At 37.3% G+C, this 129,376-nt stretch overlaps 10 protein-coding genes, 2 non-coding genes and 2 pseudogenes across 12 annotated transcripts; 6 read left to right on the top strand and 8 right to left on the bottom strand.

Moving 5' to 3' along the window:
* Positions 1–6,652: 6,652 nt before the first annotated feature.
* Positions 6,653–6,724, bottom strand: TRNAH-GUG. Its single transcript has one exon. It is a non-coding gene; the product is annotated as a tRNA-His (tRNA).
* Positions 6,725–7,611: 887 nt separating this feature from the next.
* Positions 7,612–8,073, top strand: LOC103965269 (egg cell-secreted protein 1.1). Its single transcript, XM_009378305.3, has one exon. The coding sequence runs from the start codon at positions 7,612–7,614 to the stop codon at positions 8,071–8,073; it is 462 nt and encodes a 153-aa protein (XP_009376580.2).
* Positions 8,074–24,188: 16,115 nt separating this feature from the next.
* LOC103965243 (probable ribosomal protein S11, mitochondrial) lies at positions 24,189–25,857 on the top strand. The gene is made up of 3 exons (XM_009378265.3): positions 24,189–24,326; positions 24,684–24,819; positions 25,100–25,857. The coding sequence occupies exons 2-3, from the start codon at positions 24,699–24,701 to the stop codon at positions 25,618–25,620; spliced, it is 642 nt and encodes a 213-aa protein (XP_009376540.2). The 5' UTR covers positions 24,189–24,326; positions 24,684–24,698; the 3' UTR covers positions 25,621–25,857.
* A 5,789-nt stretch (positions 25,858–31,646) lies between these two features.
* LOC108868539 lies at positions 31,647–32,309 on the bottom strand (annotated as a pseudogene).
* A 7,285-nt stretch (positions 32,310–39,594) lies between these two features.
* LOC103965244 (abscisic stress-ripening protein 1-like) lies at positions 39,595–41,029 on the bottom strand. Its single transcript, XM_009378267.3, has 2 exons — positions 40,722–41,029; positions 39,595–40,083 (listed from the first exon to the last, which is right to left on the bottom strand). Exons 1-2 carry the CDS (start codon positions 40,941–40,943, stop codon positions 39,901–39,903), a joined length of 405 nt encoding a protein of 134 aa, XP_009376542.1. The 5' UTR covers positions 40,944–41,029; the 3' UTR covers positions 39,595–39,900.
* Positions 41,030–53,274: 12,245 nt separating this feature from the next.
* LOC103965245 lies at positions 53,275–54,680 on the top strand (annotated as a pseudogene).
* Positions 54,681–56,744: 2,064 nt separating this feature from the next.
* On the bottom strand, positions 56,745–58,268 carry LOC103965268 (RNA-binding protein FUS-like). The gene is given in 3 exon segments (XM_009378304.3): positions 56,745–56,935; positions 57,444–58,005; positions 58,008–58,268. Coding segments are annotated over 2 exon segments (678 nt in total). The 5' UTR covers positions 58,183–58,268; the 3' UTR covers positions 56,745–56,935; positions 57,444–57,502.
* Positions 58,269–65,069: 6,801 nt separating this feature from the next.
* LOC103965247 (abscisic stress-ripening protein 3-like) lies at positions 65,070–66,491 on the bottom strand. Its single transcript, XM_048580901.1, has 2 exons — positions 66,186–66,491; positions 65,070–65,545 (listed from the first exon to the last, which is right to left on the bottom strand). Exons 1-2 carry the CDS (start codon positions 66,405–66,407, stop codon positions 65,363–65,365), a joined length of 405 nt encoding a protein of 134 aa, XP_048436858.1. The 5' UTR covers positions 66,408–66,491; the 3' UTR covers positions 65,070–65,362.
* Positions 66,492–78,737: 12,246 nt separating this feature from the next.
* On the top strand, positions 78,738–78,867 carry LOC125475856. Its single transcript, XR_007257244.1, has one exon. It is a non-coding gene; the product is annotated as a U6atac minor spliceosomal RNA (small nuclear RNA).
* Positions 78,868–80,425: 1,558 nt separating this feature from the next.
* LOC103965241 lies at positions 80,426–83,162 on the bottom strand. Its single transcript, XM_009378263.3, has 2 exons — positions 82,731–83,162; positions 80,426–82,127 (listed from the first exon to the last, which is right to left on the bottom strand). The coding sequence occupies exons 1-2, from the start codon at positions 83,031–83,033 to the stop codon at positions 80,799–80,801; spliced, it is 1,632 nt and encodes a 543-aa protein (XP_009376538.2). The 5' UTR covers positions 83,034–83,162; the 3' UTR covers positions 80,426–80,798.
* A 1,611-nt stretch (positions 83,163–84,773) lies between these two features.
* Positions 84,774–98,385, top strand: LOC103965238 (RNA cytidine acetyltransferase 1). Its single transcript, XM_009378260.3, is given in 27 exon segments — positions 84,774–84,976; positions 85,225–85,316; positions 85,417–85,588; positions 85,694–85,816; positions 86,304–86,477; positions 86,720–86,830; positions 86,923–87,056; positions 87,192–87,285; positions 87,983–88,081; positions 89,422–89,558; positions 89,796–89,884; positions 90,267–90,390; positions 90,504–90,591; positions 90,670–90,769; positions 90,849–90,901; positions 91,128–91,241; positions 91,243–91,305; positions 91,421–91,458; positions 93,735–93,828; positions 94,239–94,418; positions 94,540–94,630; positions 94,729–94,798; positions 94,869–95,016; positions 96,309–96,437; positions 96,613–96,738; positions 97,775–97,840; positions 97,944–98,385. Coding segments are annotated over 27 exon segments (3,075 nt in total). The 5' UTR covers positions 84,774–84,871; the 3' UTR covers positions 98,205–98,385.
* A 452-nt stretch (positions 98,386–98,837) lies between these two features.
* On the bottom strand, positions 98,838–102,076 carry LOC103965239 (thioredoxin-like protein slr0233). Its single transcript, XM_009378261.3, has 5 exons — positions 101,520–102,076; positions 100,510–100,598; positions 99,943–100,120; positions 99,266–99,334; positions 98,838–99,148 (listed from the first exon to the last, which is right to left on the bottom strand). Exons 1-4 carry the CDS (start codon positions 101,709–101,711, stop codon positions 99,269–99,271), a joined length of 525 nt encoding a protein of 174 aa, XP_009376536.2. The 5' UTR covers positions 101,712–102,076; the 3' UTR covers positions 98,838–99,148; positions 99,266–99,268.
* Positions 102,077–102,940: 864 nt separating this feature from the next.
* On the bottom strand, positions 102,941–108,328 carry LOC103965240 (protein PHLOEM UNLOADING MODULATOR). Its single transcript, XM_009378262.3, has 4 exons — positions 108,016–108,328; positions 104,263–104,657; positions 103,662–103,852; positions 102,941–103,552 (listed from the first exon to the last, which is right to left on the bottom strand). Exons 1-4 carry the CDS (start codon positions 108,306–108,308, stop codon positions 103,151–103,153), a joined length of 1,281 nt encoding a protein of 426 aa, XP_009376537.2. The 5' UTR covers positions 108,309–108,328; the 3' UTR covers positions 102,941–103,150.
* A 15,580-nt stretch (positions 108,329–123,908) lies between these two features.
* Positions 123,909–124,801, top strand: LOC103965237 (citrate-binding protein-like). Its single transcript, XM_009378259.2, has 2 exons — positions 123,909–124,228; positions 124,321–124,801. Exons 1-2 carry the CDS (start codon positions 123,947–123,949, stop codon positions 124,702–124,704), a joined length of 666 nt encoding a protein of 221 aa, XP_009376534.2. The 5' UTR covers positions 123,909–123,946; the 3' UTR covers positions 124,705–124,801.
* The last annotated feature ends 4,575 nt before the right edge of the window (positions 124,802–129,376 follow it).

The following is a 129,376-nucleotide window of genomic DNA, read 5'->3' as shown; positions in this document are numbered from 1 at the left end:
TGAACAAACATACGGAGGGAAAAGCATATTCGTAAACGTTTTTTAGCAACGCTTGGTGAAAATAGTTATAAGTAATTAGATTATTGACACTGATTTCCCAAAGGTGTAATATGTTAGAATATTATGCAACTCCCAGCTAGCATTTATATACGAAGTCAAACACATTATTTCCAACTTAACCTAGTCAATTAAACTTGGTTACTTGTGAAACAACAATTTGACTTAGGGTTTGACAATTAATCCTACTAACCCTAGCTAAAGCTGGATTAGTAATAATTAACCTTGCAAATAGCACCCAGATTTTGACCTGCTAAAATCTCCAACACATAGCTTGCAAATTGCAAGTATATTTTAATTCTTTGCATCGGATTCTTAATACTTTTCATCTGTTGTTGGTGGCTATCATTAGCCAATCAAAACACGTGTCAAATACCATTGGCTATTCGTGGCAGCCCCTTATTTTTTATCTTTTTTTAATCTTTTTGTCTTTAACTCTTTGTTTTTGTTTTTTTGATTTTGCATCTCAGTTTTTCTGAGTTTTTATCTTAGTTATTCTTAATTCTCGTTTTGTATTTGGGAGTTAGGTCTATCCATTGCCGCAAATCTCTTGCCCTCACATCAATTCTCTCTTTGTTGTTGAATTCCTTACGATGGATTCCTTCTTTCTCAACTCTCCAAGTCATATCTTGGCGGGCTGCAATTTTTTTGTAACTATGTCTCTAATTGGTCAATTGAAGATGTGCATGATGGTGCCTCAATCTTCGCATGACCACATTCTCAGGTGTCTTTTGACACGTTTCTTCTGTTGGCTTTTTGGTTTTGGCGTTCTCGACTACGGCTGTTGCTTGGATTTTCAGATTACTGTTGTTACGGTATTTTGTACCCTTTTTCATTGAATGTGTGTAAGTTTTGGTGAGCTGATATATTTAGTCCTTATGCTTAAGCGAAAAAGAAGAATGACGAGAAGGTTCAGAAAACAAGAAGTGCTAAATTGACCAATAGAAAAATCCAAGTTGTGGGCTTTAAGTTCAGGTAATTAAATAATAAAGTAATTCAGAATCATGGGTTTTCATGATTGATTCCTACAATCGATAAACGAAGGTTTTGTTGAAATCACATTCAAGCCACGTGGATAACGAGCCCACACAACAACACGTATAATGTGGGTCCCGCAATCACGTTCATATTGGTGGGTCCCTTTCCCATAGGAGAAACTTTTCTGATTTTGATGGACACAGCTGGCTGTTCCTTGTTTTTGTCTGGTGGCGATTGGAAAACAAAAGCTATGAGAAAAATCCCCAAAATATATATATATATATATATATATGAAAAGTGAAAAATCGTGTGTTTATTGGAAATAGATCATCTCTGAATCTTTCATCTAACAATTTGGATCCTCTCCAAGACAACTGGTTGGGATCCTCCTGATCAGTATTAGTGGACTGTTGAATTTTTATCCAACGGTTATAATTATTATAATTTTTAGATAACTGTTGGATAAAAATTCAACGGTTCACTAACACTGATTAGGAGGATCTCGAACAGTTGCCTCGAAGAGGATCCAAATCCCTCCTCTAAAGCCTAAGCATCAAGTGATTTAGGTCTTTAAAATTCGATCCAATAATAAAAAATTATTATAATTTTTAAAAGTTTTTACTAACTTTTTACTTTTAATTGTTAAATCAAATTTTAAAGATCTGAATCACTTGATCTTTGGACTTTAGAAGGAAACATTCGCAGTCCACATGGTTGAAGATCGAACAGTGCCAGATTTGCCACGTGTATTCAGACCCGTAGACTGGCCGCGGAATTGATTTCGTCTCTGTAGCTTTCAGTAGCTGTCAGAGTTGTAAGTGGACCGAAAAAAGTAATATTTTTTCTAAAATAATAATTTTTTGAAATTAAAAAAAAAAATTGTTCTATTCGGGTTGAGAGCTTGCTTTGTTGCTTCATGTGAAATGCTATTTTGTCGGTGGAAAAAAAATGTTGGAAAAAGCTTGCCCCTATTTTCGAGCGAAAATTAGAGGTGGGTTCTTTCAATTTATGTGAAAAATAAAAGAGAGATGCTACGCAGAATTTATAAAAGGAGACATTTTTTGAATTATCTACTATCTTAATTTTAACGTCAATTTTCATACAAATATTATAAAATATTGTATTAAATATGAGGTGCAAAGAGTTCATGAAAAATTTATCCTTTTGGAGGTTTTCATAACATTTCTCAAATAAAATCCTTGGTCTGGAGATAACCTTAATAATTTTCCTAAAAAAATGATATGATCAAATGCTTGCATGTTTTGAACTCATCACACATACGAAAGAGGTTTAGTTCCTTTATATCTTGTAGGCTTTTTATGATATGCCCAAACGTCTACAGATTTTGGATTCAACTGACATCTAAATTAGTGATTACTTAACGAGAAAACAATATCTTTGACCCAATGGGAAATTAGCAATAAAATAAGAACATGAAGTACTCATTTTTGGTGAGGTTGATGATGAAAATGAATTCACTTGTTGCTTGGAACATTGAATTCTCTAAGCTCATGTGATATGATGAGGTTGATGATGAAAAGGATACTACCTTTTGAATTTTATATGTTTGGTGATTTATCAAGTACCCATTAACTAATTTATTAAGCTTAATCATATGATGCTAATCATGTTTTAGTGATGAAACTATTAGTGGATTAAGCCCAACCAAGCCCAAAATTAAAACTTGCATGTAAAGCCCTAAATACTCAAAGCCCGGCAGTTCATCCCCCCAACAATATTTGTTGCTAAACTGCTCGATAATTAATTACCGACACACAAAAAGAATAAAGTTGTCAATAGTTCCGTTACACTATAATATAAAAATATAAAGTTCCATTTAAATTAAAATGTAACGGGAACTTTTCAATGCACTGTATATTGAAAAGACCATGACTTGTGACTTGTGATTGTGAGATTACCACAATGTTAATTAAGTCGAATTATTTTTATGGCATTATTTAGACGGATAAAATTTATGTACTTGCTACTGAGCATTATATATATTTTTTATTTATTTGGGGTTTGATATTTTAATATATATTTTATTTTGTTTTAAAAAATAATAGGCATATTTTTGAATTTCTCTTGAACTTTAAAAGAAAAGAAACACGTGACATCTTTTAATTGAGCCAACTCAAAATTGAGCTCTTATTGTATGCGGGCTAGTAATTTTGATACTCACTTGATACACAATTATGATAAATGGATTTATTTTTTGTTAATGAACTCTAAATGCGGAACATATCAAACATCAATTTTATGCATATTACATACATGGAACGATAAAGTTCCATAATAGTGTTTGTAGTACACATGAAATGATAAAATTCCATAACAGTGTCTGTAGTACATATGAAGCAAGAGGTTGACTGTAATTCCTTGATCCTTTTTTGTGAAAGGTAATTTAGAACTTTGTGTTAATTCATGGTGTCGGTTGATTATCTATAATGATAGTATAATCTTTATGAGCTTCAGCTGTGAGAAAGACTTGCATGCACGAGTACACTACCACGTTGACGTTCTATGTCAATGAAATAAAGATATATATATAAGTATTTATACACATTCGTATTTAATTGGCATGAAATGTCCCGTATACTTGTACATGTAAGTTGTTATCTAAGTTGCATGAGTAAATTAGTTAGTCATGGTATGTCAATGGACGCATTGCCATCCTAGTGACGTTCACTTCCAATAGCAAACTAAAAAGAAGAAGAAAATAACATAAAATATGGATCGACAATGACATATTAACATGGCTTGTCTATTATTTTTTGTGCACTTTCATTGAATCTAATTTATAGACTCGTGAGTATTTAATTTGACCTTTTGCTTCCTAAAAAACTTTATGATTTGAAGTTGAAGTTGAACTGTTGTATCAACAAGAAGATAAGGGAGGCTTCATTACCATAAAAATCAAAATCAGAAAATGACATGTCACTCATTCCTCACTATTTATCCTTTTTTTTTAACAATAAATTCGATCACATTTTCTCATATATATGCATGTGAATCATTTTTTTTTTTTTTTAGTATAATGATATATTTACATTAAGGGAAGGGGGAGTTCGGCTAAGCCACACAATAGGCAACCTAATTTGGTATCGAATTCTTCATATATAAGATTCGAATCAAAGACGTTTCAATTAAAAGTAATGAAGAATATCATCAGACTGTAAAATTTATTTAATTGAACAAACATAAATACATCCGTGCATTGCAACCAAATATGTTTCAACAAATGCATTATTAGTAAACTCGGGTTGACCTATTGGTTTAGGAAAAATTTTAGGATCATATTCCACACAACATGTCTTAAGTTTGATTATTTGCACTAGTGAATTGCACGATGGTGGCTAATGGAAGGCTGAAATGTCTATGCGAGTCTTCCTAGTCCTGAAAAAGATGGATTGCGGTGTCGAAGCCACCAACTTGTCCAGTTTTTAAAATTAAAAACAAATGCATTAGTCGTGGTGGATTGCCTTGATAAATATGGTATTCTTTTTCAAAATCTGCGTCTTAGGTTCAAACTCTTCCCATTCTTGATGTGAATTAGAACAATAGTATTGCTTTTAGTAAAATAATACCTTTGTGTAAAAGCCAGATTTGTGACTAGGGAGATGTTGAAATGCCTATGTGAGTCTTTTTGGCTCTTGAAAAGAGTGGATAATCATGGTTTGCCATCAGTTGTTTTTTTTTTCAAAATAATAATAATAATAATACCTTTTTATTTGCACAAGAAGAAAAAGCCATTTTCATCACATTAATGAGACTACATCTCTAGCATTTATATAAGATGTGACAAATAAACCCAGACATCTAAATCAACTATGTGACAAATGGGTTTATGAATTGGTCCAAATTTATTTTTGTCAATTTGGGTCCTTCACCCAGAAAATATCCAGAGCAAAACTTGCTTTTTTGGCAAAGCTATAGCCACTAACATCTACAAGTAGATATTAGTGAATCTGGTCACCTAACACAATTTATATCTTGCCACTTAGTACTATAATTTAATGGTATTCTTCTTTAGTTGTAAGTAAAAGATATTATATTTGAATCTTACCAAAGATAAATTTAAACCACATTATTACTAGCTTATTGTGAAGCTTAGCTGACTCTCCAACTTTCTTAGTATAAATAATATCGTTTGTTCAAAAAAAAAAAAAAAAAAAAAACCAACCTACGTGTTTTCGATAGTTCACCTGATACATTCTTATACGAAGTCTTCTCCAGCTAAAGGATGACTAAACAAAATCAGTCTCCAAGATAAAAAAAAAATCAGGCCGTAGAAATCGGGCAGCGTGTAGCCCAGGGCAGGCTGTACATACCCAACCTGCTTGACCTGGATTACATTTTCCGCGATGCCACCATGTGCAGCCCACCCCACAGATGTGTCAGCGCAGCAGCACCACGTGGAAATAAAATGCACCTGCTGTTGTGGAATTTTAGTCCCCCAATACAGGAGATGGCCTCAATAGTAATAGTAACTACAAAATGACTCGTTACAATGTTTATGTTTTTTTTTTTTTTTTTTTTTTTTTCAGTACATTGATATTTTTATACTAAAGAGAGGGAAGTTCGGTTAAGTCACACAATGGACATCGTAATTTGGTTACAATATCTATGTATTAAAAAAAATATTTATTTTATATGCTCTTTTTGTTTTTGGCTGATGTTAGAGCACTTCCACCGGGGGTGGGATAGGCCGACACATAGCCAAAAAAATGACCTGTCACCTAGGGAAGTCTTTCCAGCCCATGGGATTGCTTGGCACCCAGCCTAAGCTGGTCTCTAGGCCAACCAAAAATTGACAGACCTTGGGACCGGCCTAAATGATGTCAGCATGACGTTATGATCTGAAATCAGTGACGAAGAACTCCATCTCCGGCGACTGGACAACACTACCTTTGAGGACGAGGCCATTGACCCGGAACTTGCTGTTGAGGACGAGCTGGTCTTGGAAGCTGTCGAGGACGATGACATACAAATTCGGCGATGCAGCTGAAGGTCAGGGCGTAGGTCTAGAGACGGCGGGTTTGGAGCTGGCGAGCCCATGCGCCGATGTCAACCAGTTTGGGGTGGGTCGGACCGCGGAGGGAGGTGGAAAGGAAACAGAGAGTGAAGGGGAGGTGGGGATTTGATGGAGGGTGGAGATGGGGGGGGGTGGGTAGGCGTGCTCTGTTATGAGGAGCATTTTTGGGGAGAAACTTAGAAATTAAAAATCAAATTATTAATTTTTATTGTTTTATAATAAAAATTAATAATATTTTAATAAAATTGACTAGACTATTTAGTTTTAGAGGTAGAGATGCCCTTGGCCTATTACTGTTCATTGAGGTCTATCACTATTCACTGAGTGGATAAATGAGCAGGGTGTTAGCGCAAAGTCTTAAGGGATGAAATTGCTCTTAAGGATATATGAATTTAGTATCACAATTTTAAAAGAATATTTATTTTATATGCACTTTTTGTGTTTGGTCGATATTAAGGATATATGAATTTAATATCAGAATTTTATATATTTTCACAAATGTAATAGTTAATTTACTCTAATTTATCGTTCAAAAAGGAAAGCGGAAAAGGCAGGAACAAATGAGCTAAAAAAATTATTTAGTGTGGCTGCTGGGATTCGAGCCCAGGTCTCCACGGCCACAACGTGGAATTCTTACCACTAAACTACAGCCACCGTTTTTGTTAGTATAGGTTATATTATTTATTTATAGAGTCGCACTTTTCGTTACAAAAATTAGCTCTTCTGCTTTATTTCGTTTTATATGTCCAAAACCTCTGAGATTTTATTCATGATAGTTATTCCACCATTGTCCTACCAACATGCTACAACAGTCTATATATTACACATGTGATTTAAACGTTGCACGTTTGTAAATTGTAGTTTTGTAGCATCTATAACGTACGCAAACAATGCATATGTTTGTGGCCCAAGTGCTTAAGACCATTTATTCATCCATTCGATGTTTCAGTGTTTGATTTCTCGTGGACAATATCACTTATACGTGAAAAAGCTTTTTATTTTTATTTTTATTTTTATATAACGATATATATATACTAAGAGGTGAGGATATAAATTGCTATCGAATATTTCATTCGTGAGATTTAAATTAAATAATTTATTTATAAGTGGACCATACGTGGTGTACATGAAAAACTTGAGGAAACCATAAAAATAGAAAAACAAACAAAAACGGAACAAGGGTTGCCCAATCTATCTAACCAAAAGGCTCCAAAGAAAAAGGCCGTCAAGAAAGAAGCCCAAGAGACAGATTAAACTCCAGCTAAACGCCTCTGGCAAACCAACAATCACAAAACTGTCGACTAATTAATCTAAGAACTGCTGGGAAATAACTTCAATCAATTTAATTGGTCTTAATTGGCCGCTAATCTGGTAATAATGTATGCATAATCATTGACATTTCTCAGGAGGCTCTTCACCTCCCCAAGCACGTAACGTCTGTTTCCAGTCCCTCTATATAAACCCTTTCGCTTTCTCTTCATTCTTCAAACATCGAATATCTTACTCATCGTCCACAAATTAATCGATCAAAATCTCAAAAAATGGCAGCTCACACTATTTCCTTTCTCTTCCTTCTCACAGCTCTTCTAGCCCTGGCCATGCCGTTCATGGCCAGTGCGGCGCGACCTTTGAGTCGTGACTCAATTGGGTCAAGCATGAACCTCGCATCGAGGTTGAAGTTGGACGAAGAATCAGCAAACTGCTGGGAATCTTTGTTTCAGCTGCAGGCATGTTCCGGCGAGGTTGTCATGTTTTTCTTGAATGGTGAGACTTACATAGGGCACGGGTGTTGCGAAGCCATTCGGACCATTGAGCACCAGTGTTGGCCTGCCTTGCTTGGCACGCTAGGGTTTACCACTGAAGAGACTGATGTACTCAAGGGTTACTGTGACGAAGCCGACCATATTGAGTCCCCTCCTTCCACGACACCATCACCACCGTCGATCAGTAAGCCTGCTACTACTAAACCAGTTGTTACTGGTTGGGAGAAGTTGGTTCCTTAAAGAATTTCTTTTTGGGCACTGATATTGTCAAAATGTTGCATGCACGTATTGCTAATTTTAATAAAGAATAATTAGTTTTGGGTTAATTGGTTCTATGTTCTGCTTTGGCGTCTATGTGCTGTATCTTGATTGCTTTAGCCACAATGTTTTTGTTATCGCTTTATGTTAGCCTCAAAACATATACAGTGGTAGCAATGAACGAAAATGTCATTGTCTCGCTAAGGAGAGGCTAAAGCTAGCCAAACCATCTGCAACAGTGTTCATTTTCCTGTTAACGGTGTATACATTTTGAGGCTGACATACAAATTGCTTTGTTTGACCTTACCGAGCGTCTTCGTTGTAGTTATTATTATGCCACCATATGTGGATTATTTATGTTACTGGTGGTAACGACACAACAGGTTCCTTGCGGAGTAGGATGAATCCCCCTCAGCTTGCTCTGCATTTAGAGCGTACGGCCTATACAGAAGTACTGTTTTATTAAAATTCAGGTCACGTCTTCTAACAGTTAAAATCCTAACAGTAAAAGGTCATTGCCGGCATTTTTTAGCGCGCTTGATGAAATTAAATTCAACAGAATGGACGCATAGTAGCTATATACATGTTTGCAGATCAGACGGTTGAAAACTTATGAGCAAAACAATAGGACTACTCAATACTCATATCTCGAGTTTAGCTGTTCGGTGTTTACTACAAGGATTACCACCCTACAATTTCCACGCACAAGGGAGGGATCTAGTCATCCAGAGAGTAGACTTCGATTCAATGTGCGAAGGGAGTAACAACTGAAACAAAGATCCGGGCAGCTAAACTCGAACTTTCTTCGGATGGAAGCAATATAATTATTTTACCTCAAGGAAATAAATAGACATAAATTAACAATTGCAAAAGCATTTAGTAGAAGAAACAGGTGCACGAATTCAAGCTGCAAAACCAAGTCAATTTGTAACTAGATTAGTCCATACATAGTTTCCATCTAAGATTTTCAAAAGCTTGATCAGTTTGCAACGGTCGAATACCTAGTCGAGAAAATACAACAGCACTAAGAAATAAAGTTCCAACCCAAACAAAAAAAACTAAAAGACTTCAGGCATCTCAAACACTTGGGCAGTTCAAGCAGGTCCAAACAAAGGGCGTTGCAGCACTACAAACCTGCAGGAAAAGAAAACACCGGAAAACAACAGAAACCACTATATTAGTAAATGCTTTTTTCCCATAGTATAACTGGCGGCAGGACTTAAAATGTAAATTACCCTTTAATCTTTACAAGGAAGATCATCAGCATTCACAGTTACGAGGAGAGCCTTCATCAGACTGTAATTTGGTAGAGTGATTTGGTCGATGAATATGATTATTCTCTCAATGAAAGCACCAATTGTTGGAACCAAACTCGTGCACTGCCTCAGGCAGACGGAGCTACACAAGTCTGGCTACCTGTAAGAAAGCAACAACCATAGTCAGACCTTGGGTACCAATGGGGTACTGGCCAAAGTTTCTCCGTTGGACAAATTAGTAATCAATATTAAGACTCAAGTATAGGCTAGAGCACTGGCAAAGCCACATAGGGGCAAGGAGGGGCGACCGCCCCTTTGCTCACCGGAGATCCTTCCTACAACTCAGGTTTCTGCCCCTATCCTCTGGGCTTGCTGCTCTGGTGCTCAAGTGCTACGCTGGTTTTCTGCAATAGTGCTACTGCGTTCTAATTTTTTTTTCAAAGACCCAGGGAAAAAAATGGGAAATTTAAATGAAAACGGGTAAACGATGTTGTTTCATTTCAAAAAGAATAAGTTAAAAAAACTAAACAACAGGGGACGACTCGTCCCCAGTATACACACACCTACACGAATTGAATCCGCCCCCTTGATAAGATTCTATTTCGTAGTGTTAACAGCTACAAAATTCCATTTCTACATATTTTGTAGATAAGACTCTATTTTGTAGTTTTAACAGCTAAAATTCCATTTTTATTGTAGAATTTCTAACAAAAAAACTTTAAAATGAGATGGTCAAGAAAGATAAAGCATCTGGGTAAGGAAGTGAGGCTATGAATGATAATTTAAAGGCTCTTTCTCTGGCTTCTGAGTTCTTCCTAATTCGGGTATTGGAGATGATGAGGGAGGGAAAGGCATACAAATACTTAATATATTTTTAAAGTTTTTGCGGTCCCAAAACTACTATGTTAATGGTTAGAAGTAAGGACTACAACCGTCAAGTGAGTCGATAAGACTCACTTTTTGGGCCAGTTGTTAGGACTCACTTTTTGAGTGAGATGGTCTCCTTAACATTCTCTTTCATAAGTGTTTTTTGTTTTAACTCTAAATTATGTTCTGCTTGCACTCACACATTTATGGTAACGAGCACTATAAGATTTATGGCAAGAAAGGAGACCAAATACGAAGTAAGCTCAAATGTTTAAGTAGGATTCCACTTAATTCAATAGGGGCATTTCACACCCGAAAAATCAAAGCGCAAAGCTCCAAGACTCACAAACTTTCGCCCATCCACCCGACAATTTTTGGCTTCACCATTGCGCTAGAGAATAACCAAAGAGTATGCCTGGATTGTGTAATATGCGCTATGCAAGTGATTTGCGTTACCACAGTTATGCTTTAGATGAAGATATTTACACTAGTTGTGAAAGAGCTTTTATGATACGAAATTCGTGTTAAACCGAGAGAATCAAACAGGATATCTAGAATTAGATATTGTTTCCTCTTAGGAGTGTGTTACTTGCGGCGCATGCTAATCCTTAAATTGTAGGAATCTCCAAGAAAATAGGAAACTCGTTTGATCCAAAGTCAGATTAGGTTTCCGTGTTTTGCGGAAAAAGAATCATGCCTACCTTTCAGCTGTATAGCATGATGTGATGTCATTGCTGGATCGTTTGAGTAGCTCAATCCGATCAGAGTTGTTGAGAGCATCATGTTATACCCCCATACCCCAAATTCCAATTATTTGAACAGTAAGTGAACCTCCACCGTCTAAGTATTCAGTATTGAAGTCTTGCATGCGAAAAACTATTTCAACTGAGTGCTTGGCTTCTTCTAAGTTTGTGGTTTTCAATACTTTCTTGACGCCCCCAAAATTCTTTTCGATAAACATTCCATCACGCCTGATAGTAGAAATGCCAATTATTCAAAAGAAATGGGGTAAAGTACAAAAAACTACCTCATCTATTGGTGTCATGACATTTTCATATCTCATCTTTAAAATTGACAATGTCATACCTCATCTTTAGAATTTGGTACAATGTTATACATTTTATTACTTGGCCGTTTACTTTTTAGTTAAATACTGACGTGGCTTGATTCGGGATCCATTTCCTGTTAAAAAATTAATAAAATATTATTAAAAACTAAAGAAAATTTATTTAATATTAAAAGAAAAATAAAAAAAGAAAAGAAAAAGAAAAAACCCCTTAGTAACCCCCCTGCGCCCCGCCCTGCAGAAGAAGAAGAAGAAGAAGAAGGTCACGAAGGTTTCCCGATTCCACCTCGATGGGATCTGGTTTTTTTTTTTTCCTCCTTCTTTTGCAGATTCGGGTTTTTTTTTATTTTTTTATTTTTCTTCTTCTTCTTCCTCCTCCTCCTCCTTCTTCTTTTGGGTTGCAGATTCGGGGTTTTTTCTTCCTCTTCTTCCTCGTCTTCTGGGTTGTAGATTCGGTTTTTTTTTTTTTTTTTTTTTTTCCGGGTTGCAGGAAGGGGACTGGAAGGGAGAAGAAGATGAAGATAGGGGAGAAGAGAGAGAAGAAGGGTGTTGGGGGGGGGGAAGGGTACGAACAGAAGGTTTTTTTATTAACTTTTCTTTATTATTTTAATATTTAAAAATTATTAAATGATTTTTTTTAGTTTTTAGTAATATTTATTAATTTTTTAATAGAAAGTGGGACCCGAATCAAGCCACGTCAGCATTTAACTGAAAAGTAAATGACCAAGTAACGACGGAAGGTATAACATTAGACCAAATTCTAAAGATGAGGTATGACATTGTCAATTTTAAAAGATGAGGTATGAAAGTGTCGTGACACCAATAGTTAAGGTAGTTTTTTGTACTTTATCCAAAGAAATGCCTTGTTCATCATGAGTAGATATTTGCAGATTGAAACAGATTCGAATAAATTCTTTGATCCATGTGATTAATTGATGAGCTCAATTCAACCACCTATAAAAAACTAATCATCGATTATAACGTGAATATATTAGATCATTGGTCGTTGGAGTATTACGCAATTGTAGCTTTCCGTCATAAAAAACTAAGCATGTAACTTGCGTTTCACTTGCTTGATTTTGACATGAACTCTTTTGCAAATGCTCTACATTTTATAAAATTCATAAATTTTTATTTAATGGCCAAACTTACATTTCTATTATATTTCAGGAACCAACAGATAAATAAATATATATATATATATATATAATATTCTAATTTACAAGAAACTATACATGGTAATTATACAATCGAAGAAACCCTAATACAAAGTTAACTAGGACATACAATTGGGTTGGGCTGCTAATGCTCACGTTACACTCTCATTCAAGTTGATGCATGGATTATTAACAGTAGTGTAGAGAAGCACAGAAATGCAGAAAGAGAATAAAAGAGAGAGAGAGAAAGTAATTGATTACATTGATACTGAATTAATCTTTACAACTATGAGAATACAGTTTATATAGCCATCATGACTAACTTGCAGCCTAAGCTATTTAACTAACTAATTTTGGTAACAACTCTAACAACCTTTGAATATTGTCAACATCCCCCCTCAATCTCAACTGGGATTGCCCAGTTTGAGATTGAAGCAGACCATCCAGCAATCAACTTCTTACAATCACAGAAATCAAGAAACACAACCTTCTTCGGCAATCGGCCTTCAATGAAGAAAGGGAACAAGAACTGCACTCCGGCAATCGGCCTTAATGGAGTTGCACACAATAACAACAAACAAAAATTTTTCAAGAACGTTACTCCGGCTATCGGCCTTTAAGGAATAACACACAATATCTGAGACAGAACTTTTCACTCCGGCTATCGGCCTTATGGAGGAAACAAAATGCATTCAACACACTCTTGGCAATCGGCCTTTTTCGAGTGCACAAATCTAAACAAATCTGAAGTATACGGCTATCGGCCTTGACACTTCCAAAATTCCCAAGAAAATTCTCACTGAAACGTTATCACAAACAGTTGATATGTTGGAAAAAAAAATTAGTAATCTAAGACAAAACCTGAGAACTTGAACCTTGAAACCCAGAACACACTGTCCTTACTCCGAATCACTTGCAGACACTTCCTTATCCTTTTCTCTCCCTCTCTGTTCGCAGTTGTTGAAGCCCGGAGACGCAAAAATGGAGACGGGGTTGATACGGAATCAACAGAGAGATGGAATTTGGGTTCAAGAAAGACGAAAATGTGATCATTCCCAGCTGGGTTTTGGAAGCTCGATCTGAATCCATCAAATGGGTTCTCAAGAAAGAAGAGCCAAAATCTGCAAAGAAGTTGCTTTCGGTGGTGTGCCTGTCGTTGGCGGAAAAGATGGAGGAGTTGGACGTGAAGCTTCCACCACTGTCACAATACGTCGTCGGAGACTACACCTTTCCATGTCATTTCGTCGGGATCGACGACGGCGGCGTCGTTTCGTTACATCTTCGTCCGGGCTATGGCGTCGGAGGTCCAGGCCCAGCAGGTGGACCTCAAGGCCCGAGACAAAACGGACCTTCCCAATCTACCGGTGGAACCCAGACAACCCGAAGAAGCCGGAAGGGATCTGCGGCGTCGGAGGTCCATTCTCACCTTCCGGCGATCTTGCCAGGAAGGGATCTACGACTACTGCGCCATGAACATTGACTGCTGCAATCGCCTGGCCTGCCTGACGAAGATAGGGCGGCGGAGTTGGATGGGAAGCAAAATTTGCAGTGAAACCCAGATGAAATCAAAGAAAACCTATGCGAAATCTCAGAGAAGTTTACATAGAAAGAAAGGACGAAAGAGCTCTTGTATTACGAATAAGGAAATACGCGGAAATGAAAGAAAGTAATGAAGAAAGATAGAAGAGGAATCGACCACCAAGATCCATAGCGTGAGCCTTGGTGGCTCTGATACCATATTAACAGTAGTGTAGAGAAGCACAGAAATGCAGAAAGAGAATAAAAGAGAGAGAGAAAGTAATTGATTACATTGATACTGCATTAATCTTTACAACTATGAGAATACAGTTTATATAGTCATCATGACTAACTTGCAGCCTAAACTATTTAACTAACTAATTTTGGTAACAACTCTAACAACCTTTGGATATTGTCAACATGGATAGCATCATGCTTAACTTGTCTAAGCGAGCTATGGTAAACTCTGCTACGTACATCTTTTAGAAGACATCCGCCAATTGATCTTTAGATTTAACAATTGGTATACAAATTAAGCCAGCCTCCAACTTTTCTTTGATGAAGTGTGCCATCCACTTCAACATTATTTGAAGGGATGAGGGACAAGGATGTTTTTATCTGGAGCTCGATGATTGCAGGTTATGGAGTTAATGGACAAGGAGGAAAAGCTTTAAAAGTATTTGATCGGATGGTTAAGCACTCAGATGTCAAGCCCGATGATGTAGCATTTCTCTTGATTTTATCTGCCTGTAGCGATTCGGTTTGGTATCGAGATATTCAACATGATGTTGCACGAATACTAACTGAAGCCCGGACCTAAGCACTACGGGATACTTGTTGATCTTTTCGGCCGGGCAGGAGAGCTGGAAAAGGCCTTGGAAATTGTTGAGCGCTCCAAATCCTGCTGCGCCCAATGTTTGGGGAGCCTTGCTTGGTGTTTGCAGGATCCATAACAAAGCACAGCTTGGAGAGGTTGCAGCGAAGAATCTTACCCGGTTAGATCCCAAACATGAGGGGCATTACATTTTGCTCTCGAATATGTACGCCATTGACAATAACTGGGAAAATATGGCAAATCTCAGGAATTTGATAAAGGAGAAGGGGTTAAAGGCGATGTCAGGGCAGAGGATTGTCAAGGCGGCAGTTGACGCAGTTGCTATTAAAATTGATGGTTCCGGTGGGCGCGAATGAAGCTGGGATTTTTGATAATGTATTTCCATGTCCATCACACAGAGGTGCATCTGATCAAATATTGAACGGGTAATCTCAATGAGATATCGTTTTCGATGTCCTGTGCAAAAGAGTCGATCATTGATTTCAAATTTTAAATTGCTTGCTGCAATTGCAATACAGACACAGTACACTCAGTCAAACCAATGCAAATCCAAAAGGAATACAAACTCAGCAAAAACGTAGAAAGAAAAATATCTGATAATGAGGAGCAACATTGTGTTTTGGGCTCAAACCCTCTTGCTCTCTCAACTTAGATCAGTAATATCGCTGTGTTTTGGGCTCAAACCCTCTTGCTCTCTCAACTTAGATCAGTAATATCGCTTGTAATTAAAAGAACAAACCCAGAAAGATAAAAGTAAAAGTTTTGGGAAGCTCACAACGTCTGGTGCTGCTGATGATCCGAAGAATGGAGCCGTGGGAGTGCCTCGCTCTTCTGCTGCGTTAGAGAAGACGAGTGAAGAAAAAAAAAGTAGAAGGCTGCTTGAATCCAGCCAATTATGTTCCGGAGATAGATGATTCTGATCAGATTTATGGATTGCTGGGAAAATTAACGTCGAGGAAGGTTATGTTCACAATGTTGATTTCGTGCTACATGAGACGGACGATGTTTTGTAGATTTCAATGTGCCGTGCTAGTTTGTGATTTACAGTTAAAGGATGATTGATTTATTAGTTGTAATGAGGAATGATTCCGTTACTGCAAGAAGCTATAAAGTTTGTCGTACCCAAATGCAAATTATCTGCTTACATTAAGAACACAAATAGATTACAACAATGTAAATGGTAAATAGTATAAAAATTTCTAGGTTGCTTCGGAGTAGGTAGGGATTATCACACGTGTGTTTTGTGAAACCTTGTGATTGTATTTTTGTTTTCTTTTTTTGGCTAAGAAACAAAATTTGGCCAACAAATTTTCCGTTGACCAAAAAGTAGATGACGGAACCTTAATTTGCTCGATAAAGAAATTTCGTTTGAAATGGGGTTTTTTTTAATTTTTTTTATTTTTATTTTTTAAGAGAAAGCTTTGTACAGGATAAAGGAACATTTAACATGATTAATACCACATTATGTTCGTTTAATTTAATTATCGTGTTAAAGCTATTATCTAAACTGAGTTCCTTGATTCATTCAAAAGAACCAGAAAGTCTTGTTATTGATAATGTAAATGACCTGATAAGTGATAACGACCTGATTTGTTAAAAGATCGTGTCGTTTCGTGTCAGGTTAATGGGTCATATAAGATATGGTTATACGTAATGAATAGATATGGCAAACGACATCTTATTGGGTTCTTAAACGGGTGACTCAATAACAACCCAATTCATTAATAGGTTAACCTAAAACCTGTTATTTTCGTGTTGAATTGACGAGTCATGCAAGAAATTGCCAAGCGTATAATTGACATAAAATGGAATATGTTGTCATGTCATTTGTTTGGATTAATTACCATATTTGAAATTTGTAACTGATGTATGCATGTGTATCTTTCACGTGAAACTTCTTTAGCTGATATATGGATTTGTAAATTTCTCTCTCCTTTCACGTTGAAACTTCTGTAACTGATACATGCATATGTAATTTCCACTCTCATTTCACGTGAAACTCACAAACACTTTCTCTTATTTCACATGAAACTTATGAACATTTTGTACGTGGCTAAACCAACTTTACTCCGACCATCAATTTTATCGCCCAAGTTTTCTATAAAATACCTCATAAACCTTGAACATAATATATGAAGTAAATCATGTATTCTTCACACTTATTTGCGCACCTCAATCTTAAAAACACTTACTATATCATAGAAATGGGTGTCATGGGAGAAACGACGCACAAGAGAGCCTCGTGATGCTGCCGAAAGGACCCTTGGCCTCAAAAAGCTTGTTCTTTCGGCTTTGAGAGACATTTAGCACTTCCAAATCCTCAATTCCATGCAATATATAAATCAAAGTTTTCTCGTGAACAAGCTTTTTGAAAACTTTGATTGTATATTGAGTGGAATTGAGGATTTGGAAGTGCTGAATGTCTCTCACTGCACATTTATAGAGGACTCTGAGCATCCGGCTACTCTTATATATGCGAACAACTTGGCGAGTCAATCATTGCACATGCCTCACCGATCCAGAAGTTTTTTCTGTGTCCATATTGATGTGTGATATGTGAGAGGGTGGACCGGTGGAGTAAATATAAGTTGGCCTGCGTTTTGGTAGACATTTTGAGGGGCACACCATGTTTGCATGGTTCAACTAATTAATGAGATTCTAAAAATGTATGACAGTATGAGCAGTTTGCTTCTAATAGAATTTGATGAATTTTTATATTATTATGAATATATGGATTTTGAAAGAGTTTACTTAAGTGATTCATAACATGAAAGGTTCTAATATGTAAAAATTTCTGTGATTCGAACGTAAAGAGCTTTGAGTAAGAACTCCTACAAATCTTTGAGTACTAAAACATTCTTTCGAAGTTTTGGGGTCGAACAGTAAATAAGAAAAAGATGTTGGTTAGAAAAAGATGGCGGAAAGAAATGCACGCACTCGTCTCGGCACTCAGTTCTGCAGCAGAAAGATGGAGCCGTGGGAGTGCCTCGCTCTTCTGCTGCGTTAGAGAAGACGAGTGAAGAAAAAAAGATGAAGGCTGCTTGAATCCAGCCAATTATGTTCCGTTGTCAACTCAACTTTGATGACCTGGAAAGACTGATAACTCTACCGTGACCTGTATTGGGAATACTACTGATGTGCAGGGGTGTTACATTTTGCTCTCAAATATATACGCCAAGAACAATACATGGGAAGATTTGACAAATCTTAGGACTTTGATAAAGGAGAAGGGGTTAAAGATGATTCCCGCAGAGCGTGATTGAGGCGAGGAGTGATATCCGTGGTTTTGTTGTCGGAGATATATGATTCTGATCAGATTTATGGATTGCTGGGAAAATAGAGTCGAAAATGAGAGAGGAAGGTTATGTTCACAATGTAGATTTCGTGCTACATGAGACGGACGATGTTTTGTAGATTCCAATGTTCTGTGTTAGTTTGTGATTTACAGCTAAGGATGATTGATATGTTAGCTGTAAGCAGGAATGATTCCTTTACTGCAAGAAGCTATAAAGTTTGTAGTACCCAAATGCAAATTATCTGCTTACATTAAGAACATAGATAGATTACAACAATGTAAATGGTAATAGTAACACACTCAAAATTTCTAGGGTGCCTTCGAGTAGGGACTATCACACATGCGTTTTGTGAAACCTTGTCACTGTATTTTTATTTTTCATTTTTCGGCTAAGAAACAAAATTTGTCTGATGAATTTCCGTTGGCCAGAAAAGTAGACGAGAAACCTTATTTTGTTCGACGAATAAATTTCATCTGAAAGTCGCTTTTTTGTAGTGAAAGCTTTGCACAGGAGATTGGAACATTTAACATGGTTTATATTGCATTATTTGCTACTTAGTACTATTAGTGGTGTTCCTCCTCATTGATAAGTGAGAGGTCATAGGTTCGATTCTCGCTAAAGGCAGATTTGGAGCACATTATTGTTAACCCATTGGTTTAGCTCACTCCTTCACTCCCTTAGACCATCTCCAATCTTGGGTTAAAACCTATAGTTTTTAGAGTAAATTGTAGTAATAGTCCCTCAACTTTAATCAAATTGGAGCAATGATTCCTAAACTAAAAATTCATTACCATTGGTCTATCAACTCATCAAAATGTATAGCTATGGTCATTTTCGTCAACTTCGTTAGAATTTTGTCAAAATGAGTTATGCTGGAATGACCTTTGCTACAATTGGGATTACTTAACTCATCAAAACTTGTAGCTATGGTTCTTTTCGTCAACTTCGTCAGAATTTTGTCAAAATGAGTTATGTTGGAAGGACCATTGCTACAATTGGGTTAAAGTTGAGGGACCATTGCTCTAATTGTGTTAACGTTGAGGAACCATTTCTCCAATTGTGTTAAAGTTGAGGGACCATTTTTCCAGTTGGATTAGAGTTGAGGGACCAATGTTAATGGACTTTTAGTTAAGGGACCATAGCTGCATGTTTTGATGAGTTGAGGGACCAATGGTAATGAATTTTTAGTTGAGGGACCATTGCTCCAATTGGTTAAAGTTAAGGGACAATTGTTACAATTTACTTTAATTTTTAATCCAGAAACATGTTTTCTGATCCAACCCTTCTAGGTTAAATTCTGAGTTAGAAATTATTAAAAAATGAATTTAGGATTCTTAAAGTAACTAATTAAAAAAGAAAAAAAAATTATGTAGACTATCATAATTTAATTTTATGAACATTTAAACCCAAAAATATTTAGATTGCGATTAATATTGAAAAATCACTAAACCGACATCATGAAACTTGTGAAATACTATGAAAGAATATGAAACACATGAAAGATTTTTTTTATTATTATATTAGCCGTTGAAATTAAATTTGGACAATTAGATTTTTTTTTACCAGTATATTTGATCATATTAGATCTTAACTATTGAATTCAATGAATTTATAAATATAAAACTAAAAAAAAAAAAAAATTAGAAATAGATGGTGGGCCAACCCACTAACTCGGGGGAAGGGGGGAATTGTGAGCTAAATTTGTCACATCCAGGCCCGGGGCGGATCACTTTCCGGGCCTAACTCCACTACCGTAGCACGATATTATCCGCTTTGGGCTTACCATTCCCTCACGGTTTTGTTTTTGGGAGCTCACTAGCTTCGAGTTCTGTAGGAACTCCGAAGTTAAGCGAGAAGGGGGCTAGAGCAATCCCATGATGGGTGACCCACTAGGAAGCCCCGGGCCAGGATGTGACAATATGGTATCAAAGCCTAACCCTGGTCGCGTGTGTGCCGACGAGGACGTCGGGCCCCTAAGGGGGGTAGATTGTGACATCCCACATCACCCAGGGGTGTGATCCTTATATGTATATTCCCATCTCTACCTAGCACGAGGCCTTTTGGGAGCTCACTGGCTTCGGGTTCCATGGGAACTTCGAAGTTTAGCGAGTAGCGCGCGAGAGCACTTCCAGGATGGGTGACCCATAGGGAAGTTCTCGTGTGAGCTCTCAGAAACAAAACCGTGAGGGCGTGGTCGGGGCTCAAAACGGACAATATCGTGCTACGGTAGTGGAGCGAGCCCGGGAAGTGGTCCAGCCTGGGTCGGGATGTGACAAAATTTGCCCCAAAAATGAGTTTTTGGTTAAAATTCATATTTGACCCAAGGGTTGGAGCAAGTTAGGGTAGGTTTAGAATCTAAGGATGGTGTATTCAATTGAGAATTTGAGGGATTTTAATTCTTTTAATGAATTTAGGGGTATTCAATTAGAATTTTAAGTGATTCTCTAAAATTCAACGTGTATTCAATCAGAATTTTAAGAGAGTTTGTTAAATCCTTAGAAATTCAGGTGTATTCAATTAGGACTTTAAAGAAGTTTATAACATTCCAAATGTATTCATTTAGGATTTTATTTTAAAGGATTTAAAAAAGTTAAGGAATTTGAGGGAATTTGAGAGATTTCATAGTACAATTTAAGCATTCACAAATTTCTCATCCCCCCTGAGATTTCGAAAGAATTGAATCAAAATTTTTCATGAAATCTCTACAAATCAATTAAACTTCCTTAAACTCCATGGATGTATAAATCCATTAAAATTTCTCAATTGAATACAACCCCCCTAAAATTTGAGTTTTACTCCAAGGATTGGAGTTGATCTTAGTGTAGAGAATATCGTTTGTTAAAAAAAAAAAATCGCATTATTTTGGTTTAATTTCATTTTCGGGTTAAAGATATGAGTTCCTTGATTCATTTAAATGAACCAGAAAGTCTTGTTATTCATAATGTTGAGGACCCGATAACAACGTGATTCGTTAACGGATCATGTCATTTCGTGTCGGGTTAACAGATGACATAAGAAATTGTCATACGTAATGTATACATATGGGAAACAAAATCTTATCAGGTTATTAACGGTTGACTCAATAACGACTTAACTCGTTAATAGGTTGATCTGAAACCTGTTCTTTTCGTGTTGTTTGTGTTGGGTTAGCAGGTTGTACAAGAAATTGCCAGGGTTATAAATGACATAAAATGGAATATGTTGTCATATCATCTGTTTCGATTAATTACCATATTTGAAATTTGTAATTGATGCATGTATGTGTAACTTTCATGTGAAACTTCTTTAACTGATATATGATTGTGTAAATTCCTCTCTCATTTCGCGTGAAATTGATGAAAATCTTCTCTCATTTCATGCTGAAATTTCTATAACTGATATGCATATGTAATTTCCACTCTCATTTCACGTGAAACTGACGAACACTTCCTCTCATTTCATGTGAAACTTCTGCAACTAATATATGTATGTGTAACTTCCTGTGTCATTTCATGTGAACCTTATGGACATGTTGTATGTGGCTAAACCAACTTTACTACGACCATCAATTTTATCGCCCAAGTTTTCGATAAAATACCTCACAAACCTTCAACATAATATATGATGTAAATCATGTATTCTTCACACTTATTTGCGCACCCCAATCTTAAAAACACTTACTGTATTGTAGAAATGGGTGTCATGGGAGAAACGACGCACAAGAGCCCATTTGTGATGCAGCTGAAAGAACCCTAGGCCTCACAAAGCTTGTTCTATCAACTTGTAACCCAGTTACAAAGACTGGGATTTGAAACAACTAACAGGAACTGGATAGGACTTAAGTCATTGGTTGTTGCATGTTTTGATTTTCCTTTTCGTCAAATCATGAGCTGGTTGGTAGAATGCAAAAGCTTAAGCTCTTGAGTCTAAAGTGTACAAGCTCACAAGAAAACTTTGGTTTGTATATTGATTGGAATGAAGGATTTGGAAGTGTTCAATGTCTCTCACTGCACCCTTATGGAAAACTTTGAGCATCCCGACTACTCGTATATGTGCGAACAACTTGGTGAGTCAATCATTGCATAAGCCTCATTGATCAGAAGTTTCTTTTGTGTCTTAGTGCAGTTCCAGCGTGGGAACCCTCCCCCCAGGCAATACACTATGCTATCCACCTAGTGAACAGTAACTGCCCCTTAATGAACAGTAATCGCCTTTTGCATCTTCACCGTTGCACTTCAATAGCCCTGACAATAGGCAATAAAATAATAGGTAACCAAGGCCCCACTCTCTTTCTGCTTTCTGCTAATTAGTCAGCTCGTACGGGCCTCCCTCATGCTTTCGATTTTCCCTCTTTAATTTATTTCACTCTCTGTCTCTTTGCAAATCTTCCAAACACTCGCATTGATCGAAGAAGCAAACTTGGAACTTCACTTTACCTCAACATCTCCGTTTCGGGCACTCTCTCGCACACGATCGCCCTGCTGGGACTCGCCGTCCACCATCGCGCTTCTCACCGATTCTCTCCACCGTCTCTGAGACTACTGACTACTTCCGGGGGAGTTGCCAAGAACAACAACCACATCTTCGCCTAGAGCAAGAGCCAGAGCTGACAGAAGATCGATTTCAGCGATCCCGACTAGAAATCCAAGTTCCAAAGGGATTTGGAGAAGCGATTCAACATCCCTCACATCACTGATGTTTTCCCTGACTCTATTCCCATTCCTTCCACCTTCTGCATAAGGATGAGGTCATTTTTTTCTTCATTTTTTTTGTTTGATTTTATTTTTGAATTTTAGTTGGGAGGCCCTGAAATTGGTTGATATTATGTTGTAGGACTCTGGTGATCGAAGACCTTGTAGGTGGGTACTATTTGTGGCGTGAAACTTGTTAGGACGGCGAGATGGTGGTTGTCAGTGTCTCTGTGTTTGCAGGGATATAAAGAGACAATGAGGGTTATGGGCAAAGATAATGGAGAGATTGAGGGAGCTTAGGGATTTTCCCCCCATTTTCCTGGTTTCGTGAAACTCACAAAGATGGTGAGGTTGTGACGGTGGTTTGGAGTTTGCAGGAGTGGGAGGGCTGTATGGTCTTCTGACAGAAAAAACATTAAAACATGTGTTTGACGTCAGACCCACCTTAGGCGCTCGGGTTGGCACGAATCCACGGGCCTGGTGCTTGGGCCTGCTTGGGCTCCCTCACCAGCCAACGCTGGACTTCCTCCTTTGGGCAATCAGGCCCTGTGCTGAAGCCTGTCCATCGAGTAATTGCTCCCGCTAGAGTTGCTTTAAATTGATGTGTGATTTGTGCGAGGGTGGACCGATGGAGTAATATAAGTTGGCATGCGTTTTAATAGACCTTTTGAGGGCACACCATGCTTGCATGGTTCAACTAATTAGTGAGATTCTAAAGATGTATGAGCAGTTTGCTTCTATAGGAAAATTACTTTTTCATGCTGTAGCTAGTAGCTTGTGATTAGTTTGAATATTTTCTATTTGAATTAATTAAGGATGCATTCTATGTATAATGAATTTTTTTTTATACAGTTATGAATATATGGAATTTGAAATTGATATTATGAATGATTCTAATAAGTAAAAATCTCTATGATTTGAACACGAAATTTTTTGAGTATGAACTCATACAAATCTTTGAGTAGTAAAGTATTATTTGAAGTTTTGGGGTTGAAAAGTAAATAAGAAAAAGATGTTGGTTAGAAAGTAAATAAATAAACTATCTTTAGACCAACTCCAATGGTGGGTTAAAAGCCAAATTACCCCCCAAAATTTCCCTTCAAACCCACTTCAACCCAAGTGGAAAATTTGGGCTAAATGCTAAATGTTAAACCAAGGCTAAATTCCTCCTAAAATTTAGCTTAGAAATCGGAGTGGACTTTAACCAATATTTATCGGAATTTAAATTTTTTTGGATTAAAATGTTCATAAAATTAATTTACGATAGTCTACATATTTATTTTTTTTAAAAAAAATTTAATTTAACAAAACAAATAGCTTAAGTTCATTCTTTAATAATCATGAGCTAAAATTTTAAGTTAGAATGATTAGAGCAAAAAAATTATTTCTAGGTTAAAAACTAAATTTTTCGGGTTAAAATATTTGGCTGCCCTACCATGGTCTTAAAGACGGAAAGAAATGCACGCACTCGTCTCGGCACCCAGTCTACAGCAGTGTTGTTCTTCGCACTCGGTTGGCCCCTTCCGTCTCTTCGTTCCTGCTCTCCAGCCCGCTCTCTGGTCCCCCTTGGGTATCTCTCTCTCTCTCTCTCTCTCTCTCTCTCTCTCAGTTCTGAGTGGGTAGGTATCGGATATGAACATCGATGATGGTTTAATGAGAATATTATCATGCGTTGGTTTTGTGCTTCTCCTTAGGGTTTGTTGGTTTTTAATTTATTGGGTTTCAATTCGTTTGAATGATTGGGATTTCTTATGGGTTCGATTTTCTTCTTTCAAAATTTTCCGATTTGGGGTTTGTTCGATTTCCTCTTTGTAGTTGGTGCCTGGTGGCTTGTTTCTCTTTCACACACTCCAGTAGCTGAGGGAATTGGAAATGCTATTTAATTTCTATTCAGATTACCCATTAAGTGTTTGTTTAATTTCCTCAGGAAATCATACCTGCGATGTATTCTTCTCTTTCTCGACTGTCTTCCTCTCTGATTCAGCGGCTAGCTAGAACCCGATGCCCGGGCCGCGCCGAGCTCATCACTTCAAGGTCGTTCTCCGACTCTAGGATGCCGCCAGGCAAGTTCTTGTTCCTGCCTCCTTTTCTATTTCGTCCATGAATTTGATTACATTGTTGAGTGAATTTGATTACGTTGGGTTCCTGTTTTTGTTGCCTACGAATTTGATTACATGTTAAGTTAAATTTTTTGGGTTTTGAATCGCATTTTGAATACGGTTGCTTGTGGAATTAGTTTGCTAAGATAAATGGCGAGTCATGATGTTTGATGGGAAGGGAAATCAATTCTTCATTAGTGGTAATGTCTTGCTAATGATTGAAAATATATTGTGGGATTTACAGGGCACCAAGAAAATTTTCGAAATGGTTTCAATGCTTCTGAGAATGAAGAGAGGAATTCCAGGTCTATCAACTTTGTGAGGGGAGTAGTAGAGGAGGATGGAAGGAGCAACTTTTGGGGTTCTCAGTTTCCTCGATATAATATAGAGCAAAATGCTGATATTGTCCACGTAAAGCTGATGAAAAACAATACCTTTGTTACTGTGACGGACTCGAAGGGCAACAAGAAACTTGGGGCCTCGGCTGGTTCCATACCAGATATGAAAGGAGGACCTAAATTGGCGAAGTATGCGGCTGAAGCAACTGCAGAACACGTTGGACGCATGTCAAGAAATTTCGGCTTAAAATCAGTTGTGATGAAGGTGAAAGGGTTTACTTATTTTAAGAAGAAAAGGCAAGCTATCATGAGCTGGAAAGAGGGCTTCTCTAGTTCCCGAGTGGGTCACAGTCCAATTGTATACATTGAAGATACAACCAGAAAGCCCCACAATGGTTGTAGACTCCCAAAGCAGCGTCGTATCTAAACCACAGTGCAGGTTATCCTTGAGTGGGTATAGTACTTGGCTAGGGAGAAGTATTCGGTGAAATAATGAGCTTGACCTAGTTGTTTTTTTTCCTAAAAAAATTGGAATTTCGTATTGTGATGCTAATGTAGTCTTTTTGAAGGTCACCTTACTATGTTTGAAGATGGTTGTTTATTATGATAAAGTAGTTGGTTAAAGAACTAATTCAATAATATTCCTGTGGAAAGTTTGGCTTCATATGTGTATTTTAGGTTACTAATGACTCAAGTTTAGGAAAACGTAGTTCAGATGATTGCTATAAACAGGTCATTGTATGCTGGAAGCCGGTCATACTTTGAATCAATTTCAGTGTTTCTCGTATGTTTTATGACTGAAATGTTTTAGGTTCGAGCTGAACTACATAAACACAACCAGTATTATTATGTCATGAAAGTTTAATGCATAAAATGTGGAATGCCTATGTATGTGGGTTTCTGGCTAGGGTATGGTTATATTTCCATTGTAGTGCACCCTAAGTCTTGGTCAGTATTGCTTAGTTATCAAGAGGGCCGGTTTACTCGACAAGATCAACGCAGTTTCGTAGTCTTGCACATCTAGCTCATTGTTCTTCTCTTCTTTGCCAGATTTTGATGTTCTTTAAAAGCCTGTTCCATTGATGAGTAAATGATTGAAGATAGTTTTTCAATTGTTAGTTATTGTTCTTTTACGAGGCAAATGATTTTGGCCTCTCTTTGAGGTTTGGGCTCTGTTCTTAGGTTCCGGGTTCCTGTATGGAATCACTGCAGGGCTCTTGCCTTATTGTTTGTTTTGTCGATTTCTGTGATTTGTGTTTTCCTGGTCTGAATGTGTTTCTTGTTTATGTGGCCACAGAACTCTGTTACCAAATTTCACTCAGATTTGGTGCAAACATAAATTGGACAATTCGAAGTAGATTTTCAAGTTTAGCTTTCATACACTAACATTTCTCCAATGTTGATTTCATTTGTGCAACGACTGAAGAAATGACCACCAATGACTTGTTGGCAACTATATACTTTGTACTGCCTAACGTAACGTGTAGTGTTTATTTTAGTGAGTTTATAGGCATGGGAGCTGTGAAGTGTTGCTTTATTTTGGTGGATTTTCTGGGCATAGAACATTTTAAGTGGTGTGTTATTTTCCGAGTAGTTCTTCGACTAATGTGAACTGGAGCTGTTGAAATATTTGAATGGAATTTTGGAAGTTACTACGTGAACTCTGCCTGGTAAGTTTATCTTATGTTGCTGGCCTTAAGCTTGGATAAAATAGGAGGAAAAGTGTGTCAAGTAGTTTACAGTTGACACTCTTTTTCACGTTGAATTCCTACGATAATGGATCCTAAACTTCGTAGTTGCAAATTTCCTCTATCCAATCTCTCTTCAAGTTTTTGTACATTTTTAAACAAGTTTCCCTGAGCTGATTAAATTTTTTTTTTCTATCTGCTTACAATGGATTTTCCCTTGAGTTGCCGTCGTTTCTTAACTAATGCTTACAAACCATTTCACCAAGTCCGCATCCATTTCCACGTTTATGTGCAGCTCTCCAAATTGATGTAAACACTCTCACGCAGTAGTCAGTGATTCAAACATGTCTTTTTTGTGTCCTTACACACGTGGTACTCATAGTGGTCGAAACGATTGGAATGCCCAGAAGTGCGTAGGTAGAGCCGGACTAGGCTCACATGACTAGAATTAGGCCATCTCCAACCAAGGGTTAGGTCAGAAGGTTTGTGGGCCCTACAAAATCTGAAAGGGCTAAAGGGCTGGCAGCATGCAGCTAGAGTGCATAACGTTTTTCACGTGTCCATGCTTCGACATTATGTTACCGATCTGTCTCATGTGATACCTCCACAGCCCTTGGAGATTAATCCAGACTTGACTTATGATGAGGAACCAGTGACGATACTAGATTGGAAGGAAAAGGTTTTGAGAAACAAGACAGTGAGGTTAGTGAAAGTTTTGTGGAGGAATCATTCCGTGGAGGAAGCTACGTGGGAAACGGAAGATAGGATGAGGGATTTGTATCCTAGATTGTTCTTTTGGTCACTAGGGGTTGTTATTTGGTTGTTTTGAATTTCGGGACGAAATTCTAATAAGGTGGGTAGGTGTGACAGCCCGTCCTGAAAATATCGAAAACGTACGTGTGAAAAGACAGTTTTGCCCCTAGTTTGATTTCGTTACGTTTATTGTTTGTTTTGGGGTTTTGTTGGCATGTTTGGTGCCACACACACTTTCCCACACACCACAACCTTTCTCCCTGTTTCTCTGCACCTGTCCCGAGCCCCATTCCTTCCCTTTTTCTTCGAAAACGTACGGACACACACACAAGCACACTAAACTTCCACAGATCGAGGGAACCAAGACCATATTCGAGCTCGTGAGGCTCGTACGAGTCCAACCATACCATTTCCAGTCGATTCAACGAGATCCGATTTGAAGTACTATTCATGTACATGTGATTTCTCACGTTTTAGGGAAAATGAAGCTTGTAGATAGCTTGGTGAGGTCTCAAGGAAGCTCGGAGTAGTTTGTTTGAAGGAATTGGACGTCGGGATCATTGGTTTCGAAGTTGGCCGGAATTGGATAGATTTTGCAGGTGAGATTTCGTGGTTTTTAACCCTTGAAAGTTGTATGGTTGTGTTCCTCTAGTTCTAGGCTTCATTTTGGTACCAAAATCGTGAAATTTGGTTGAAAAATGGCGTGTGGCCGTGCCTTGGACGACGCGTGGGGGCGCGTGTGGCAGTGAAAAATTATTTTAAAAATATAGGGATGTTCGTGAGGTTGAGTAGATCCCGTTGATGTATTCATACAGCCCATTTGAGCATTGTATGAGAAGTTATTTTCAAAGGTTGGCTTTGTGCTTTAAAAATTAACGTTTTTATAGTTATTTCGCATATAGGTGAGACGTATCCCGAGGACGAGCGTGGTCACTCGAGGCAGGGGGCCTACGACCCTTCCACATACCAGTGAGTGGGCTTTTGGTTTTCTGTATATACCTATATACTTATATTTTCCCAGAAATCGATTTGAATTGTTATTTGCCATATGCCATGCATTATATTATTGTTGTTTATGCACCGTTAGTCGCATTATTAGTTGCATACATATATATATATATATATCCATATTGGGTGCTGTGGACGCACAGGTAAGTGTTATTCATGTTTATATTCAGTAGTGATTCGAGATCTTTAGAGAGCTCATAACCTGCACCCCCGATGTTAGTGCTCCCGTCCAGAGTAGGGCACAGTCCTTCACGTGATGTTCACCTCCCGCACCACACGCTCAGCTTGGATCCAAGTTAGGTGCACAATCCTGTCGTATAGACCACTTAGGGTGGTTCCGACTCGTAGGTGACCCGCGATTATTCGCACAGCCTTCACGTGATCGTAGCACTAGAGCGTTTATATGTATTACACCCAGGCCTGTCGTATAGACCACTTTAGGTGGTTCCGACTCGTGGGCAGGTTTAGTTATTGAGATTGAGATTTGAGCTCTAGATGCAGCCGTACAGGTCACGTTAGGTGACTCCGGCTGCCAGACTATATGATATTGATATGATTTTCACCTGAGCACTTGCATTTCATTGTGAGATTTGGCATGGCATATCCTGAAGCATGATGGATATATTTATATATATATATATATGTACATATGTTTATTTTCTGGGAAGTATACAGGTTTTACGGCGAGGGGTTATAACTTATTTTGTTAAATGGTTTTCGAAAAGCTTTGTTTTTGCCCACTCACGCTTTTGTTTTGCGCCCCTCTAGGTTCTAGTTGTTCAGTTGGTTCGGTGGGTTTCCAGAGGGCTTTCCCGGCATTTCTGACAGACCATCACTAGCGTAGGGACCACCTTCGGGTGTACTGTTGTAGCGTCATTTTAGTTGGACTGCTTTAGGCTTTCTGCTCTGAACTTGTGTCTCACTTTCGCTAGCACTTATTACTGTTACCTTGTATGCTAGTTTTTCTTTATTCGTACTTTTACGTTACTACTTTATTAGCTTCCGCACTGTGCACATGGCTACGTCACTTTCACGTGACAGCTAGCACGCCCTGATCTCGTTCGGGATGTGTCACAGACCTTGGTTGGAGATGGTCTAAGCCGAAATGATTTGAATACTGTAAAATGTTAATAACTTGTTCATTCCAACTCCAACTTAGGCATTGTTTGAGGCTTGAGCCTATGCGCTCATGGACTCGAGCTCTATCTAATTAGTAAAAACTCAATTGAAAACTGAAAGTGATAATTAAAATGACAAAATCACCCTTCAACTTCATTTTCTCAACGCCATAAAATTATAACTCAATAAATTACAAATAAATTTTGAAATCCAAAATGCGATAAATGAACTGTAAATCTGGGAACAAAATTGTACATTTTTTCTTATTCTCTAGTGGTGCACGAGAAGACATACCTTAGTCATGATGATCACATGACTAAACAACTAGTAAAAAGTTTCCAAAAAAAAAAAAACCTAATAAAAAGAAAAGTCTTCAGTGTAATTCATGTGGTTAGTAGAATTTAGAGAAATGCTAAGGAGACTTTCTCAAAGCCAGACTCTCTATAGATTCTCCCTCACCTCATCATTTTGGCCTAATATTTTATAATATTAGCACGAGAATTGTGTCAAGAACATGAGATAACCAAGAGTCCATAAAAAGTTTTATTTTCAAAAGAATCTCCTCAACATTTCTTTGGAATTTATTGTCCCCTCCATCAATACGATAAAGAAAAAATATACTTGAAAGAAATGTCGTTCAAATTATCACCAAGTAAACTATTCTATATTTTTATTAACAATGAAATACATGGTGCGCTGAACAAAACCAGATAACACCAACACGATTAATTAAACGCTCAACAAGCATTAATTCACTCTGAGAGATGAAATTTTTTTGGATCGTAACCATACAAAATAGTTGAATTAAACATGATGCAGAATTAAGAAATTTTTAATTAATTGAACATTATTTTGGTTTAAATTTTGAAGAAATGTTTCTTTCCTTGAGTCTCTTCCTCTTTTCTCTTTTGACTTAATTTTGTTCTTTCTTTGCCTCGTGCTTCTCATGCTGCAGCAGAAACAAGAAACGAGAGCATAAATAAAGGTCAAACTTTTTATTTTTCAATATCTAATAGATGAACAATTATAAAATAAAACTATCTTATATTCTCCTGATGAATTTCAGACAGCAGAAAACTATGTATTAATTAATTCAATGACATTTTGGTGAGATTTGGCCTCACGACCTCAAGTATATAATGTAGTCATTGAGATTACTGATCTATTAAAATAATTTGTTAGCTATAGAAAATTTAATCTCTCCAATTTTTTTTTTTTTTAACAAATATGGTGATGCTTATATCGTAACATTTCCACTATAAATTATTTAAGGGGAGAGAAATGTTAGAACTTGAATGCAGTGGGTTGAAGAGTCTTAACCATCAGAATAATTAATTTAATATAAGGGTTATTCTTAACCCGTTTCTCTTTACCGTGCGTACTAATTAATTGTAAAAATATATCCAACTCATACAATTTAAAAGCACGTTCTAATTAATTAAAATGGAGTTTTAAGGAAAAATCCATGTTATTGTTTACTTTAACGAAAAATCACACTTTTACATTAAAAAGTCAATCCTAATACTATTCACTTTACCTTTTATTTTGTCTTTATCGTTAAAACTCAAAGTTTCAAACCATTTTCATTAATTTTCCTTAATTAAAATCATGAAAATAATTAGGGGTTGACATAATGATATTGTTACGTATCAAGGGCTAAGGCATAAGCGCCAGTACGTAGCAGCAGCAAACTAATTAAGTTCCTCAATGGTCACTCGACTCATTGTTTTACTCGAGAGATTTTTTAGTATGACTAGCACACGAGATGATATATCACGTATTATTATACAAATGGTAGGATATGTAAATTAAAAAGTTAATAACTTAAAAAATAAAATTTTCTATCATTTATATAAAAACACATGGTGTATGACCTGTGTTCCCGTCACAATAAAAAATTTCTCATTTCACTCCTGTTGCTATACCCTCCTCTGTCACGCCCTCCGTGTCCTTCTTCCGAGTCATCATCATCAGATTTTTTGTACCCGCGACGCCCTCCGTGTCTTTCCTCCGAGTAATCATCAGTGCTTTCCCCACCATAGCCACCTCCGCCGCTAGTACGACGTCCTTTACCAGAGTAATCAGTGTTGTCGCTGTAGCCACCGCCACCAGTACGACGTCCTTCACCAGAGAAAGCAATGGTCTCGGTAGCACGACCTCCGTGTCCTTCTTCCGAGTAACTATCAGCGTTGCTGGCCCCGCCGTAGCCACATCCACCAGTACAACGTCCTCTGTTAGAGTAAACAGTGGTCTCGTTGTACGCAGCTCCGTGTCCTTCTTCCGAGTAATCATCAGTTTTGCATTCTCCATAGCTGCCTCCACCAGTAAGGCGCCTTCACCAGAGTAATCAGTGCTGTCGCGGTAGCCGCTGCCGCTGCGGCCTGGTACGTGCTTGGGAAGAGTAACCAATAGTGGAGTCGCCGTAGCCACCACCAGACCGGGCACCGTAACCAGACTGAGACTGAGAGTAGGATGAGGTTTTTTCGTCTTCTTATTCATCCCTTTGGCTGGACAAGAGGCCACGGCTGCACTGCTCTTGATCAACCATAGTTGGTTAGGGGTATTTTGGGAATTGTAGGAAAATGCGAGAATGAAGGAAGGTTATGAGGAGGAAAGGTGGCGACTGAGTTTTGTGATGTTGTCTGAGTGCATGGTGGCGGTGGAGGGTTCTTATGTAAGTGTTGGGCATCCTAAAAATAATTGTCTGCAGGAGGCTTTGGCTCTTCCACAAGCTCATACGTAAAATGGGACACTCGTGGTTTTGCCACTTGCATGGTTGCCTGTCCAAGTCTTGGTCGATGGTCACCATTCCTCTCTCTCTCTCTCTCTCTCTCTCTCCAACGTGAATAGATAGGGTCATAGGGTTGATATCCTTCTAAAGGGCACTATGAAAAACGACATTTCTTTGTTTTTCTTTTTGAAATGTGTATGGGAAACATACCTTTGGACTACATATTCTTTTGTTTGAAACTCTAGATATATATATATATATATATATATATTTTGGCTATATCAATGTGGTAATCAAATTTCATCAACTCTAGAGGGGACGCCATATGTATTAAAGCATACTTTTAGTTAATAGAATTGTTGAGTTTCACCTACACTTAATCTTCGCATGGGTTCAACATCAAATGCAAGAGGGAATATCTCCATATAAATCACACCAAACAGAGGAGATACCTCTCTCAGGCCAGCTTGCTCTCCATACATCATTTATGGATTCATGTAAACTAAGGCACCACCTCCGTTAACAGAGTTAGTGGGATCAACATGCCAAGTGAGGGCCAACGAAGATTCGACAAGCCAAGAAGTGACCGTAGATGAGATCAGCCCACAAGGGTCTCCCAAGGCAAGATCTAGATGGATCTTCAAGCGATAATGACCTCATATAATCATGGACAGACATAGTCCATGATCACTGATGATGTTAACAGTGATCTTTAAACATGACTTTTGATTGGTGCCCCTTATCACGCCTCTCATAGTCAACCGTTGTTGGTTAAAAGGGTGAGATAACCTAGGGTTCAAACCAACCACTTAGGTAGCGCACACGTGCCCTAATGAATCACCTTAAGCTCAATCCAAACTCTACATCAAGACATGTCCGCTTTCCTGTGAAGGTAATTGTTTCTTTAGGCAGAAACTCATAGCTTGTGGTTCATTTTCCTACAATTAAATTTAACTTAGGCATTAAAGGATCTTTGGCTCACACCACATCAATGTGACAAGGTCTCCTTTGTCTTACTCTCTTGGTTTGTAGGGGTACATAAGAGTACTTCCAAACTTGTGTAAAATTTATTCCACAGAAATTATTGTTCTTATTGAGAACCTATTTATATTCATATCAGTCTCTCAATTCTGAGTCCAGGAACTTTTAGGACCAACCAGTTATTTCTAACTCTTAGAAACGTCATTATGGAATACACTTGCCGCAATAACAACGTAGGGAAAAGCTCCAACCTCTTGCTTAGCAGTAGGAAGAAAACCAAGCCTCTCTTCCAAACTCAAATCCTATTGTGGAAGAGTAGGCTGTCAATCAGGATCTACCTCCTAGGCTCTTATTGTGGAGGACTGGATGGATCTTAAGGAAATTAAAGTTCCTCGATTGAGTTATTCAAGAACTTAATGTGCCTCAGAAAGAATGATTTAGAAAGAGAACTTCTTAACATTAACTCTCGTATGCAGAGATAAGAGAAGGTCATGCAAACTATGATTAACTAGATCCTGTTGAAATGTCACACATCGACCGTATCAATGAGAAAAGAAGAGTTTAAATATCATAACCCCACTTCAACTAATACCGAGGCCTTTTGTGATAAAACCCCACACCTAACGGATTGTATAGATGGTAAATACCCAGTTGAGGACAATATCAGTTTTGTTGGAAGTGGGCCGTATGGCCCGTCTCCTTGATAATTCTACTTGGAATCAAAGCCAGGAAGTGGGCTTGTATTGTATTGTCGCTATGGGGTGAGTCCCCTTGGAGACACATGGTTGTGGTTGTTGATGTGTGGATTTCCCATGTGTGACCCACTAATTGGGTCCCACGTGAGGGAGCATGTTGAAATGTCCCATATCAATCGTATCAATGAGAAAAGAAGAGTTTAAATATCATAGCCCCACTCCAACTAATACCGAGGCCTTGAAGGATCCTAAATGGGCTGCTGCAATGGATGAGAAAATGATGGCACTACATAAGAATGATACATGGGAGGTAACGAAGCTACTTGAAGGAAAGAAACCAATTGGGTGTAGATGGGTCTTTACGATCAAATACAAGGCAAACAGATCGGTAGACAAGTATAAAGTGAGGTTAGTAGCAATGGGTTATACTCAAACTTATGGTGTTGATTATCAGGAGACTTTTTCTCCAGTAGTGAAGATGAATACAGTACAAGTTTTGATTTCTTTAGTTGCAAATTTGAATTGGCCATTGAAGCAGTTTGATGTGAAAAACGTTTTTCTTCATGGGCACTTGGAAGAAGAGGTATATATAGATTTTCCTCTGGGGTACAATGCTTGAGGGAAAACCGAAGTATGTAGGTTGCAAAAGTCACTCTACGGACTTAAGCAATCACCTCGTGCATGGTTTGGTAGATTTACTCAAGTTATGAGGATGATTGGGTATTATCAAAGTCACTCGAATCATACATTATTTGTGAAACGGGGAAATGGTAGAGTTACAGCCTTAATTATTTATGTGGATGACATGATAATAACAGGTGGTGATTCGAAAGAGATGATGAAGCCAGAACAAAATCTTGCAGTGAAATTTGAGATAAAGAATTTGGGAGATTTGAAATATTTTCTTGGCGTAGAAGCAGCTCAGTCATCTAGAGGTATTTTCTTGTCTCAACATAAATATGTTCTGGATTTATTAAAGGAAACATACATGTTGGGATGTAAGCATGTGGACACTTCTATCGTAGAGAAACATTATCTGGGAATTTATCCAAATCAGGAACCAGTTGACATAGGTAGATATCAAGGACGAGTGGGAATGCTAATTTATCTGTCTCACACTCGTCTGGATATTGCCTATGTCGTAAGTGTGGTTAGTCAGTTTATGCACTCACCAAGTGTGGATCATATGGTGTTAGTAATGAGAATCTTGGCGTATTTGAAGTCTGCCCCGGGTAAAGGAATTTTGTATGAATGTCATGGGCCTATGAGGATTGAGGGATTTACTGATGTTGATTAGGTTGGTGATGTGACTGATAAGAGGTCTACGTCTGGGTATTTCACATTTGTTGGAGGTAATTTGGTTACATGGCTAAGCAAGAAGCAGAATGTGGTATCACGATCTTCTGCCGAGGCCAAGTATAGGGGTATGGCACATGGTGTGTGTGTGAGATTTTTTAGCTACGAAAGTTACTTTGGAGTCTTGGTTCCAAATAGAAGGAGGCAATGAAGTTGTATTGTCATAATAAGTCTGCTAGAGAAATAGCCGAGAATCCAGTATAACATGACTAAGCATGTTGAGGCTGATAGACATTTTATCAAAGAAAAGCTGGAGAAGAAGATTGTGTCAATACCATTTGTGAACTCAGAAGAACAACTTGTACATATCCTTATCCATGCTATGTGCAGTAGAAAATTTGGTGATTTGCTTGTCAAGTTGGGCATGAGTAATATCTATGCTCCAACTTGAGGGGGAGTATTGGAATAAGTCAATATTTAGGAGAAAAGGAATGCAAATATTTTGTAATTACTAGAGTTATGTTTTAGGAAGGATATTATGTCCTTTATTGTTTCATTGGAGAACAAGGGTTGTATTATGTATATATATTCAGAATATGGAATACATGGAAAATTAAGTCTTCAGTCTCAGTAGTGCCTTGTTGAGAGCTTTCATAGCTTTCTTTTTCAACAAATGCTCCCCTTGAGTTACATATTTCCAACCACCCAAGATCACCACTAGTATTCTCCTTCTGGTGATCGAAAGGTGATGGAAATGAAGCATAAAAGAACTCGGATTCAGAAAAAGTAACATCCATGGTTACATACATATGGCGAGTTTTAGGGTGGTAACACTTATACCCTTTCTGTTGAGGAGAAAATCCTAGAAAAACACACCAGTAAGCACATGGATCTAACTTACTACGATGAATCTTGTGAATACGAACATAGGCTACACACCCAAATACACGAGGAGTAAGAGTATTGGTTGATATGATGGGAACACATTCTGTCAACACTTGAAGAGGTGTACGAAAGTTCACAACTTGGGATGGCATACGGTTAATCATATACGGCATATGTGATAGTTTCAGGCCAAAACCGTTTAGGTATGGACGCACCAATGAGCAAGGCACGAGCAGTTTCCAAGATATGACGGTTGTTTCTCTCAGCAACCCCATTTTGTTGTGGGGTATGAGGACAAGTAGTTTCATGTAGAATTCCTTGATCCCGAAGTAAGCCAGACAACTCGAAACCAATATACTTACCTCTATTATCAGAGTGGAAAACCTTAATAACAGAGGAATATTGTGTTGCAACCATTTGAGAGAAAGACCGAAACACCATATTAACATCACTTTTATTCTTCATCACATAAATCCAAGTCATACAAGTGCAATCATCAACGAAGGTAAGAAACCATTTAATTCCAAACAAAGTACTGACGGGAGAGGGACCCTAAACATCAGAGTGCATAAGATCAAAAGGAAATAATCTTTTATTCATACTAGGAGGAAACGAAGCGCGATGACTTTTCGCAGGAATACACACTTCACAATGTAAGTCTGATTCTTTTATTTTATGAAATAAATTAGGCAACATACGCCTTAAATAACCAAGCGAAGCATGTCCTAACCGATGATGCAATAACCAAACTTCTTGCAAATTATTGGTACGGGATGCTCGAACTACATTAGCTCTGCTAGAAACGAAGTCATCCATATAAAATAACCCCTATTTCTTAGTGTCACGCCCAATTATCTCCTTGGTCTGAATATCTTGAAGCAAACAAAACATCGGATACATAAGTACAACATAATCTAATTGCTCAGTAACTTAAGGAATAGATAAAAAATTATGAGACAACGAGGGAACAAGTAGGCAGTGATGAAGGGGAAGGGCCGGTGTGAGGTTTACAATGCTGGCCCCTAAAACCGATGATGTTGTTTTGTTAGCAGTTGCAATACACTTCCGTGAACTTGTTGTCATGCTAGTAAATAAATTCTGATCAAAAGTCATATGATTGGTTGCAGCCGAGTCTAGAATCCAACCTGTATGATGTTCCACATCAAAGGTTAAAAGAACACGCCCTATAGTACCTGGAGTGGCCAGGGTTTCACTAGGAGTGGTCCTAGTCAACAAGTTTTGACTTGGATCACTAGAGGGGGGCACAGTAAGTATGGCATCCTTGGTGGCAGTGGCAACGAATGCACGACTTCCATTTGCTCCATTAGCGGCTTATTCCTTGGCATGTAACTTTTTCTTCAATTCAAGGAACCACGCAGGTACTCCATGTTTCTGAAAACATGTATCTTCTGTATGACGGATTTGCCCACAAAAAGTGCACTTCAAATCATCCTTGTTTTCCCAAGTGAATGGCCGAGAATTGGCCAATGGTGATGGATTAAAGGGCCGGCTACTCGAAGGTGGCCATAACACCATAGTCACGGGAAGAGCTCCTTCTTGGTTCCCAATGCCACTGCTTCCCATCATAGTTGCATGGCGTTCGAGCAACTTCTTCCCATACTTCTTTAGTAGTACGAAGATGAATGAAAAATCCCATGATGGTAGGATCCATGGAATTAATTAGCCACCCTTTCACAATTGCATTCCCCGTTTCTCAAACTTCATACTCGGCACTGTCCTCCTTGGGCTCTTTGATGCTCCCTATCACGAACCCTTTCTTACCACGTCTAGCGATATGCATCTCCAACACCTTGAACCAAAGAGGATAGTTTGATCCATTAAGTTTTACAGTACTTGATACGGCTGAAGCATCACTCTGAATAACCACCAGATTGACAACTGAACCGTGGGTAGAGCCATGCGCCCTACCCTCCAATTTCAGTCCTAACTCTCCCTTTATCACTTGCCATTGATCACGGCAGCACCCAATACACAGTAGCACGTAGCAAGTAATTGACTTTGCTGCAGGGATGCAGCGGGAAAAACAGGAAAAAAAAAGAAAAACAAAAACTTGATGTGTGTTTCCCTTTACGAAAGCAACAGCACGGCACACGAAGTCTTGGCAGCAACATACACACACGGCAACCTTGGCTTGCTGCAGGAATGAAGCGAAGAACCACATACTTACTGTATTTTTTTTTTTTTTCACGGCAGCAGCAGCATGGCGGGAGTCTTAGTGTTACAGTTAGGCTCCGATGCCAAATAGAAACTTACGGCTTAATTTTCCATGTATTTCATATTCTGAATATATATATATATATATATATATATATATATATATATATAAAATACGATCTTTGTTCTCCAAGAAAAAAATAAAGGACATAATATCCTTCCTAAAACATGATTCTAATAATTACAAAATATTTACATTCTTTTTCTCCTAAATATTAACTTATTCCAATAGATCCATGCATGCATGTTTAGTAGGATCGAAACAATGATCTTGCAACACCGTGAATCCGCGCACCGCCCGCACCTTTGTCAAGGGCAGAGGAGAATCGAGAAGCATGCAGGAGGCCAAGAAAAAAGTAAAACTTGAGACTCTACTAAAAGTAGACAAAAGTATTAATTAACCGTTATGTGAAGACTTTAATTTACTTTTACCATCGCATTTCTTTTAACATTTGAGATATTGTATTTGATTTTTGTGTTTTTAATATGCCCATACTTAAGATGTAAAAAGGTGTGCACATTCACTATCTAATGAGACATATACATGTGGGTAGCAAAACCACAGTTATACACCTGAGTTTGAATATTTTTTTCTTAAAGTTGGATTAAGGTATAATATCGTATGAATCAAATATGGTACATAAATATTGTTACGATAGATATATCCTAAAGAAAATCTAAATTAACTATATTTTTTACTTCAAAATTGGATTAAAGTATAATATCGTATGAATCAAATGTGGTACATAAATATTGTTATGATAGGTACTTCCTAAGGAAAATCTAAATTAGTTATTGATGATGTCAATGACAATTACATAGCACGACCATGATGCTCCCACGACTCAAAAACCAGCGTGAGATGCCCGCGTACCCTCCGTCTTATTGGATACAAACTTGCTAAGTCAACTTTTCGTAGTTGGTATTGACAAAATATAGATCCCCAATCTCTACATATAAAATATTATGTTGATGTGGTATAAGAAATCATTCAAAATAAGATGTGGCCATTCAAAATAAGTACCGAATAAATGATATTACTATAAACAATGACAATAACATACATATATGCGTGACATGCTAAAAAAGAACCAGATGACACATATTAAATAAAACGACACAAACTTTTATTTTTGTTTGTTTTGAGATGTTAAGGAGACTCTTTTAGAAGTGAAAGCCTCACTTTGGGCGAGTCTTCTTAACATTGATATTTTTTTTTTATTGAAAAGGGAAACATAATTAACCAAACTTTTGTAGCGATATTGTTGAGAATAAGCATGAAATGTAAATGGATGATGATGATGTTCCACACTGATCTAGAAGAGGTGGTGATGCTTCTTTCCATAAGCCTCTTCCTCTTCTTTCTTTGTCTCTTTCTTCTGATGATGCTCATGGAAGGCAAATCCACCGGCACCAACTGCAGCTGCTGCAGCAATCTCTTCTTCTATCTTGTGCTTGTGGGCATGCTCTGGGTCTTTCTTTGCCTTGTGCTTCTCATGCTGCACCGCATCATATAGAAATGACATAAGTTATCACACATTTGATTAGACTTGTGTTCTTATATATAAGTTGTTGGTAAATAAAAAACGATTATTTATCAAAACCCTACATGAACTATTACGTAAGTATCACTCTACTCATTTCTTCTCCTGCTTATAACTGTACCATTTACCTGTGGACTTTTTGGTTCCGTATCTTACATAACTAGTTCATCAATTCCGTCCATTGATTGTTTTGTTCCACAAAATTAACATGGTACCATTGATAACGATGACGTACTGCTAATATATCTAGTGTTTCGTGATCAAAAGCTAACGTCTCGCAAAGGACGGAGTTGACAGAAAATGAAGGTTCGGGAGGTCGACGGCGATCATTCAGTTGCAAAAATATGGTAAAGTGATAATGAATGAAGTATATATCAAATAATCAAATCATGAATAATTTTAAGAAATATATATAGGTGGGTGGCTAAAAGGGTAGTGTTATTCACACACCTCTTTTACTTCTCACACACACTTTGTTAATTATTGTCCATATCTTCTAAGTTTATTCGATCTGACAGTTGGAAATTGAAAGGTGTGTGAGAGGTAAAAATGAGTGTGTAGATAGCACTACACTATTAAAACTCAAAACATACCAAGGCATAAGCGCCGGCAGCAACAACACCGGCCTCCCCGAGGTGCTCGAGATGCTTGTGGTGCTTCTCCTCTTTCTTGTAATCAATTTCAGGTTCAAGAGTGGTGGTGGCGCCATATGCCACGGTGGTCTCGCTATAGCCAGACTGAGGGTAGTATGAGGGTTTGTCTTCATCCTTGTGGTGGTGGTGGTGGTGACCGTGGTGGTGCTTCTCTTCAGACATGATGAGTTTTGGGGGATTATACGGAAAACAGATTGGTTATGAGAAGTTGTAATGTGGGTTGTGATGGTGTGAGGGAGTTGGTTGCATGGTGGAGGGTATTTATAAATGTGACGCCCAATATTTACAGGTTCAAATGTAAAGTACTAAGTAGGGCAAAACTAAAAGGTTGATAAACTTATTAATTGACATGACATATACATATCACTTGTCAAATTGAAATAATATACTTATATTATAAAAAATGTGTTCTTCCTATTTACTCAAAGTTGGACACTCATGCTCTTGACGCCACATGCATATCGCAAGCCATGCTTGCTTTGGTGGACGGCTAGGATTGCTCTCTCATAATAAAGTGATAGATATGAGAAATTAGATCAAGTAGTATGGTGTTATCTGAGGAAATTCTCAACTGGGACTCAACCCATATATATAGGTTCTATTCAAGGAAATAATCAAAGAGTGTGGTTCATTCAAACTTCACAAATTTTTTAATAGGCCTTTTGACAAAACGCAGAAGTTCAACTTTTCACATGTATGGTGGTGTACACTCGTGATACTGTGGATTGATCCTTAAAGAGAGGAAAAATCTTTAGAAAAATATGTTTTTTCTTTCACGGTACATACCACTAAATGATCTGAAAAGAAAAAAAAAAACAAAAGGTCAAATCTACATAAAATTCATATCATTGAGTGGTAAGTACCATTGTAGCCAAACCTTAAAAGAAGAATTGGCCGTGTCATAAATTTGTTTATATCATGGTTACTTTTGTTGTTATATCTTGTATTATATATGTTTTAATCTAAACAAAAATCAATTTGATTGAACTTCATAATGCTAGTTCATCGACCCAACCAAGTAATTAAGTCAAAGCGTTAGGTTATCTTTCGTCTGTTTGGATAAAACTTCCATTCTTTTATTAGGAGAAGGCACAAATTTCACTTTTTACGAATAATGTATGTTTTGTAGAGATGATCTTTTAATGAAGATTAAAAAATTAAATGGTTCCAATTATAAAAATTATATGGTGAAGATATATTATTCTCAAAGAATGGTATGTGCATGGCTCCAATGTAGGGGTGCAAGTATTAATCTTGTTTTTATTTTACATAGTACTTAGTTGATCAATTTTTTACTTATAAGACTGTTAGTTTACATAATATATAGTTGATCAATTTTTTTACTTATAAGACTGTTAGTTTCATGACACGGATTGTTGGAATAAAAGTGTTAAATTGCTATGTATAATGATCAAAAGTTGAATATATGAATAACAAAATTGAACGGAATTAGAAAAATCTCAAATTGAGTCGAGACAAGCATTAGACCGGTCAAAGACGATTTCTGCCCCACTGGTACTTATGAAGGAAGCACTGCAATTAGAAAGATTATCCACGGGTTCATAGTTTTGGGGTTGTACCTTTGCACTGGTTCTGGATTTTCCTTTGCATAATTATCTATAACAATTGAAACCGTGTGCTGCAATTAGAAAGGTTATAGCCTCTCTCATATGGCATGATTCCTTTATGGGAATAGGATGCTGTCCGGATTCTCTCTATGATGATTTGGAGGATCAATCAATCGTGTCTGTTCATTGTACATCGTGCGGTTAGAAATTACTTTAAATTTTTTATTTAAAATTGAATATAAATAGTACTTAACGAAAATTGAGTGCACAATGTACGATGAACATACATGATTGATTGATCCCCGGATCCCCACAAAAAGGATCCGGAGAGGATCTTTGTCCTCCTTTGTAATCCAGGTTGGGATCACATCTAAATACATTTTCTACTATAATAACCTTACAGGTTTTCTAAGACCATCTCCAACCGACCTAACCAAAATATACCCCGTTTTGACATGAAAACCGTCTCCAACCGAGGGCTAGGCCAAAAGGCTCCAAATACCCATATCTCTAACATACCCCGCCTCCGGGAAATGGCAAAACACAACTTAAGATCCAACTGCGCAATAATTCTTTGTAGACATTATGGTTGTATCTAACATCCTCGTTAGACTGCCTACGTACCTTAAATAGGGATCAAGCCATTCGCAGTTCATTATTTCACTATGCTCGAATATTCATCACATAAATCGTTATGTCCTAACAATATACCACAATGCATATCATGCAATATTTCAAAGAACAAACGATGAAGCACAATCATATTCTCTAGCCATATTTATCAACAAGTCTAATCATAACAATAACAATGATATCCAACATAACAATCCCACATGACGATTAACATTTCCACTTCATCCATCACATAAATCATCATGTTTCCCACATAAAATCACAATTCATAGCGTGTAACATCTTAAAGAATTATCAATGCACAATATTATTCTCTAGAACATTGATCAACTAAAATAATCATAATAACAACACTCATGTCTAGCGTCATTCCACAATTACTTCAAGTAACCAATTCCATGAATCAAGGAGGCACGATATTCACATTTAATTACGTTAATCAGTCAACAAGATCACATATCAATGCACAAAATTTAATAACGGAATTCTACATAATTCCTTGCCTGGATTCCAAGAAATAACATGGTAATTCTAATTTATAGACAAAATGTCTACTGTAAGCAATTCCCACTCACTCGAATCTAGGGTCGAACTAACTTTATGGAAATGAACAAGAGCAAGGATTCCAGACCAGTCAACGGAATCCAAAATATCTAGCGTTTCTCGTAGTCTACCTAAATCTATTACATGTATAATCAATGCCTATATCAGGGAAATGGTGCACTGGCCAACCAGAACTCGGATAAACTATGAAGCACGGGTGAGTGACAATTATACAAGTATGTGATATTCAATAAAAGAAAGACCATCGACAACCGTTTATAAACCTCAAATATAAGTTCATAGATATGAAAACATAGTCAAGTCTCTAACAACTCCGAAGGAGTCACCCAGACATCCAACGGCTTTTCCCATTCAAACCACCAAGATTCTTAAAAACCATCATTCATATGTACATTAAAAACTAGGGCTAGAGGGATGTTTTTTGGCAGAAGCCTACATAAGTAACCAAACAGGAAATGGCCCCCCCAAAGTGGATTAACCAAGCAAAGCCACCCCTAAGAATGTAACCAAGCAGGTAGTGACCCCCCCAATGTGGATTAACCAAGCAGAGTCACTCCTACATTTGTTAGGAAGTGATCACCCAGTGCAAATTAACCAAACATGATCACTCCTAAGCATACATGGCCATAACGATCGCCCCACGCTGATTAACCAAGCGCAATCCATATATAGTATGGTCCCCCAATACGGTTTAACCAAGCAGGACCACTAGTGACCCCCCAATATGGATTAACCAAGCAGGTTCATAGTCCCCTACTAGCCTTCAATTTATAAAACATTTCAATATGCAATTTGAACTGTTAGGCAGTAATCACCCAACGCAGATTAACCAAGCATGATCACCCGTAAGTATAAATGGCCATAAGGATTGCCCAATGCGGATTAACCAAGCGTGATCCATATATAGTATAGCCCCCTAATGCGGTTTAGCCAAGCATGACCACTAGTGACCCCCCAATATGGATTAACCAAGCAGGTTCATAGTCCCCTACTAGCCTTCAATTTATAAAACATTTCAATATGCAATTCGAATCACTTTTTCACAAATATTATGAATACATGAATCAAATCACATTTAATAAAATTAGATCGATGGCCAATTATAAAAGAATCACATTTTAATATAAAACTCATTTATAAAACCATGCCATATCCACAAAGGATATTAATATAAAGAATCAGGTAATCACCATATCATATATATTAAAGTCACTCACTGAGACAAATCTGCAAAGCTTCACTGAGCCTCTAGTAATACTAATTTTACTAATTCAAATGGTTCAAGTCCTGTTGACAAAAATCAACAGTGGGGTTCACACCCTACCAATTTAATCCAGAAGATCCGCACATCATAATCTAGATCCGTAACTTCCTAAGGTCCACATTATGCTCAAAGAACAATATACTAAAATCTCATTGCGATCCGACGGTCGGGTCTTTGCCAATTGCTAGAATTAGGTGGCGGTTAACAATTACTTTTACTAACTTAGAAATCCAATTCAGGAAGATCTGTATGTCAGATTCCTGATCCGTCAGTTCCAACTATCCTCAAATATTGTGTTCTATAACGCATTAAAGTTTGGTGACGATCCAACGGTTGGATCGTCGATTCAAATTTTGATCAAGTGATGTATCATAATGAAACTAAGCTCAACGATCAAACCACTTCATGCGGATATCAATTATGAATTCAGGGCATCTAATTGGACTTAGAAAGACACCGTCGGCTCACTGGCCACGCGCCACCACGGGTGGCGGTCGGCCGCTTCGACTCGCCGGAAAATTCAACTATTTTCGAAAATTACCAAAATTTACAAGAAAATATATCTCAATGAGTGGAGCAAGTTTCATACATGTGGCCAAGTCCAATTTGGCCGGGAAAAGCTCCAATTGCCCTCGAACCCGCCGGAAGACCTAAAAATAGGTGTTTCTCGATTCATTGCCAAAACGAACTTCGATGCCTCATCCAATGCTTGGGGCTTGCTCCAGGGGTTGAAGGGAGTCTATTGGTAGTGGTGATCGACGGTAATTGTTGTTGGAATCACCGTAACATGAGAAAACTCGTCGGAAAACCCTTTGCACTTTGTGGCTTCCACCTAGAAAATGAAAAGAAAAATGGAAATCTAACACTACAGGGATGTAGGACTCGTAAAGAGCTTTCCATGGACACCAAGATCACCAAAAATGGAAGTCGGATGAAGGAGATATGGTGTCAAAAATGATCATTCGCGGGTCAAAAATGACCCAACTCGGGTCTCTCTCCTTTCCCCTCCTCGCTCTCCCCTTTGATTGGGCTGTTCTTCTTATTTTCTTTCCCACACTCTCCTTTCTTCCCTCTCCCTTGCTGCCATTTCGCAGCTTCTAAACATTTATTTATTTCCCAACAACTAAAACATCTTTAATTTCTTTGTTATAACTCCATTTCACGTACGGTTTTCGCCTACACGTTCGTGAGATCGAGCTCTATTCGAAAATATAAATTATGACCTCAAAAGATCTACGGAATTTAAATAATTAATTTCGAAACTTCTACCCTCATAACTAGTTTAATTAAAACCTAAATTCAAATAAATTAATATAAATTCCCGAAAAATAATATAAAATCCCAATAATACAAATACGTAGATTATAACAGTGAAATCCAGGAATGGGATTTCACACAGCCCGTTTGCACTAGCCTAAACCCATGCTAGCTGACGTCAGGTTACTGTAGGATTTAAATTTTTTTTTTTAGACAAAATTAGAAAAAAAAATTATAATTTTTTTCCTATAAATACCTAAGCCATTTCTACACTATTTCTCACATTCTTTTCACCATTCCATACTATCTTACCTCATTTTATTTCAATTCTTCACCAATTTTTCACATCATTTTCATATATAAAGATAAGAAATCCAAAGGCATATTCATTTAGCAACAAGTGGTAATCAAAATATGTCCGAAAACCTTATTTTAATATGGTAGTTTAATTTAATTAACCATATTAATTCAAATAAAATAATAAATTATTGAAGGAGCTATAAAATAGCTATCTTCGGTTGGAGACGGGTTTTTTTTGTCAAAGTGGCTATGTTTGGGCCTATGGCCCTTTGGCACCCTCAGTTGAAGATGGTATAAAATATAGCATAACACTGTTCATTAAAAAATAATTTCTTGCAAGGCTATAGGGCTAAACATGGCTTTTTGGCTCCCTTTCAGTTGGAGATGGTGAAGGGATCGCCCCATATATTTGAACAAAATTGGAATTAGTTATGAGACCCACTCCGCATCAAATTTTAATGATTCAAACCGTCTTTTTTGTAAGTTATGATTCATATCACATACTTGCGGAAATTCAATCAATCCGAAATCATTTGCCTATTTAATTGTATTCACTACTTTCTTAGAACATAGTCTTCATTAATTTCTTTAAACTCAATTAGATACCTCAAATATTTCCGAATTGACTAATATTTTACAAAGATGATCTATAAGGTGCAACTTAAAAAATAGACCGTGCGAATCATTAAAATTTAATGTGGTGTGGCTTAGAATTAATTCCCTTTTTTTTTTCTTTTTCTTTTTTTTTTTAATAATGGGAATCTCTTCCAATAAACTTATAGATTAACTCCATAGAAGATCAAATGGGGCCATCTTATTACCCAATGAAGTTATGAACTATTAACTAGTTCTCAATATTAAAAATTTAATATTAAACTAAAAATGAATAAATGGCTCCACCTTGCATAAAATGTGACACGTTATCAAATTATATTGAAACAGGTCGAACACTCATAGGAGCTGGTTTTTTTTAATTTTTTTTGTTTTATTTTTTTTTTAAATTTGTTTTAATTATATATATATATATTAAAGTTAATTAGTTTGAAATAATCTTCATAATTATGGCACGAAATGTAATTTTTAGTTGTAAGTGATGTCAGGCTTCCTATCTAAATATAGATTGATATAATCCTACACATATATATTGTAATATTTACAAAAATCAATACAATGAGTCATATTTCTACTTGGTATTAGAGTAGGTTGTTTCGTGTTTGAAGTCCAACGGCGACATGTATTCCACGTCACCTAATTTGTGTTGTCCTTATATTAGGCTTGGAAGCTTGCTACGCGTGAGGAGTGCATGTTGAGAGTATGAATCTCATATCCAAGAAAGAAGGGACATTGCATGCGGGCTACTCCACATATTATTGATTGTGTTTATGGTAAATCATCAACTTTCTAAAAAGTTGGAGAGCAACTTGTATAAAACGAATTCATTGTCATGTAACGATCTTGTTTGATAATAAAGTATTATGTAAAATCAAACTTACACGTAGCATTATATAGTTAGACTGCTATATAATTAGACTGACACATTATAATAACGGTAAACCTTTCCATTTGAGTTCCTTCTAAAAATGTTGAGGTGAGGTGAGGGCCAAATCCCTCCCTTCCTTCTTGACTAAGGAAAGATATATAATTTATTATGGCCTGTGGTGGTAGTGGTAGTGACTAGTGCGGGTGCCATTTTATTTGAATGGTAGTTGGAGTTTGGGCATCTGTAGTTCAGAGTATATTCACCGTCAGATACTCACTACCTCCTAGAGTTCCGGCCGACAAATTATCTAAGACTTCCGTCCAGAAAGATAATTTATTATGGCCGGTAGTGGTAGTTGTAGCGGCGGTTTCATTTCATTTGAATGGCAGTTGTAGTTTGGGCATATGTCGGAAATAGTTTATTCATCCCCACCCCAGATACTCACCCCCTCATAGGTCAAAGGGATGCAATGTCCTGAAGTTAATGTTGGAAAAACTTTAGAGAAACTACTATATATTTTATTATAAACTATTAAATAACACACAATAGAATCTTTATAAATGAAAGAAGAACAAGGAATAGAAGAACCTTAAGAGATCGAGGCTAGAATTTGATTCTATAGTCTTAAGACAAGATTACTCCTCAGTGGTTTCTCAAGGTTTGCGTTGACAAATGTCTCCCAGGATACAATGATCTTTCTCTTTGCGGAAGTAGCACTTCAATCCACAAAGAACAGCGAACCATAAATGTTTAAAACTCTCTCTTTATCAAACACTAAATTACTCTAATTTCTAATTGATTTCTGGATGCAAAACTATATCTAGAATGCTTGACTTGGTGATCTATTTATGGGCTTTGACATGCCCCCTTTTCAAAGGTTGCGTCTGCTTCCAAAAGGCAAAGGACGCCACCCTTATTCAAATTGCGTTTGCAACTGAAACATAAAGGTTGTGTCTAATTTTCCATAAGACAAAGATGAACCTTTTTCAAAGTTTCATCTGTATCCAAAATGACAAAGGTTGTGACTTTGTTCATACATGCGTAACCCTTGAAAAGCTGCCGGTCAAATCCATCCATGACCACTTTAATTTTCATTCAGTTGAATATTTAATATTTAAATATTAATAATACTAATATTTAAATATTAAATTTCTAAAAGTTAACAAAGCGCTATGTTCACTTTAGGTTCGTTTTAAGTCTAGAATTTTGCTTTTATTTTAATTGAGGTGCTAAAATATCGACAACATCTTCATTTTCTGAACAGTTCACCTCTTTTTTTTGCACTTTTCCAAAATAATTCAACCGTTAAATTCACATTAGGGTTCATTATAAGCTCAGAATTTTACTTCCATTTTAGATGAGGCGCCAAAATATCGACATCATCTTCGTTTACCAAACAACTCTCAATCTTGATGGCTACGAGTGCTGTCCATTGGACTGTGAATTCCTTAAGATACAAAGCGACCCATCTTCTCTTCACCTTTTTGACAAATCCCAACCCAACATTTCTTGCCGCTCCGCCAAGTCTCCCCCCAAATGCCCGCCGGATTTAGCCAAACCCACCACCACCGACGACAAAAAGAAAATGAACAAAGACCCATCTTTATCTTTGTCCAAGCAGCACAGCCTCTAAGCACAACCACTCTCTCCGACCCTTCATTTTAAAGACACTTCCAAACGAGTCCTAATTCCTTACATTGGAGTTTAAGATTTGGAGAAGAAAACCAAAAAGCGCAAACCCATCATCTTTTTTCAACTCATGCATAATAATATAGAACTAACAATATGTCTTGCATTGGTGGATCTAAATTTTGTCAAGAAAAATCATAATCATACTAAGAGAACAAAAAACTGAGCTTACCATATTCATTGAATTAACCTTTTTCATACAATCTAAATTATATCAACAAGGGCAAATTTATACTGATACATAAAATTGAGCTTAATGATAAAGCAGGCACCTTAATCAGATTGTTTGGCCAACTTGATCTTCTATTGCACAAGAGCAATCACGTTTGGCCAACTTGATCTTCCATTGCACAAGAGCAATCACGTGATTAAACTTTAATTGCCAACCTTTCAACAATCTCGGAAAATCCCTTAATTTCACACTGCAACTAGCGGAGCTACTTAACCAGGCTTCCATTCGAGTCCGTGCACAAGGACGTTTTGAGGTTCAAACATCCGCCAAACCCAAAAAGGACGCCCCTTGCTGATTTAACCTGTATCATTGAATGGAGAGATTTTTCAGTGTGATTGGTACACGGATGATACATCACATGTTAATATACAAATGGTGAGATATATGTGCTAAAACGTTAATAACTGAAAAAATAAATTTCTCACCACTTCTATTAAAACACGTGATGTACTACTTGTGTTTCCGTCACAATTAAAAATAACTTGAACCCTCGGGAATTCCCAATGGAAGACCTAAACATGAAGCATTATTAACTGTATAAAGCTCCCACTTTTTAATTCTACACTTCTCTAGGACAGAAATTAACCTTGTCCTGTGCACATCAGCAGGGAATGCCCCATCCGGACTGACAAGCACAGCGCCTGTATAACATTGTCATGCACCATCTCACAAATTCAGTAAAGCCAATATGGTATCATCACCATCAATGGCTCACGGCCATCTTCGATCCTGAAACTCCATCGTTTCTTCTGCTCATTCAAGTCTGGAGTTCTTCTGGTTTCTGGTATTGGTGCTGATTCAATCTCATTTCTGAGTTCAAGAAATCGATGCAGTTGTTGTTTGCTTATTAGGTGCTATTGCTTGTATCTTCAATCAGTATTTTGGGACCCTAATTCATCAGTATTATGCATCTGTGATAAAGTTTTCTGCGATTAAAGTTGACAAGATTCTGTGATTTGGAATTTCTATGATTCTTGAATGTTCTTGTGAATTCTTATTTTTCTGACCAGTTGTTATTTCAAGAAAGTATCAGTCTTTCTTCATTTAAAAATCTTTCTTGATTTGTAAGGAAAGTGTCAATCTTCCTTGAACAGTAAGAAAGTGTCAAACTTTCTTGAATAATTTGGTAGCTGTGAGTATTATTCTCACATCAGTGTGTTGAGTTTCTTCTCTGTGATGTAGAATTCGGTGTTTCTTGAGCATTTCATCATGTCTACAACTAGTGTTAAAGTTGAAAGTCTTTTGGGCATGCTTACAATAAAACTGAAGGATGATAACTTTGCCAAATGAGCATTTCAGTTCAAGTCAGTTCTAAAAGGTTACAAAATGTTTGTTCACTTTGATGGTACTAATGTTTGTCCATCAAAGTCTGTGATACACACTGATACTGGAGTCACTACTGAGATAACTGTAGCATATAATGAATGGGAATCAACTGATATGGCATTACATAGTCTTCTGTTAGAAACTTTGTTTGATGAAGCCATTAAGTATGTTCTTGGTTGCAAAACTGCTGCAGAAGCTTGGTCAAATCTTGTGGAACGTTTTGTTTTTGTGTCTAAGTTCAGAATTAATCATCTGAAAACTGAATTGCATACAATACAGAAAGGGTCAGATTCAATTAATAAGTATTTGTTAAGGCTCAAGAAAATTAGAGAACAATTGACAACTGCAAGGGAATTTGTTTCTGACAATGATGTGATGATAGCTGGTCTTGCTAGGTTGCCAAAGGAGTATGCAATAATTCGAATTGTTATTTCTGCTAGAGAGTCATCTATACATTGAAAGAATTTCATGCTCAGTTGCTAGGTGATGAAAAAGAAATTGAAGGAGAAATGAATGTGTTGTCTCAAAGCATGGATGCTTTATACACTCGAGGTTCATCTACACATAGAATACATCAAATGCATCTGGTTCTAACCCTTTGAGTCATTATCATATTCCTGCTACCACAAGTGGTACAATTACATAACAACAATATCAACAACAACCATATCCATAACAATATCCACAGCAACCATATGCACAGTAGCCTCAATTCTTTGATTCACAGTCTTATGGTTTTGGTTTTATGGGCAATGGTCATAATTCTGGTGGTCTAAGACCAAACTTTGGCCATAAACCTTTTAATGGTTCCAATTACAAGGGAAACAACAATTACAGATCAAATGGTGGTTATAAAGGCAAGAACAATTCTGCACTGGAATGTTTTCACAAGGCAAATTATGCATTTCAAGGTCAACCTCCACCTGCAACATTGAATGCTATGACAGCACAGAAAAAAACTCAATATGCTCCTCAAGATTCTTAGATTGTTGACACTGGAGCTTCTCATCATATCACTGCAAATGTGAATTCACTTAATCAAGTCACTCCATTTGAATGTTCTGAGAAAATCACAATTGGCAATGGCACATGTTTAACCATTGACAATATTGGTTCAACTAAACTCAAACACAATTCTTATGAAATTATTCTTAATAATGTGTTACATGTGTCTAAGATTGCAAGGAATCTTCTCTCTGTGCAACAATTATGTGCTAATAACCACAGCGGGTTTATATGTGATGAAAGTGAGTTTTTTTGTGTTGGACAAGAAGACAAATGAGGTTTTGTATCAAGGAAAAAGTAAGCCTAGGGAGCGGTTTCAAATACCAGTTGTCAAATGATCAAAATGAGTGAAGTGTATAGTCCATAATTCAGCTTTTTTGGGACAGTTGGTAAAGTCAAAACTTTGGCATCAAAGATTGGGACATCCTACACATGAGATTTTGTCTGTCATGCTAAAACAGTCCAACATAAGTCATAGAAATAGATAGTGATCATAGTCTCTGTACTCATTGTATAAAAGGAAAGATGTCTAGAATTCTTTTTCCTACTAGAAGTGATAAATGTTCTTTACCATTTTAGAAGCTTCACTCAGACATATGGGGACCATCTCCTGTAAAATCTGTTGAAAGATACTCTATAACTTTTGTTGGCGAATATACAAAGTATGTTTGGATTTTTCCATTGTGCAACAAATCTGATACAATCTGATACAATTACTACATTTGTGAGGTTATAAAATTTTGTTCTTACTCAATTTGGAACTGTTATTAAGTGTTTACAAGCTGATGGAGGAAGAGAATACACCAGTCTTAGTTTTATAACTTTTCTTGGTGCAAAATGAGTTAAACATATGATATATTGTCCCTACACTCCACAACAAAATGGAGTAGTTGAGAGGAAGCACATGCATGTTGTAGAGACTGCTATAACTCTGCTTATTGCTACTAGTTTACCTATTGAATTTTGGTATTATGCATGCGCACATTCAGTGTTCTTGATAAATAGAATGACTTATAAGTCTTTGGCACTGGAATCTCCTTACAAAAGATTGTATAACAAGCAACCAAATTTGAAGTCTATAAAGATATTTGGATCTGCAGTTTATCCATGGTTAAGACCATATAACAGTAATAAGCTACAACCAAGATCTGAGAGCTGTATATTTTTAGGTTAGTTCCAATTCCGTCACAGTTGGTATAATAGAAATACAGCAGATCAAAATAATCACTTGCATTCAGCTTCTTCTTTAAGTCAATATGAGTATTTTCTGTGGGTTTCAATTCGTTTGAATGATTGGGATTTCTTATGGGTTGGATTTTCTTCTCTCAAAATTTTACGATTTAGGGTTTGTTCGATTTCCTCTTTGTAGTTGGTGGCTTGTTTCTCTTTCACACTCCAGTAGCTGATGGAATTGGAAATGCTATTCAATTTCTATTCAGATTACCGATTAAGTGTTTGTTTAATTTCCTCAGGAAATCGTACATGCGATGTATTCTTCTCTTTCTCGACTGTCTTCCTCTCTGATTCACCAGCTAGCTAGAACCCGATGCCCTGGCCACGCCGAGCTCATCACTTCCAGGTCTTTCTCCGACTCTAGGATGCCGCCAGGCAAGTTCTTCTTCTTCCTGCCTCCTTTCCAATTTCGTCCATTGGGTTTCTGTTTTTGTTGCCTATGAATTTGATTACATGTTAAAGTTAAGCGTTTTGGGTTTTGAATCGCATTTTGAATACGGTTGCTTGTGAAATTAGTTTGCTAAGATAAATGGCGAATCAAGAGGTTTGATGGGAAGGGAAATGAATTCTTCATTAATGGTAATTTCTTGCTAATGACTGAAAATATATTGTGGGATTTACAGGGCACCAAGAAAATTTTCGAAATGGTTTCAATGCTTCTGAGAATGGAGAGAGGAATTCCAGGTCTATCAACTTTGTGAGGGGAGTAGTAGAGGAGGATGGAAGGAGCAACTTTTGGGGTTCTCAGTTTCCTCGATATAATATATAGAAAAATGGTGATATTGTCCACGTAAAGCTGATGAAAAACAATACCTTTGTTACTGTGACGGACTCGAAGGGCAACAGGAAACTTGGGGCCTCAGCTGGTTCCATACCAGATATGGAAGGAGGACCAAAATTGGCTCAGTACGCGGCTGAAGCAACTGCAGAACATGTTGGACGGATGTCAAGAAATATCGGCTTAAAATCAGTTGTGATGAAGGTGAAAGGGTTTACTTATTTTAAGAAGAAAAGGCAAGCTATCATGAGCTGGAAAGAGGGCTTCTCTGGCTCCCGAGTGGGTCACAGTCCAATTGTATACATTGAAGATACAACCAGAAAGCCCCACAATGGTTGTAGACTCCCCAAGCAGCGTCGTATCTAAACCACAGTGCGCTTTATCCTTGAGTGGGTATAATTTTACTTGGCTAGGGAGAAAGTATTCGGTGAAATAATGAGCTTGGCCTGGCTGTTTTTTTCCCAAAAAAAATTGAATATCTGTCATATTGTGATGCTAATGTAGTCTATTTGAAGGTCACCTTGCTATGTTTTAAAGATGGTTGTTTATTATGATAAAGTAGTTGGTTAATGTTGGTGTGGAAAGTTGGGCTTTTTCTTAAGTATACATAAAGAACTCATGTTGAAGATAGTCTATTTATCAAGTGTGAAAGATCTTTGGATATCGCTTATCTATGCGTGTATTTTAGGTTACTAATGACTTAAGTTCAGGAAAATGTAGTTCCGACGAGTGCTATGAACAGGTCCTTGCATGTTGGCAGCTGGTCATACTTTGAATGAATTTCTGTGTTTCCAGTCTGTTTTATGACTGAAATGTTTTAGGTTCAAGCTGATACACAAACACAAACAGTCCTTTTACGTCATGACAGTTTAATGCATACATTGCGGAATGCCTATGTGTGGGGGTTTCTGGCTAGGGCCTGGTTATATTTGGTTAACCTGAAATCTTGGTCAGTATTGCTTTGTCATGAAGAGGGCCACTTTACTCGACAAGAGTAAAGATTATAGCTCTAGGGTAGAACCTTGCATGTCTAGCTCATTGTTATTCTTTTCTTTGCAAGATTTCAATGTTCTTTAAAAGCCTGTTCCATTGATGAGTGAATGATTGAAGATAGTTTTTCAATGTTAGTTATTGTTCTTTTACGAGCCAAATGATTTTGACTTCTCTTTGAGGTTGGGCTCTGTTCTTAGCTTTTGGGTTCCTGTACGGAATCACTGCAGGGTTCTTGCCGTACTGTTTGTCTCGCGAATTGCTGTGATTTGTGCTTTCTTGGACTGATTGTATTTTTTGCTTCTGTGGCCACAGAACTCTGTTTACGAAATTTCTCTAAGATTTGGTGCAAACATAATTTGGACATCGAAGAAGTAGATTTTCATATTTAGCTTTCATACACTTACATTCTCCAATGTAGAATTCATTTGTGCAACGAATGAAGAAATGATCACTAATGAGTAATGACTAGTTGACTACTATATACTTTGTACTGCCTAAAGTATCTTGTAGTGTTTATTTTGGTGAGTTTTTAGGCATGGGATTTCTGGAGTGTTGATTTATTTTGGGGTATTTTCTTGGCATGGAGCATCCTGAGTGGGGTTTATTTTCCGAGTAGTTCTTCGACTAATGTGAACTGGAGTTGTTGAAGTATTTGAATGGAATTATGGAAGCTACTACTACGTAAACTTTACCTATGTAAGTTTATCATACGCTGTCAGTCCCAAGCCCAGATAAAAAAGGAGTGTGTCAAGTAGTCAACAATCAGCACTCATTTTGTTTCACGTTGAATACTAAACTACGTAGTTGTAAATTTCCTCTATCCAAATTCTCTTCAACTTTTTATACTTTTTTTAAAGGGGTGTGATATCCACATATCATTTTTTACTTTTCACACACCCTTCTAATTTTCGGCAGTCGAATCGGATGAATTGAAGAAGATCAACGGATAGAAATTAACAAAGGGTGTGTAAGAAGTAAAAATAGGTGTATGGATAACACATCCCTTTTTAAATACGTTTCCCTACGCTCATTAACTTTTTCTCTATCTAGTTGTAGTGGATTTTACATTGAATTGTCCTAGTTTCTTAACTAAAGCTTACAAACTATTTCACACATTCCGCATCCATTTTCCGCGTTTGTAAGCCTAAAAACTATAAAATCAAAAGTTGTTTCCTGCAGCTCTCCAAATTGATCAGTAAACACTCACTCTCTATAGATTCTTTGCCACCTCATCATTTTGGCATAATATTTTATAATGTTGATACAAGAACTGTGCCAAGAACATGAGGTGACGAAGAGTCGATGAAAAGTCTCATTTTTAAAAAGTTTCCTTAACATTTCTCTAGAATTTAATACGATAAAGAAATGTTGTTCAAATTAACAGCGAAATACATGGCGTGATAAACAAAACTAGATAACACTAGTCTGATAATTAATTAAACGCTCAACAAGCATTAATTCAATCTGAGAGATGAACATTTTTTGGATCGTACGTAACCATACAAAATAGCTGAATTAAACTTAATGCAAAATTAAGAAATAGTTAATTGATCATTATTTTGGTTTAAATTTTGAAGAAATGTTTCTTTCCTTGGAGAAATTTTTCATATTATGTTGGGAATATAAATGGTACATCACATATTTTTATATAAATGATGTGAAATTTTACTTTTTAAGTTATTAACATTTTAATACACATATCCCACTATTTTCATAGTAACACGTGATATATCACTTCTTGTTCCAATCACACTGAAAAATCTCTCATTTCCTTAGTCTCTTCCTCTTTTCTCTTTTGACTTTTGTTCTTTCTCTGCTTCGTGCTTCTCATGCTGCAGCAGAAACAAGAAAAGGAAGCATAAATAAAGGTCAAACTTTATACTTTTAAGTAACCAAGAAATGAAAAATTATCAAATAAAACGATATTTCAGACAGCAGAAAACTATGGATTAATTCAATAAGACATTTTGGTGAGATTTGGCCTCACTACCTCAAGCATATAATGTAGTCATTCAGATTACTGATTTATTAAAATAATTTGTTAACTATACAAAATTTAATCTCTCCAATTGTTTTTTTTTTTTTGGACAAATATGGTGACGCTCATGTCGTAACAATTCCCCTATAAATTATTTAAAGGGAGAGAAATGTTAGAACTTGAATGCAGTGGGTTGAAAAGTCTTAATCACCGGGATAATTTAAGGGAATTCTTAATCCATTTCTCTTTGGCGTGCGTACTATTTGTAACAAGATATCCAACTCATACAATTTAAAAGCACGTACTAATTAATTAAAATCATGAAAATAATTAGGGGTTGACATATTGATATTGTTACGTACCAAGGGCCAAGGCAATGCATAATCGCCAGTACGTAGCAGCAGCACACTAATTAAGTTCCTCAATAGTCACTCGACTCATCGGTTTCACTCCTCTTGCTGTACCCTCCTCTGCCACGCCCTCCGTGTCCTTCCTCCGAGTCATCATCAGTGCTTACCCCTCCATAGCCACCTCCGCCGCTTGTACGACGTCCTTCAGCAGAGTAATCAGTGTTGTCTCCGTAGCCACCTCGGCCGCGGGTATGACGTCCTTCACCAGAGTAATCAGTGTTATCGCTGTAGCCACCGCCGCCAGTACGACGTCCTTCACCAGAGAAAGTAGTGGTTTCCGTAGCACGGCCTCCGTGTTCTTCTTCCGAGTAACTATCTGTGTTGCTGGCCCCGCCGTAGCCACCTCCATCAGTACGATGTCCTTCGCTAGAGTAAGCAGTGATCTCGCTGTACGCGGCACGGCCTCCGTGTCCTTCTTCCGAGTAATCATCAATTTTGCCTCCTCCATAGCCGCCTCCGCCAGTAAGGCGTCCTTCACCATAGTAATCAGTGCTGTTGCTGTCACCGTAGCCCCGCTGCGGGCCCCGGTACGTCCTTGGGAAGCGTAACCAGTAGTGGAGTCGCCCAAGCCACCACCAGACCGGGCACCGTAACCAGACTGAGACTGAGAGTAGGATGAGGTTTTGTCGTCTTCTTCTTCGTCCCTTTGGCTGGACAAGAGGCCACGGCTGTGCTGCTCCTGATCAACCATAGTGGGTTTGGGGTATTTTGGGAACTGTAGGAAAGTGCGAGAATGAATGAAGGTTATGAGGAGGAAAGGTGGCGACTGAGTTTTGTGATATTGTTTGAGTGCATGGTGGTGGTGGAGAGTTCTTATATAAGTGTTGGGCGTCCTAAAAATAACTCTCAGCAGGAGGCTTTGGCTCTTCTCCATCACAAGCTCATACGTAAAATATCCACCTAAGGTGGGACTCTCGTGGTTTTGCCACTTGCATGGCTACCTATCCAAGCCTTGGTCGACGGTCGCCATTCCTCTCTCTCTCTCTCTCTCTCTCTCTCTCTCTCTCTCTCTCTCTCTCTCTCCAACGTGAATAGATAGGGTCATAGGGTTGATATCCTTCTAAAGGGCAATATGAAAAACGACGTTTCTTTGTTTTTCTTTTTGAAATGTGTTTGGGAAGCATACCATTGGACTACATATTTTTTTGTTTGAGACTCTAGGTATTTTATTTTGGCTATATCAATGTGGTAATCAAATTTTATCAACCCTGGAGAGGACGCACTACAAGAAAAATGGGCTAAGAACACAATTGATTTGTGCCCTTCTCATTTTCATTGAGCACAAATACATAATTGTGCTTTATAAGGTCCATTGTACACCCAAATATCTCAATTGTGCCCTTTAAAAAAAAAGCACCATTAGTTTGTGTTGTGTGTTTGTGCCTACTAAAGTTTGAACACAAAATTTTGTGTCCAGCTTGCATGTGTCCTTTTAATGTCAGAGAGATATTATTTTATTAATTTACAAACACACAAAAGTTTGTGTCCTCAGCCACCCCTTTCCCCCGCCCGTATCCTCTTTCTCCCCCTTCTTCTGCATGCAACAGCACCGCCGTCTCCCGATCACCAACAACCGTCAAATTATACCTCCAGAATCCTTTTTCTGTCCTCCTTCCAACCCCCAAGTTAGTTTCTACAAATTCATAGCCGGATTTCCTCAATTTCATATCTAAGAAATGGTGACCGCGGATTCTTTGGCCAGTTTTCGGCCAAGCCTGGCAGAATTAGACCTCGACCCTAGAGGTAAAGATGATCATCTTTTAGTGGGCTGTCCTCCAGTGTATGTTCTTTTCTAAAATAAAAACTTTCAGTTTTGGGATCCATTTTAGATTTTGAATTTTAATTCCCTTTTCTGTATGCATGTCAAAGTTTACTCGCTTGGAGACTGCTCGGAATTTCAAAGTTTAGTCGCATGTAATATTCTTGTTTTAAATTGGTCATTTAATTTTTAATGTTTATAGCTTATTGTAGTTTGTTTCATCAACTTTTCTGGCATTTTTTGTTTAAGTTTTCGATCTGTTTTGGTTGCCTAGGAGATGAAGGAAAATAAATAAAATAGAATTCCATGTAGTCGCTTTTGTTTCCCCGGGAAAGAAAGATTGGAAATATTCGACCAATATCAATCAAGCCAAAATGTTGAATTTAATTTAATTATTTAAATTCATTTCCATGTCGTATGATTACATGATATTTCGTTGACTCAGGTGGTTTTCAACTTTTTCTGTCCCTTAATTTGAAATGGCAGTGAGATTAAGATACGATTACAGGATAATTACAGTGTTTTCTTTTTGTTTTTTTATTTGTTTTATTTTTATTTTTTATTTTCCAGTTAATGAAAGATGCCAAAAACTCAGTTGGGTTCCCACAATGTAAGGTCCCATGGAGTCAATGAGGCAAAGGTTCATATGCAAGCATCGGGCTTGTGACAGACGGTTTAAGAGGAGGCCTAAACTGTAATCCGGTGTCACTCCGATGAATTGAGTTTTGTGATCTAGCTAAACTACCCATGATCAATCACATGAACAAATCGTACAGGTAGTGCAAAAGTTGGTTATCTTCTTCCATTCATTCCTTCATCTACAAAAGATAAATGTGTGAGTTCACTTTACAGAAATCTTCCACTCAGGTTTACGTATTAAGGCAGTCTTATCAGATTTAAGGCAAAAGTGTGAGTCATCATGTGGTAGGTTTATATAACTATTAGTACTATAATAAAACTCACCGTTTAAGCAAGTGTAAAATTGTAATATCTGATTACCAAAAAAAGGGCATGATGCTAAATGCCTTAGTTAACGAGAAATTTGTAAATGAAATTCATGAAGTGAGAGGAGAGATGTAGAAGATCATAGTAATTAAAAAAAGTCATTGAAATGGTGGGAGGCACATTCCATATGCCCCTTGAAAGATGCCTCATTTGCATTATCCTTAAAGCCATTTTTCTCGTAAGCTAATTAAAAAAAACAGACAACTAATTGACAGGAAAAAACAACTATTACTCCGAAATCAAAGAAATGACACTTCTTTTGCTAAAAAATCAGTTGGGTTCCCAAATTGTAAGGTCCCATGGATTCAAGGAGGCAAAGGTTCATTTGCATTATTGGCTGATTATGTTGGTTCTTGTCGGGATTGATCTCGATTTGAAATTGATAGAACCGTTTCACCACTTTCTGCTTTTGTAGATTAATTTTGTAATTTTGTTATCCACGAGTTACTTTTACATGTTCAAAATATTTGTAGTTCTACATTTACTTGTAGTGTTTGTTGATTAAAGTTGATGAATTAGATCGATCGTTTTAATTTTTGGTACTATTCATGACTTTGGCAGTGAGAGGTCCAAATACCACACATATCATCCGGATTAGTTCGTTTGTGGAGCAAAGATTGGATGAGATGCAAAACTGGGGAATATAAGCAAGGTTAGATTTCAAAATACTTATTTATTAGACTCTGCTTTGCAGATCCTATAAGGTTTTTAGCATTTGCTATCTTTCTTAGAAATTAATGTCATAACATTGAGATTTATCTCACGGCATTTGACCTTAAGCTAAATGATTGACCAAACTTGTATTGTTTTGTACATCTTGTTTGCTTGTAATGATGGTTTAGCTGCTCATTTAAGTTGCATGTTTTGTTCGTTGTTATTTAGTATAACAAAGTAGCAATGCGTCAGTGCTTGTGAGTTCTCAATGCCGATTGCAAGTTTTGGTCCCTGAACATCACTGGAAATAGGTGCTTAACAATTTATTTTCATTTTCCCTTTGATTTGGATTTCAGGAAGATGATTGCATTATCCACCAAGTTGGAAAAAAGAGGTGAAATCAGTTTTGCCTGGCTATACGTAGAGATGCATGGATTGCTTAAGTTCTGTTGGATATATCAGTTTTGCCTGGCTAAAGTACACATGTTTTTTTTATGAGGAATACTTGTATACTTTCATTAATGATATTCCACTTTTACTGTTTGGTTCATTCTAACAGCTGAAGCCGTTGGCTTTCATTTTATGAAATTTTTAATCTTTTGTTTTGCTTAAATTTCAGTTTGTAGCCTGTTTTGATTTTTCAATTTTTTTTTTTTTTAATTTTTAAATACAGCTTATTAGGCACCATTTCAAAAAAGTGCCCGTCAGGTGGTTGTTAGCTTGTCTGACAGATTGTCAGAATGTAGGCACATAAAGACATCTATTTGTGCTGAACTGTTTGAGCACAAAAAGTCATATTGTGCCCTTTCATCAAAGGTGACACCCATAGAGGGCACATACAATCTAATAGTTGCTACACTGTTGCCATTGGTCTATGGGCACATATGTTGATGCATTTTGGCCTCAAAGGGCACAAATAATTTATTGTGTGCAGTGCCCATTATTTTTGTAGTGACGCCATATGTATTAAAGCATACTTTTAGTTAATAAAATTGTCGAGTTTCACCAACACTTAATCTTGGCGTGGGTTCAACATCAAATGCAAGAAGGAATATCTCCACATAAATCACACCAAACAGAAGAGAGACCTCTTTCAGACTAGCTTGCTCTCCATACATCATGTGATGGATTCATGTAAACTAAGGCACCTGCACCTCCGTTAACAGAGTTAGTGGGATCAACATGCCAAGTGAAGGCCAATGAGGATTCGACAAGCCTAGAAGTGATCGTAGATGAGATCAGCCCAAAAGGGTTTCCTAAGGCAAGATCTAGCTGGACCTTCAAGCGATAATGACCTCATATAATCATGGCCAAACATAGTCCATGAACACTGATGATGTTAAGAGGATTCGACAAGCCTAGAAGTGATTGTAGATGAGATCAGCCCAAAAGGGTCTCCTAAGGCAAGATCTAGCTAGACCTTCAAGCGATAATGACCTCATATAATCATGGCCAAACATAGTCCATGAACACTGATAATGTTAAAAGTGATCTTTAAACATGACTCTTGATTGGTGCCCGGCCCTCATCATGCCTCTCATAGTCAACCGTTGTTGGCTAAATGGGTGAGAAAACGTGGGATTCATACCAACCATTTAGGTAGCGCACACATGCCCTATTAAATCACCCTCAAGCTGAAGCCAAACTCTATATAAGTGTTTGGACCTAAAATTATTGGGTTGGGCCAAGTATAGAATTATTCTCGGCCCGGAAGCTCTGCTTGAGGATTGCTATGAACCGTTTGGAACATGGGCCGCCTAACCAAGGTCGGCCAGGTCCTATTTGGAAAAGGAATATTCCAGATGAATAGGAAATGGGTGAGCCCTATTGCGAAGCAGATGGATGAAGAAGTTGAGTCCTAATGCAATAAGGATTCTCAGCCAGATAAGGACGTTGAAACCTGGAGGTGAATGCGGCCTGATAAGGGGTTAAGTTCAGAACCCTAATGGAAGAAGGACTAGCCAAGATAAGATGGATTAGGGTAAGGAGCCCTAGTCCAAGTATGGTTTTAACTCGATCGTAAGAAGGATTTGTTCTTGCTACTATAAATAGAGAATGGAGTGCACAATTCAAGTCTCTCCAATTCAACACACAAATTGCCTTGCGCAAACCTCTCAAACACTTTGAGATTTTTTTTATTTTCTTTTTTCGCCGACACATCTTCAATTTGGATAAACAACACTGTGGAGGCAACCGGCAAACATCTTCAGTTTGGATAAACAACACTGTTGCCGTAGAATCAGCCGACCGAGGAGCACCTTCAATTTGGATAAACAGCACTGCGTCGAAGCCGACTGGTTACCTATCCAAGTCTCGGTCGAGAAGGGTTTTCGAATTCTTATTGGCAGAGGTCACCTTATTAGTCTTCTCAGCGAAGTAAGGTGTTACGAGTTACGATATTCGGCACATTGAACGCCAAGTGATTTTATGATTGGATACTCATAAGTGAGTATCAGAGTTCGACATTCTGATGGCCGAACCACATTTACCATCAAGACATACATCTCCTTTGAGTACTTGTGTCCATATAGTCTGGTGTCGATTCGACGTGCTTACACTCTCACAAATATAATCACTATGACCGAATCCGACGCCAACAATTCGTGAACTTTGCAGAACTAGCAGCCTTGTCTTTAGGCTCGAGAATCCAAAGGCCAAGTCTTGTTCCTTCCTCGGCCGCAATTGCAAGATCAAGAGGTCAACATCGACGCAACATCAACAAATTTTACTCTTCGGCCGAGCTCGGCCGATGAGTTGGCACGCCCTGCATCAACCGAATGACGTAGTTAGCTCATTATTTACTCGGCATGCGCGTCATGTAGGCTTTGTAATTTTTAGGATCAACAATAAGACATGCCATTTTCCTATGAGGGTAATTGTTTCTTTGGCCAAAAATTCATAGCTTGTTGTTCATGTTCTACAATTAATTTTACGCTTATGTAAAATTCGTTACACACAAATTGGTGCTTTCAATAACAACCTGTTCATATTCGTAGCAGTCTCTTAATTCTTAGTATAGGAACTATATAATTGAAAAGAACCATTTCTTTCTAAACCTTAGAAACATCGTTATGAAACGCACTCGCCGCAATAAGGACCTAGGACAAAGCTCCAACCTCCTGCTCAGCAGTAGGAAGAAAACCGAGCACCTCTTCCAAATTCAAATCCTGTTGTGGAACTTAATGTGTCTCAAAGAATGATTTAGAAAGAGAACTTCTTAACGTTAACTCTCGCATGCAGAGATAAAGAGAAGTTCATACAAACTATTATTAACCGGATCCATGTCATGCATGTCCAGTAGAATCGAAACAACGATCTTGCTGACACCGTGAATATCCGCTAACCACACATTTGCCAAGGGCAGTGGAGAATCGAGACCCATGCAGGAGGCCAGAAAAAGTTAAACTTGAGACTTTCCACTAAAAATAGAGATAAATGTTAATTAATCTTAATGCAAAAACCTTAATATACTTTTATCATTGCATTTATTTTTTACATTTGAGATTTTGTGTCCTTCTTTGCCTTGTAATGTAGAAAGTGGTGCTCACAATCAGCAGCTATCTAATAGTTATCTAATAATGAGATAAATTAAATTAACATGACCTATGCATATTACTTCAAATCACAAGATATACGTCGGTAGCAAAGTTACCGTTATATGCGTGAGTTTGAAATTTTTTTTGGAATTTTAACGAAAAACTCCCGTTACTGTTCACTTTAATGAAAAATCACATTTTTACACTAAAAAGTCAATCATGGTACGATTCACTTTACCCTTTATTTTGTCCTTATCGTTAAAACTCAAAGTTTTCAAGCTCTTTTCATTAGTTTTTCTTCTTTTTTTTTTCCTTAAAATTTGGATTGAAGTATAATATCGTCTGAACCAAATGTGGTACATAAATATTGTTATGATAGGTATTTCCTAAAGAAAATCTAAATTAATTATCGTTATGATAATTACATAACAGGATCATGATGATCCCACGACTTAAAAACCAGTGTGAGATGTCCGTGTACCCTTCGTCTTATAGGATACAAACTTGCTAAGTCAACTTTTTTGTAGTTGGTATTGACAAAATATCGATCCCCAATCTCTACATATAAAATATTATGTTGATGGTATAAGAAATCATACAAAATAAGATGTGGCCACTAAAAAATAAGTACCGAATAAACAATATTATTATAAACAATGACAACGACATACATACATGTGTGGCATGCTAAAAGAAAACCAGATGACACTCATAAAATAAAACGACACACTATTATTATTTTTAGATGCTAGAAGACTCTCTTAGAAGTGGAAACCTCACTTTAGGTGAGTCTCCTTAGCATTGATTTTTTTTTATTGAAAAAAGACACATAATTAACCAAACTATTGTAGCGATATTGTTGAGATTAAGCATATATATTTCATATGTAAATGGATGATGATGATGTTCCATTTGACCTAGAAGAGGTGGTGATTCTTCTTTCCATGAGCCTCTTCCTCTTCTTTCTTTGTCTCTTTCTTCTCATGATGCTCATGGAAGGCAAGTCCACCGGCACCAACTGCAGCTGCTGCAGCAATCTCCTCTTCTATCTTGTGCTTGTGGGCATGCTCTGGGTCTTTCTTTGCCTTATGCTTCTCATGCTGCACCACATCATATAGAAATGACATAAGTTAACACATATTTGACTAGACTTGTGCTCTTATATATATATATTAAAGGTTGGTGGTAAAAAAAAAGAAAGATTATATATCAAAACCCTACATGAACAATTACGAAAGCATCACTTTACTCATTTCTTCTCCTGCTTACAACTGTACCATTTACCTGTGCACTTTGGTTCCGTATCTTACATACCTAATTCATCAATTCCGTCCATTGATCGTTTTGTTCCACAATATTAACATGGTACCATTGATATCAACGACGTACTACTAATATATATAGTATTTCATGATCAAAATCTAACGTCTCGCAATGGACGGAGTTGTCAAAAAATGAAGGTTCGGGAGGAGGACAGCGATCATTCAGTTGCAAAATATGGTATAGTGATAATGAATGAAGTATCAAATAATCAAATCATGAATAATTTTAAGAAATATAAATAGGTGGGTGGTTAAAAGGGTATTGTTATTCACATACCTCTTTTATCTCACACACACCCTTGTTAATTTTCTCCAGATCTTCTTAGTTTATTCGATCTGTCAGAAATTGAAAGGTGTGTGAGAAGTAAAAATGAGTTTGTAGATATTACTACCCTATTAATGAAAACTCAATACATACCAAGGCATAACCGCCGGCAGCAACAACACCGGCCTCGTCCAGGTGCTCGAGATGCTTGTGGTGCTTCTTCTCTTTATTGTAATTAATTTCAGGTTCAAGAGTTGTGGTGGCGCCATATGTCTCAGTGTTCTCGCTATAGCCATCAGACTGAGGGTAGTCTGAGGGTCTGTCTTCATCCTTGTGGTGGTGGAAGAGACCGTGGTGTTGCTTCTCTTCCGACATGATAGGCTTTTGGGGATTATACGGAAAACAGAATGGTTATGAGGAGGAGAGGTTGTAATGTGGGTTGTGATGGTGTGAGGGAGTTGGTTGCATGGTGGAGGGTATTTATAAAGGACTTGGATTGTCCGCCCTCCCCCATCCCATTCCCTTCCCATTCCTTCCTATTTTTGTGGTCACGATTAAGCCACGTCAACATTTTATATTGATTTTTTTTATATAGAAATAATAAGACAAAAAACAATGGAAATATAAAATGTTGATGTGGTTTAACCATGACCACAAAAATAGGAGGGGGTGAGAAGGGTATGGGACGGGGGGCAGACAATCCAGGTCCATTTATAAATGTGGTGCCCAATATTTACAGGTTCAAATGTAAAGTGCTAAGTAGGGAAAAATTAAAAGGGTTCAATACTTAGTGAGATAAACTTATTAATTAACATGACATATAAATATCACTTGTCACATCAAATAACATACTTATATGATATAAAAATATGTTCTTCATATTTACTTAAAGTTGACACTCATTCTCTTGCCGCCACATGCATCGCTAGCCATGCTTGCCTTGGTGGACGGCTAGGATTGCTCTCTCATAATAAAGTGATAGATATGAGAAATTATCACTCAAGTAGTGTGGTGTTATTTGAGGAAATTCTCATCTGAGAGTGACTCACATATAGGTGCTATTCAAGGAAATACTAAAAAGAGTGGTTCATCCAAAGAGTGGTTCATCCAAACTTCACAGAGAGGGACTCATATATAGGTGCTATTCAAGGAAATACTAAAAAGAGTGGTTCATCCAAACTTCACAAATTTTTTAATAGGCGTTTGGACAGAACGCAGAAGTTCAACTTTTCACATGTATGGTGGTGTACACTCTTGATACTGTGGATCGATCCTTAAAAAGAGGGAAAAATTATTAAAAAAAGGATAATTTTTTCTTTCACAATTCATATACCACTAAGTGATCTGAAAATAAATGGTTAGATCTACATAAAAGTCATATCAATTAGTAGTACGTAACATTGTAACCGAACCCTAAAAGAAGAATCGAACTGTGTCATAATTTTTTTTATTTATATTATTGTTACTTAGTTGTAATACCTTGTATTATATATGTTTAATCTAAACAAGAATCAACTGATGGAACGTGATAATGCTAGTTTACTGTTAAAATTAAGCACAAAATTGACATACATAGACGACGTGTACACTTGGCTGATAACATTAGAGGTCAAGATTCATGTTGTGAAGAAATGTATTATTGATCGAAATCAAAAAGATGTTCAAATTTTTAATTATTGTGAAAAAGGTATATTCACAAGCATCTCGTTGATTTTTTTTTTTATATAGTTTTTTAATAAGTTTTAAGTCATACTATTAAGAGAAAGAGAGAGTTCAAAATTATTACATTAATTTAGAGAATGAAAAAGTTTTGAACCCATGACTTATGGATAAAAATTCAACATTGTATTACGATAATGTGGAAATGGTCGACAAAGTCATCGTTCGTGTTCATCGATAATTGGGGTGGGTGGAGGGTTTTGGTTGAGATCGAGAGAACTTCTTCATCTATCCAACCAAGTATTTACGTCAAAGCGTGAGGTTATCTTCCGTCGTTTTGGATAAAACTTCCATTCCTTTTATTGAGAGAATGCACAAAATTTTACTTTAATTTTGTGAATAACGTATGTTTTTTGTAGGAATAATATTTTAATGAAGATTAAGAAATTGAACGATTCTAATGATAAAAGTTATACAATGAAGAAACATTATTCTCAAAGAATCGAATATGTGCATGCCTCCAATGTGGGGGTGCAAGTATTAATCTTTTCTCTTTTTCTTTTTCTTTTTCTTTTTTTTTCTTTTTTTTTTTTTTTGACATTGTACTTAGTTGATCAATTAATTTTTTACTTATAAGACTGTTAGTTTCAGGACACGGATTGTTGGAATAATATATGAATATGCACAGAATTGAACGGAATTAGAAAATTTTCAAATTGAGTCGTGACAAGCATTCGACCCTTTTAACCTTAAGACGATTTGCGCCCCACTGGTACTTATGAAGGAAGCACTGCAATTAGAAAGGTTATCCACGGGTTCATAGTTTTGGGGTTGTGACTTAATTTGCTCTGGTTCTGGATTTTCCTTTGCATAATTATCTATAACAATTGAAACCGTGTGTTGCAATTAGAAAGGTTATAGCATCTCTCATATGGCAATTGCTATAGAACTTAGAACCCTAGAAAGCAATCCGCATGATTCCTTTGCAATCCAGGTTGGGACCACATTTAAATACACTTTCAACCATAATAACCTTACATGTCTTCTAAGTGAAGGGATCTGCCATATATTTAAAAAAAAAATGGAAATTAGTTATGAGACCCACTCCGCATTGAATTTTAACGATCCGAATAGTTTATTTTGTAAGTTTTGATTTATATAACATCCTTGCAGAAATTCAATTAATTCGAAATCATTTATCTATTTATTGTATTTCATTAGTTTCTTAGAACATAATATTCGTCAATTTCTTTGAACTTAATTAGATGTCTTAAATATTTTCGATTTGGCTAATATTTGGAACTCAATTAGATGCCTCAAATATTTTCGCTTTGGCTAATATTTTGCAAGAATGATGTATGAGGTGCAACTTGAAAAATAAAATGTGTGAATTGTTAAAATTTAATGTGATGTTGGCCTCACAACTAATACCTTTTTTTTTTTTTTTTTTTTTTTAAACAATGGGAATCCCTTCCAATAACCTTATAGATTAACTCGGATCAAATGGGGCCATCTTATTACCCAATGAAATTATGAACTATTAACTCATTTCCATTCAATATTAAAAAAATAATTTTAAACTAATATCAAATTTCCAACATGGATTAACAAATTTAATATTAAGGGGAAACTTGAAATAAGTCCAAATTTGTAAGCAATTACTAGATATAGTCCAATTTTATTTAATTATTGGTTTAAGTCTAGTGACTCATTATCCACGTCATTTTATTATCATTTTTTGTCAAAATTACCCCTCTATTAACATTATCTTTTAATTCTAGATTTACTTGTATTATAAAATTAATTATAATTGATTATTTATCATTAAAGTAATCCCATAATTGTGGGATTAGTTTGAAATAATATTATCTCTTCTTCCTCATAACTCCCCTACAAACAGTATTATTTTTTATGCGTGGTGATCTTCTTCCTCCCCCATAACCGTGTGTGTTCATGCTGGAACATTTAACCACAGGGCTAGGAAGAAAGCCTTCTAAACCATAACCGTGGGTGTTGATTTGTATATATAATTGTAGGCTCTCACTATTAATTTCTTTCTTAGTTTTTTGTTTGTTTATATGAACTTTTCTTTTTATAAGTAAAAACGTTATAGCAAATGCACTATACTATATGTTTTTGCTCATTAGTCTATCTATATATCACATATTATTTTGTGTTATCTATCTATACGATAGGTTTTTATTCATAGTCTACCTATATCATAGATTAATTAATATTATCTACCTACACCGCATATTTTTTATGTACCTCGACAACGTTTCTTTTAATTTTTCATAAACTTATAAGATTGGTTGTAATGTGTTTTTAATTAGAAAACGGGTAGATAAAGGTCTTGGAAGCTTCAAATTTTTAAAATTTTAAATTCAAAAATAAAGAATTTAAATATTTTTTATTTTCAAGGGGCGAAATAGGTGTAATAAAAAAATCAAATAAAATTGGACTCAATCTGAAAACTGGTGAATTCTTTGGACCTGGATCAAACTGCCCCTAATATTAAACTAATGTCAAATTTCACATATAGACAACAACAAAAAACTTGGATCACAAAATGGAGATAGAAGAGATTAGAAATGCTATCAGTGTATTTCTAATTTCTCTTATATAATAGTTTGTAATTTACTTTTTCCTTACTTTGAGACTTGAAAATCCCTCTCATTTAAACATTCGAAAATTTTGGTGATACACTTACAGAGTAATTTTCATATCCCTCTTTACCGAGATTAAATTTAAAATTTTTTCCAACATAAAATAAGTACTAATGGATAAAAATTATTCATGTTACACAAATTAATTTGCAAGCATTTGGTTTTCTTTTTCTTGGTTGAGTTGGTGAGTGAGTCGGTGAGTGTAAGTGACCTCATTTACTAATAATGAATAAATGGGTCCACCTTGCATAAAATGTGACACGTTATCAAATTATATTGAAACAGGTCGAACACTAATAGGAGCTAGTCCTTTTTTTTTTTTTTTTTTTTTTTTTTTTTTTTTTTTTTTTAAGTTAATCAATTTGAAGTCATCTTGGTAATTATGGCACGAATGTAAATTTTAATTGTAAGTGATGTAGGGTTTCCTATCCAAATATAGATTGATGTAATCCTACTTATGCTGTAATATTTATACAAATCAATACAATGAGCCATATTTCTATTTGGTATTAGAGCAGGTTGTCTCGTATGTGAAGTTCAACGGCCATACATATTTCACGTCATCTGATTTGTGTTGTCCTCGTATTAAACTTAAAAGCTTGCTACTCAAGAGGAGGGTGTGTTGAAAGTAGGAATCTTACATCAAAGAAAAAAGGGATATTGCATGTGGACTACTCCACATATTACCGATTGTGTTTATGATAGATCATCAACTTTCTAAAAAGTTGGAGATCATATTGCATGAAACAAATTCATCGTCATGTAAAGTTCTAATAATGCATAGTATTATATAGTTATAATAACGGTAGACCTTTTCCATTTGAGTTCCTTCTAAAATAGTTGAGGTGAGGTGAGGGCCAAATCCCTCATTTCCTTCTTGACTAAGGTGAGGGCCAAATCCCTCATTTCAAATCCCTCATTTCCTTCTTGACTAAGGTGAGGGCCAAATCCCTCATTTCCTTCTTGACTAAGGAAAGATATATAATTTATTATGGCCTGTGGTGGTAGTGACTAGTGCAGGTTTCATTTCATTTGAATGGCAGTTGGAGTTTGGGCATCTGTCATTAAGAGTATATTCACCGTCCGATACTCACTCCCTCCTAGAGTTCCGGCAGACAAATTATCTAAGACTTCCGGCCAGAATGATAATTCATTATGGCCGGTAGCCAGTGATAGTTGTAGCGGCAATTTCATTTCATTTGAATGGCAGTTGGAGTTTGGGCATATGTCGGTAAGAGTTTATTCACGCCCACCCCAGATACTCACTCCCACATAGGTCTAAAGTATGCAATCTCCTGAAGTTAACAAAGCTCAAGGAGTCATGACTTTGCGCTTACATAAAAGAACAATAAAAGTATATTACGAAGCGTCGAAGTCTCTTTTTGAAATTTTCATTGTAATCACAACACCGTCACATGATATTTCTAATTCCCTATATATTAGGAAGAGTCATGTTCTTCTAAAGTTTTTATTTCGAGGTTTTATGTGTGAGAACGAAATGCATATTGAGGTGGCCCAGTGATTAGGGATGAATTCCAAGTCCGTATTGCATACTCTTGGGTTCGATTTGTGGCATTAGTGAATCACAGAATGGTGGATAAGGGAGGCTAAAATGCCTCTGTAAGTCTTCCCGGCCCTTGAAAGGGTGGACTGCCATAACAAATCCACCAACGGTCTTCTTTTTAAAGAAAAAAAAAAGTAAAAATAAGAACATGAGTTTTCTAATGGTTCTTAAATTTACGTTGATTTTACTTTATTAAGTTGTCAAATATTTTACACCTTTAATCTAAACTAATATAATTTTATAACCAATATGCATTTGTTCATCTCATTACCTCATTTTGAGGACCTGGAGTACATGACTGATATGAAGTAACACCACGCTTCTAAGTATAGTACACTTGCACGTGAAACACAATGTTGTAAGTTTGTAACCTCAAATAGTTAATGCAATCTTTTCGAATCCTCCCTTTTAGAGGACACTTACTTTATTGCTATTGTTGTCTTTGTGTCTGTATCATGTTGCTTCACTCTTATTTGCCCATTATCTTTTTTCTTATTCTTGGCTAGGTCTATCCATGGCTAATTTAAGGTTGTTGTGCTGTGAGAAAAACGTTGTTTTTAAAAGTAGGTGTACAAGTACTTATGCTGCTTTGGACTCATAATTTTGATTAAAAAAGTTTTTTTTTTTCATTTACCAAACACAATTTTAATCCCAACTTTTTTAAAAAGCTACTTTTAAAAAAAAATTCAACAATGTTAAACCAGCCCTTACTAAGTTGAAGCTGGGTATATTATACATAATAACACATACTACGCTTCTTTCTCTAGTAAGATTGCTTTGTCTAATAATACATACTACGCTTCTTTCTCTAGTAAGATTGTTTTGTCTAATAATACACACTACGCTTTTTTCTCTTGTACATATTTATCTTCTTTTTTTATTATTATTATTAAGGGGAAGTGGGAAGATTCAAAATTATTGCAACAGTTTAAAGGAATGGGGGTTTCGAACCCATGATACATAAGTAAAAACCCAACAACATAGAATATAGGGAAGTATGGTTGATCTGTCTTTGAAAATAATATCATTTCAAAATGTATAAATATAATTCACCTCTTCCTCTACCTGTGACATCCCACATCGTCCAGGGGAGTGATCCTTAAATGTATATTCCCATCCCTACCTAACACGAGGCCTTTTGGGAGCTCACTGGCTTTGGGTTCTATCGGAACTCCGAAGTTAAGCGAGAAGGGGGCTAGAGCAATCCCATGATGGGTGACCCACTGGGAAGTTGCTCGTGAGTTCCCAAAAACAAAACCGTGAGGGAATGGTAAGCCCAAAGCAAACAATATCGTGCTACGGTGGTGGAGCGGGCCCGGTAAGTGATCCACCCCGGGGCGAGATGTGACAATTGGTATCAGAGCTTAACCCTGGCTGTGGTGTGCCGACGAGGACGTCGGGTCCCTAAGAGGGGTGGATTGTGACATCCCACATCGCCTAGGGGAGTGATCCTTAAATGTATATTCCCATCCCTACCTAACACGAGGCCTTTTGGGAGCTCACTGGCTTCGGGTTCTATCGGAAATCCGAAGTTTAGCGAGAAGGGGGCTAGAGTAATCCCATGATGGGTGACCCACTGGGAAGTTGCTCGTGAGTTCCCAAAAACAAAACCGTGAGGGAATGGTAAGCCCAAAGCGGACAATATCGTGCTACGGTGGTGGAGCAAGCTTGGGAAGTGGTCCCCCTTGGGCCGGGATGTCACAGTTTGGTATCAGAGCCTAACCCTCGCTGTGGTGTGCCGACGAGGACGTCGAGCCCCAAAGGGGGGTGGATTGTAAGATCCCACATCGCCCAGGGGAGTGATCCTTATATGTATATTCCTATCCCTACCTAGCACGAGGCCTTTTGGGAGCTTGCTGGCTTCGAGTTCCATGGGAACTCTGAAGTTAAGCGAGAAGGGGGCTAGAGCAATCCCATGATGGGTGACCCACTGGGGAGTTGCTCGTGAGTTCCCAAAAACAAAACCGTGAGGGAATGGTAAGCCCAAAGCGGACAATATCGTGCTACGGTGGTGGAGCAAGCCAGAGAAGTGGTCCCCCCTGGGCCGGGAAGGGTTACCATGCAATTTGATCATAAATATTTAATTTCTTTATGGCATTGTTATTATCATGTTTTTCATCTTTATTGAGTATCTTTTGCTATTCGTAATGCGCTTGATTTTCATTTAGATGCTTGATCACCATCTAGGTATCAATTAAGTTGATTTGATGCAAGTTAGAGTAGATGTCATACTTAACTTGGGTTTAGCTTCTTGCAATTGATACCAAAAACACCTATTTGTAGATGCCATGTAATTAGGGTTTGTGTGATTTTCCAACAATTTTCATAGAGCTTAATGGGTTCTTACTTGTTTAAGTTTTTCTAGATGTTGTAGAAGGTTAACATGTAAGGATACTTTTGATGCAACCAAATGTCATGGCCGTTGAATAATTTAGGGAAAACTGATCATCAATATGGGTGACCTACTTGAGCATAACATAGTGAGGGAATTAAGTAAAATTGGTTATGGCGAATTTGGATGCCCTAGGTCTTATTTTCTTATGTTTTTAATTTTATTATTTCTTGCATTTTATTTTGAAGATGTATTTCATTTTAGTTTAATTCAAATTTTCTATCTTTTCTGTTAAAGCTTCGCAAGTATAATTTGTTTCAATTTAATTAGCAAGACTTTTAGAATCAATTCAACATCTGTGGGATGCTATCCGTGCTTATATGCTATACTGTCATCAGATTTGTATACTTTCGAGGACTACAATTTGAGACATAATGAAGTTAATTTTGATTATCTAATTTTTGCAACTAAGGGGTCATGATTTTACGGTTATACAAAAAAACAACCAAACTATAATACAAAGCATCGAAGTTTCTTTTTTGAAAATTTTAATGTATTCGCAACACCTTCAAATGATGTTTTGAACTCCCTATATGTTACGAAACTTATAATCATAACACCATTGATTATTCATGTCAACAAAAAAAAAGATATGCTAAATTGAGCTAAGTGGCTTTCAAACTCTATGTAATATGAACTAACACTATGCTTTCACGTATAGTACACATGCATGTGAAACCCAATGTTGTAGGTTTGTAACCCCCAAAGAGTTAATGCAATAGATTGAATCCTCCTTCTTGGACGACACATACTTTATTGCTATTGTTTGTCTTTGTGTCGTATCATGTTGCTTCTCGATCTCCTTATTTCCCCACTATCTTTTTTCTTCTTCTTGGCTAGGTTAACTCTTACTAAGTCGAAGCTACGTATATGTTAATACATACTATGCTTCTTTCTCTTGTATTGACACATTCATATCCCAATAACACAAGTTCCAAGGCCGAGATATGCTAGTCGCCACTAAATTGACCATACTACCCCATTAAGAGATGACATCACAAGCCAACTTGATAGCAAAAGCCGTAGTAAGACAAATACGATGGGAGTGAAATTAAACCAAAACGTTCATGATTAATAAAATAAAAGTTGCTTCAAAGTTTCCTAATCAACCTTCCCCACTTGGGTCTTCAAAATTTCCTAATTTCCTAATCAACCTCCCCACTTGGGGACACATATTCAAGGGTTAAACTCCGATATTATCACATCACATCATAGCAGTTAGAAGTTTTACACAACAGTAAACACATAAAAGGGCAGTGCTATACATAATCGAGAGTATGATTATGTGATCATTACAAACTAGAATAAACTGCAGTAAATGAATCATCACCTAAAGTCCAATGGATGGATGCCTCACTGCCAAGCCTACTTGTCACCTCCGAGGTCCTTCGAATATAATAACCCTCATTTTGAAATCATATATATTGTGAAAACTACATACATATAATACTACTATAATAGTAATTAAGTTCAGATCACATCCCTCGTCATATCAAAGAAAGTAATATCAATTACATAATCAAAGTAATTTAAACGTATAGCAAGGAGATGAAGTGGCGTCTACATGATTGGTGACTACTGCCTACTAGTGTTTCTAGCCTCTACTAGAAAGATAATAACTTGCAAATAACATACAGCCGTAGCTAGCTATACGATATTTATTATGACCATGTGGTGAAAATAAATCACCAACGGTCTCAAGATATCAATTTAATTTAACTGGATATAAGTCTCCTCAAAGACTATCAAGAATAGTAATATGCATCGACATATAATAATAATTTATGTGAATTGATTATAAAGCTAAAATAAGCTTTCATGAACATCCAACGAGAAAATCATCTAAAAGTACCGTTTAGACATTGAATTAGCACAAACGGAAAGCACCACATAATTTTGAACACCGAAAAACCTAAAAATAGGTCCAGGTCCTGCACACGCCGCCGTGTTCCGACCAGCGCCACCGCGTGGTCACCATCACTAATGAACATGCCGTCGTGGTTCGGCAAGTAAGGGTCGCACTTGTCGTCACCGATGCCACGCACCGGCTACAGGTGAGAGTTAACAGTGTTAACGGAATATACTTGCTGGAGGGAATATGTCGTTAAGTCTAACGGCACAGTTAATGTTACCGTTATGTCCAACAGAGATCGACATTGACCGTCGCTGGCGTCGTCGCCGGAATCTACAGAAAACGATCAGGGCTTCCCCCGAGTTCCAAATCAAAGATTTCTCAATTGTTGATAGAAAATTACCCTCAAGGCTCAGGAACTTACCCAAACACGCTTTACAAGGAGTGGAGGTCAAATCCACCTCGGATTCGACAGATTTGACTCGGAAGAACCCGTCGGAAACTGCAGAGGAAAACAAGGAGCATGCATGCATCAAAACAAAGATCCCCAACTTGAAATTCATCTAAAAAACTTCACAAAAATGCTCAATAGCTTACTCGGGTGTGCTGCAATAGGGTTTGGGGAAGAAAGCACCACCAACTATGCATGGATTAGAACTCGAAACTCAAGTTCAAACTTCAACATTTCAATCCTAGACTAGAGTATAGTTATTCAGAAGCATTGTAACCCTAGCAGACTTCGAACTCGACAGCTTTCGCCCGAAAATGCAGAGGTTGAGACCCTCGAGTTTCAATACGAAACCATGACAATGCAGCACAAAACAACATAGATAAACCCAGAAATTCGAAGAATAAGCAAGAGCCTCACCTGCATTCAAGAACGGAGCTCAACACTCTCGGCTCCCATGGCAGAGCATTGCCCAGTGCTCCGATGGTACATGCAATAGTATGGCTGGGTTCCTTGTGTCCCAGAGATTAATATTACAAGGTTTTGGGTTGGATTTACTTCAAACTCGAAGAGAAATGAGGATACGAGCTCTCGGAGCTTAGACAGAGTGAGTGAGTTCGAGAGTGGAGAGAGAGAGAGAGAGAGTTCAATTTGAATTAGGGAGAGGAGGACCGACTGACCCAGAGTGGGTTAATCCCACATAGAAAAATTTAACAGTAAAATTACCAAATTACCTCCCCATAAATGAACCCTCGAGGCTTCAATTCGAATTTCGTTTTCGATTTCTCATTCACGTACATGAATATAGTTAGGAAAACATAAGAAAGTATAAGATAGTGGATTTTAAGTCGAGGCTCAAAATGTCACATCCCGGCCTGGGTGGGACCACTTCCCGGGCCCGCTCCACCACCGTAGCACGATATTGTCCGCTTTGGGCCCCGACCACGCCCTCACGGTTTTGTTTCTGGGAACTCACACGAGAACTTCCCGATGGGTCACCCATCCTGGGAGTGCTCTCGCGCGCTACTCGCTTAACTTCGGAGTTCCTATGGAACCCGAAGCCAGTGAGCTCCCAAAAGGCCTCGTGCTAAGTAGAGATGGGAATACATTTAAGGATCACCCCTGGGCGATGTGGGATGTCACAATCCACCCCCCTTAGGGGCCCGACGTCCTCGTCGGCACACACGCGGTCAGGGTTAGGCTCTGATACCAAATGTCACATCCCGGCCTGGGTGGGACCACTTCCCGGGCCCGCTCCACCACCGTAGCATGATATTGTCCGCTTTGGGCCCCGACCACGCCCTCACGGTTTTGTTTCTGGGAACTCACACGAGAACTTCCCGATGGGTCACCCATCCTGGGAGTGCTCTCGCGCGCTACTCGCTTAACTTCGGAGTTCCTATGGAACCCGAAGCCAGTGAGCTCCCAAAAGGCCTCGTGCTAGGTAGAGATGGGAATACATTTAAGGATCATCCCTGGGCGATGTGGGATGTCACACAAAAATTACTTAAGACACTTATTCAGGGGCAAAAATCGTATTTTCACATGTTTCAGGAATAAGTTACATTATTTTAAGATACAAGGCATAACATGTATGATCGGCTTGTTTGTTTTCTTTTTTTAATTATAATTAAAGAAAAATATTTGAAACTATTACATAATTTAGAAGAGTGGGCAATTTTGAACTTGTGCCACATGAGTGAAAATATAAGACTCTAGGATATTGGGATGTATGAATGATCTATGTCTTAAAAGTATAATATATCATTCCAAAATGTATAAATATAATTAATCTCCTCCTCTACCAATAAATCGGCTCTTCCTACACTACCATTCATTTATTTATCAACATTAATATCAAAATTTAAGTATGGGCAAGAACAGAGCTCAAAACTCTCGGCTCTTGAACGCATGCATTCCTTGGTTACAACTTACAAACTTACGAGTCACCAGGACAACATTTTTGTGTAAAACTACGCTCTCTTGCTATATGTTTTAGACTTCATTGAATGATCTGTTATCCACTATAGCACCAAGCCCAAACCAAGGAAGGAACACTATCCCACATCGACCAAAACACAAAGTCTTGTCTAGTTTATATCGCTCCTAATAACAAACAAGCCTGTGTTCGTAGAAAGGAGAGATGGTTGGCATCTCCCCTGACAGGGACGGGAACAGCTTTCGAGCTTACCTGTTACCACACATCCGGTTAAGGCTACCCACCCTTGCGGTGGATCTATAACCCAATTTTTTTTAGGCTTCTACTTTCATTGTCTAATGCCGGCCCAACCAATGTTTTCTTAAGCCGACAGTGTTAATGGTGATACGTTTACCAAACTCTCTCAATATTAATGGTGATACGTTTACCAAAATATGTAAGAGTTAGCCTTTCAAGGGTTATGAACGAAGATATAAAATTATTCTGATTTCTTTTCAACTTTATGCATTTTCCCTTTTATCATGTTTGATCCTATCAAATGCCTACGAGTGGTGTCCACTGGACTGTGAATTCCTCAGATGCAAAGCGACCGTCTTCTTCTTTTCACCTTTTCGACAAATCCCAACCAAAAAAATCAACATTTCTTGCCGCTCCACCAAGTCTCCTCCCAAATCCCCACCGGATTTAGCCGAACCCACCACCACCAACAACAATAAGAGAAAGAACAAAAACTCATCTTTATCTTTGTCCGTGCAACTCTAACATCTGACCACAACCACTCTTTGACCCTCCTATTAGCACTAGGCATTTAGGCCCACCTAATGGTGCAAGTTGAGGAAGGAGCTACGAAAAGCCCAAGAAAGATTGAGAAGCCCATGGCCTAAAGGGCTTAGAAGAAGATATATCCGAACGCTCTGAGCTTAGCTCGACTAGGGCATGTAAGGGGTCCTCCGACCACCAGGAGCACGTCAGCAAGCTGAAATCTTTATTATACAAATCTCCAAGAACAAGCCTACCTAGATGTCAATCACACCATGTGGCAGCCCCTAGTCAGTGGCAGAGACCTAGGATGTGATGTACAGGTAGTCGGAACAATGGTTGGGGAGGCAAGGTTGGATAACCAAGGCCAAGCAAGACTTTTGGCTCACAACATGTTGACAAATCGTGCCAATTTGGTTGAACAAATGTCATTTCATTGCCGACTGTCGGGTTGATAGGTGAAAATGTGTGAGCACCCTAGTATACATAGGTGGCACATAAATGCCAAGTTGGGGAGACCCAAGGGTGAGAGGTTCATTGAGGGCCTACATAAAAGAGTAAGGACCTTCTGTATTGGGTGTTGGACGATTGAGAGAAGAAATAATTGATGTATTAATCGAGTGCTATTTAGTATTGAGATTAATACAAGACGTAACCCGGAGGTGAACCACTTAAATTTGTGAGTCCTATTCACTTCATTTCGTATCCAAAGCCCACCTATGGTTCATCATTTAATTTGTTAACCTGCAGATTTTGCGCGTTAACACCTCCTTCTCCCAAGACCAATCGCAGTTGATATTCAGCACGAGTTATGTGCTTCTTGTAGTGTTTTTCTAGAATTTACTTTCATTTTTACTAAATATTGGTTTCAAAAATATTTTCACAAGGGCTTTCAGTCATTTTAAAGACACTTTCAAACAACTCCTAATTCTTTACATTGGAGTATAAGATTCGGAGAAAAATACCACAAAGCAGAAAGCATCGCCCCTTTTAAACTCTTGTATAATAACATAGATCTAACAATATAAGTCTTGCACCGGAAATGCTCTGAACATGTACCAAAGTAAGGCTTTGATGGATCTAAATTTTGTTAAGAAAATCCATAATCATACTAAAGAGAACAGAAAACTGAGCTTCTTATATTCGATGAATTAACCTTTTTCATACAATCTAAATTATTCTAACAAGGCAACTTTGCAAATATTAATACATAAAATTGAGCTTGATTCAGCTAAGTGAAAACATATGATAACAGTCAACCAAAAAAACATATGATACCAGTGATTTAATGAGAAAGCAGGCACCTTAATCAGATTGTTTGGCAATTGATCTTCTATTGCAAGAACAATTGTGTGATTAAACTTTAATCGCTACCCCTTCAACAATCTCGGAAAATCCCTTAATTTCACAGCGCAGCTAGCGGAGCTACTTGCCCAAACTTCCTTTTCAAGTCTCTGACTCTTCCGTGCACAAGGGCGTTTTGAAGTTCAAACATCCGCCAAACCCAACAAGGACGCCCCTTGCTGATCCTTAACCTGTATCACTGAATGCAAACTTGAACCCTCGGGAATTCCCAATGGAGGACCTAAACATGAAGCATTATTAACCGTATACAGCTCCCACTCTTTAATTCCACACTTCTCTAGAGCAGAAATTAACCTCGTCCTATGCACATCATTTGGGTATGCCCCATCCGGACTGACAAGCACAGCACCGGTATAACATTGTCCTGCAGCTCGAGCAGCACCGCTATAATAAAACAAACCCCAACTAAGATCATCAGCAACATCCACAATTGTCCAAAACTCATTCGATACAACCCCATTGTCCAAGACACTAAAGTTGAATGTCCCCGGTATTTTGCTTCTCTTGACTCGATACTTCCGCCTCCTCCAGACCATCTTCCCCTCCAATGTTTGTACCTGAAAAACTGGTTCGTACCAAAATGACCCTCTGGCCTTCCCCCTATAAAAGAGCTGGTACTGACAGGGAAATTGATCATAAGCAGGGTTCTGCCCTGCCACAACACGCCAACTCCAATTCAAACTCCCCAACCAACCAACGAAAAGATCTTCAGCAGTTTCGTGGCACAAGTCCTTCCCTTGAAATTTAACCATGGGTCGCACATACGGTTTGTCAGGGATCTTTGCATCCAATCCAAGACAATTATGTTTCTGCAACACGCACAGAGAAAATGCTTCTAGATTTGGACTCTCATACGAAGCAATGCACCGATAGTTACACACTTGATCTACTGGGCTGCACCGATTCAAGCATTGAAGTGCTTTCCGACAATTTGGATCCAAGAGGCAGTTTAGTACCTGAGGCCCGCAGTTCCTCACCATGCAGCTCAGTGTAGAAAGACCTCTTGATCTTAGATTCTTCAGGATTGGGACTGGTCTTATGTAAGTGTTAATTATAACCAATAAACAAAACCTTATATCATCCGTATTATGCCGATCCCAAGCCTGTGATACAGTCTGGATCACTTCCTCTGATCCACTGTTCATTAATTTTTGTGAAGTGTCAAAGCTTTTGCCTAATATATTTCCCTTGGTTTCACTACGAATATCATATCCTCCTAATCTGTTTGCTAAATTGGGAGATGAGTCAAAGCAGATTATGTTTCGAATATTCTGACTATTAGTTTGAATCCATTTAACTGATTCTTGATTCGTAACAGAAACAATCACCAAAATATCTGCACGTTGAAACTCTCTGTGGAAATTTACGGCAATTTGATTATCAGATTGGCAGATGTCATCGGTAAAAACAAGCATTTCATATGCTTCGTCTACCCATTTCAGTCTTTTCGCCTGTTTACAGGGAAAGTATCAGGCAACAAGCAATACAAGCGTAGAGCCAAAAACCAAGCACAACAACATACTCCACAAATCTAACTTGATCTAAACCGCCTTTTCAATGGTAACTGACTAACAGAGATATAACTAGAATGTGGCATCCTCTAAAGTGTCAATGACGGAGGCACCTTCTATCCAAGGTCTTAGTACGAGAAATTTTCATTGTCCGGAACACAGGCCAGTACACCACATGTCATTATATAATTAGAGTAAAGTTTTTTTCTAGTGTCCCTCCAATTGTATAATAACATATGTCATATCGCTCCATGTTTCTCAGCAACTAAACATTAATATGGGGGAGGGGAAGGGTTTGAACCCGAAACGGGGTGCAGTTTGAAGAGGAATGTCCTATCTATCGTGACAATCCACCACTTATAAAAAAGTAGTAATATTTCATCATAACTGACAACTCTATTTTATTACTTGTTAGAAATTCGAGCAATTTGTTGAAAAGAAATTATAAAAACAAATAATAAATTAAGAATCTGTTTGATTAAATGTTGTCCTTGGATTTATAAAGAAAAGTAAAGGAGAGCAAAATTGAGAGTGATTACTTACAGTGTGGAGCATGACCTCTTCCCAAGGTGTGGACTTGAGAGGGCTGAGGGTGCCTTGGCCGACAACTGCTACTATTCTCACCGGCGTTGTCTCCTCCGCCGTCACCACCGCGCTCGAATTCACTTCCTTAACCGCCAAAACCGGGGGTGGCGCACGGTAAATTGTTTTTCCAACGGCAAACCGGGAACATGGAAAATGAAGAAAACCGGCTGCTGCGGAAGCTGCGAACCGCCGGTTCAATGAAACTGCGGTTCTGGGTTTGAAAAGCGGTCGAACTGCAGCTGCTTCCAGAGCCATAGTCATGATGTCACAGCTCACCTGGCCAATCTCCGTCTCTCTCTTCTGTCTGAGGTGGTTTCCATGGAGAAACAGAGTGAGGTACAAGTAAAATTTGGGAGAGAAGATCGGGGAGAGAGAGTAAAGCGGGGAGGGGGGAGGGAAGAGAGCGACTGGTTTTCTGGAGTTAATTTGGCCACGTGTTGCCACTTATTTATTTTTTATTATTATAAACCAATACTATTATTATTTTTAATTGTATACTAAGGCCTGATTTAGAGATGATTCTGAAAAAAGCTAGGAACTGTTTTTGTATTTGGTAAACATTCAGCTTCAGTTTTTTTCCACAATTTTGGATGAGAAAAGCCAAAAACAAGAAGCTGCAAAACCCAACTTGAAAAAACCGTTTTTTTTACATCTGTTTTACATAAAAGTTTACTAAACACTCTGATGTTTTATTTCACAGCTGCTTATTCTCACAACACAGCAGAAGCAGCTTTTTTTCAAAGCACATCAATACCAAACCAACCCTAAATCTTTTGCAATTATTTTTTTGACAAACTAATAAACTAAATATATTTAAATATAATGAGAGTTAAAATGAATGCTGAATACAAAATTTTAGAATCAGTGATAAATATTTTAAATTAACTGATATACAAGTCGCTTACTAAATTGTGAGGATCTTATTCATCCAGCCTTAATAATATATTTTTATTTACTTATAAGTGACATACTGAAAAATTTTAAATTTGAATGGATCTAGATGCTCTCATCTTTCATTTTACCTTTCTTTCTCTCTCATGATATTTGAACGCATAAGATTATGTTACGTCAATATCTTGTGCTGACAATTTTTTTTATAAGAGGAGAAAGAATAAAAAATGTGTGAGAGGAGAAGATAAGAGAAGCAGTGTTCTAAACCTAGGTGCTTAACGGCTGGTTGCCGTTTTCTATTAAGGGCTAATCGGTAGAAAAATCGGATCACCCACTAGCTGGTGTTAGGCGGGACGCTAGGCGGGGTAAGGCTAGGCGAGGGCTAGGCGGGACAAGGCAACGTTGGGAGGCAGTAGATCAACTAAGGTTTTGGAGTTGCACCATTTCATCTTCTCTGCCATCTGGGTAAAAAAAGGTTGCGCAGGTCGAGAAGAGAAGAAAAAGATGATGAATGGTAACCTTTTAAAATAACCTAAGGTTAAACGACATCATTGGTTTGTGTTTCTTAAGTGAGAATTTAATGGGCTTCCGCACACTTTAATGGGCTTGTCCACCCAAATAGTAAAGTCCAAAATAAAGCTAGCCAATCTGTTAATGAGAGTTGTCAATTAATTGTTTATTATACTACCTATTAATTAAATCCGCCTAGCTGCATCGGCGCTAGGCCTCAATCCACCGTCCGACTAGTACTTAGATTTTTTAAGAACCTTGGAGAGAAGACGAGGAAGAGCTGGGAATTAAAGGAAAGAGAATCCGACCTCGGTTAAATATAGGAGTGTGATATCCACACATCCCGTTTTACTTCTCACACACCTTTTCAATTTTTGGCCGTCGGATCGGATGAATTAAAGAATATCAATGGACATAAATTATCAAAAGGTGTGTAAGAAATAAAATAAGATGTGTAGATAGCACATCCCTAAATATATTGTGAGTCGCAAGTTGAATACAATTTTTTCGATTTTCATATTTAGCTTTGATAACAGCCATAAGATAGCCAATCAACGGCTGAGATGAACATAATATATGTCCGCGATGCTGGTCTCTTGCTCACTGGTTCAACAGAAGGCTTAAACCCTGCCCGAGGACAACTGCCGTAGTTATAAAGCAAGTATAAACCCTAAACCCTAATTGCAGAGAGAGAGAAAATGAGGAAGAAGGTGGACGAACGCATCCGGACCCTAATCAGCAATGGCGTCAAAAACCGGCACCGCTCCATGTTCGTCATCGTCGGCGACAAGTCCCGTGACCAGGTACTCCTAACTTCTTCTATTCCCTATCTGCTATTCCTATTGGATGAGGAGTGAGGAGTTTCGCAATGAATTGAATTGGGCAGAAAATTGTACCAATTTTACAGTTTTTTGTTTTGTTTTTTTCAGCTGCAAATTCTACTCACTGAGTAATACTAAAAACCTCAAACAAAGAAATTTTATCGAAATTTAACCGAAAACTAGTTCTGACGAAATTGGCTACATTTTATTGAAATTTATATGGTCTTCAGATAGTGAATCTTCATTATATGCTAAGCAATGAAGTAAAAAAATCGCGTCCGACTGTCTTGTGGTGCTACAAGGACAAGCTTGAGCTCAGCAGGTTGGTTTATTTTATCTTCCTTTCTTTCTTTACCTTGTTATAACACGGAATTTTGTTTAAAAAGTATTGATTCGTTTCGTTGACTGTTTGATTGATGCAGTCACAAGAAAAAACGTGCTAAGCAGGTAAAAAAGATGATGCAGAGGGGACTGCTTGATCCCGAGAAGGTTGATCCTTTCTCACTTTTTGTTGAAAGTGGGGGATTGACTTATTGCTTGTACAAGGATTCAGAAAGAATTCTTGGTAATACCTTTGGAATGTGTATACTTCAGGTAACTTAAAACTTATACCAACTTTTCTGGTTTAGCCGACGACTCCCTTTTTATAATTAATTAGAGTTTCAAGACAAAGTTTGATCTTTTTTCTGCTGCGTTAAGGATTTTGAGGCCTTGACTCCAAATCTACTAGCAAGAACGATAGAGACAGTTGAGGGAGGTGGACTAGTCATATTGTTGCTTCGTTCTCTAACCTCACTCACCAACCTCTACACCATGGTTATGGTATGCATATAATAATATATCTTTCTCTTACGCATGCACATTAATAATGCTTAGTTTTTAGGCCGGCATGGTTATGCTTATTATATGATTCTAAATCTGGAAAACTAGCCGTGTTAAAGTTTCCCAGTTTATTTGTAATGATTTGCTTGGCTACAAGAAAACTTTTTGTTTATTGAATTGCTTGACTTTCTTTAAGAGAATGCTGCTAGACATATACGTTTCCCAGTTCGACCTAAGTAGGTTAGTTGTTTCTTTTCATATTCTACTGCAAAAAAGAAGAGGAAAACAACTAGGATTTCCTCATAATATTGTTTTACTTGTTGAAGTAGATTTGAGTTGTACTGCATTATGTACTTTGAACAAATATAGCAATAGCCATGCACCACATACTATATTTGATAGCAATTCTTTCATGTCATGTTTTATTTGCAACACTGTTTTTTCGTTCTCTCTGTATACTAGTCTTATCACTGCCTCTTGATTTCAGGATGTTCACGATAGGTTTCGAACTGAATCCCATGCTAAGGCTACTGGGCGTTTTAACGAGCGTTTCTTATTATCGCTTGCATCATGCAAATCATGTGTAGTCATGGATGATGAGCTGAATATTTTACCAATTTCATCTCATATGAGGTCAATTACCCCGGTTCCAGTTAAAGAGGTAATCTTTTGGCATCTTAAATTGAAGGAACTGATAAACCGAGGCATGCTTTATTTTCCTAGTATCTTATGCCAGGTTGAAAAAAGAATAAAAATAGTTTTGTCAGTATATGTTTAAGCTCAATGGTTATTAGGATAGTTTTTAGGAGTTCATGATACCATTGTTCAATACCTTATAAGAAAAATACTATTGGTGAATGAAGCTTTGACAACTTTTTTCTTGTCTTCTGATCATGATTGAAGGACTCTGAAGGGATATCAGAGGCACAAAGGGAATTGAAGGATTTAAAAGAGCAACTGAGTGATGCCTTTCCAGTTGGCCCTTTAATAAAGAAATGTTGTACGTTGGACCAGGTAGGTTCTTCTCTCTGATTTGTATTAGTTTTTAAGTCTCTATCATGTGTACTAATATGACTCAAAGTTTGAGTTGGCAAATGTTTCAACAGGGAAATGCTGTTGCTACATTTCTTGATGCAATCTTGGACAAGACACTCCGAAGTACTGTTGCCTTGCTTGCTGCTCGAGGCCGTGGAAAATCGGCTGCACTTGGTTTGGCAATTTCAGGAGCTATTGCTGCAGGGTAGTATGCCTTTTACAATGTATTAAAACTGTTTGTGTGTGTGTAGATGTCATTTAAAACTGTTTTTGTGTATGCGTAGATGTTTACACTCATATTAATGTACTATGTTTTGACAATACAAATATATCTTCACAGGTATTCAAATATCTTTGTAACTGCACCCAGCCCTGAGAACTTAAGAACCTTGTTCGAATTTGTTTGCAAGGGTTTTGATCAACTGGACTATAAGGTATGTCGTTTTGTATTCCTGCGGGCGGTTCTAATGTGATCTTTAGCAGTCAAATCTAATTCTTATTAATTAAAAATCCACTTTCCTCTACAATATGCGCCTTCTTGTGAAATTTAACTCCCAAATAATCCACAACCATTAGCAAATAACAATATCTTAGAACATACACTACTCTAAACATTTGTGACAAGATTTGCTAATTGAAAAGGGTAATGCAAGCATATGTGATCAATACTCGCCTTTCCTTCCAGCTAGGAGATATGGAAGGATAGAGTTGTTAGGAGCATTTGACAGGTGTTAGTTTTCCTATGGATTATCAACTCTACATAAGTCTGCACTCTATGGGGCCTAGCTTTTTAACTCATCTTATATGTCTCAACCACAATGTCAGTTCAAGGTTCTAACGAGGAATGAATTTTCTGAAAAGTTGATTGATAAGAAAATTGTAGATTCTCTATCTTCACCAGTTTAGTTATGATTCAAATGTTGATGAATTTAACTTTTTTTCCTGCTAAGTTAATAGCTTTTACGGTGAAATTGTTTAATTATCAAGCATTTTGGTGTTTGAATGTTTTATTCTGTGAACTACATTTTATCTTTCATTAATTGTTATATGGTCATTCCTTTTCTTCATTTTTCAATCATTTATTTCGAACGCACTAGTTATTGAGCTTGCTATTGTAACCTATGTTTACAGGAACATATAGATTATGATGTACAGAAAAGTAGTGACCCTTCGTTGAAGAAAGCAACCGTACAGATCAATATATACAAGCAGCACAGACAAACAATTCAGGTAAAATTATATGGACATTTGGTTACATGTGTAGTATGCTGTGTGAACAGGTGTTAGAATAATGCTGTAATCTGGGTAGTAACTATGTTAATACAATTTCATGTAATGACTCACATGCAGATGTTAGTACTCCATATTGATGAACTCTTAATGTGTGCCCAGTATTGATATAAAACTAGGAGTATTCGCTTCCTTATTATCAGGATGTAATCTACTTACTATTTTGAAGTACAGATGGGCCAGTGGAAAGTGTATCTATAACGTATTCTTAGTACTAAAGCAAATTAAGATGACTGAGAAATTTCTGTGGTCCTATCTTTCCTTTTGGATTCCATACCCTGAAAGTGCTACTATGTCTACTCTCTATATATATGCCCAGTTCTATCCTAGTTGATTCTGAAGCAAATCACCTTCTATGTTAATTTTCAACCTTTCAAAATTTTAGGGTTTATGTACATCCCAACTTAGCTCATTGCAGAGCAATAGAAGAATCTTTGAGAACTATTGTGGGGATTTACAAAAGAATTCTTGGGAAAGAGTTGGGCATTCTTATGGCTTCTCTCTCTCTCTCTCTCTCTCTCTCTCTCTCTCTTCTTTCTCCAACCAATTCGGATATTTCATTTTCAGTAATTTTGTTAGATTGGGGAGTTGCAGTGAGATAGTTATAGATCTGTTTTATAATGATGGAGGTGAATGTTGAGGCATTTGTTAGGGCTGTTTCGTTTTGATGGTGGACTTCTGGTTCACTGAGTGTTGTACATTTTTTTAGCTGTTTAATAAAATCTGTTTTTCTATAAAAAAAAAATAGCAGTACGAATTTTGATTAGTCAGTTGATGTAAAAACACAAGTACATGGAGTAATTATTATTCATGAAAAGGTGATAACCAAGTTGTAATAGAGAATATTTTTCTATTGGATAGCCGCATCACTGTTGCCATGAGTTTGTTCACCTTTTGCCCATCAAATGTCATGGGTTGTGTATGCCCTCATATATGATTAGTGGTTATCTTTGCTGGACTTTTCTAAAATTTTATTGTACTTGTGCCCAAGTGCATCATTTTTGTTATTGGTGTGAGCATATTGAACACAATTTAGATGGTTTGTAATTACTGAAGCTTGATTCCAAAACCGTGTTCCTGAAACACCAACATTTTTGGTCAACCTAAGGTATTTTGCTGGCAATCATCCAGCATCTATGGTATAGAGTCACTCAACATGCCTGTGAGAGTGTGACGTGCTCAAGACCTTTATACCTCATGTAGCCTAAAAGAAAGAACTTGGAACCACTCATTGCTTATGGGGGCTAGCTGTTTTTTACTTTTGGTACTTGTCCTTGCAGTATATACGGCCACATGAGCATGAAAAGCTTTCCCAAGTTGAACTGTTGGTTGTTGATGAAGCAGCTGCTATTCCACTACCAGTAGTGAAATCTTTGCTTGGTCCTTATCTGGTCTTCCTTTCATCTACTGTTAATGGGTAAGAGTCTTCCATGTTCTTCCTTCATGTTGTGTATTCTTATCATGTGTTCTTTATGTTGGATGTAACAGTCTTATGAAAGTTCTTTCACTTTTTGTGAACTGTTTCCACTTTTCCTTTACTCATGCTTGATGTTTTTCATTTTATAAGTTTAACTGTTTAACTCTGAATGCAATTTTTGGTCAAAAAAATCTATGTGCTATTTAAATACTAAAGGACATTCTTTTACACTGAAAGCTATGAAGGTACGGGTCGGTCTTTGTCCCTAAAGCTTATACAGCAATTGGAAGAGCAAAGCCAAACGTCTGCTAAAGGGCCTGTATCTGGTATGCTTATCCTTCATTGGCTGTGTTTTGTATTTTCATCTTGACAGCTTTTAAATGGGGTTGATCAAAATCTCTGATCCCCCCAAAATTTGAATTTATTTTCAAATTTTTATGTTTCAAATTTGTACAGAATCCCTTGTAACAGTGAGGGTTTGGCAAATTAGAATTAAATTAGCTAGAATTTGCGGGGTAAGAAACTAGGTTACTGGTGTTTTTTTTTTTTTCCTTTCTCTAGAATGAAACTTTACACATTTGCTAACATTATTGTTTCTTAAATATTCAAACAGTTGGCTCTTGCAAGTGAGTAATTAATATATTCATTTTAAAACTATTTTGTGATCTTTGGACAATTTTCTGAATTGATGGATGTCCCTTACTGTAGGTCGGCTTTTCAAAAAGATAGAACTGAAAGAATCTATCAGATATGCTTCTGGTGATCTGATTGAATCCTGGCTTCATGGTTTACTTTGCTTGGATATCACAAATTATATCCCTAAACTTAACGGGTAAGAACAACTATGCTTAGAAATTCAGAACTGAGGAAGGTGGTACCATCTCCATTATAACCATTGCCTTTATTAATGATCTCGCTTTCTCTCATCTCTCTCTTTGCTACTAGGTTACCTGCACCAAGTGAGTGCGATCTGTACTACATTAACCGTGATACACTGTTTTCATATCATAAAGATAGTGAGTTGTTCTTACAGGTAACTACATGTTCAAGTAACGTTGACTGCTGATTCTCATTTTCATGTTAATAAACTTACATATTCTAATATTTGCAGCGAATGATGGCTCTATATGTTGCTTCCCACTACAAAAATTCTCCAAATGATTTGCAACTAATGGCTGATGCCCCAGCTCACCACTTGTTTGTACTACTTGGTATATATGCTACCAGTTAGAACTGGTCTTTCTTCTTTTGTCGATATTGGCTGGACTTAATTATAATTTGCACGTGCAGGCCCTGTTGATGAGTCAAAAAATCAGCTTCCTGATATTTTGTGCGTCATTCAGGTTTGTCTGTCTTCCCCTAGTTCCGGACTATTATTTCTTTTAGTGTTTCAATTTGAATTCAGAATATGTCTACGCATACCCAAAATTTTATTGGGTTTTTTATTATTTATAATTATAATTTATGTGAAATAACATGAAAGGACAAACTTTTAACATGTACTTCATCTTCTATAAAACAAAAATTCTTTGATGCTCAACATTTTATGTGCTATAATTTTGCTCTTAGGTATGCCTTGAGGGAAAGATTTCTCGTGAATCTGCAATGAAAAGTTTAAGCGATGGTCATCAGCCCTCTGGTGACCAGATACCATGGAAATTCTGTGAGCAATTTCAGGACACCTGTTTTTCCCAGTCTCTCAGGTGCTCGGATTGTACGAATTGCTACACATCCCAGTGCCATGAAGGTATTCTCTCTTTATGGTTCCCAAATCCATATGTATCACCAGAATTTTGTTGAAATGGTATTTTATAACCAGGGATCTGTTGAAATGGTAATTTAATTTTCTTTGTTTGTTGTAGATTGGATATGGATCACAAGCAGTGGAACTATTGACAAGGTATGCTCCTCTTTCAGTTATTGCTGCCTAAAGATTTTTGTAGATCACACACATGATCCGGATGTGTGTGTAGATGACTAAGGTGTTGAGAAAAATTGACTGAGTGATTCTTTTAGCCCAATATGTCTACACTTTGAATGACAAGATTGAAGATTCTCGGCCTCAATCAATGCTTCAATTGCTTTCTAATGTGTATTGCGATTACAAAACCAACCATATATCTATATATTTTAAAATAATACTTGGGTACGTAAGGTCACAACTAGAAATGTGAGTTTCATGCTTTCAGTTCACTTGGTTTGAAAGCTATAGAACACACCATGTTGGTGCAGGAGAATGATCACTTGAATTTGGAACATGGGTCATGCTTCTAGTTTCACCATTTGTGTATCTATGATTTCAACTTTGATATGCAGATGGCTTTCTCACAAAAGATCTCTCAAGTCATATGATGGTAGTTGGAGAAATAAGTGGAAAAATATAGAGGATTGGAAGTGATACCATATTAAAACAAGGTTATGTTGGATACGGAAAGGTTTAGAGTAGCAGAGTTGGTGAGGGGTTATGTTGGGGAACTTAAGTCTTTTTCATCCAAGTTTGGGTTATATTTCTAAGAGTTGGGAAAAATTCGCTAAAGCAAGGCTAATTTCCGAATTTCTCAAAGGAAAGGAAAAGTTGTCCATCGAAAAGATAAGGAGTCCAACTAGAACTTACTTCAGAACAGTTACAGTGAACATTATAACCCCGCCTGTCTGGAGAAACCAAACCGCGGGCATGTTCCGAATTGCTTTGACAATGGATCCATGAACACATCTAGTGTTAGGATTTTGGCTCGTCAAATATGTCCTAATTGGTTTAGGATTGTTTTAGGAAAATTAGAGGTATGCCGATTCTTGTCCTAGAAGGATTAGGGAAGAATTTCAGTTTTCCTTATTCAATTTGGGTTTGGATTTCTAGAAGTCTATTTGGATTTGGATAAGTGTAATTTCCTAGTCCACTTAGAAATAGGAATTCAATCAGCCTTGGGACATGTAAGCCGACCCTATGCCTATAAATAGGGTGCGGCAAGGCTTAATTTTTAGAGAGAAAACAGCTAGAGACAGCCGAGAGTTTTGAGATTAGTTCTAGTGTTTGCAAAAGTTCTGTAATCTCTATTATTAATCAAAGGAGCGGTGATTTCTCTACCTAGAGAAATCACAATTGGACGTAGGCAAAAGTTCTACCGAACCAGTATAATTCTTGTGTGTTTCTACGTTTTTCTATATTTGCTAGTTTAGTCTATTGCCATTGGTTACATTAAAGAACAAGGTCTAGTGGGCGTATTTTTTCAACATCTAGGAAGTTGCTATCCTGAAGAAAATCCATCTCATCCCTATTATTCTTGAGAAACTCTATAGTTTATTTCTATCCAAACGATGGCCAAGATTTTGCAGTGCCAACAGTTGAGCTTACACTTGTATGTTTAAACAATGATTGGAAATTTTCTTGGTAATTGAAGTTTCCAGCGGAGAAAACACTACAAACAAACATAAGTAGCAGCATTTTTAGGATGATAATTTAAAGATAGACCTTCATTGTTGACTGCACAAATTATTCTACCTTTTTATATAGGTCATATATTAGGGAAAATGACAAGTCACCCATTTCAGTTACTGTAAAATAGTCTGTTATCTCTAAATGTACTTAGCTGTGCTAATGTTTGTGATTAGTTAGAACTGTTATAAGGTAGGTAGTTAAGGGGTATCTTTGTAAATAGCCAAAGGCTATATATATGTCTTCACAGTGTACAAACTAATTAATTCAGAAATACAATTGGAAAGCTTACAGAGGAAGTTTCCAGTTTCTATATCATACATTGATTCTGACCTTGTATACTTTTGGTCCTAGATTTTTTCTTGAACTTCTTTTTATCTCTCAACCCAAACATGTCTGTTATTCCTTGGGCCCATAAATCCATCTACTATTACTGCAAATGTTGTTGGGGACACAGATATAAGGAGTGGCTGATGTGGACATTCTAGTGATACCTCTGGTATGTATCATGTGCTATGTGGGTGACGTTGGATTGCTCTTGTTGGGGATCTAGACATAAGGAATGTGTGTAATATGTGTAATGCATTGCTCTTGTATAATGGAACTCATAAGTACTTCATTATTGAGATAAAAAGTTTCTATACTAACATTTCACTGAATCTCTTTGGTTCTAAAAGTTGATGCTTCACATTTATGCTTTATATTTGAAAAAATGGGAGTTTTAAGGATTTATTTCTCCTCAGGTACTACGAAGGACAGTTTGCTCCTATTTCTGAACTGGACATTGAAGATGTTGTTGAGACTCCACCACTCAAAGTCACAGAAGCTGCCGAGAAGGTCAACTACAATCACTCAGCATAGTTTCTTTGGTGCTTCGTTTTATTTTTTATTTTAAATATTTATAATTAACAGGTTGGAGAACTGCTTATATGAGACTGTTCTACATATTATTGAAAACTATTGTTGGAGGACAGTTTTGTAAGTCAGAGGTCTGTGGTAAATGCAATGCTTGTTCTCTCGAAGTGTTTGAGTTGGTTAAACTTCGTCCTGTTTGAGTTGGTAAAAAATTTCTGTGTTTGAATATAATTTGAACTAACTTTTGTGAATGATCATTTATCGTGTTAATTTTAATCATAGTGATATCAAAGTATATCATGTATTGGTTTGTTTGTTTGGGATTAATCAACATGCCTCCTGTGCCTTGATATTGTTTATCTGAATGTTACCTATGTCTATTTTACTTGTAGGTTTCATTACTGGAAGAAAGTATAAAACCTAGAACAGATCTTCCTCATTTGCTCGTTCATCTTCGTGAAAGGCGACCAGAGAAACTCCATTATATTGGTGTCTCCTTTGGGCTTACATTGGACCTTTTCCGGTTTTGGTGGAAACATAAGTTTGTTCCATTCTATATTGGACATATTCCAGTTAAGATGGATTCCCCTCCTGACACTGAATCATTTATGCGTTAACTGTTTTTTGAATATTATCATTTGTGAATGAATGATTGATTAAACAATAATTTTGCATTTCTTTTCAATGTAATAGAGTGCTGTGACTGGGGAGCATACATGTATGGTCCTCAAATCTTTGAAGAATGATGAACTTGAAACCAGTGATTTTCGTCCATTCTACCTAGGTGGGCCCATTTTTATTTGGAGAACCTCTGTTCTATTTAGATTTTTGCAGATTTTGTGTACTTCAGTCCACAGCTTGATTATTTGTTGGCTACCCCAGATTTCAGGAGAAGATTTTTGAGACTATTGGGTTATAGTTTTCGTACAATGGATTATAGGCTTGCTATGAGGTACTATTAAAAGTTTCCTTCTGATAAGTGCTTATTGTTCAAGTGCTTATACTAACTTGTAATTATCCAGCATCTTAGATCCTAAGATCAATTACAAGGATCTAGAGCCCAAATCGTCTACCGTAGATGGATTCTTACAGTCAATCACAGACTTACTTTCGCCTTATGATATGAAGCGACTACAGGCCTACACCAGCAGTCTTGCTGACTTTCATATGGTAAGTTCTCTGAACAATGGTTGATTGCCGACGTGCCCATCATAGTGCTACGTACTGTTTTGGGATTTTTGTCTTAGGATTACCAATTGATTCCATGCATTCATGGTAGAAAAAAAAAGTAATGTTTGCATTACAAAACAAAATATACCTTCCCTTTAGAAAAAATTAAATATTTGCGTTACAAAAATATGCTTTCCTTTATTAAAAAAGAATAAAAGAAAATTTGTATTCGCAAGTGGCCCTTTACAACAATGGTGGAAAGAAGTTGAGCCTTTGCATGATGGCGTGGGTTCGAACCTTGTCGGTGGCTAATCTAACATCTAATCTAACAAAATCTATCGTTTGACAAAAAAAAAAAAAGGAAAAAAGGAAAAATTGTGTTCCATTGCGATAGAATTATCATCTCAATGTGACAACATGATTATGTGATTATGATAATTGACAGTGCTGGAATATTTGTTTTCTTACTATGGACAGTCTGATAACATGATTGTGATACAAATTACTCTTGCAATTTTGTATGGATAATCTTTTTCAAAGTGAACTATTAGGACATTTTGTGTTCAGTTATTTATCTATCTACGTGTATATATCTGTGCAGTTGGGAAGTCCAAAAAATAAAACATTGAAAGTACAAAATTGCTATTTTGAGAGGGGGATTTGTTTACTTTACAAGTAATTTATGTTTAGGATTCTATGGTCGATGTTTCATCCCGTGCTGTGTTACATAAAGTTCAAAATTGCTTGTTAGAGAGGAGGATTTGTTTAAAGTAATTTGTGTTTATAATTCTGTGGCCAATGTTTCAACCCTGTTCTCTGTGTTACATAAGAAGATGAGAGAGTTGCTTGAAAAGATGAAATCAATAATGGTTAGGCTTTTAGACCCCTCCTTTTCCCCTCCCACGCTAAACCCCTCGTGGGTATTCCCCTGAGGGAAGTGAACCCATTTGTTTGGAGGCTCTCAGGAAGGTGCAGTGCAGCCATGATCGATGGCCGTGTTGGTCTATTTGTGTTGATTATGGTTTTGAGTGGATTATTTGCTTCCTTCTCTTTTTCGGAAAAACAGCCAGTTTGAATGTGCCAACATGTCTTCCTCCGGTTAGGCATAGATTATTGCATTTTCATCCTTAACTATCCACCATGCTAAATCACCCGAGAATTGTTATTTAAAATTACAGTTTAAACCCTGGGGTCCATTTGGAAATGAAGTGTTATTTTATAAACGGAGATCCTCTTGTATTCTAGTTATTGTTTGTTTATACATATGTCAAACTTATGTTTTTGTTTTACAGATTTTGGATCTTGTTCCAACGCTTTCACATCTGTATTTCCAAGAGAAGCTTCCAGTGACATTGACTGGTGCCCAGGCTTCCATATTGCTCTGCATTGGCTTACAAAATCAAGATATCTCCTATATTGAGGTTTGTTTCTCTACTTGTTGCTCTTGTGGTTTGCTTGGCTATACCAGTCACATAGATGTGAGCGTGCACTAAAACTCACTTGCAAAGACAAAACACTGTTCTTGGTGGCTTCATTTGTACCCTTTATTTCATTCTTTATCAGGTGTAAATTTTTACTTACATTCATGTTTTCCAGGGGTTGATGAAATTGGAAAGGCAGCAAATATTGTCTCTCTTTATAAAAGTTATGAAAAAGTTTCACAAATATCTATATGCTATTGCATCTGAGGGCCTTGAGTCAACCTTTCCTAAACCAAAAGAAGTAAGTTAAGCAAAGCAGTAACTTTTTTTGTTCTTATGGAAAATACATGACAAGTTGGTGGTTTCTATTTCCTTTCACGTCGTAGAATGTTTTATGATTCTCAGTAGGCTTAACAATATGATACTGACGTGTTTTGCTCATGAGCCACTTTGGTGAAAGCAATTCTCTCCGCACCTGAACTATTTTGTTTGATATGTTATCGTTAAGTTTACACTTTTGCATTTCTTTTGCATACAATCTCCACCAGAAACAATTTTTTTACGTATAGAGAGAAATTTCACAATTCCAACACGTCTATTAAGTTGTACGGAATTTCAATATGCACTACAACATCTTTCCATTATGAATGTATAGATCTTCGCATGAGAAGTTCTTTTTAAAAATATATTGCAAGATGATAAAAATTATATATATATGTATGTATGTATGTATGTATGTATGTATATTTTGTGCATAACTAGGCTTTAGTTAGTCTCGACCTCAACTCCTGCACACATGTGAGGCTTTGCAACTGACTTGATAGCGCTTGGTTGACCTCATCATCCTTGAGAACAAGAAATTAATAAGAAGTAGGCAACTTTGTTTTTTATGCAATGTGGGACTACTACACGGATATTGCCTGTTGATATGGATGATTTGCTTGTGAGCCTAAAGAGCTGACCATGACAATCTTGGATTGGATGCTTGGCTCGTTTAGCTTATTTGGGTACCTTGAACGAGCTTGTGCTGAGCTTCATTAAGCAGCATGCAAGCAGTAGTTTGGTTCATTACCTATTTATAACCATCTTTTATTGCCAGCAAGTGTAAGATTACTATTACGTCCCAATGAGAATGAGAATGGAAACATAAACTCAATTGTAGTTTCTAGCAGCAATACGCTTATTTATTTGATCAGTCGAGCAAAGCTTTGCAACAGAAGTTGTTTAAGCTTAACATCGCCTATTACATTATAAAATTTGTGTGCATGTATGTATGCTATTGTGCTTTTCTTCTGCCTAAGTTGTAACTCCACTCTGATTTGGAAATTTTGGTTCAGACTCTCTTGGAACCTCACAAAATCTCTGTTGATGATGATCTCAATGATGCTGCAAGAAAAGTTGAGGTATGCTTTATTCCTTCCTTACCTTCCCTGTTATCCGACCTACCTTTCTCTTTCCTGTGTTCTGAATTCCAAGAGTTGGGCTGACTTGACTACGCACATACAGGACGGGGTGAGATCCAACAGAGATGAATCATTAGATCCCAAGTTGCTTCAGCAGTATGCCATTGGGGACAGAGATGCAGACTTTGAGAATGCATTACAGAATGGCGATGTAAACTTACCGGCTGGTGGTCTCGTTAGTGTGAAATCAAGTAGAAACAGAACGGATAAAGGTAAAGAGAGAGAGAGTCATAAGAGCGGGGAAAAGCGACGTAAAAATGAGCATGGCTCCAGCTCAAAGTCCAACAAAAAGAAGAAACATTGACATTAGTGACGGTCATGTATGCAACTATTGTAACATTCAGTAAGAAGTCACTTTAAGGTACCAGAGGCAATAGTGATAGTCATGTATGCAACTGTTATAACATTCATTGCGTCAATGACGATGTATTTTTGACACAAACAGAACAGGTATGCATCAGGAGATGACAATTTTGGTTCTTTAATTCGACTGTGACCTCAACTTCGTCTTTCATTTGTTTCCAAAGTGAGCCGAAATAAAAATCTGAACTAACATGATCGAGCCATTCAGTAACCAAAATCGAAAATTTTCCAAACATTCGGTACGAGTATCGGTATCAAATATTTGTTAGTTGGGTAGTCGCTTAGTAAAATATTAGTTCAGTACAAATCAAATCTTTGGTACATTAATAATACTTACAGGATTAAGTCAGTCCCGGTGAATTTGATTTCGTATTTGCACATCTTTACTACAATTGACTCGTGCGCTTGTGAGGTAAACAGGAGTGCAAAATTGAAAGGAGGCATGCCGAAATAATTTCTTCATTTGATATGCCATTGTTAATTTGACATCAAGCAGTAACCGAATGTCCAATTCAAGCTCCAACCGTGCCAAACTAAACAAGCCTAGAATAAATTTCATCACATATGAAATGAATGTCCCGAAGGCGATTAATAACGCCGAATATCATTAACTTTCCAATTCATGAGTTTCAATCTGATACAACTAATACGTGGTTGTGTATATCACAAAAGAAACTGACATCGTGAAGTTATTTTTCCTAAGCTTAAACCGCGCAATTACACCAATCGGACGAACAAAGTCTCATAGCTTTGGTACAAACCAGTTACATACAAAACATAAAAAAGCAGAGGAACATCCAACAACGACTGATCTTCCAGTGCCTTTCTTCATAAAATCCATATCCCCTCAGATGCGGCTGAATCGATTCGGTTCAACCTGAGAAGCTGGACCAATAAAAGAAGAGGGAAGAAAAGGGAAAGGTTAGAAAATGGGGAGGGGAAGCAGAGAAAGAACAGCTTGCTATAAGAGTTTTCTCAACTCGTGAATATTATAGAGCTCACCCGCTACTTCTTAACTTTCAAAGTAGTTTCTATTCGTTCGACAAGCTGATCAGCAGTCAAAGCACCCTCCTGCAAGTAATGAAAGCAAAATCATCAAAGATGTTTAAAATCGAACTGATGATGGTGAATCGGTTATGATTTAATCTAGCAGTGGCTTGAACACATGCACAGAGAACATATAATATTTATCTTATTTAATATTTTGGATCAAAGAGGACATACATCCTTCAAATTCAACATTTCGGAATCAAAACCAAACAAAAGAAGAAGAAAAGCATGCGAAGCAACACACCAGACGAAATTGGAAACCGATGCATGTGCATAGGATATCTTACAAAAGCTTAAAAGTGGAATTAACAGCAAAGCATAACAACATTAACAATACCCCTCCATATTATGGCTGTATGAAAAGCTTGCAGTCAATATGTTATCAGACAGATCACACATTGCTAGGTATTTGATCGATGCATGTGCATAGGATATCTTACAAAAGCTTAAAAGTGGAATTAACAGCAAAGCATAACAACATTAACAATACCCCTCCATATTATGGCTGTACGAAAAGCTTGCAGTCAATATGTTATCAGACAGATCACACATTGCTAGGTATTTGATCGTCTACCAGAGACACATAATAATTATCTCCCAAAGGAAAAAAGAGAACAAATTCAACTTACAAAGCGGTCAAATGGCTCTCCATCCTTAAATATGATGAAAGTAGGCAATGCTTGTATGTTATATTTATCAGCAATGCTAGGATACTTCTCTGTGTCAATTTTCACAACCTGGATCTTGTCGTTCAGCGTAATACTGACTTCATTGAGGACAGGTGCCATAAACTGACAAGGACCGCACCTGTCAACCACATGTTATTACTTAATTGTCCGTGCTACCTTATATACTTCCTTTCAAGGCAAGACAGAGAGAGATGGAAAACCTAAAAGATGAATAGCTATTACGTTGTTTAGGAACTAAAAGTTTAACTGACAATACAATAATAATTACAATGATGCAAACTGTTATAGTAGTTTAAAAGTAACGGATCCTACGTAGAATCATAGATGAATGGTAATACAGCCTCATAGGATTATAGGACCATTTATTCGTAAGCCCTTGCAGATAGGTTAATTAAAGGGCTATTCTCTTACGCACATGAGAGACGCACCTTTATGAACATTCACTTTTGATATTAGAGAATTTCTGTATAAACAAAATAAGAAGTGAGATATACAAGCAAAGCTTACCAGGTTGCATAGAAGTCAACCAACACAGGTTTTTCGGAGGTAGCCAGCAAATCTTCGAAGGAGGAAAATGTTTGCTTCTTTGCTTTAACCTACGAAAATTAATTTTTTTTTCAAATATACATGTAAGTACCGTATCACCAATTCGGTCAAACTTCGTAATTCAGCTATATAGGCCAAATATTCCAAAGACAGCAAGGAAAGAGTACACACAGCTATTCGAAACTGTCACAACATTGTCCAGATGGATAACTACATAAGTGATAAGTCATATCATCCTCAATGGAAAGCGGCACCTGTAACTTGGGGCACAGCGAGTAGTGATAGGAGGACCGTTGATTGACTGGTACAAATAATTGACTTCTGATTAGATGATTAAAGAACAAGTGAGTCCATGCATGAAGGTCCCGAATATGGGCTCCTCACTGTCACTAGCATTCACATCCTTAGTAGATAGTATCCCAGTGTTATAATCTATACCTTCCATCCCATTCAATAGTTTTGTTTCTAGGTTTGTCCCTTCCCAACTTTATGCCCAAACGGTAGGGTAGATCAGATTCTCGCAACCTAATACCGTATATGGGTGACAATGTGAATTCTAATTATTTGGGAGAGGTTCAATACCAAACCAGTTTACCGATAACTACACGTGAGTGCGCCAACATCGGTATCTCACTAACAGTTTACTTTGCCTGCACTTTCCTACGAATTATCTTTCTTCTCCCGAAAAGACTTTAATTTCGAAAACCCGAAAAACCAACCCATGTGGTTTTCTCACAACTTACAGGAAACGGAAAGGGAAAAGAAATACAAAGCAATTGGCTTTCTTGTCATAAATATGATAACGATAAGATTTCCGGTTGTATGCTTTGCTCCCTAAATTCAAATTTTACAAAACACAGAAATTTCAGATAAGGAATTTAACTTGCGAGCTTCACAATTTTCAAACATTTTCCTTGATTTTCTCGGGAAACAAACAAACCGCGAAACTACAAAATCGGAAAATTGATTACCGGAGGAAGAATCCGAGACCTTGAGTCCCGTGTTCCGATCCGAACGTGTCGAAGGTGTGATGGAAATCGCAGAGAAGTCGAGGAGGACAGCTTTGAACAAGAAGAAGAGGATGATGCCGCCGCCGCATCTATGCGAGCCATACGGTCAGAGCTGAGACAAGGAACCGCGGACGCCGTCACGGAAATCGCCATTGGATTGGACGCTCCGGTCAGTGAGATTTCGTCCGACGGATTCTTCTTCTTAGCTCCTGTTTGGATAATCGGAAAAGAAAATGAATACGAACAAATACTTCCAGGCTCCAGCGAAGAGCACTTGCGGTTCCGGCCCGCCGAGAGGAGATAAGATTGTGGTGTTGCTTCGGGTGTATGATGCTATGGTGGTGTTTAATTATTTACCGTTTGATTGTTGGAACAACAAAAGTATGTTGATCGGACGGATGATAAGTTTGAGAGGTGGTTAAGTCTTGTGAATCCGAATCGAAGACGATTCGGCGATCGTCTGTTTGCCTTGTTCCTGAGTTCCTGGAGGACGTTCCTGTGACGTCACGTGCTACTGCAAACTGCACACTTCTTCACCAAATCAAAATGAGGCTTACCACTCGCTTACCATCAATTTCTATGTTCGTATTGTAAAATATTATATTAAAAATATAAGGTGACAAAATTCACATAGGCTCGTATTTATTTTGATTATTTTTGCAACCTCATTTTTTGTTGGATTAATGATTAGAATTTAGATGGATTATTTGCCCAGATTATTTTTAATCTTTTTACACAATTGTTAACTGCGAATTAGACTAAACCGCACAATGTACCTAACATAATTAAATATTAAATTTATCATTCATTGGACTCGAACCTAAAACCTATAATAATAGGGATATATGCAAGTACCTTTAGAGGTTGGAATGAGCGAACCTACGCACAATAGCTCCTTAACCACATTAGTTAGCCACGACGAGATTCCAAAGTCATTGTAAATATATATACACAGATATCCTTCTCACCTGCATTTGAGTCGAATCTGGTATCTCATCAATGCAACCCATGCATAATAGCTACTCGAGACTAGGTCTGTCAATTTCTTGTACGACTTGTTAAACAAATATGAAACGACAAGATAATAATAAGTTTCGAGTCAACCCGCTAACGAGTCAGGTCACTACGGGATCACTTCTTAAGAACTCAATAAGATATCGTTTGTCAAATCTACACATTAGGCATAACAATTTCTTGTATGACTTGTAAATCTAAAACAAAATGACACGACCCGTAAATGAATCAAGTTCAGATTACCTATTAAAAACCCGTTAAGAGAGCAGGCTTCACACAACACTACCTGTTAAAATAACGAATATGACACAAAAACAATACGAATACGAGAAATACAACCCATTTGCCAGGCCTACCTGAGACGTGGGTTTAAACAAAATATCAATGTTATCAATTAAGTAGAAAATGTAATCATTCACTAGCTTCATGTATTACATTTCAAAAGATTCTTTCCATATATCATGTGACAAAAATCTCAACCAGGTACAACACACAATTCTTCACAAAGTTCTACAAACACAAGCAACGACGATGTATGTCTAACCGTCTAAACCGTGGAAAGAAATCATGCCCGGAAATTATCCACCGCTTGTCAACGTCAAGGCAAGAAGAACAATGGTGATGGCAGTTACTATGATGGCACAAGCAAATAACCACATACCCGTGCTCGGCCCTTTGTTATTCTGGCTCTCTTGACTTCCCAACTCAACTTCTCTAAGAAGTTCTCTCACTTCATCTACATCGTAGTCCTTGGCAGCTTGGGTGAGTCGACTTTGAATCTTCTCAAGCATTGCAATCCTCCTTTCTCTGGATGCATCCTTGGCTGGCCACCAAAAACTTGTCATCTTCCAAAGAAGGATTCCCACATAAATGGCCACGACACAGTCTACGCTATAATGGTGACGTTCCCGTATTTCTCTCTGTGCAGAATGCCCGACAAGTAACCATATGATAACTGAGCTATAACCACCATAAGCTTCCTGCAACAATCGATCGGATTCATAGAAATAAAAATCAGCAGCACAAGTAGGTTGCTTCTTGGACAAGAAATGGCAATGGAGAGAAATTTCAAAACACATTAGGCAGTACCGTCCAGGCCATAGCTGTCAATACAGCAACTAGCATGTGTCCACTGTACACGAGGTCATTGCAGCCACCTCCAGCATTCTTCAGTAAATTATACCATGGCCCATCCATCGCGGTTGGTCGCAAGAATTCTATTAGGAAGCTCATTCGACCCCAATCTGGCCGGAAGTCCGCAAGTACTTTTCCAGTATCAGCTGAGGGAAACAAATAAAAAATGTTGTAACATACACAGCCACCTTATCCTCAAAGGGGGATGTATTTGCAGTAGAAAAGGTTGCAACATTAGAAATGTGGAAAACTGTAAAGGAAAATACTTTAGAACCCAACTCTTTTACCTATATTTTTCTCCGTCCTTCAAATGAGGCCCATCTAGGACCCCATCCATGTGTGAGAATTGGGAAAAGAGTTTGGTTTGTTAGCATCTTTTTAATGTATAACTCATGCGGTGATCAATAGTAGGAATCATTCATACGTTCCCAGATCAGCCCAAATTTGGGTCAGAAGGTCAGATAAAAAGGGTACTTTTGGGGCCGAAGTTGCAATTGAGGCAATGAAACCCAGGGGTCAGTTTGAGAAGAAAATGAACCTATTATGTAGTACTTACCAAAGGCCATATCCTGTCGTAATAATTCACGAATAGCATTAGAATCCGAAGCATAAGGTACATAATACTTCTGAGCCCAGCGATGAGGATATGAAGGGACTGTGAAACGAGCAGTAGCACACCAAGGCCGGGCAGACGGCAGAACAGTTGATACAAAAGTTATGGCACGAAGAAGACGGCCAATACCCATGGTGAACATGTACCGTGCACCTAGTCCAAGGCCAGGAGCTTTCACAGAGTCAAACAGTACGGAAAAAGCCAACAGCATAAATAACATGAGGAAATGATGCAGTCCAATAATACGGGCTCTCAATATTTCAACTAAGGTATGAGGAAGTTTCTCATTCAGTGCCAAAAGCAACCACTGGCCAGTGTCTGGAAGAGGAGATGTACGACTGTCAAGTACCAAAAATGAAGAAGACAATCAGTTTTACTCTCATTAAATACTTAACTAAAAACTATGGCTAACAGTGCATGAGAAATGAAAAAAATATCCTCCCTATGGCGATGCTATGAAATACAAGAAAACAGACTACATCAAATCATCTGATAGACCTTACATGTCATTGTATTAAATCATTCAATTATAAAAACAATGCCGAGGGCCTTTATTAAATAGAAATTAAATGAAAAATGTTGCTTACGTGTGGAAATTAGACAAGAAAATTTACAAGATGATGTTTTTCCGCGTATTTTCTTTTCAGATTCCTTTTGTTTGGTTGATATTACATTACATTGTAACTCCTAGCAGCATAAGCTTTTGAGATCTCATGGTCGCCTAACATGGTATTAGATCCTTGGTTGCAGGAGGTCCTTAGTTTGAATACTCCAATTTCTCATTCCTTGTTTGCTGGTTCATTCCCTAACAGTTAAAGCTTTTGAAACACACATTTTTACATCCAAGCAAAGAGCTAGTAGAAGTGGAGCATAGATGCACAAATTGTTTTGTATGTCAGCACCTTAAATGCAAGTCAGATTGAGGTCTTGGATGTGCTAGCGTTCTCGAACAATATGGAGGAGTTTGACATAAATTATGGTTGAATACCAAGCAACTCTGTTATTTCATCATTAAGTCGCTTTATTGATAAGTTAGAACCCTATCAATCCTTCCAGAAAGAGTGGTGGTCCCAGTGGATATTTGAAATAAGGCAAAGTTGCATACCTAGTTAAGAACTTGATTGGTAAATGGTAATTGAAGGAAATATGACCTTTTCTTGTTAGCTGAAAGCTTAAAGAAAGCTTTTAACGATCATTTATAGGAAGGACTAAAGGATTGGAGCAACTGACAATTTACACTTAATTTATACTTGTTGGTCCAAAGATAAAATTAAATAGGTATAAGAGCGAAGCTTAAGGAGCAGCTTATCGAGATGTTCTAATGGTGTTGTGAGCAGCAACAAAATTAATAGATACCACAGGCAGCATTTGCACAGTAACAAGAACCCAAGTTGAAATTCTGCAGCAACAAGAACCCCTATAACAAGCCGGAAAAGAAACAAAGAGAAAGAAGCCACAAATAAGTTATACCAGGGAGATTTGTATCGAACAAATCTTTTGTGCAAGATTTTAAAGGATGAAATGAAGGAGGTGCCTAGCTGTGCATAAGTTAAAAAAAATTCCAAGAAGAAATTGATATATGGAAACAGTTGATTGGAATGGAAGCACACACCATATACATGTTGCTGTGGTACACCCATCCCATCTATTTATTTCCCATATAGGAAGGTGTGGCCATAGTAACCCTAAGCCTCCTTCAATGTAACAGTTGGTTTTATTCCTCTAAACATTTTCTCACTGTATGGCCACCAATCAACTGGCCCATCGAACTTTAGCCTGACTGAAAAGCCATCAACCAGCATCAAACAGTAGGCCTTTTCTTTTTCCCAACTTTCCTAAATTTCTTACTGACTTATCAGAGTCAGCATTGACCTACATCCCACTCTCCTATTGATGCTTTCCTGACTGAATGTTGATGACAAAGCTCGGGCCAGGAATATTTCACTTCTTCAACTCAAAAATACTATAGGGATCAAAGAAGTTTCAATTGTTTAGGCAATTTGTATCTACCATAGGTAAGAAAACAGAATTGCTATGTTTATATCTCCTATCTATTTAGTTCTTGTTCATATTTCTGCTATATTTGCAAAATATATGATAAAAATATGGATTTGTGCCACTATTTGCATTTAAAACTGGTGGAATATAATTCATTTTCAGTTTTTATTCTAATTGCTGACTAATTCTGATGGAATGTATCTACAATCCCAGATCTCCCATTGACTCAATTGCCATAAGCCCAAAGGGTGGTCTTTGGAAGACCCCACCTCAGTATCTCCTAATGTTCAATACGTTCTCCGACAGGTTGTGTCATCAACAAGTGTTGCGGAGATTTTTATAGCCTGTAAAGGGCAGCCACAACCATGGTCTACAAAAGAATGCAACCACTTGACATATGTTATACAACAAAACCAATCTTGATAAGATAATATGCTATTTATTCATTCAAAAATCTATGACGATAACAGTCAAAGACAATCCGGTATAAAGGTTTAGAAGAATCAATATGATAATTTCTTAGCTGAAAGATATGAAAAGACATTTCACAATAACATACAAAGGCGGAACCTTTAAGAGAATTCAGTTTGCGTTATACGTGGGATGGCCTGCCTAAATCTTTGTTTGGGCATATACATATTATGCTAAGTATTAGTACAACATTGCCCGCCTCAAGGATGCACAGGGCTACATGGCAAAGGGCTGAAACCCTAACTATATGCAAATTGTAGTAAACAAAAAAACTTTGAAACAATCGGTCAACGAACAAAGGGACCTAAATTTCCCATACAAAAATTGTACCATAATTACAATCATAACTCATTAAAAACCAGCTCCCTACACACTCTATCTCAGTTTGGAATGGCATGGCAGTATTGCACTAGGATTTGCTTTAGGATAGTGCTGCTACTCACACACCCACTTTTACCTCTCACACACCCTTGTTAATTTTTGGCCATTCAATTCATTTGATCCAACGGCCGAAAATTGAGAGGGGTGTGTGAGAAGTAAACATGGGTATGTGGAGTGGTATTCCTGTTCACTTGTAAGTGAGAGGTCTTAGGTTCAATTTTCGCCAAAGGCAAGTATGAACCACATTATTGCTAGCCATTGTGGAGGCTAAGCTCACCCCTCCTCCTTAGTGTAGATAACACCGTTTGTTCAAAAAAAAAAAAAAAAAAAAACATGGGCATGTGGATAGCACTACCCTTTGCATTAATGGGTAGAAACTGAGTTCAAACTCTTTGTAAGCACTAAAAAAGGAAAAACTCATCTCCCTGAGAGTAATTGCTCACAAGAAACATACCATTAACAAACATTTTTGCTTTAATTATCTATATGAGCATTAAATCTGGCACTAATCCTTGCACAAATTGTAAGATCAGATCCTTAAAATGTTGGTACTAATTCTTACACAAAATTGACCAAATCTGGTAAGTAAATTAGCACAATAAACACAAAGGATGATTCAGATTTTGCCATATTTAGATGAACTTCCGAAAAAACAACACAATCAAACTCGACCCACATAATGTTTAGGAATTTAAAACCCGAAATAAAGTAGAGAACTCGAAATTCTGACTGATTAAACATCTGGGTCACTTGTATTTAAGCTCAATGAGCAGAAAATGCAGATCAAAATACGCATGGAGAAACATTGAGAGAGTGAATGGAAGAATAAGGAATAAGGGACAATACCTGTTCCAATCAAGGCCGAGGGCGGCGGTGACAAAGCGGACGCAGAGAGCTTCAAAGAGAAGAGCCAAGAGCATAAAGAGCATGGAACCGATGAAGGGAAAGACGACGCGAAACTCAGAGGTCCAGTGCTTGTAGAAAGGGACCCGACTGACGGCAATGACAGCGAGTACGGTGTGCAGCGCAGGCTGAAGAAGGCCGTGCCAAGTGGGTGAGAGGTGGCGGAGGTAGTCGACTGCCACATAGGCCACGGCGGCGATTCCAAGGCCACCGGACCTCAGCGGCAGCCACCGCATGGTGGTGAATGAGAAAGAGTGAGCTGACGGCGTGGCTGGTTTAAAGAATACCGGGAGCTGGAGGTTGGGTCTTGGGGGTTTGAACATTCCAAGTATGTAGTCTACTCTTGCCGTATTGGTTTAGTTGTTTTGTTTTAGTGGGTTTCTATTCCATACCACTTGGAAACGGATGTTTTTAACTTCCACTGGCCGAAATGTTCGATATCAAATTATTATTGGTTTATTATGTCTAATTTTAGGTTTGATAAACTGATTGTGTTTATAGTGTTCATATTATACATGTTATCTTAACAGGTTGTGTTGTTTCGCTAACGACTCGATTTGTTAGCGGTTGTGTCGGTTTAACGGGTTATACAAGAAATTGTCATGCCTAATATTTAAATCTGGCAAACGATATCTTATCGGATTTTTAACATGCGACATGATAATGACTCGACTCGTTAACGGTTGGACTCAAAATTTGTTATTTTCATATCATTTCGTGTTTGGTTAACGAGTTATGCAAGAAATTGCCAAGCCTAGTTCAAACCAATCTCTAATATTTTTGAAAAATGAAACCAAAAAAATTTGGAACAGTCTTCCCCATATAAAGCAAAATTCATACTTAAAATCATCCTACTACCAGTGATGGATCCAAGATTTCAAGATCGAGGGATCGCAAGATAAAAGTTAAAAAAAAAAAAAAAAAAAAAAAAAGACTAATTTGGTTCCATATCACTATTTTTTATTGAATTTGGTTCATTGAATAATCAAAATTAATCAACCACATCAAGTGGCCCAGTGGTAAGGGCGCGAATTTCAGCTCTCAAAATACAAAAAACAGGGAGGTTTCGGGTTCGAGGCTCCAAGCTGGTAAATCTACTTGACTGTGGGCAAGAGAAAGCTGAAATGCCTCTGTAAGTCTTTTAGGCCCTTAGAATGAGTGGATAACAGTAACTTGCCACTAGTTGTCCCGCTTTAAATAATAATAATAATAATAATAATCAAGATTAATCTCAAAGGTAATAAAACCAACAAATTCTACTCAGCAACATAACGCATCAATTAATGAATCTACAAAGATGAAATTTATTAATGTAACATATATATTACAATTGGGAGTTGAGACTAGAGTTTAGGATTAAAAAAACTTAAATAAATTTGGAAGAAATAAAATTAGGCAGCTAGAGGTAGTGGAACGGCAAATAGTGCTAGGGGATGGGGTAACTTGAGTTTAAAGTTGGGAAATTGCGACGATTTGAAGGATTAAAACAAAAATTAGAAACTTCTTCTTCTTCGTTATAAGCAATGGAGACAACAAACCTCTTCGCTTCACCTGCCCAAATTGTTAGAAGGTCCCGAAGGTCGATCACAAGTGTTTCTTTGAACTTCCGGAAGGTCTCGAGACCTCCCGGGTCCCTATATGGATCTGCCCATGCTTACTACATACTACTATAATATAGTAATGTCTTCATTTATTAAGTGTAGGGTAAGGGTGGGTAAACGGGTCCAGGACCCGTGATCAGGACGGGTACAAGTTTATCAAAAAAGAAACGGAGCAGAGCGGGACGGACCGAGTCTGCGGTCCCCACTATTTTGATTCGACCTTTTCTTTTCTTACTCCTCTCTTGAGTCCTGAGTCTCCTTCTCCTCGACATCACACGACCTGCCACCATCATCTTCGCGTGAGTCTCTTCCCAGTCACGAGTCGCCACCACTACCTCCCCATCACCTGTGTTCGTATTGCTAGCTCTAAACATTCCAACATATTGGCCCAAAAATTACTTGTCTTCCTATAATACTTTTATTTTCCCTTTAACTTCTGCTCGTAGAGGTCCTGCTCCAAATATTAGAGCTTGGCTTAAATTGGTGACTGCTTCTTGGCTTATTTGGATTTGAGTCTTGAATTCTTGTATGAATAAGTTAGGACTTTGAGTGTGCAGGATTCTTACAAATAGCAATAATCTGTTTTGGCTGTTACTAACAGTTATACTGCACCTGAATGTTCATACACCAACCCAAAATAAAAAATAAAAAAAGGGATTTGGAGCCGTGGACTCGACCGGAATGGGCTTGTTTCAAACAGACCAGGTTAGGTTCGGTTCCACAAATCAAAATTCGTATACTCGTCTCGCCCTGCCCCATTACATTTAAAACAAGTCAAGTCCGGTTGCTCTAAATCTTAACCCAGATTATTCCCCCACCCTATTTCTTTCTCCTCCGCGCATCCCAAACCCTCACTCGCTCTCTCTAGAAATTTGAGTGTGATTCCTGATTAGATTCAATGGCGAAGTACGGCGAGGGCGACAAGCGGTGGATCGTGGAGGATAGGCCTGGCGGAGACAACGTCCACAACTGGCACTAGGCGGAGACCGACTAACTTGGCTGGTCACGTGACCTTCTTGTACCGAAAACCCAGATTTTTGGTTGATTACAAATAATCTGTGTGTCTTTTTGGGTGGGTTGGGGTGGGTTTTTTGGATGGGAGGAAAGGTGAAGAGAGCGGAGGAAAGAGAGAAGGGGTCTAGGAAGATGGGTTTCAGGTGTTTTTTTTTTAAGGGTAAATTATTATATTTTAAATGTATAAAAAGTTTTTTTTTTTTTTTTTTTTGCATAATAAATAAGTGTATGAAATTGAAATGTTTTAAAAATATTGTAAGAAATTACAATCGATCACAAATCTAAAGAAATAAAATATAATTTACTCTATTTATATTACTTGTTTTCAAGGAAAAGCCTAATTAAAGTCAAATATTTTAAACATTGGGAAACGTAATGCTCCCTACCCGGCCTTTTAGCTAAGAGCAGCTCCACCGGAGCAAATATTGCCCAGCACCCAGTCCAAATAACAGCCCGGCCTGCTCCAAATGTGCTCCAGCCCGCAACCTTGCCTGGCACCCAGCCCGTGCCAGTCAAGAGCCCAGCCCAAAATGGACAGACCCATTCCCCGGTCTGTTTGGGGCGCGTGCACAACACGCGGGGGGGGCGGCGAGTAGCCGACAGGTTTGCAGGCGCGGGGGCCCGCGTGCAGGCCCAGTTGCAGCGTCCGGGAGAAGGAAACGTGGCCTCCTCAGAGCCGTTGGATTTCCAACGGTAAAAAAAATTTAAATTTCAATTTTAAATTGGACCGTCCGATCACAGATCAACGGTCCACGTTTATTTCACCAAAAATATATATAAAAAAAAAAAAAAATCCCCAACGGTCAGAAATTTGACCGTTGGCCACGTGGCGTAATGAGTGCTGTTGGATTTGATTATTTTTCAAATCCAACGGTCCCGATTAATTACAACATTAAAATTTATTAAAAATTAATTAAAAAATGTCAAAATTTTTTAAAAAATACAGAAAAATTTTAAAAAATTAATTTTTTTTTTCTATAAATACCTAACACTTATCTTCCACCTTACACCACATTTCAATATTTTCTACACTTTCTACACTTTCTACATTTGAATATTTTGTACACTTTGAGAGAAAAAAATGACTTCGTGGAAGCTCAGTGAAGATGTTACGTTGTGTGAATGTTGGGTTCGCACTACTCATGATCCGATTACGGGTAATGAGATGGATAAGCGAGAAATGTGGAGTAAAATTACGAAATCGTTCAACGATGTACATGGAAAAGATGTACATGGAAAAGATGCCAGATCTAGTCAAGGTCTTCAAGGTCGTTGGAAAAAACTCAACGCATCCTTTACTTGTTGGAAAAACGCCCTCTCTCATGCTTCTGGTAATTTGCGTAGTGGGACAAGTTTAGCGGATGAGGTAACAATATTTTTATTTATTTATATGCATTCCACCCACATCAATATTTTAATTTATTTAATTTCTTATATGTAATTTTTTATGTAATATGCATTCCAAATACTTATGTAATTTTTATGTAATTTTTATATAATTTTTATGCATTTGACAATTCTTATTTAATTTCTTATGTAATTTTTATGTAATATGCATTCCAAATACTTATGTAATTTTTATGTAATTTTTATATAATTTTTATGCATTCCACAATTCTTATGTAATTTTTATGTAATTTTTATAGACACTACAAGCACAAGCATTCTACAATGCAAAGAACCATAACAAATCATTCAACAAATGGGAATGTTGGCAAATTGTCAAAGATTGCCCTAGATACAAAATTGTGGCAACCGGTCCAGAAGTTGTCATGCACGGTATGGGTCTACACAGTTCGCCAGAAGCAGACACAGCCGAACAAGAAGCCAACACATTTGAAGACACGGAAGGGATGCCTGAACAAGTGCCAGAGACCCAACCGACTCGTCAGTCCCTCAGGCCTCAAGGTAAAAAGGCATCAAAGAAAAAAGGTAGTTCTTCCAAAAATGACTACACTAAATATATGGAGGAACTTACTCGTCAAGGTGAAATGAACATGGCATGGGAAAAGGCTAGAGATGAGGAAAAAGCTGCTGCTGTGGCAGCAATTATTGCAGCTACTGAGGCTCGTGATGCGGCGTCTGAGAGACAAAGAGAAATAGTTAATCGAGAGAACGAGATGATTAGAGAAGCACTTCATCGAGAGAATGAGATGCTTAGAGAAGAAAGGATGGCTCAAACAGATCGTGACACTATGAACAAGTCTCTAGTAGGACTGTCTCCGAATTCAAAATATTTTTGGACATCAGAAAAAAGAGATGTCGTGCGAAGGAGGCGTGCAAGAGATGCCGAAACAAGTCAAGGGGGTTCCAGCTACAGAAATCCTAGCAACCAAGATCCTAGCACCACATATCCTAACTCCACAGACTTTATTTAATTTCTTATGTAATTTCTTATTTATTTTTAGAACTTTATTTAGTTTCTTATGTAATTTCTTATTTATTTTTAGAACTTTATTTAGTTTCTTATGTAATTTCTTATTTATTTTTAGAACTTTATTTAATTTCTTATGTAATTTCTTATTTATTTTTAGAACTTTATTTAATTTAAATAAGTAATTTCTTATTTATTTTTAGAACTTTATTTAATTTCTTATGTAATTTCTTATTTACTTTTAGAACTTTATTTAATTTAAAATTAAAATTACATAACCTCACCATTTAAACTTAAAAAAAAAACCATTTAAACTTAAAACACCAAATAAAATTACATAAAACACCATTTAAACTTAAAACACCATTTAAACTTACAATTACATAACCTCACCATTTAAACTTAAAAAAAAAAAAAGCAAACACACTAAATAAGATTACTTAAAAAACAATACACTTTATTCTTCAACCACAAGCCTTATTTTAATTATCTTCGCCTTCGTGCAAGCTCCACTGATGCTCAATCAAGTCATTCTGGCGGGCTATGTGCCAGTATGGCTCTTGCAATGAAGTGTATCGTTGAACGATCAATTCATTGTAACGTCCATCCCGTTCCAACGGCTCGTGTTGCACGGGATCTTCGGTCCGGTCATGAGCATAGTAGATTTGTGTTCTTGAGTTGTTCATCGGATCCGGCTCGTATTCATCGACGGCATCATAATCATACTCGTCTTCAACAATCATGTTGTGGAGAATAATACACGTCATCATGATGGATCGAAGAGCCTCGACATCAAACATTCTAGCTGCAGCCCTGACAATGGCCCAACGAGCTTGCAGGATACCAAAACAACGCTCGACATCCTTCCTACACCCTTCTTGACACTTTGCGAAGTGTTTCTCTTTTTCACTCTGCGGGTGTGGCACTGTTTTGACAAATGTTGACCACCTTGGGTAAATACCATCTGCAAGGTAGTATGATCCCTCGTATTTAGTACCATTAACCCAATATGTACATCTCGGCCCACGCCCTTGTAGCAGTTCATCAAACACTGGAGATTGGGCAAGGACATTTAGGTCATTTTGAGCTCCTGGAACACCAAAAAAAGCATGCCAAATCCATGTATCAAAAGAAGCCACCGCTTCCAGAATGATGCTTTTGGCTCCTTTTCTGTCGCCATAAGCTCCTTGCCACGCACTTGGACAGTTTTTCCATGTCCAGTGCATGCAGTCGATGCTTCCAATCATGCCAGGGAAGCCTCGCATCTCAGCCTTCCTAAGAAGCCTTCGCATGTCCCTTGGCGTGGGTTGCCGAAGGTACTCATTGGTGTAGAGGGCTTCAATTGCAGAGCAAAACCGCATCAGGGACTCCAGAACTGTTGTTTTTCCCATCCTTGCGATCTCATCCACTTGATCTGCGGATGCTCCATATGCAAGCATTCGCAAGGCAGCCGTAATTTTTTGCTCAGGAAGAAGACCTAGAACATGAAAAGCATCCTCTTTTTGCACAAAATATGGATCATGGTTGCAAACATCACTCATGATTTTAGCGAACAAACTTCGTTGCATTCTAAAACGACGTCTAAAAACATGATCAGGGTAAACGCTGTTGGGAATAAAATAATCTTCCAAGAGATCTTTACCTCGTCTTTCCCTTCTTCTATCGATGTTTGCCGCACGTCCGGGTTTGGCTATCTGACCCATAGCTTGCATGATACGGCGGGAATGTGAGGCCTTCCGCCTTCTATGGTGATCATCGTCATCCTCCTCCATTGCGAAGGCCTCATCTCCACCTCCACCTTGGTCAAGATTGACCAATTCTTCCTGTTGTGCCAACAACCTTTTCTGCTGCTCTTGCAACTGTTTATACGCTCTCCTTGAAGAAGACATTGTAAGAACTCAAGATTTGAAAATGATAAAGAAGAATTCTGAGCTAAAAAAAAGGATTGAGTTTAGTGTGAGGATGGATGTAGGGATGTAGGGTTTATATGGACAAAAAAAAAGAAGATGAGGTTCTGGACAATGCCACGTGGCACTACGTGATTGGTTGAAAATCTTAGCGGAAATCTATTCAAAAAATAGTACGTTCGGATAATGACACGTGGCGTGACGAGATTGGTTAAAAATCTTATCGAAATCTTGCCTAAATTATTGTAAACAGGAAGCGACACGTGGGTTGTCGGGATTGGTTGAAAATCTTAGCGGAAATCTATTCAAAAAATAGTACGTTCGGATAATGACACGTGGCGTGACGAGATTGGTTAAAAATCCTATCCGAAATTAAAACTATTTTTTTTTTATTATTTTATAAAAAAATTATTTAATATTTTAAATGGACTGGGCGCCAGCGCATTTTGTAGGGGTGGAGATCGTTTGTGCCAGCGCATTTTTAGACTAGGTGCCAGCACATTTTTTTTTGGGGTGGAGATGCTTTGGCCTATTACTGTTCATTGAGTCTGTTACTGTTCAATTAAGTGGATAAATGGGCTGGGTGCTGGCGCAAAGTGGATAGGGGTGGAGTTGCTCTAACGTCTCAATATTTTGTTGTAAACCAAGGACAGGGCTAGTGTTGGTCTAGGGGGCACCCCCACTTATTTAAAAACAAAAAAAATGAATGGTTGCGTTCCAATTCTCAATAACCAATTCTAATTAAACTACAATTAAAAAAAGGGGCATTTAGATTCAGGTCCAAAAAATCAGCTACTTTTGGATTGAGTCCAGTTAAATATTCTTCCTAGTTTAGGTCTAATTGATCTCATCTTATTCCCGTTTTGCCCTTTATAGTAAAAATAAATATATATTTAAATTTCCTAATTTATGCATTATTTACTCAAATTTGAATTTCAAAATTTGATTCTTCGAATTCCTCAGTCTAGCCACAATTTAAGGAAAAAAATTTAAAAGTAAGTTCATGTGTATGACTATAAACCCACGACTTAAGTTGAAATGAATGATATATATAAAACATATGAAAAAACCTATGAACAAAAACCTGTGATATAGGTAGACTATGAACAAAAACTTGTAATATAAGCAATGAACAAAAACCTATGGTATAGGTAGATAAATACTTTTAATTTGAATTAGAATATCAAGAACTAATGTGTGTGTGCACTATTAATCCATGGTACAAGGTAGATAGAACAAGATAACCTATGATACAGGTAGATAAACACAATTAACTTGAGACAAATTATCAATAATGTGTGATAGGTAGATAATACAATTTATCAATGACACATGTAGTATAAAACACACAGAGGTAGATAAGAAAAAAATGTGATATATATACCAAGAAGATCCATAGAAAATGATGAATAAAAAGATGATGCTGAGGGAGTAAAACACGAAGAGGTTTAGAATAGAAAAAAAAAAACAGAGAAACATGAAAAGAAAAAAAAAAGAATTAAAGCATACAAGATTGGCTAAATTCTACAAATCAAACCAACAATAGAAATTTGAGGTTGGACATCTTTGATCATCTACGCTTGGGAGCAGGGAGGAGGGAAAAAAAGAAGATATCGTGAGGGATGAGAAGGAGACATCGTGAGGGAGAAAGAGAAGGAAGAATAGGAAACGTTTTAAAGAGAATTAAATTCCTATACTTAATCCGATCATTAAGCACAAGATAATCCTACGAATAAGGATTAAAAATCATCATAAATATAAAAAAAATTAATAATATATTAATTACTTAATTAGTCAATTTAGGGATAAATTTGGCAAGAGAATAAAAATAAGTTGATGTGTACAATGAGCCATTGGACCTAAGTCAATAATCAAGCAAAATTGGACTATACCTCATAAAGGCTCACAAAATTGGACTCATGTCAAATTTTCCCTTAAAAAAATTGGTAGGCAACTAAACTAGTCTACCATTTTGAATCCCAAATACCCTACCCGATGACAATTTAATTAACAATTAATTTAATTGTGTCTTCCCGTTTTTCTAACCTTAGGTTGTTAATCCACACAAAACTTATCCCACCACATACGGCAAAGCAATTCCAGTCCTCAACTTCTCCAGATTTTTCCTCCCCTTTCATTTAACCAAAACTCAATTGAATGTGGAGTGTCATAGACAATTGGAGTTCAAGTAATCAATTATCAAAATTCAACCCAAGAATTTTATTCCACAAGGTATTTTATACGACTTTGCTTCATTAATTTGTTTTTGGCATTTCAATTTAGAATTCAGCTTTCTAATTTAGAGATCAATGGATGAATGATAACATGATTATTTTTATATAAAGAGATATTTAATTGTATTGGTAATGATATTGTTATGCAACGCTTTCAAAACATGAAAACGATTCAAGGAATAATGTAATATGTTGTATGAAAAACTTTATGGATTAATATATTAGAGTTTTGTTTAATAAATTCTTGAAATTTTTAATTGTGACTTTGTTGTTTGAGGATACCTTTGCTTATACAAATCTCTGGCTTTGTCCTTGCTGTAAACAAAATATGCAAACCATGCAAATTACGTTTCCAATCAAAATTTTGACCATTGAACTGGCTTTCTAAACTGAAGAAATTGGGCATCAATCCCAGAAAAGGAATTGATAAGCTTAAATCTCTACTAATTAATAAAACACTATTTGTCAATTAAAATCTTATGAAATTACCAGTTTAACCCTCTAATTAAAACATAACATGAATAAGAAATATGAGGCATAAATGTAATTTTACACAATCAAATTTGACTGTTTTTTTTCAATGCTTTATCTACATGCGATCCTAACATATCTCTTATTATTAAAAATAAAAATATAAAAATTCCCACTCCCATATTTTCTATCACTCCCTTCCTCTTTCCTTCTATTTCAAAACAAAAGTAAAAAAATTTCTCACACACTTTATGTGTGCCTATATGCTAGTTTGTATAAAGAAAACACAATAATATGCACAGATTTGGGTGGGAAAACAACTGTTTTATTTCAGTGGCTGGAAAATATGCTTAACGAAATAAACGAAGAAAAGTGAAACAAAAACAGAGGGATGGCTGATGCTTGTTGGCACGACCAACATCCTCGTGGGGTCCTTGACCAGTACTGCCTTAGTTTGTGCAGTCCATCAAATTACAAAAGGGTCAAGAATATTAAGGTGGGAGGAAGTCCGATATCATATTATCTCAAATTAGCATCTTGCCACACGTATATTTTTACATTAGATTATATTTTTTTAATTTTTTTAAATAACTATTTTATAATTTTTATTAAAAAGATATTCATAAAAAAAAAATTAAGCAAAACCATGAAACCACCCAAGAACATGGGAGTGTTTTTTAATTAAAGTTTTAAATTTAAAATTCATTCAAAATAAAAATATGGTGAATTACTTTAAATTCTTATGCTTCAATTGTAGTTTTTGGAATTCTTGAAAGACAATTTTTGGTATTTTGAATGTTTCACCTTTTTATCATTCTCACTTTATATATATAGATAAATAATTATACTTCAATATACAATTAACTATCATCATTCTTTAGATTAGTAGAAGCAAACCAAACGTTAAGGTTGGGATTATATAATTCAATATAATGTGCTTAACCTTGGCAATAACCATGTTATTTGATAAGAGTATAGGGACTGTTGGTCCAAATATTAGTTTTGTAGTGAATACAACCAATATTATAATTTTCTATATTATTTTAATTTATTGGGGTGGGAATTCTAACTTGAATGAAAGGAGACGGATACACTACGTTGAGCAACAAGCGTAATACGCAATCTTGGTCCAAGTATCACTTTGATTGACCCGAAAAAAGACATGCGTAGAAGTCCAACGGCTGAATTTTGTAATAAGCAATAAAAACAAAAGAAAAGTAATCAAAGAATAAAAGGAAATTATGATGTTGTTATCTGTTGCTATAACTATGCTTAAGTGAGTATCCAGTTCTCACAGCACCAACTCCCATAGATCCCATGTTGTTATAGATTGCAGGAAAATAGATAAAACTCAACTATCAGATTTAGGTATTAAACGTTGATTCTATTCTTCTCCCTTAAGGAGGCAATATATATAAAACATATATTCTGTACAAGGAACATTAAAGAAATTCTAACTAAATTAGGAAACACAATTATATTTCTAATCACAAACATTCTCCTAATTAATACGGTTAACTCACGTCAACACTTTCCCTCAAGTTGGTGCGTGGATATCTCTTAAGCCCAACTTGTCGAGTAAGTCTCGAAATCTTCCAGCAGGTACCGCATGTGTTAGAATATTTGCCAACCGTTCTTCTGTCTTCACAAACGGAATGTCAACCAGCTGAACATCAAGCTTCTCCTTTATGAAGTGTCTATCCACCTCAACATGTTTAGTCCGATCATGCTACACTGGATTGTTAGCTATCTCTCGAGCTGCTTGATTATCACAATACAACAACATAAACCCCTTGCGCTTAAAACCTATCTCAGTAAGAAGTATCCTAAGCCATAAAAGTTCACAAATGCCATGTGCCATTCCCCTGTATTTAGCTTCTGCTGACAATCTTGCCACCGCATTTTGTTTCTTACTTTTCCAAGTCTCTAGGTTACCAGCCACGAACGTAAAATAGCCTGATGTAGACCGTCTATCAGTGATGTTCCCAGCCCAATATGTGTCGGTATATTCTTTCACCTCCATGTGTCCATGCTTTCTGTACATTAAACCTTTTTCCGGAGCTCCTTTTAGATTGCTTAGGATTCGCATTACTATTGCCATATAATCCCCACTTGGTGCATGCATAAACTGACTCACCACGCTTACTGCATAAGCAATGTTTGGTCTAGTGATTGACAGGTAAATCAATCTTCCCACTAACCTTTGATACCTTTCCTTATTTGTTGGAACTTGATCTTGATAGATTGCAAGGTGATGATTCTGCACATTTGGAGTATCTGTCGATTTACGTGCCAACATACCAATTTCGAACAATAAGTCCAACACATACTTAGTTGTGACACGTATATCCCTTCTCGAGATCTAGCAACCTCAATATCTAGGAAGTTCTTAAGTCCCCCCAAATCTTTCATCTCAAACTCGGAAGCCAAGTACCTCGGTAGCCGTTCAATTTCCTTGATATCATCACCTGTGACAATCATTTCAACAACATATATATTAAGTAAAGTAACTTTACCATCCTCGCGTTTCATGAATACAGTATGATCTGAGTTCCCTTGTCGGTATTCGTTCTTTTTAATAGCCTGAGTGAATCCCTCGAACCATGCTCTGGGTGACTGCTTGAGACCGTACAAGGCCTTTTGGAGTCTACACACTTTTCCACTAGAGTTTGCAGCGCCATATCCTTGTGGAAAATCCATATATACCTCATCCTCTGAATCCATGCAGAAATGCATTCTTTATGTCAAATTGTCTTAGAGGATAATCAAAATTAGCAGCAAGAGATAACAACACTCTAATGATATCCATTTTTGCAACAAGAGCAAAACTTTCCTAATAGTCAATCCCAAAGGTCTATGTGTACCCTTTGGCCACTAGTCTCACCTTGTACCTATCGATTATTCTGTCAGCTTTATGTTTGATAGTAAACACCCATTTGCATCCCACTAATTTTTTTCCTTTAGGAAGTATAACCACACTCCATGTATTATTCTTTTGTAACGCCTCCATCTCAATTTGCATTGCCTCTGTCCATTTCGAATTTTTCAAGGCTTCTTCCACTCTAGTAGGTATTTTGATAGTGTCCATCTGTTGAACAAGTGCACACTATTATTTGCAAGTGGTAATGACAAGAGGCCCATTTGGGTCGGTGGAACCAGCAGGAGAAAGCCTTGCAGAAGAAGGCAGCCCACATGGGCTTGTAGCATCAAGCGACCCATTTGCCACTATCTTATTATCATCGGGCCTACCAGCAACCATCTCAGTCACGCCATCATTTAGCAGACTCACATGGCTCAACACACACATGCCCATCTAGGCAATCATTATGTACTCTTTGTTTTTGGATTTCAGCACGCCCATTATTTGGGCCAACAGGTATATCTTCAACAAGCCCATTATTTGGGCCAACATGTACATCTTCAACAGACCCATTATTTGGGCCGACAGGTACATCAAACCAGCTATAGTCTTCACCTAAGGTTGTCTCCCCCCTGAAGAGTATGGCTGGGAAGAAAAAAATAATTCATCTTTGGAGAAGGTAACATCTATGATGACATAGACATAGACATCTCGGGTAGGTGGATGATAACATCGATAACCTTTTTGTTGAGGACTAAAGCCAATGAAAACATACCAGATTGCACACGTATCAAGTTTGCTTCTAACACGCCCCAACCCCAATATCACCAAATATCAGGATAGACACGTGTTGGCCAATACCAGAGGATGATGAAACCATTTTAAACATGCATACAAATAAAATACATAATTAGAAAGAAATATGCCAATGTGGAAATACGTTTAGAGCATACAACTAATCAAGAATAACATGAAAGAATTATTATAAAAAGGTACGAACAAATGAATGGGTCTTACACAGAGAAGACTCAAAGATACCTAAGCAGAAGTACCTTGATGCCGGGATTGTATGCCTTGATTCTAACTCCTGAAGGGGGCGCAAAACAAAGGGTGAGTGGACCAAAGTTTATAACACTAATACCAATCATAAGAAAAATCATTTTCTTTCTGAACATACTAACCCCCTGTTTTGAAAACTCATAAATAGTACTACATAATAGGTTTTTCTAAAAATTCTAGCATGCCATGAAAATCATTTGTAAAACATGTACATGTAAACCAGTGCTTAGTAATAGTAATATAGTTGGCTGAAGGCAAATTTGTAAAACATCTGTAAATCACATCAATGATGTACTCACCTATGGGTATCATAGTGATGGATTTATATCTCATTAAACATCATAAATGGATATAGATGTGCCAATTGAGTATATCGTTCTACTGATCAAAGAATTGTTTGTAAACAAGCTCAAACAAACAACTTGAGTAAAACCCCTAAAACAGATACCACATATATAAAAAATACATACCCCACCTAAACAAGTCTATCACAAAGATGATAGATGCAACAAATTCATATTGGCGTTACACCCGATCACTACCGAACAGAGAGGACATACAAAGTTATTGCAACAAAGCAAGGCCATCTAAAGTCATCGTTTATAGACGAGATCACATATTTCATCACTCAAGCGTCAATACAACATCCAACCATCGCAACTGCTCGCTAACCGAGACAACAAACTACCCTACGCCGAGAAGGGACCCATCAGTCATCTCATTGAACACTAGGGCACTCAGGCCATGGTTATCTGTAGCTTCACTGTTCTTATGGAGTTCGTTGCTGAAGGACTCAGAGGGAGTGGGCTAGCCGCCAATACTGAAGCATAGCACGGCGGAGTAGCCACGTTTGAATGCAAGTCAACGCAATTGACTGGTCCAGTGGCTAAAGATGCCAGAAAACGCCAAATCCAGTTGCCTAGGGTGTCGCATTCATCAGATCTAGTCACTTGAGGCCGTCATTCGTAGATTAGGGGTAAAATGGCGTTAGAATGCCATCCCAAAACGCCTAATGCAGCAGAACTAACAAAACCTCATGGGGTGACGTGAATGCCAAATCCCATTGTCCGGGGTTGCGTGACAGTCAAATTTAATCCCAAAAGTGGCATGATTGTCAAATCTGGTTGTATGAGGCAGTGCAATCACATAAACAAGTTGAGTGTGGGACAATGATTTTTCTAGGTCGATGACACGTGGCACTTAAGGTGGTTAGAATAACCCAAAACCTTCAGAATGAGATCAGAGTCACATGAGTATTCCGTATTAGACTAACGCAGGCCAAGGTAGTCCGACACAACCCCATTAGTTCTAAGCCCATTTAAAATATTATTTGCTTCCTAAGTACTAAAAACCTAATTCAAGTCTTCAACCCAAAAAAAAAAAAAAAAAAAAAAAAAAAAAAAAAACCCTATTTCAAGTCAAGATATTTTAAACATTGGGCAAACGTTTCAATATTTTGCCGTAAACAAAATACGCAACCCATGCAAATTACCTTTCCTTTGACCATTGAACTGGCTTTCTAAACTCAAGAAATTGGGCATCAATTCCCACAAAAAGAACAGATAAGCCCAAATTTGTATAAAGAAAACACAAAAACATAATAATATGCCAAATTTGCGTGGGAAAACAACTGTTTTGTTTCAGTGGCTGGAAAATATGCTTAACGAAATAAACGAAGAAAAGTGAAACAAAAAGTGAAACATCCTCTTGGGGTCCTTGACCAGTGCCTTAGTTTGTGCCGTCCATCAAATTACAAAAGGGTCAAGAATATTAAGGTGGGGGAAACGGTGAATGCTGCTAGTTCTGGAATTTATTTATCCGACAAGATAATATTCATCTGATAAATTTGACCTATATCATATTATCCCAAATAAATAATTATACTTCAATATACAATTAACTATCATCATTCTTTAGATTACTAGAAGCAAACCAAAGTTAAGGTTGGGATTATATAATTCATTATAATGTGCTTAACCTTGGCAGTAACCATATTATTTGATAAAGAGTGTAGAGACCGTTGGTACAAATATTAGTTTTGTAGTGGATACAACCAATATTATAATGTCCTATATTACTATAATTTATGACGACGGAAATTCTAACTTGAGTGAAAGGAGACGGATATACTACGTTGGGCAACAAGGGTAATCCGCAATCTTGGTCCTAGTACCACTTTGATTGGCTAGAAAAAAAGACATGCGTACAACTCCAACTACTGAATTTTGTAATAAGCAATAAGAACAAAAGAAAAGTAATCAAAGAATGACAGGAAATTATCATGTTGTTAGCGTTTGCTATAAATATGCTTAAGTGAGTATCCAGTTCTCACAGCATAGACTCCCATAGATCCCATGTTGTTTATGGACTGCAGGAAAATGATTTCCTTCTACAAGTTCTTTTGCTTGTTCTTATTGATCCTGAAATACCACCATCTTTGTGCCGCTGATCCTACTGATGGATTCACCCCTGTACCATTGACAGAAGACAACTTCGTGTTACAAAAACCATATAACGAACCCCTCGATGATCGTTACAGTTACAAGGATGGAGTTCGAAGTTTTTGGATATACAACCATGACAAACCCTTCAAAGCAGACAGCACAACTAGGCCGCGGTCAGAGCTCCGCATTTCGGTATAAATATCTTTCCCTCTATCTACCATATTTTCACAGTGCTACATCTCTAATATTCTAACTAGTTGTGGAACTTGGGGGTTTTGTTATAGGGGCATGACTATTCTTCTGGAATTTGGCAATTTGAAGGCTATACATATGTGCCAAGTGGTACTTCTGGGGTTACAATAGTGCAGATCCACGGTGCAGCTGAGGGAGCGACATCTCTACAGCTAAGGATGTATGATGGAGATATCAAATACTACAAATACAATGTCGTAGCTACTGATCTCTACGACAAGTGGTTCAGGGTAAACATAATCCACAACGTTGATAAAGGGAAGATTATAGTTTTCATTGATGGTGTCAAGAAGTTTGTGGTGAAAGATCAAGGACCAGGGGATCTGTATTTCAAATGTGGAGTATATGCTGCACCAGAGAATTCGAGTAACTTCATGGAAGCAAGGTGGAAAGAGATCAAACTTTACAAAAAATGACGGGATTAGTAGAATATTTGTATTAAGTAGCTATGTGTGTTGTTACAGTGTACCTACTGGTCTATATATATTGGAGTACAAAGATATGATTTTACTAGAACTCGTATAACTCTTTCGCCCCCTTCTATTTTGGTTAAAGTAAGACTACCAGTGCAAATCATACAGGATTTAGTAGAACTTTAAAATCCAATTGATCAACCTGCCTAAGCAAGATATACAGAATGCTGAAATTCTATGGCAACCAGAATTGCTAAATAAACTATCTCAAGATTCGGCAGAATTGTTGGACTCCTGTTAAAACAAGCAAAGTCAGTATGTATTTCTTTGTACCTAATGACATTTTTTCAATCTCGTACAGGATTTTTCAAATTTGTAAATAGGTTTTATTTTATAGTTTCTGTGACGAATATACAAAAGGCTCAAGAGATAGAATCAAGAAAGGTCTCAAGAACCACACAGATGAAGTACATACATACAAACGTACATACGTACAAACGTACATACATATAAGTTAATAATTGGCATGCCAGCTTAAGGAATCTGGTAGTCGTCGAGATGTAAAAATAAGTGTCACCGAATAACAAAGTAAGCGGAAACTTGGCCCTACCCCATGTCCCTAAGATAAGAGTGTGCTTGCAAACCAAAATCGGGTACAGCATCAAAATGACAAAACTACTATCATTTGACTTCAGTATATCTTATGCGGAACCAGGTACTTATATTTCTCAGGTCAACGAACATGGATACAATCATACAACGCAAACTGAAGCAAATGGTGAAACGATTGATTTAAATAATTGAGTTGGTTTGGCATATGGTTATATTCTCGCTTTGTCAGTTTTACTAACTGAAACGAAAATTGATTTATTGTAATACTCTACCACAAGCTGTGAGAACCCTACATTGGCTTGTAAACAATTTATCAATCAAACGCACACAGGGAAGCCATGAATGAAATGAATGAAGGGCTAAATTAAATTAATATGATAATATAAAAAAATTAAAAAGAAAAATTAAAACGTATCTGTACAACAGCACAAGACAGCAAGAATCCTATACACCACAAGGCAGGCTGCACCACTTCTCAAGTTGAAGAAATAATCACACCACCATAGGGCTTGGACGCTCATCTTCCTCTGAAGATGCAGGTTGCAATGGTAACTCAGGAGGTAACTGCCGGTGAAATGCATTAACTGCAGCTGCAACACCATCTTCACTCTCTATCAACTTTGCCATTCTAGTACTCGAGATTTAACTTAAGCTAAGATGGTTCAATTCCTGGTTAGAACGATTGCTTGGTGTGCTATGTTGCTGCACTACTTTTGCAGTAACCAAATCACTGGTAGCATAAAGGCGAAAGCTTAACCATTTCTTGGGAAATTGGATAAGAAGGAAAATCGATGTGAAGGATCAGAATAAAATATTGCAATCGTTTGCCAAAAACATAAAAACATGAAACTTTAACCATAACATATTTGTTTCATTTTTAAATGTACTTCCCACTGAGCAATGAAGAATAGTGTTGATGAATAATTGGAGGATTGGAAATATTTGTTAGTATCTGAATCTCTACTTGCTCGTGTTCGTTTTAAGGAATAATTGAAATACTGTAAGACTTTTTTCTTTTGCGAGCGTTGTAAGACTTGTACGTGGCAATTCTTAGTGTATTAATTTGATTTGCTTCGGTCAGTTGTTTCGGGATTGCACGGTTTCTGGTACTGCTTAGTTTGTTCTCATAATGTCGAATTATGTTTTTTGTGGTCTGGTCTAAATCCAGAGCCGTTTTTTGGTGCAATCAGGAATTTAATCTAAACTGGTTCCGTAAAAGCTGATGCTATTAACGCTAAAAGTACAGCCACATGTTCTGACTTGTTAGCTAATGCATTGTTAGCTCATTCATTAACAGGACAAAACAACTATGATTTAACTCAAGCCTAAAATTGTTTTCTTAATTTATTTTCCAACCAGCTGTTATTTATAAACCAACCAAAGCTTAATCAATGAGTTCAAAACCATGGTATGATTGATTTTAATTGGCAATCAGTTTACATATGTTCTACAGGAATTATCAAGGGAGATGCCAAAGAAAGATTGGATCGGGCTATTGGTAATCAAGCATGGAGGGCTCTTTGCCTTGAGAGTGACCATATTCCAGGTTCGAACTTGAAGCCTTGTAGGTAGGAATAAATGTGGTTAAAACATGGAAATTTCTTAACGTCTGCGAAAGATATATAATTGGCAGCCAGTCGATGGTTCTGTGTTACATAAACTTGATCAATTAAAAAGTCTTGACCTGGAATAGAGAGGGTTTTGGTCATCTTTTCTTGTACTTGGAAAGGTATTCTTGCAGGGGCTAAACTTTTGCATAAGGGGCTACTATGGCGAATTTGAAATGGTAATATGATAAATTTTTTGTGGGATAAATGGACTAAAGGGACAATGGAATAAGGTGTTTGTGGGTCTATGCTGATGACGAGCCCCATGACCCTAATAGCCAAACCCAGCCACGTACTGAAATTCGCATACGGGTAAGGAGATTTGTACTTCAAATGTGGAGTTTATGCTGCACCGGTTAACATAAGCTACTACATGGAATCACGTTGGAAAGACGTCAAAATATATAAAAAGTACTGATGACTATTGTTGAAGTGAACTATTGTGCTAGCGTTCTAGCTTTATATATACACTGTGTATATATTTTCTGCAATGGACAAATTGGATGTATATTTGTGTTCCATATACAACCAACTGCATTGAGATGTTTCCATGTCAATGCAATGCAAGCTTCCACAGCTTCCAAGTATAGCCATGTAACTTAAGATTCATTTAATGGCTACCGCTTTTGTAAGAAGTATTTCTGCTCATAAGCATTTTTGCTAAAAGTGTTTTTAGTATAAACATGTCAGAATTTTCATTCAAATCCAAGTACTTCCTGAAAACTGTAGTCGTATATGATCATAAGTACCTTTAGTTACAGAAAGCACTTCTAATTCTCTATCAGCAATCCCAAATGGCCCTTCGTATATTCACTAATTATTTTTAGTTGAGAAATTATTAAAGTTATCGATGAAAAAAATTACTAAAGTTGTCTAGTAGATAATATTCGGAGGAAATTTAGGGCCTATTTGGTATTTGATTTGAATCCTATGTTTTTAACTCAAAAACAAGTTTTGAGTCACAAATTTAAGTCTTTGTTTGGTATTGATTTGAATATAATTCTCAAAACCACAACTCAAAAATATTTGAAAACAAAGCTTATTTGTTGAAAACACAAAAAGTGTGTGTTTAGACTATTTTTTCTAGGATTCACCACACTCCCCTCTGTCTCTCTCTACCACTCACTCCCCCCTTTCTCTCCCTCTCTCTTTCTCTCTCTCTACCACTCACTCCCGTCTCTCTCTCTCCTCTTCCTTTCTTACCCCTCTCTCTTGATACTCTCTTCTCTATTGCCTCTTCGTTCTCTTCCCACTTGCGTCCACCATAGCCACCACCTCTATCCTTCTTCCTCCGGCAGAGATAAATCGACGACAATGAATAGCTATTGGTTTTGGAGGTCGTTGGATCAGATTTGAGATCGCCGACATGACCAACCTCGGTTTGTCAGCGCGAGTTTGGAGGAAGGAGTCGGTAAATAGCAAAAGGGGTAGCCGAGGAGGAGAGTGATGTGATGGTCGAGAAATTGGTCAGGCCTTGGCATTTGATTTTTCTTGTTTTGAATTAGATTTGAGAAGTTGCATACCAAACAAAGTTTTGAATTTAAAATTTTTAAATCAAAACATGTGTTAAAAAAAAAAAAATCAAAATTTTGAGTTCCTTTCTCAAGTTAGATACCAAACATACCTTTATATTTTTCTTTGTTTTTTTTTTTTTGGGTATTTGATTATGAATTTTAGAGGAAGTTTACATTTTTCTTTTTCTTTTCATTATGTTGGTAAACACATTGAGAATTTAGAAAGTGAAATATTTTTTTCACCTGTATTTTAGTAAACAACATTATACTTTTTCATTTCTCGAATGTTACCATTTCTAGTGAAATCTAGCTCGTTAAACCTTTACGATTGACAAAACTACAAAACTAACCCCTTGAAAAGAATGAAAATTACAGTTTGATCCCCAATTCGACAATTCCTTATTACAGTTTGATCTTAATCCCTTCCCTTACTAATTTTCCCTTTTTGCCCATATCGCTGACGTGGTTTCACTCCTCTCAGTGTCTACCCTAACCCTAACACTCTCTCATTCTTCAGATGGCAGCACTGAACGCCTTCATGTCTGGTGGTGCCTGCAAATTTGAATCGCTCACGTATCTCCAGACCATTCAAGGATCGAAGGAAGCTCTTACGAAATTGCAGGAACATCTCAACAGAAACAATGCTAATGTCAAGCTATAGACTGATGCAAACGTGCATACGCCATAGGATCTCGAATTGGCTATGCATTGGTGCTTGTCGCGAAGTTCGATAGCAAGTATGAGATCCTCCGGCTTATGCACGAATGCATGAGTCCATAGCTTGACATTAGCTATGTTTCTGTTGAGATGTTCTTGCGATTTGGTAAGAGCTTGCTTTGATCCTTGCATGGTGTAAAGATCCATGAGTGATTCAAATTTGCGGGCATCATCGGACATGAAGGCGTTTGATGCCGTCATCAAGAGCAAAAGAGAAGGAAAAAG

The sequence above is a fragment of a genome, unplaced genomic scaffold (genome assembly GCF_019419815.1).
Source record: "Pyrus x bretschneideri cultivar Hongxiangsu unplaced genomic scaffold, Pyrus_bretschneideri_v1 Contig16, whole genome shotgun sequence".
Lineage (NCBI taxonomy): Eukaryota > Viridiplantae > Streptophyta > Magnoliopsida > Rosales > Rosaceae > Pyrus > Pyrus x bretschneideri.
This window is presented reverse-complemented; position numbering and strand designations above follow the sequence as displayed.

Excerpts from the sequence above, each read along its gene's own strand:
- LOC103965269 (XM_009378305.3), top strand. The coding sequence starts at position 7,612 with ATGGCAGCTCACACTATTTCCTTTCTCTTCCTTCTCACAGCTCTTCTA.
- LOC103965241 (XM_009378263.3), bottom strand. The coding sequence starts at position 83,033 with ATGACTATGGCTCTGGAAGCAGCTGCAGTTCGACCGCTTTTCAAACCC. Across the intron at positions 82,128-82,730 it reads AAGAGGTCATGCTCCACACT|GCGAAAAGACTGAAATGGGT; the intron begins GTAAGTAATCAC and ends CCCTGTAAACAG.
- LOC103965237 (XM_009378259.2), top strand. The coding sequence starts at position 123,947 with ATGTTGTTTATGGACTGCAGGAAAATGATTTCCTTCTACAAGTTCTTT. Across the intron at positions 124,229-124,320 it reads GGTCAGAGCTCCGCATTTCG|GGGCATGACTATTCTTCTGG; the intron begins GTATAAATATCT and ends GTTTTGTTATAG.
- LOC103965247 (XM_048580901.1), bottom strand. The coding sequence starts at position 66,407 with ATGTCGGAAGAGAAGCAACACCACGGTCTCTTCCACCACCACAAGGAT. Across the intron at positions 65,546-66,185 it reads CTGCCGGCGGTTATGCCTTG|CATGAGAAGCATAAGGCAAA; the intron begins GTATGTATTGAG and ends GATGTGGTGCAG.
- LOC103965240 (XM_009378262.3), bottom strand. The coding sequence starts at position 108,308 with ATGCGGTGGCTGCCGCTGAGGTCCGGTGGCCTTGGAATCGCCGCCGTG. Across the intron at positions 104,658-108,015 it reads CTCGGCCTTGATTGGAACAG|TCGTACATCTCCTCTTCCAG; the intron begins GTATTGTCCCTT and ends GGTACTTGACAG. Across the intron at positions 103,553-103,661 it reads TGACAGCTATGGCCTGGACG|GAAGCTTATGGTGGTTATAG; the intron begins GTACTGCCTAAT and ends CGATTGTTGCAG.
- LOC103965244 (XM_009378267.3), bottom strand. The coding sequence starts at position 40,943 with ATGTCTGAAGAGAAGCACCACCACGGTCACCACCACCACCACCACAAG. Across the intron at positions 40,084-40,721 it reads CTGCCGGCGCTTATGCCTTG|CATGAGAAGCACAAGGCAAA; the intron begins GTATGTTTTGAG and ends GATGCGGTGCAG.
- LOC103965239 (XM_009378261.3), bottom strand. The coding sequence starts at position 101,711 with ATGGCGATTTCCGTGACGGCGTCCGCGGTTCCTTGTCTCAGCTCTGAC. Across the intron at positions 100,599-101,519 it reads GGTCTCGGATTCTTCCTCCG|GTTAAAGCAAAGAAGCAAAC; the intron begins GTAATCAATTTT and ends TAATTTTCGTAG. Across the intron at positions 100,121-100,509 it reads GTTGACTTCTATGCAACCTG|GTGCGGTCCTTGTCAGTTTA; the intron begins GTAAGCTTTGCT and ends TGTGGTTGACAG.
- LOC103965243 (XM_009378265.3), top strand. The coding sequence starts at position 24,699 with ATGTATTCTTCTCTTTCTCGACTGTCTTCCTCTCTGATTCAGCGGCTA. Across the intron at positions 24,820-25,099 it reads CGACTCTAGGATGCCGCCAG|GGCACCAAGAAAATTTTCGA; the intron begins GCAAGTTCTTGT and ends TGGGATTTACAG.